The sequence below is a fragment of the Dendrobates tinctorius genome, unplaced genomic scaffold (assembly GCF_039654945.1).
Source record: "Dendrobates tinctorius isolate UK_male_01 unplaced genomic scaffold, ASM3965494v1 ptg000043l, whole genome shotgun sequence".
Lineage (NCBI taxonomy): Eukaryota > Metazoa > Chordata > Amphibia > Anura > Dendrobatidae > Dendrobates > Dendrobates tinctorius.
This window is the reverse complement of record NW_027361711.1, coordinates 18,773,672-18,917,850: the sequence shown is the minus strand read 5'-3', so window position 1 is coordinate 18,917,850 and position 144,179 is coordinate 18,773,672. Positions and strand designations below refer to the sequence as shown.

At 44.6% G+C, this 144,179-nt stretch overlaps 2 protein-coding genes across 6 annotated transcripts; both read right to left on the bottom strand.

The window, feature by feature from the left end:
- Positions 1-31,427: 31,427 nt before the first annotated feature.
- On the bottom strand, positions 31,428-42,403 carry BNIP1 (BCL2 interacting protein 1). 2 transcript variants are annotated; one of them, XM_073575233.1, is made up of 6 exons: positions 42,177-42,403; positions 41,069-41,161; positions 40,512-40,603; positions 38,451-38,552; positions 37,036-37,154; positions 31,428-34,671 (listed from the first exon to the last, which is right to left on the bottom strand). In XM_073575233.1, exons 1-6 carry the CDS (start codon positions 42,258-42,260, stop codon positions 34,478-34,480), a joined length of 684 nt encoding a protein of 227 aa, XP_073431334.1. In that variant the 5' UTR covers positions 42,261-42,403; the 3' UTR covers positions 31,428-34,477. The 2 variants fall into 2 exon arrangements, with proteins under 2 accessions (XP_073431334.1, XP_073431335.1); XM_073575234.1 differs by lacking the exon at positions 42,177-42,403 and adding an exon at positions 42,031-42,154.
- Positions 42,404-71,369: 28,966 nt separating this feature from the next.
- On the bottom strand, positions 71,370-129,446 carry CREBRF (CREB3 regulatory factor). Of its 4 annotated transcripts, none has more exons than XM_073575229.1 (10): positions 129,293-129,446; positions 105,219-105,405; positions 103,237-103,362; positions 101,113-102,193; positions 98,338-98,532; positions 97,479-97,668; positions 95,726-95,799; positions 95,510-95,632; positions 86,749-86,858; positions 71,370-86,623 (listed from the first exon to the last, which is right to left on the bottom strand). In XM_073575229.1, exons 2-10 carry the CDS (start codon positions 105,324-105,326, stop codon positions 86,606-86,608), a joined length of 2,025 nt encoding a protein of 674 aa, XP_073431330.1. In that variant the 5' UTR covers positions 105,327-105,405; positions 129,293-129,446; the 3' UTR covers positions 71,370-86,605. The 4 variants fall into 4 exon arrangements, with proteins under 4 accessions (XP_073431330.1, XP_073431333.1, XP_073431331.1 ...); XM_073575232.1 differs by lacking the exon at positions 129,293-129,446 and adding an exon at positions 129,227-129,245; XM_073575230.1 differs by lacking the exon at positions 129,293-129,446 and adding an exon at positions 128,741-128,990.
- Between the last annotated feature and the right edge of the window lie 14,733 nt (positions 129,447-144,179).

The following is a 144,179-nucleotide window of genomic DNA, read 5'->3' as shown; positions in this document are numbered from 1 at the left end:
TGAGAGCGATGGCGCCAAAGAGTATATACTGTACAGTTGCTAAGGTGGGGCCCTGACATGGGATACTCACCACACACGGGGATATGAACACACACACAAAATGCGCCACACACTACCACGGGCTTCAACACATATACCACCCTCAGCACACATTTCACCACACATACACCAACCTCGCCACATAAAAGTCGAAACACAAAAGTCGCCACTCAAAACTCGCCACACTGTCCCAGAGCTGTTTAAAAGATGAAAAATGAGCTGTGATTGGTTGCTATCAGCAACAGTTTTCTTTGTAGACAGTTGTGGTAACTGAGGCCTATTATTCTTATCATTTCTATGGAGTTATCGTCCGTCTGTAAAGCTGGAAATAACACAATTTATTACCGTGCCAACACAGACCACCCTCTGACACAGACTGCAGGGGAGCCGAGTATCACACAGGATAGGATTAGATACACGGCTCAGCAGTCAGTATCACACAGGATAGGATAAGATACACAGCTCAGCAGTAAGTATCACACAGGAGAGGATTAGATACATGGCTCAGCAGTCAGTATCACACAGGATAGGATTAGATACACAGCTCAGCAGTAAGTATCACACAGGATAGGATTAGATACACGGCTCAACAGACAGTATCACACAGGATAGGATTAGATACACGGCTCAGCAGTCAGTATCACACAGGATAGGATTAGATACACGGCTCAGCAGTCAGTATCACACAGGATAGGATTAGATACATGGCTCAGCAGTCAGTATCACACAGGATAGGATTAGATACACGGCTCAGCAGTCAGTATCACACAGGATAGGATTAGATACACAGCTCAGCAGTCAGTATCAAACAGGATAGGATTAGACACATGGCTCAGCAGTCAGTATCACACAGAATAGTATTAGATACACGGATCAGCACACAGTATCACACAGGATAGGAATAGATACACGGCTCAGCAGTCAGTATCACACAGGAGAGGATTAGGCACATAGCTCAGCAGGCAGTATCACACAGGAGAGGATTAGATACACAGCTCAGCAGTCAGTATCACACAGGATAGGATTAGATACACGGCTCAGCAGTCAGTATCACACAGGATAGGATTAGATACACAGCTAAGTAGTCAGTATCACACAGGAGAGGATTAGACATATGGCTCAGCAGACAGTATCACACAGGATAGGATTAGATACACGGCTCAGCAGGCAGTATCACACAGGATAGGATTAGATAAACAGCTCAGCAGTCAGTATCACACAGAATAGCATTAGATACACGACTCAGCAGACAGTATCACACAGAATAGGATTAGATACACGGCTCAGCAGACAGTATCACACAGAATAGGATTAGATACACGGCTCAGCAGACAGTATCACACAGAATAGAATTAGATACACGGCTCAGCAGACAGTATCACAAGAATAGGATTAGATACATGGCTCAACAGGCAGTATCACACAGGATAGGATTAGATACACAGCTCAGCAGTCAGTATCACACAGGATAGGATTAGACACATGGCTCAGCAGTCAGTATCACACAGAATAGTATTAGATACACGGATCAGCACACAGTATCACACAGGATAGGAATAGATACACGGCTCAGCAGTCAGTATCACACAGGAGAGGCTTAGGCACATAGCTCAGCAGGCAGTATCACACAGGAGAGGATTAGATACACAGCTCAGCAGTCAGTATCACACAGGATAGGATTAGATACACGGCTCAGCAGTCAGTATCACACAGGATAGGATTAGATACACAGCTCAGTAGTCAGTATCACACAGGAGAGGATTAGACACATGGCTCAGCAGACAGTATCACACAGGATAGGATTAGATACACGGCTCAGCAGGCAGTATCACACAGGATAGGATTAGATAAACAGCTCAGCAGTCAGTATCACACAGAATAGCATTAGATACACGACTCAGCAGACAGTATCACACAGAATAGGATTAGATACACGGCTCAGCAGACAGTATCACACAGAATAGGATTAGATACACGGCTCAGCAGACAGTATCACACAGAATAGAATTAGATACACGGCTCAGCAGACAGTATCACAAGAATAGGATTAGATACATGGCTCAACAGGCAGTATCACACAGGATAGGATTAGATACACAGCTCAGCAGTCAGTATCACACAGAATAGTATTAGATACACGGCTCAGCAGACAGTATTACACAGAATAGGATTAGATACACGGCTAAGCAGTCAGTATCACACAGAATAGGATTAGATACACGGCTCAGCAGACAGTATCACACAGAATAGAATTAGATACACGGCTCAGCAGACAGTATCACAAGAATAGGATTAGATACACGGCTCAGCAGTCAGTATCACACAGGATAGGATTTAGATGCACAGCTCAGCAGTCAGTATCACACAGGATAGGATTAGATGCACGGTTTTTATGTGCAATATAATCATTATAATTTGTTATAACTAACCACAGTTGGTTACTATGCCCAGGCAACGCCGGGCTCTTCAGCTAGTATAAATGTATAGCAGCATTGTCAGGCACATAAGATAAAGCGTATATACACAATACATCAATTACACCAGCACTGGCAAAGACATATGAGCATGCGCCAGGTTTAAATTGTCCTCTGTACCCCCTTACACCAACACTGATCGTGGCTGATGCAGCAAGTTGTCACCTATAGTGTACAGCCAACAGCTGCTGGATTGTCACACGTCGGAGGATGCTAGTCTCTTATATGTCAAGTCAGTAAAAAGACGTATTGGTGGTCACTAAGTGGTTAAAATCAATGAATCAGTTCTTCTGCACTACATATGAAGGCACGTACGTCTTCATAGACTGTTATGAGTAACATAATACCACTCGGTACAGTTTCAAGGTTGCATTTAATGATAATTTTTATTTATATAGCGCCAACATATTCCGCAGCACTTTACAATTAAGCGGGGACATGTACAGACAATAAATTCAATACAAGTTAAGACAATTTAAACAGTGATATTAGGAGTGAGGTCCCTGCTCGCAAGCTTACATTCTACATTTAGCCATGATATGAAAATAAACAGGGCCAGGGCCAAGCAATCTCTCAGTATGAAACAAAACTGAAAAGAAACAGAATAGTGAGAAAAAATGTCAGAAAAAGGGGATCCATTTTATTATTTTTATTGATCATAGGAAAGACCTTTCTATGACATGTGTTAATGAAGGAGGTTAGGCTTCATACAACAATACACCCATGGATTAATACTTGTAAGGCTGGGGTCACATTACCGTAGAATACGGATGAGTGCTATGCGAGAAAACATCGCATAGCACTCGGACCAGTACTAATCTATGGGGCAGCTCACATCAACGTATTTTTTCTCAGGCATATTTGACGTGCATGGAAAACCTCATCATCGTATTGCAAACGCATTACACACGGATGACCATACGGAGAACACTTGAGCAACTCTTGGCCGGGAGACTGGGACCAATTTTCCATATGTTTAGTGTGACCCCGGCCTAAGTCTTCTTCACACAGTGCAGTTATAGGGCAGTATTTCCCCATCAAATTGAGATTGGATACTAAAATGGGAGTCATACAAGTGGGTACCCAAAAGAAACATGAATCATTTTCTGGACAAGGGGTAACTTGTAGTATTGGGTTCTGCCAATACGTGTATATTTACTGAACCCTTCTAAGTCATTATGACAGTCAACGTTATTGGGGAAGGTTGCATTTTGCTCAAGTGATTTTTTTTTCAGTCAGTTGATCAATCCTACACCTATTTTGTGATGGCTGATTCACACTAATAATGTGTGGCTACAAAGTTTTGTTTCATTTTGGAAAAAAAGCAACAGAAACGGTTACGATGGTATATCCAAAAGAAACCGGAATTCATTTAAAAAAAATAGTGTATTAATTTGTAATTTGCACATAAAGCTTCTTCAAACTAACGGTACTTTAAGTTTGCAGCTAAGTGATTGTCTCTATGGTCAGGGGTGAGCAGGCGAGGCTCGAAATTTTGATGTAACTGTTTTCATGCCTAATTCCTCAGTTAAATCCCAGTCAACTCCACGAGTCGATTAATGGTCCGATTGCCATTATGAAGAACAGTCTGACAAATTTTCATCACACATTCATCCTTTTGGCGGGCGATTGTAATAACAATAAAAAAAATAGCAAAGTCAGGAATAGATTGAATAGATTGAACACCTCTTTGAAAAAAATCACTGAAACATAACCTTTCCCACCAACATCAGCTGACATACTGACTCAGAAGGGCTCCGTAAATATTCAGCTAGAAGCGGAGGCCTAAACTATAAGTGCCCTGCCCTCCAGAATAGTGTAAAGGTGGTGAAGATGGCGTAACACCACTCTGAAGACCCCTGTTCTTTTCATGTGTGCAAAATGCATTGCATAGCATGTTTTTTATCCTCCCAGATGCTGCAGTTCCTGTTAGTCATGGGTGACAGGGTTAACTGTAAGGTCAGCCCATAGTTGGGAAGGAATATTTGGGACCAATGTGTTAGTTTCTGTTATATGGTTAGTCATTAGTGAGCAAGAGAAAAGAAAGGACACCTTTAGAGGAAGGTTATCATCATCGGGTGTGTGTGTGAGCAAATAACAGGAAAAGGGAGCAAGACTCAGCAAGAATTTTACAAAGGTGGCAGTTCCTCATGGTAGGCAAGTTAAGCCACCAGATGGAAAAGCTAAAGGAAGCAGTGGTGTTAGCCAGACCTAGAGTACAGCTGTGAAGGCATGTCATGGGGTCAGCCAGGCTGGAGCATGTCAGTAAGATGGTAGCTAGTGAGCAGAATAGGATATTGCCAGGCTCCACTAGCAGTGGCTTATCTCCTATAGCATTAAAGGATCAGGCATATTGGAAATGAACATGTCTGGCCTCTCTTCTTTCATAATCTGCATTGGGAACAGATGGAAAGCCACATACACATTATTAGGAAATCCTGGGTTGACTTTTATCCTATATGTATGGCTTGTTTAAGATTTGCTTTGTGGGATCTATTTGCCTTGTAGCTTAAAGTGTCATCTAAAGAAGTTCACTTTTCCACGATATAGTTACTGAAACAGAAAAATTCCCTTTACATTTCCTCTGCTGCCATTATAATCACTGGTTTTGCAGCATTTAATTATGAAAAGTACAGGGCATTGCCTGTATACAGGAAACAGTTTCACTCAATGCCAAGCGCAGCTCATTGCACTGCTCTGCTACAAAGCAGACTGGCTGACGAGTAGATAGCGCTGATGAAAGGCCGCTCAATGATATTTTCTGACATGCAGCCTATTCTCATCTTCTAAACTGCCGGCTTTATCCTCTGACCCAATGTGTTCCTCCTTTAAAAGTAAAAGCCAAAAGTTGTAGCAAAGGCGGATTTCTCATGTCTGTAAAATGTGATTTATAATGCTGCATACACATTTCCATACATCTTCATTGGCCTTAATGGTTCTTCTATTACTGGGCGGCTTTCTATGAAGATTGCTGGGCACAGCTGCCCAGCTTCCTGCACAACCCTATATATAATAATATGTCCACTGGTGTAAGGAAGATGATATAGAAGTCGCCCTAATGATCATCAAAGGCTTGTGATGCATTGGAGTGTGAGCGGCAGCTGAAAGGCATCTGTCAAACATTAACAAGACACAAATTCATAGCTGAAAAACCTGCGGCTATCTGTTTAAATCTGGTCTACCCATAGGTGATTGACTTAGGGCTCATGCATATAGTATGTAGCTTTCATTAAAGGGGTTGTCCGGCCTTAGGCTACAAGTCTGCATTCACTCCATGTGACTGCAGACTTGTGAATCCTCACATCACGCACATTGCACGCTGTGAGGATTCTCTGGTGCTGGCTACGGGATCGGCGGGTATGTGACCACAAGTATGTGATTTGTGTACTTGAAGTCACAGGCCGACTAGACGGGCGCAGTCTCGTTCAATCAAAGTGTATTTATCAAGGCCGGACATGTCTTGTCAGAATGTGGCTGGAAGTATGCAAATCACATACTTGCATCACTTGACTTCTGGCACTGGAGAATCCTCATTGTGCACTGTGAGGGTTTACAAGTCTGCACTCACCTAAAGGCTAGCTTAAAGGCCCCATCTCAAATAGCGAGATCGCTAGCGAGATCGCTGATGCGTCACCGATTTTGCGATCTCGCTACATATGACACATAGCGGCCCCCTGCTGGATATTGTGGCGCCCCTGCAGGTCCAGTAGCCACAGAGGTACTGCACCTCATCACGACCAGGTAAGATGGGGGCACTTTACCACACTCCTAACACTGCACCCAACACACACACTAGTTAGTCAGGGCATCTGGGTGTACCCTTCGGGAGAATGGCCTCATCCCAGACTGGCTAGGAAAGGGTGTTGGGGGTTAATGGGGAAGGTAGGTAGAAGGGGAGGAGCTTAGAAAGTGGAGTGATTTAGAACAGCCAATGAGTGACAGCGAGTGGGCGGAGATTAGAGAAAGAGTGAGAGATTTGAAAGCGGTTGGGAGAGTTCCCTCAGGGGAAGAGCAGGTGGAAGGATGTATTGGGGGCAGCTCCTGTCAGGAGCTGCTGGACTGATTGGCTTTGAAGAAAAGCTCCCTGAAGGAAGGAGTGATATTTCTAGAGTCCCACGCTGATAGCCATCAAGTGGGGGAAGAAATTAGGTTGCAAAAGGGTCTCAGCCCCTAGCCTAGTGAAGTGAACATGGAACTTAACTAGCAAGCTGACAGTTGTGGTTGCTGTATGGGCCACAGCGAACTTCCATAGTTACCTTCTCTGGAAAGGCTGCCACGTAGGATCAAGGAATCGCCTGAGTCACGAATTCTGACAGGATCCGCGGCAGCTAGCCTGGGACACTGACTGTGAGATGCTGATAGGAAGGAAGGACTTAAAGCAGCATTGAAGAGACGGCCTAGGAAAGAATATACTGACGGAGTGTTGGAGGGGTGTACTCATCTACCTGGGAGTTTACTGGACCCCTGACCTGGAGGACGCAGCACCAAAGTGGGCATCTGTACTGCAGAACAGAACTGTGAGTAAAGCCGATTGAACTACCTGCAATTGTGTCCTCTACCATTCTTTCTGTGTTATCAATCCGACTCTGCTACATCCACCCCTCCACACTACCCCACCATCTGTCAACTAACCTCAACGGCCCTGGGACTACTGCTCTACCTGTGGAGAGCCATTTTCACCTCAGCTGCGTCACACCAACAATCTCAGGAGAACAACATAGCAGCGCTGGTCACCTCTGACCAGAATACCACAGGTGGCGTCACATATTCTTATATAAGCCATGTGTCAGGTCAGCGGTCGCGGCTGCGCCCGCTCCCGCCCCTCCTCCGGCGGCGGCCGCCGCCTCCTCCTCCTCCTGCCGGCGTCCTCGTCGCGGCACGGTCCCGCGCTCTGCCTCCCCTCCTGTGACTGCGTCGCGCTCCTTCCTTAGGGCGCGCGCGCGCACCAGCGTTCTCTCTTCCCCCTACGGGGGGTGGCGCCGGGGGCGGCACGCACCGCCCGCTTCCGGTCCCTAGGGTACTTCTGGCGCGCTCTCTATTGAGAGGACGCCTGAGTGTTTCTGTGCGCTCGCCACGTTGCGCTTTGGCCCCCTTCAGGTTCCTATAGTGCCCCCTGTTCCTGGCTGTCTTCTCCTTGGCTTCTAGTCCCCGCTCTTCATCCTTGTTCCAGTGTTCATTCCCTGCATGCCCGCTCTGTGCTCCCTTCTGGTACCCCCTTGTGTGCTTCCTCCCGGTCCTCTCCCCTCCAGTACCTGCTCCCTGTCTGTCTCCCCATCCGGTAGTCCTGTTTGTTCCTCTACCTCTCAGTCCTGTACTCCTGCCTACGGGCGCCTCTTATCCTTGAGCCGCCCCTCCTGGTACCGGCTGTCGCGGTTCTGTCCTCGGTGGTCTTGCCCCAAACGATCCCTGTATAGGGGTCGGTCTTCACCTGGAGCGCTCGATCCCCGGGGCTCCAGATCCGCGACCCAGAGGGTCCACTCTCGGACGTCCAGCCCCGAAAAACGTCACAGTACACTCAGGCCATGGACCCCGCTGGTGCCACAGCTGCCACGCAGAAGGAACTGTTGTTCCTGCGTGAAAATCAGGCCCGAATCATGGCTTTTATGAAGTCCATGGACACTCGTTTGTCCGCTTTGCAGACCTCCGACCCCGGGCATGCTCCCCTCCTAGCCAGTCTGCAGCAGGAGCTCGCGCAGCAGCGCGATGCCCAGTCCCACGTTTTGGCATATATGGCGTCCATCGACGACCGACTGCTTGCCTTGCAGTCCGCTGCAGTCGTCTCTAACCCTCCCAGGGACGCCGTCTCCTCCCCGCCCCCCCGCCTGGGTAAGCCTCCCAGATTTGGTGGAGATCCTAAACTTTGTCGGGGCTTTTTAAATCAGTGCAGACTGCACTTCGAGCTGTTGCCCCAACAATATCCCACGGATCGCGCCAAGGTGGCGTTCATAGTGTCCCACCTCGAGGGAGAAGCCCTGTCCTGGGTGAACCCTCTTTGGGAGAGGGATGATCCCGTCGTAGTGAATATCCAGCACTTCCTGGAAACATTTCGTAGGGTGTTTGACGAACCCGGCCGCTTGGCTTCTACCACAGAAGCTCTCTTTAATCTCCGCCAAGGGTCGCTTACGGTAGGGCAGTACGCCATCCGTTTTCGGACCTTGTCGTCTGAACTCGGATGGAATAATGAGGCACTTGTGGGTGCCTTCTGGAGAGGCCTTTCTAGCAAAATTAAAGACGAGCTAGCCGGTCGGGATACCCCCACCTCTCTGGAGGACCTTATAGCCCTGGCTACGCGCATAGACCTCCGTTTTTTGGAGCGTTCGCGGGAATCGGTTAGAGAACGCAAACCCTTCAGGCTATATCAAGCGCCCATTCTACGCTCTGCTGCTCCTTCTACTAGCAGCGTCCCCGAGCCCATGCAGGTTGATCGGGTCAGGTTGACTGAGCAGAGTCGCAGAGAGAGGATGACTAACGGGCTCTGCCTATACTGTGGTGGGGCTAATCATTTCATCCGCACTTGTCCTGAGAGGCCGGGAAACGCCTCCACCTAGGTCAGGTAAGAGAGGTCTCCCTAGGTGATCATAATTCCTCTCTGCCGCTTACCCTTTCAGCCTTAATTATTTCAGGACGGGAGCGCAGATCTGTGGAGGCGTATGTGGACTCGGGTGCGGCTGGCAATTTCATCCGGCAGCAAGAGGTGGACCAACTTCAGATTCCGGTGGTTATCTTAAAAGACCCACGGGCTATCACCTCCGTCGATGGAGCACCCCTTCCCAGACTCGTTACCAGGATCACGACCGAAGTGGACTTACAAATTGGAGCGCTTCATTTTGAAAAGATAGCCTTCTATGTGCTGCCTAAATTGTCTCACGCTGTCCTCCTCGGATTACCCTGGCTTCGGCTGCACGAGCCAGTTGTCAACTGGCGCTCAGGGGAGATCCTCCGCTGGGGTCAATCCTGCCACACTCGTTGTTTGCAATCCGTGCTCCATCCTCGTCTCCTGCCTACGCCGACCAATCTCACGGGCCTTCCCGTACCGTACTACGCGTACGCTGACGTTTTCAGTAAAAAAGATGCGGAGTCTCTGCCTCCGCACCGGGCCTATGACTGCCCTATCAACTTGCTTCCTGGAGCCACTCCGCCCAGGGGGAGGACGTATCCCCTATCTCCAGCAGAGACCTCGGCCATGACTGAATACATCCGGGAGAACTTGGCGAAGGGGTTCATCCGAAAGTCCTCGTCCCCAGCTGGTGCAGGCTTCTTCTTTGTTCGGAAGAAAGACGGATCTCTTAGACCATGTATCGACTACCGGGGCCTGAACAATATCACAGTTAAGAATCGATACCCACTTCCACTCATCCCAGAACTCTTTGACCGGCTGAGAGGGGCTCGAATCTTCACGAAGCTGGACCTGCGGGGAGCCTACAATTTGATCCGGATTCGCGCAGGCGACGAATGGAAGACGGCCTTCAATACCCGTGATGGTCATTATGAGTATTTAGTCATGCCGTTTGGTCTCTGCAATGCTCCAGCTGTCTTCCAGGAGTTCGTTAATGAGGTGTTTCGGGACCTTCTGTACACTTGCGTAATAGTGTATTTAGACGATATCCTCATCTTCTCGCCTGACCTTCCCTCCCATCGGAGAAGCGTACGCATGGTCCTGCACCGTCTCCGGGAGAATCACCTCTACGCCAAGATTGAGAAGTGTCTCTTCGAGCAGACCTCCTTACCCTTCTTGGGGCATGTCATCACAGTTTCCGGTCTGAAGATGGATCCCGAGAAACTCTCGGCGGTACTCAAGTGGCCCCGTCCCGTCGGAATCAAAGCCATCCAGCGTTTCCTCGGATTCGCAAATTATTACCGACAGTTCGTGCCGCATTTTTCCTCGTTGACCAAACCTATCTCGGCCTTGACCCGCAAAGGAACTAAGCCTGACCACTGGCCCTCCGAGGCGGAAGATGCCTTTTTGGCGCTGAAACGCTCCTTTGCAGCAGCACCGGTCCTACATCGGCCGGTGGCCAGTAGGCCTTTTGTTCTTGAAGTAGACGCCTCCTCCACCGGAGCTGGGGCGGTCCTCTCCCAGCGAGTCCCCCCTGGACGTCTGGTCCCCTGCGGGTTCTTTTCCAAGTCCTTTTCGCCAGCAGAGTGCAACTACTCCATCGGTGATCGGGAGTTGCTGGCCATCAAGATGGCTCTGGAAGAGTGGCGGTACCTGCTCGAGGGGGCTGTGCACCCCTTTACCATCTTCACGGACCACAAAAATTTGGCCTATCTGCAGTCCGCCCAAAGGCTCAATTCCAGACAAGCCAGATGGGCCTTGTATTTTTCTCGATTCGACTTCCAGCTTCACTTCCGGCCTGGTAATAAGAACACCAAAGCCGATGCACTTTCCAGATCTCTACAGTCGCCTGAAGAGGACGAGAGCCCCTCGTATATTATCGAGCCTGCCAAACTGATCACCGTGGCCCCGGTGAACTTTTCTACTCCTCCACCAGGCAAGACCTTCGTGCCTCAGAATAAACGTCTAGAGGTGTTGCGCTGGGGGCACTCCTCCAAGGTTGCGGGGCACGTGGGGTTCAAGAAGACTCTATCGCTTCTCTCACGTTATTACTGGTGGGCCACCCTTCGCCACGACGTGGCAGATTTTGTTGCCTCTTGCTCAACCTGTGCGCAGAACAAGGTTCCAAGAACCTTGCCCTCCGGTCTTCTCCATCCGTTGCCGGTGCCGGAGGCTCCTTGGCAGCAAATTGCCATGGACTTTATAACCGACTTGCCCTGCTCAGCTGGTTGCACCACCATCTTAGTCGTGGCGGACCGCTTCTCTAAGATGGCTCATTTTATCCCCCTGGCCGGGCTGCCCTCCGCTCCGAAGTTGGCCGAGATCTTCATCCATCAGATCTTCAGGTTGCATGGTCTTCCCCTACGGATTGTGTCTGATCGAGGGGTCCAATTTACTTCTCGCTTCTGGAGGGCTCTATGTCAGCTCATGGGTACGTCCCTCGACTTCTCCTCCGCCTATCACCCGCAGACCAATGGGCAGGTAGAACGGATTAACCAGGACCTAACGACTTACCTACGCCACTTCTCCAACGCCCATCAGGATAATTGGGTCTCTCTTTTACCCTGGGCTGAATTCGCCCATAATAACCACCCCAGTGAGTCTACCACGAAAACTCCGTTCTTTGTGGTTTCTGGTCGCAATCCTGGTGTTCCTCTACCCTTTGTCGCCTCTTCAGGAGTTCCTGCAGCTGATGCCCTCGCCACAGAATTTTTGAATATTTGGAAGGAGACCAGAGAGGCTCTGGTGAAGACCAGTGCCCGAATCAAAAGACATGCAGACAAGAGACGGAGGGACCTTCCCCCGTACCACCCTGGTGATAAGGTCTGGCTTTCAACCAAGCACATCCGCCTGAAAGTTCCTTCCTATAAGCTGTGCCCTCGTTACATCGGTCCCTTCGAGGTACTAAAACGCATCAATGAGGTGTCTTACAAACTGAGGTTGCCGGCTTCTCTCCGGGTCCCTAACGCCTTTCACATCTCGCTCTTGAAACCTGTAGTTCTGAATCAGTTCCAACCGGTCTTCGTTGCCCCTCCTTTACCTATTGGATCGGATGACGTCTTTGAAGTAAAAGATATTTTAGCCATGAAGAGAGTCAGGGGGAAGACTTTCTTTCTCTTTGAGTGGAAGGGATTTGGTCCTGAGGAAAGGTCTTGGGAGCCTCAAAAGAACATCAACGCTCCTCTAATCCTAAAAAAGTTTCTGGCCAATCTCAGAAAGGGGGGATGTAAAGAGGGGGGTACTGTCAGGTCAGCGGTCGCGGCTGCGCCCACTCCCGCCCCTCCTCCGGCGGCGGCCGCCGCCTCCTCCTCCTCCTGCCGGCGTCCTCGTCGCGGCACGGTCCCGCGCTCTGCCTCCCCTCCTGTGACTGCGCCGCGCTCCTTCCTTAGGGCGCGCGCGCGCACCAGCGTTCTCTCTTCCCCCTACGGGGGGTGGCGCCGGGGGCGGCACGCACCGCCCGCTTCCGGTCCCTAGGGTACTTCTGGCGCGCTCTCTATTGAGAGGACGCCTGAGTGTTTCTGTGCGCTCGCCACGTTGCGCTTTGGCCCCCTTCAGGTTCCTATAGTGCCCCCTGTTCCTGGCTGTCTTCTCCTTGGCTTCTAGTCCCCGCTCTTCATCCTTGTTCCAGTGTTCATTCCCTGCATGCCCGCTCTGTGCTCCCTTCTGGTACCCCCTTGTGTGCTTCCTCCCGGTCCTCTCCCCTCCAGTACCTGCTCCCTGTCTGTCTCCCCATCCGGTAGTCCTGTTTGTTCCTCTACCTCTCAGTCCTGTACTCCTGCCTACGGGCGCCTCTTATCCTTGAGCCGCCCCTCCTGGTACCGGCTGTCGCGGTTCTGTCCTCGGTGGTCTTGCCCCAAACGATCCCTGTATAGGGGTCGGTCTTCACCTGGAGCGCTCGATCCCCGGGGCTCCAGATCCGCGACCCAGAGGGTCCACTCTCGGACGTCCAGCCCCGAAAAACGTCACACCATGTGTGTACGAGGTGTACGGAGCGGAGCCGTGTGTACGAGGTGTACGGAGCGGAGCCGCGCGTGTACGAAGTGTACCGAGAGGAGCTGTGTGTGTACGGAGTGGAGCCATATGTTTACGGGATGTACGGAGCGGAGCCAAGTATGTACGAAGCATACAAAGCGGGCTTTTCCCACGGACACAGGAGTACACGGCGGAGCCCCGAAGAGCATTTTAAAACTCACACAAGACGTTCCACCGGAAGTCATGTGCTGGAAATTAGATAATTTCATGAAATGAGATAATTTCATGAGGAAATTGTGACAGAACTAGGAATGCTTCGGATCCAACACCATGCCCTCCTCCGACAGCGCAGACAGCAGGATCGTCTTGGAATCGGGGATGCCGGCCATGTGAGCGGATCATGATATGTCCTGCATCGGGAGGCTCAGGTGGGCACTACAATGGGAGCCGGGCTGCTATAGTATCTTTATAGAATCTTTCTTTCTTTCTCATTCTCTGTTCTGTCTTTTCCTCATTTTCTTTCTCTCTCTCTGTTCTTTCTTTCCCCTCTTTCTTTCTTTCTTTTTCTTTCCTCTCTTTCTTTCTCTGTTCTCTCTTTTCTTTACTTCTTTCTTTCTCTCTTTGTTCTTTCTTCTTTCTCTCTCTGTTCTTTCTTTCTCTCTCGCTCTCCTTTCTTTCTTTCTCTCTCTGTTTTCTTTTTTCTCTCTCTGTTTTCTCTCTTCCTTAGTACCAGTCAGTATGCCCACAGTACCAGCAAATGTGCCCATAATGCCAGCCACTGTGCCCTCAGTACCAGTCAGTGTGATCAGCAGTGCTAAATGGGTGCGGTTGGGCGTGGACATGGGTGTGACTAGTTGCAAAATGGATGTGGCCGGGGCGTGGCCTAAAATTTGCTGCACGCACCGCAGTCTTTGTCCCTCTTTCCCTTCTTCAAAAGTTGGGAGGTATGATAGGGGCAGCTATGACCAGGGGGTCTGTTTTCCCAAAGGATAGCAGTTCTGCCACGAATTCTGTCACCGTGCATACAAAGGGGGACAGAGCTTTGGGAGGAGTACTGCAACTAAAAGCAATAAATAGGACTGAGCTGAAATACTGGGCACAGCGGTGACTACATGTTATATAGTCGTGTTAATCTCCTCTCACTGCTTGTAACCTACAAGTGTGCAAAGATATTATATAGTCACCATGTGACTAGTGGCCCTGTGTAACTTCAAATGCCAGGGCTGAATTTTAGTCCCAGTCCGGCCCTGATACACACCCACATTGAGCTTTATATATTAGATTGCCAGAGACAGAAACTAATGCACTATTAAACAGTAGTAAATACTACCGGTAGTTGTTGCAATATATACAGTTGAAACCAGAAGTTTCCATACATTATATAAAAAGACTTACTGTCACTGTTCCACCCCTCAGTGTGTCTGGGATGCAGTTACTGACAGCTCAGCAGTCCAATATGGTATAGGGGTGTTATGAAGCTGTCAGTGTTTTGATTGACAGCTTGGGCATCCAATCTGGTACAGGGGCATGTTGAGCTGTCAGTGTGTTGATTAGATAGCTCGACTATCCAATCTGAGACAGTGAGGCATCGGCTGTCTCCATGTGTTCAATTTTCCAGTTAATGGTAATGCTTGTTAACTGAGCTGTGTCTCCCAGAAAACTGCCAGACGTATATTCAGCCTGTGAGGTTTGTGCTTTCCTGTGCTTAGAGTTCTGTTTGCTTGATCTGTTGCCTGACCTTGGACTTCGTTCTGACCATCCACCTGGAGTCCTGGACTCCAATTGGTAGTGACAGGGACAGTCACACTAGTTTGTTAGGCACCTCGCCACTGCAGGGCCTGTGGACTTAACAGATAACACTAATTCTATATATCCTTTCCTACTGCTTAATATCTATTTGACTCCCCTGATGAACCTCCACCATTGGGGACGAAACACGTAGGGAGCTTTTCTGTCTATTTTTCCCCTTATAAGTGGGGGTGTCCACTACATGATCGACTTGGGGCCTGTCCTTGTTAGGACAGGAGTAACGCTGGAGCACGACAGGGAGTGTAGGGGAACACTTTACATTAACACTGGTTTTCCCATGTCTCGGCTCCCCATGAGTGGATCGTCTCTCCAACAGGATACGCCCTGATGCTGGAATGCTATATCTATTACCAATGGTGAGACCAAACCTTTTTTTTTTTATTGAGCACTGGTTCACATGAGCACTTTTTTGTAATGTTTTTGTGTTGTGTCCTTTTAATGGTTCATTAAAGGTTATATTTTCTCAATATCTGACATGAAATCAGAATAAACCTTTACCGTTTTAGGTCAATTAGGATTACCATAGTTATTAATATTTGCCAAATGCCAGAATATTGAGAGATAAAATGTTTTAAAGCATTTTTATTACTTACTGCAAAGTTAAAAGCTTACATACATTTCATTAGTATTTGGTACCATTGCCCCTAAACTGAATGACTTGGGTCAAACGTTTGGGATATCCTTACACAAGCTTCTTACAATAGTTGGTCGGAATTTGGGCCCATTCCTCCTGACAAGACTGGTGTAACTGATCCAGGTTTGTAGGTCGCCTTGCTCGCACCTGCCTTTTCAGCTTTGCCCATATATTTTCAATAGGATTGAGACTTGGGTTTTGTGATGGATACTCCAAAACATTGACTTTGTTATCCTTAAGCCAGTTTGTTACCATTTTGGCAGTATGCTTTGGGTCATTGTCTATTTGGAAGACCCATTTCCACCTAAACTTTAACTTCTTGGCTGATGTCTTGAGATGTTGCTTCAGTATTGCCACATAATCTTCTTTTCTCATGATGCCATCTATTTTGTGAAGTGCACCAGTCCCTCCTGCAGCAAAACAACATCACAACATGATGCTGCCACCCCCGTGTTTCACTGTTGGGATGGTGTTCTTAGGCTTCCAAGCTTCTCCCTTTTACCTCCAAACGTAAAAATAGTTATTATGCCCAAAAAGTTCATTTTTAGTTTCATCAGACCACAGGACATGTCTCCAAAAAGTAGGGTCTTTTGTTCCTGTGTGCATTTCCAAACATTAGTCTGGCTTTTTATGGTTTTTTTGGTGTAATGTCTTCTTCCTGGCAGAGTGGCCTTTCAGCCCATGTTGATACTGTACTCATTTCACTGTGGATATGGACACAATCTTACCAGCTTCCGCCATCATCTTCACAAGGTTTTTTTGCTTTTGTCCTTGGGTTGATACAGTTGTGGCCAAAAGTATTGACACCCCTGCAATTCTGTCAGATAATACTCAGTTTCTCCCTGAAAATGATTGCAAACACAAATTCTTTGGTATTATTATCTTCATTTAATTTGTCTTAAATGAAAAAACACAAAAAGAATTGTCCTAAAGCCAAATTAGATATAATTCCACACCAAACATAAAAAAGAGGGTGGACAAAAGTATTGGCACTGTTCGAAAAATCATGTGATGCTTTTCTAATTTGTGTAATTAACAGCACCTGTAACTTACCTGTGGCACCTAACAGGTGTTGGCAATAACTAAATCACACTTGCAGCCAGTTGACATGGATTAAAGTTGACTCAATCTCTGTCCTGTGTCCTTGTGTGCACCACATTGAGCATGGAGAAAAGAAAGAAGACCAAAGAACTGTCTGAGGACTTGAGAAGCCAAATTGTGAGGAAGCATGAGCAATCTCAAGGCTACAAGTCCATCTCCAAAGACCTGAATGTTCCTGTGTCTACCGTGCGCAGTGTCATCAAGAAGTTTAAAGCCCATGGCACTGTGGCTAACCTCCCTAGATGTGGACGGAAAAGAAAAATTGACAAGAGATTTCAACGCAAGATTGTGCGGATGTTGGATAAAGAACCTCGACTAACATCCAAACAAGTTCAAGCTGCCCTGCAGTCCGAGGGTACAACAGTGTCAACCCGTACTATCCGTCGGCGTCTGAATGAAAAGGGACTGTATGGTAGGAGACCCAGGAAGACCCCACTTCTTACCCCAAGACATAAAAAAGCCAGGCTTGAGTTTGCCAAAACTTACCTGAAAAAGCCTAAAATGTTTTGGAAGAATGTTCTCTGGTCAGATGAGACAAAAGTAGAGTTTTTTGGGCAAAGGCATCAACATAGAGTTTACTGGAGAAAAAAAGAGGCATTCAAAGAAAAGAACACGGTCCCTACAGTCAAACAAGGTGGAGGTTCCCTGATGTTTTGGGGTTGCTTTGCTGCCTCTGGCACTGGATTGCTTGACCGTGTGCATGGCATTATGAAGTCTGAAGGCTACCAACAAATTTTGCAGCATAATGTACGGCCCAGTGTGAGAAAGCTGGGTCTCCCTCAGAGGTCATGGGTCTTCCAGCAGGACAATGACCCAAAACACACTTCAAAAAGCACTAGAAAATGGTTTGAGAGAAAGCACTGGAGACTTCTAAGGTGGCCAGCAATGAGTCCAGACCTGAATCCCATAGAACACCTGTGGAGAGATCTAAAAATGGCAGTTTGGAGAAGGCACCCTTCTAATATCAGGGACCTGGAGCAGTTTGCCAAAGATGAATGGTCTAAAATTCCAGCAGAGCATTGTAAGAAACTCATTGATGGTTACCGGAAGCGGTTGGTTGCAGTTATTTTGGCTAAAGGTTGTGCAACCAAGTATTAGGCTGAGGGTACGAATACTTTTGTCTGGCCCATTTTTGGAGCTTTGTGTGAAATGATCAATGTTTTGCTTTTTGCTTCATTTTCTTTTGTGTTTTTTCATTTAACACTAATACAGCATGGCACAGAAAGAGGACTTAAAAATCCTCCAATAGCAGAAAACAGCAATAAAGCAACAAATTTTACCCGTACAGGCCTCCAGACAAATGCACTATCAGGGTGCAGTGGACCCATATAATTAAGATAACACAGGTGCAAAAATACCAATTAAACAACCGCTCGCAGCCTACCAATACATGGAGGGGGCGGTTGCCTGGTATATTGATGCACAAAAAACTTGTATGCGGCGCTGTTCACACCATGGCCCGCACAGCATCCAGGCCAGCCTAGTAGTGACACCCTTCTATTAGCTCAGGCGGGCTGGCCCAGTACTATCAAAATGCATGCCATGGGGACAGACACCGCAGTTTACAAGACCAAATGGGCCCAACTGCACCCTGAATAAAGTGTCCCCATGGCATGCATTTTGATAGTACTGGGCCAGCCCGCCTGAGCTAATAGAAGGGTGTCACTACTAGGCTGGTCTGGATGCTGTGCGGGCCATGGTGTGAACAGCGCCGCATACAAGTTTTTTGTGCATCAATATACCAGGCAACCGCCCCCTCCATGTATTGGTAGGCTGCGAGCGGTTGTTTAATTGGTATTTTTGCACCTGTTATCTTAATTATATGGGTCCACTGCACCCTGATAGTGCATTTGTCTGGAGGCCTGTACGGGTAAACTTTGTTGCTTTATTGCTGTTTTTTCATTTAAGACAAATTAAATGAAGATATTAATACCAACGAATTTGTGTTTGCAATCATTTTCAGGAAGAAACTGAGTATTATCTGACAGAATTTCAGAGGTGTCAATACTTTTGGCCACAACTGTATGCACATGTTGGGCCAAAGCACGTTCATCTTTGGGGACACAGAACCCATCTCCTTCCTGAGCGGTATGATGGCTGGACATTCCTATCTTGTTTGTACAGATGAATGAAGCAACTTCAGGTATCTTGAAATTGTACCCAAGGATGAACCAGACTTGTGCAAGTCCACAATTCTCTTCCTGATACCCTGGCAAATTTCTTGAGACTTTCCCATGATGCTACACAAAGAAGCAATGTGGTTCAGATGTACATTAAAATACATCCACAGTTGTGTCTCTTTCAATCACATGACATCATCATATGGGCAGTCCAGAATTGTTTAACGGCATAGTAATGTTAGTGTATGTAAACTTTTGACTTTGCCATAAGTAATAAAAATGTCATAAAACATTCTCTCTCATTATTCTGACATTTGGCAAATATTAATAATTATGGTAATCCTAATTGATCGGGAACGGTTTATTCTGATTTCATGTCAGATATTGAGAAAAACATGCATATGTGTCTTTTTATAGTGTATGTAAGCTTATGTTCTCAACTCTACAATAATAAGCATTATTCCAACACCCTGTACTACATTCAGAGTCTAGCTGTCAATCAACACTGGGTTCCCTGAGGAGATCATACAGTCACTGCTTTTGCGCTTGTCCAAGCACTGTGACATACAGGTACAACATGGTGTCTTAACTAAAAGCATTCTATGATTTGTCTATACATCACGGTGACTTAGGGGTTCAATTATAACCTATTATCTCATGCACATTTATTCACATTTTTTTTTAACATACCACAGGTTTTGTGATTTTCTATCTGTCTTTTATATACCTGCTTTATGAGATGTATCATTTATGGGTGATGTTCAGGAGAGGTGAGTAACAACCGCAGGTGACAGGGAGAAAGTCTGTAGCTGTATCTCATAGACGTCTATTGGAAATTTTGCACATAGCATTCACAAATCAAACAGACATGGAGTGTCAGTTTGGGGAATTGTTTAACTCTACAACTTAATGGAGATGCAGACAAAAGTCCAGAGTGACAAAAAAGTCTAACAGCATGGAAGCCAAAGAGAAGGCTGGTAGTGCAATAAGAGACTGCGCTGCTGTGGTAGAATGCAATGCCCTGATGAAGTGAGCTGGGACTGGCTCAGGAAACGCGTTGGCAATAAAGATACCTTGCATTCTACCACAGCAGCGCAGTCTCTTATTGCACTACCAGCCTTCTCTTTGTACCAAGTCCTTGGACCTCGTGCAGACTGCTGCAGCTGTTTTATGCGATTACAGGTGTTGTGACTCTCACAACCCTATCAGGTGAGCCTAACACTTGCTGTGCACTCATCTACTTTCCATACAGACCTACGCATTGGAAGCGTCCTGTCTCCCCCTTTTCTTTTCACAGCATGGAAGCCACACACACCCAAGAAAATGTTCTGACAACCGCAGGTGAGCACACAGAAGAGGTTTTAGAAGACGGGGGACAGATAGCAGACAAAACTCCAGAGTGACTATTAAGTTTAATACTTTGGAAGCCGCAGACAGCCAGGAGGACATCCTGGAAACTGCAGGAAGGTAGATACTGGAAACCGCAGACAGGTGGGTAGCTAGAAGCCATAGAACAGCCAGGAAGACATCCTGGAAACTGTCGGCAAGTAGGTAGTGATAGTGGAAACAACAGGCAAGTATGCAAACAGAACACATGAATCGTGTCGGGCAACTTGTAAAGCTCAACGTGGGGTACCAGAAAATCAAACGGACCACGGCAGGTGCATAACAGTACTCCCTCCTCAAAGCACCCCCTCCCAAAGAAATAAAAAGTCCTTAATCCATCTTAGTAGTGTTGTACTGCCACACCATTTAGATCCAAGGTCTTGGTTTTCTGTTACATACAGCGAGCTCATACGGTGAGGTGGATCTTCTAAGCCCAAGGACTGGATGGCCACATGGGCCACAGGTGATGTGCAGCTGCCAGATGGAGCACACGGTACACAGACATGTAGAACGCAAAATAGAAGTTTAATAAAGTTCTGGAAACCATAAACAGATAGCAGAGTTACTAAACACCTCAGACAGGTTGCAGAGTTATTGAAGAATGTAGGCAAACAGGAGGCGACATGAAGACACAGACAGATAGCAGACAAAACTCCAAAGTGGCAAAAAAGTCTAATACCATGGAAGCCGCACATAGCCATGGAGACGTTCCGACAACCGCAGGCGGGCACACTCCTAGAAGCTTGTCCATGAGCTTTACTGATATACTTGGTTAACTTCGGCAGGCACACAAAAGAATTCATAAATTGGTAGTGAACATGTGCGACCAACTAAGCGCTCCGAAGGAGCATTTCGGAGCTGCTGTTCTTAGGATCAGCGAGAGTTCTAGTAGTCAGATAATAAACCTTGAAATTAATCATTTTATTACTTAAGATTCAGTTGTGATTGCCATCAGTTCCCAGTACTTGACATCTCAATTGAAATATCTGTACAGTTGTGGCCAAACGTTTTATAAGTACAAAGATCGGACTGCAGAGGACTGAGGAAAAAGTAATTTTCTCTGATGAAGATCTTTTCAGACTATTTGGAACATTTAGAAGAATGATTTTTTGACAAATGATTGTCATTAACAATTTTTTCTAGGAACATTGTCATGAATAAGGAATGTAATCTAAACATCCTCCAAGATCAACTTCTCCCAACGATCCAGGTCCAATTTGTTGATGAACAATGTTTTTTCCAGTATGATGGTCACCATGTCACAAGGCAAAAGTGATAACTAAGTGACTCAGTGAACAAAACATATACATTTTTGGAATATGGCCAGGAAACTACCTGATCTCAAGTGACCTCTGGTCAATCCTCGAAAAGTGGGTGGACAAACGAAAACCCAAATTGTGATAAGCTACAAGCACTGATTAGGCAAGAATGGGTTGTCATCAGTCATGATTTACCCCAGACGCTGATATCCAGCATATCAGGGCGAATTGCAGAAGTCCTGAAAAGAAAAGCCCCCGTCACACATAACGATATCCCAGCGATCCCACCAACGATCCGACATGATGGGATCACTGGGACATCATTAGGCTGATCGCTGGTGAGCCGTCACATAGACAGCCCCAGCGATCAGGACCAGCGACGCTGGTTTCTAATGTAAACGTCGGGTATCCAGGAGCCGCGGCTCCTGGATACCCACTGTTTACCTTGGAAACTGGCATACACGCTGGTTTCCAAGGTAATCATCGGGTATCTAGGAGCCGTGCGACTCCTGGATACCCGACGTTTACATTAGCAACCAGCGTCGCTGATCGCTGGTCTCTCGCTGCCACACGCAGCGATGCATGCTGGGCAGCGGCAGACCAGCGATGGAAAAACGGCCCAGGCCGCTCGAGCACGATCAGCGATAACCGGCAGGGGGGCCGGTCGCTGATCCCCGTCACACACAGTGATCTCGCTGGCGAGATCGCTGGTGTGTCACAAAATCAGCGATCTCGCTAGCAAGATCGCTGTGTGTGACGGGACCCTAGGGTGCTTTCACACTGCACTCAGGCACCTGTTCAGTGGCTCCTTCATGGCTTACATCCAAATCCCCTGCAAAATGGAACCATACACTATAATGGTGGAAGGGAACACATCCCATGCGTATCTCTGCTCATGCAGCGCCTCATTCTTTTCCCAGATGAACAATTTCCAGAGATGCACGTGGGATGTGTTCCCTTCCCCTGGTCTGGTAACCATGTATTCAGGCACTCTCTCGGTGGAATATCTGTAGAACCTTGTATTTATTGGCTCCAATTTCTGCTTTTACTGTTCCATTATTACCGTAGGCAGGTACCCCCTGCAGCTCTTTCTTGTTCCTACTATAGGACGCAGAAGCTGCTTTCTGTATATAATTTTTGGAGACCATGGTCCTTATTCACTTGCTATTATAGCATTTCTGATGATTTTTTCTGCGTCTCGCCTGCTATACTACTCATCTCATGGTTACTGGGTCTCACACTTGGCCCACACCATAGTCATTTAGACTCTATTGTATTGGTGATAGGGGTTATCTTGTGGTGCTGCTTCATTTTTGATGTGGGGATGCCCACTACTGTATGATATATGTGTGTTTGTGCATTTTATTGAAGTTCATTATCATTCGTATGTTTATTACCATCCATACTTGCAGACATTGGAGTTTATAGCTCTGGTGTTTTCTTGCAGCTAACCACTTGTCAGTGTTTCCCATTCATTGTACAGTATTTGTACCAGGGGGAATACATGTATATCACTCTCCTTTGTGATATTTTTTATGTGGTTTTAATTGTGTTTTCTTGGTGTAACAAAGTTGTTCATATTTTTTGTATATTATATACTCCAAGTGTGCGCATCATACTGCATGGTCTTTCTCCTCCTTTGATTCTAATGGTTTCATGCAGGATGCAGCACCCTATGTTTAACTTACTGTCTAATCAGTAGTGCACCGACTTCAAATGCAAATTAGATTGCCGCGCTCAATAGCAAGTTCCAGAGTTGCTGCTGAAATGAAACTGACCTGTCTTTGTCATTCACAAGCTGGGGGACATGTGACAGGGTCCTGCGTGTGATGATCAGACATCAGAGGAGTTTTCTGCACAATGTCCAGTGATGTCTGATACTGGGAGTGTCATCCCGTTGAAAAGAAACTCCCGTGGCGACACTGAAAGGCACAGCGGGTAGCCTCGGCCGACGGCGCCGCTGTGAGGTAGCGTGGTGAGCGGGGGGGCATGGCTAAGCGGTGACGTCACTGTCCGTGAATGACCGACGCGTTTCGAGTGAAACGTTCCTCTTTCTCAAGGTATGGCTCCTGCACTACCACTGTCTGTTTATATCTATGCACGCCTCACTATCCGCTCAATGTGAATACCGTTCAGTCCTCCATTAAAAAGTGTACGAACCTAATGTATAAATGAAAAACCTTTTCTCCCTACACATATATTGTGACCGATAATTTTTTTATATAAAATTTTTTTATATATTTGTCAATAAAGAATATTTTTAATAAAAATGTTAGCACACCATGATTTTATCAGGCACAATATATGCGTATATTGTGACTTCTTCTAACGGCAATAACTTGTGGTCTGTCACCCACCAGTTCTTTTCTATTATTACCTCCAGTGTTCACATTTAGGACCAGCAGACTGAAGAAGGAGATCTTTCTGGGGTTCCTGTGAAGATTACTGGTCTGTCTCTAGCACACAATATAACATGTCATATGTGTGATGGATCAGTCCCCAGAGAATGCTTTCCCTTCAGCCTGCCAGACTATTTTGTCAGTGTTTTGCCTTATCCATCCCATGGCTCCTGTGATTTAGCATGACCTACTGTGAAAAGTTTTTCATGTGGTCATACGTCTCTAATTGAGGAGCTAATTGCAATTAATCCTTTGCCACAAATACTTAAAATCTGGACATTGCAGCTGTTTTTTACCATCAAAGTCAACAGAATATTGAAGTATTCTCAGAGATGTCTGCAGCAGGAAATGGCTCAATGAAATGTGAGTGACCTGCTGAAAGAACTTTCTAAAACACACAGACTGGGAATTCATGGAGAATATTAGCAGCTGGGGGGGGGCACAAATATTGACGTCTAGATATTGCTGTAAATCTATTGTTGACATTTATTGAGGTTTTATGAAACTTTCTTAACTTGCAATCTGATAACATAATACATTTGTTGGAATATACAACAGCTGCAGGCTCATACAGGTGAGAGTATCTCAGTTGTCTGTTCATTGCTCCACAATTTGGGGTTTTGAAGATTCGGTTGAAATCTGAAATTTGCAACAAAAATAACCATAATTTTCTTTCAGATTAGCTATGATTAATAACACTGATTAAGTAAGAGATGATTTTCTTTTTTTTTTTCTTTTTTTACCTACCTTGGATTTATTTTTTTTGTCTGAAGAAGTAAAGCTAAAGATTGCTTTTATTCCGTCTTTCCATCGATGAGTGCTGGATACTTTGCTATATAGTTCTACTCCTGAAGGCTATATAGATCATTAGATCGTGAGAGCAGAAGGGAAGTGCCCCAAAATGTGCGTATATGTGTATGTAGCAGTGTGTTCAAAAACGAGTCAATCACAAAATCTTTATACAAGTTTTTATTTCCATGCATTGGGAACATTGCACACTGTTTTCTAATTCAAAACATGAAGATAAATGTAGATAATTTTAACTACTTTACAGAAAATAACAAAAAAATGAAAATTGGGCTCTTCTACAAAATAGCAGTGTCTGCATTAGTCTTTACAAACTCAATATGTACTTTTTTATGACAATTTAGCATTCCTATGAATTATTAACCCAATATTTAGTTGTATTCCCACAGCTTTTTAGAACTGCTTCACATCTGTGTTGCGTAGAGTCAACCAACATCAGGCACCTGTCACCTGTTATTCCAGCCCAGGATGCTTGGACTACATACCACAATTTTTGGGCATTTGTTAGCTTTGCCTCAGAAATGGCATTTATAATGTCACCCCACAAGTGTTCCATCGGATTAAGATCTGAGGACTGGGCTGGCCACTCCATAACCTGAATTTTATTGGACTGGAATCAAGATTTTGCTCCTTTACTGGTTTGTTTAGGGTCATCATCTTGTTGAAACACCCATTTCAAGGGCACATCCTCTTCAGCATAAGGAAACATGACCTATTCAAGTATTTTAATATATTAAAACTGGTCCATGATCCCTGGTAGGCGGTAAAAAGGTCCAGCACCATAGTAAGAGAAACATGCCCGTATCATGATGCTTTCACCACCAGGCTTCAGAGTGTACTGTGGCTTCAATGCAGAGTTTGGGGGTTGTCTGACGAACTGTCTTCTGCCCTTGGATGCAAGAAGAACAATTTTTCATCAGTTCACAAAATGTTTCTCCATTTCTCTTTAGGCCAGTTGATGTGTTTATTGGCAAATTGTATCCGCTTCAGTACATGTGGGGGGTTTTTAGGACTTTTTTTAGGTCTTCCGTTTTCTTCCACATCTCTCTGGTTTGGCTTTCCATTCTAAAGCATTGGAGATAATTTTAGCTGAACAGTCTATCATTGTCTGCACAATGCTATTATTTTGAAAACTACTCTATATTGTAAAAATCATTGACTGGGTTTCAACGGAGAATCATCATGGCCTGCACAGAGGTGTTTAGCAGATGTCCATCTACAATGGCAACCCACCTTCACCCCGCAATCACATTGCAGGGGGACCTTAGGTGTGTGGAACCGTGCATCTGCTGATTTACACATTTTAAATTCTGTGGCCAAAGACTGTCAGTAAACAGTAGCAGACAAAGTCCACCTCCACTCACTGCTGTTAGGAGCAGTTGATGGCTGAATAACGCAACCATCATCTGTTGGGAATGGGGCAGATTCAGCCTCTGAGACGGCTTCCTGCAGCGGCTCCTGATTTTCACTGTATATACACAGCGGTTATCAGGAAGGAGCTAAAAAAATGGATAAAACATAGATGGAACTCTGAAGTAAAAAAAAAAGTCTTGTTCTTTGTCCGTTTTTAAGTGCTCCCCAATCTTTACTATCTTAGTCTGACCCTCAAAATGGATGAGAATAAGACGGAATCTCATGGATCGGAGACATGAATCCATTTTCAAAAACTCGTGTGAATGGACCAATGAAATTCTATGTACCAGTGTGCGGTCCGAGAAAGATATGTACATCGCATGGATGAGAAACCGACTGTGTTAATGTAGCCTAAGCACATAGTGGGTACAAATATGGTGGAAAGGTTCCTATAACCGGTTCCCATCTAAACCCCCCTCTGCGATGCTATATGAACCTCAGCAATGTACCGGTGGGTGTTCCCACTGATGCTAAGCATGCTGCAACTGGTGCGGGAGAAAATCATTGTCTCACTCCACCAACTAAAATCACGTTTCTCAGAAGCGGATTGGTAGCTTTGGCACCTAACTTTTCACTAAAAAAAAATATCCTTGTGTGTAGTAAGTAATGCACCATTAAGGCTATGTGCCCACGTATGCAGAAAATTTCTGCATGAAAACCGGACTCCTTCCCAGAAAACAAGCGGTTTTTTTCCACTTGTTTTTTGCGCAAAAACGTGCATTTTATATGCGTTCTTTCCGCGCACCCCCAGTCTCAAACAAAATAGCTAAAAACGCAGATTTTTCCGCAAAATGAATGAGCATGCTGCATTTTTTAACACGATGTGTTTTTTTCGCAGGAAAAAACGCATCAATATGCACAAAAAGCGATTTGTAAGCGTTTTTGCCTGTAAAAACGCGGAAAAAAAAACACTTACGTGTGCACACAGCCTGTAAATGTCTATATGGGTCACGGCGGCCATGTGTAGAAATGAAATATCAAGCGATGACAGAATTCCACTAGACACGTGTAATCTAAGTCTTTGATATTGTGGAAGCTTTTAGTTCAGCGTTCCTTGACCGTGGCACATCTGTATCAGCGAGCGGTAAGGTGACTGCCCGGCTTTCATGTCCTTGTTTGTATGGGTTGCTGGAAGAATGCCAGGCCATTTGTGGGCTCCTTGGCTATCGCCTTCGTACTGTCATACACCTTAATATCTGATAAAAAGCAGGAAAGGTTGTCATCGAGGAGTTTGTAGAAATATTTTCATTTTTGCAACGAGTGTAAAACTATTTGGTTTTCGATATCATTTTGGCTATGTCACCATCAAACTAGATGAGTAGCTTAATAAATGGATGAAGGACAAAAGCTACTACAGCATGCAGCTTTATTAGTGACACAAAGGGGGTTTTATGCGTACAGCTTTCTGACCTCTAGTGGCCAGTACCAAAATGAGATGTTAATCACTCGCCCCCGATCCAGCGCTGCCTCTCCTTCAGTCTGTCTACTGGCTGCAGCGGGGGTGTCATGGCTGCAGTGCACGGCGGCCGCTGCAGTCAATAACTGATCTCAGTGGCTTCTGCCGTGTACATCAGCATGTCCGCAGGGCTCAGTGATTTGCTGCTGCTGAGATATGAGCTGGAGTCGTGACATCACCGCCCTAATGGACAGCCCCCCTAAGTATGCAGTTATGTTAATACAGAAAAGGGTCTTTCTTTTGCCTGATAGTTCTAGTGAAACAAAAATATTAGAGATAAGCAAATCTACTCACAGGATCCTGTTCCAGCGGCCAAGCCAGTAGCCAGCGATGCAATGGCATTAGGCCTGCGAATCAGAAGAGGTGAAGGAGATCCAAGCAGGCAAGAGAAGTCTCACAGGGCTCCAAACCGGCAATTATGGACTACTGCAAATCTATTTTGCTTATCTCTGAAAAAGTACTAATGGGGGCTTTACGCATAGCGATATCGCTAGCAATATCGCTAAAGCGTCACCGATTTTGTGACGCAGCAGCGATATCGCTATGTGTGATACTTACCTCCGACCGGCTCCCCCGCTGTCTGGCGCTGATCGCGCGAGATCGGCCGGGTCCATTTCTCGTCGGGCGCTTCTTGCTGGGCTTCCTGCTGAGGCGACGAGCGACTTGTGGACGCGGGCGGGAGGACGTCATGGTCGCCGCGTCTGAAAGGTAAGTAACGTCCCCTGCGATGTCGCTGGTGAGATCTGCCTGTGTGGCAGCTCACTAGCGACCATTTAGCGAAGCACCAGCGATCCTGACTGGGTCATATCGTGGTCGGGATCACTGGTGCATCTCTAAATGTAAAGGGGCCTTAAGGCCCCAAATCTTCGAAGTGTTTACATCGGAAAACAGTCATAAAACACTGGAAAGACTTTTAGGAAGCTCCCCGAAAATGGGTAGAGCCCCAGCCGGGGCTGGACAAAGTGTGGCTATGCCCACCCGTCAAATTCAGCAAAAGAGACGGCGGTTCGTAGGTCGTTATGTATATTTCCTTTTATTATTGTTTTCATCCTGTAGGTGTTTGTATGATTAACATGTGACCCTTATACTGTATATTGCCTGGGATTGGTCCAGGGTTATATCTAGGGCCCATGGAAAATTTTTACCCACTAAACTATGAGAAAGAAGGCCAGACAGCTTTCGAAAATGTGCTGCTTTTTCTGTATTTTCCCAAGAGGCATTTTAATTAAAAATTAATAAATTTGAAGAGTGATCCAGGACCTGGAACATAATGGTGATATGCAGATTACCATTCGGTAATTACCAAATTCCATAGTCTAATTGGAAGTTCGGATACAGGGAGCCGTTACAGCCAGCGCTCACTGGGCAGGGAGCCGTTACAGCCAGCGCTCACTGGGCAGGGAGCCGTTACAGCCAGCGCTCACTGGGCAGGGAGCCGTTACAGCCAGCGCTCACTGGGCAGGGAGCCGTTACAGCCAGCGCTCACTGGGCAGGGAGCCGTTACAGCCAGCGCTCACTGGGCAGGGAGCCGTTACAGCCAGCGCTCACTGGGCAGGGAGCCGTTACAGCCAGCGCTCACTGGGCAGGGAGCCGTTACAGCCAGCGCTCACTGGGCAGGGAGCCGTTACAGCCAGCGCTCACTGGGCAGGGAGCCGTTACAGCCAGCGCTCACTAGGCAGGGAGCCGTTACAGCCAGCGCTCACTAGGCAGGGAGCCGTTACAGCCAGCGCTCACTAGGCAGGGAGCCGTTACAGCCAGCGCTCACTAGGCAGGGAGCCGTTACAGCCAGCGCTCACTAGGCAGGGAGCCGTTACAGCCAGCGCTCACTAGGCAGGGAGCCGTTACAGCCAGCGCTCACTAGGCAGGGAGCCGTTACAGCCAGCGCTCACTAGGCAGGGAGCCGTTACAGCCAGCGCTCACTAGGGAGGGAGCCGTTACAGCCAGCGCTCACCAGGCAGGGAGCCGTTACAGCCAGCGCTCACCAGGCAGGGAGCCGTTATAGCCAGCGCTCACTAGACAGGAAGCAGTTATAGCCAGCGCTCACTATGCAGGGAGCAGTTATAGCCAGCGCTCACTAGACAGGAAGCAGTTATAGCCAGCGCTCACTATGCAGGGAGCAGTTATAGCCAGCGCTCACTATGCAGGGAGCAGTTATAGCCAGCGCTCACTATGCAGGGAGCAGTTATAGCCAGCGCTCACTATGCAGGGAGCAGTTATAGCCAGCGCTCACTATGCAGGGAGCAGTTATAGCCAGCGCTCACTATGCAGGGAGCAGTTATAGCCAGCGCTCACTAGACAGGAAGCAGTTATAGCCAGCGCTCACTATGCAGGGAGCAGTTATAGCCAGCGCTCACTATGCAGGGAGCAGTTATAGCCAGCGCTCACTAGACAGGAAGCAGTTATAGCCAGCGCTCACTAGGCAGGGAGCAGTTATAGCCAGCGCTCACTATGCAGGGAGCAGTTGTAGCCAGCGCTCACTATGCAGGGAGCAGTTGTAGCCAGCGCTCACTATGCAGGGAGCAGTTGTAGCCAGCGCTCACTATGCAGGGAGCAGTTGTAGCCAGCGCTCACTATGCAGGGAGCAGTTGTAGCCAGCGCTCACTATGCAGGGAGCAGTTGTAGCCAGCGCTCACTAAGCAGGGAGCAGTTGTAGCCAGCGCTCACTAAGCAGGGAGCATGCTGTAATCATTCTCCTGCTCCTTACGCCTGTTTCACACATCAGTTTTTTTTTGTGTGAGTTAAAATCCGCCAAAATGGCGAAAAGCGGATCCGTTGTTAAGTGATGTGAACGGATGTAACCGGTCCGTTTTTTTGTTTTTTGACGCAACGCCGAATGAAGAATTTTAAAGGAACGAGAGAGAGAGAGAGAGAGAGAGAGAGAGAGAGAGAGAGAGAGAGAGAGAGAGAGTTTTTTTGTGTCCGCCAGAAATGATTTCAGGGTTAAATTTCCACCTGACTTCATTCCTCCGGGCATGCGCACTATAACAATGCGGATCCTGCAGTACAAAAAACGTTACATTGTCCGTCCAGGCATCTCGGCGGACGCAAAAAAATTGACGGATCCTTAAAAAAACGGATCCAACGGATAGCCATCCGTCAAGATCTGCCGGTAATGCAAATCAATGGGGAAAAAAAATGGATCCGCCAAAAAAAATAGCGGATCCATTTTTTTGCAAAAACGGCGGATTTTGACTGATGGTCAAAAACGGAAGTGTGAAACAGGCCTTAGCCGACATCCGCTGCATTATCAGTCAAGGAGCAGGGGGCAGGGAAAACATAAGGATGCTTTCACATTGCGTTCAGGCACCCATTCATTGGCTCCATCAGGTCTTGCGTCAGAACCCGCCGCCCCACCTCCCTCCCTCCCAAAATGGGATTCGGATGCATGCGCCAGAGACATAGATTATAATGGTGCCGGCAAAGTGAATGTGCGCCCTGCTCTGTATCATTTTGGGGAATATTCCCCCTACTGGAGGTGGACACCCAGATGTAGTAGACTGCAGGCCGTAACAGACTTACTCCTGCAGATAATTATCAGCAGGAGTAAGAGCAGATGCTAGCAATCTCTAAAGAAAACACTCCTGGGAAAATAACAATTGGATCCCCCGTAGTTGTATTGAAAGCACTATAGGGTTCTATGAGATCAGTTGTTTTTTTTCTAGTAAACCCACAGTGACTGTATGTTAACACAGGCCCTAAAATACGGTATGAAAACAAAACACATACAGTAAAGGAAATAAGTATTAGTTCCCTTGCTGATTTTGTAACTTTGTCCCCTGACAAAGACATGAACAGTCTATAAGGGTAGGTTTATTTTAACACTGAGAGATAGAATATAAAAATTAAAATGCAGAAAATCACATTGTATAAATTATATACATTTATTTGCAGTGGGCAAACTTACAAAATGAGCAAGGGATCAAATACTTATTTCCTTCACTGTACATATATGAAGTAAATATAGTTTATCGCATACAGTAGCTGCTACACGTTAGGCACTGAACCGAATAATAAAAATCAGATTTATTAGAGAAAATAATTGGTCCTTTTGGTCACAGGAAGTCTGACCCCATGTTAGATTGACACATGAATATTGTCTGCCAGATAAACTAGAATAAATTGTAAGTAAAAGGAAGTTAATGGCAAGACAAGGGCTCCCTGCCAAATGAATACATATCTCAGAAATTGTCTCTGTTGTCCCCACATCCTTGATCTGCTTAATCAGAAGTCCCCGAATGTGAAGATCCTTCATAATGGAGTATTTCCCTAAGAATCCAATGGTCTACACTTTGGACCCCATTTGTGACCTTACATCTGAACGAGCCCTTACCCTATAGGCTCGCTAAGGTAGTATTATTTTATGGGAACCAGCAGCTTCAGACTGCAGTGGTCTCAGGGGTCAGCTGAGTCACGGATCAGCCATAATCACTCGATCCTGCTGGAGACCACTGAAGTGGTGGGGGGGTCCTTACTAGAGTTGGGCAAATTTGTTCGGGTTCTCTCTTATTCACCAAGCTATAGCGCTTACTGAATAATCTGCAGAGGGAACCCGGATACATGGAGCTCTCTGGCTGATCAGCGCCGATGCTGCATGTGTCGCGGCTGTGTCACTGTTACAACACATGCATGGAGTGCCTGTTGTGACTGTGACACAGCCGCGACACATGCAGCTGCGGAGCCGATCAGCTGATCAGCAGGAGCGCTCCATGTATCCGGGTTCCCGATGCAGCTTATTCGGTAAGCGCTATAGTTTGTCGAATAAGAGGGAACCCGAACAAATTCGCTCAACTCTAGCCCTTACTAATCTTATACTGATCCCTATTCTCTGCCAAATTTTTGAAACTCGCTCCATTAATGTGTGATATGGGTATTGGAATTACCGTATATACTCGTGTATAAGCCGAGTTTTTCAGCCCCTTTTTTGGGCTGAAAAAGACCATCTCGGCTTATACACGAGTCATACACCTGAAAGACAGCGAAGGAGGGGGAGCAGGAGACATGATACTCACCCTCCTGGAGTCTGCATATAAGTCTCTGCTGCATCTCAGTCCTGGCCGTCTGTATTTCCCTTCCTGTTTTCTTCCTGTGCGGTCACATGGTACCGCTCATTAAAGTCATGAATATGGACGTGTCTCCACTCTCATAGGGGTAGAGCCGCATAAGGAGAGGTGAGTATGTCTTTTTTTTTTTTTTTTTTAAATCGCAGCAACAGCAGCATTATTATATGGGGCATATATGGAGCATGTTATGGGCCACCAATAACCTTTGTGCAGCATTATATGGGGCATATATATTAATATGGAGCTTGTTATGGGCCACTAATAACCTTTGTGCAGCATTATATGAGGCATATATTAATATGGAGCATGTTACATTTCCCACCCTCGGCTTATACTCGAGTTAATAAGTTTACCCAGTTTTTTTGTGGCAAAATTAGGGGGAGTTCGGCTTATACACGAGTATATATGGTACTCAAATATACAGAGAATAATCTTCATTAAGACTTACGAGAACCTGTCTCTCACCATTTATACACAACTGTCATACTTGACGTAACTGTCGCCACTCCGCTGAATCCTGGCATTATTTTCCAATTTTCCTGCACCTCTCTATTCCTGAGACATGGCCACCTCCAACTCCCTGTAGATCAATCTAGCCTTGTTCACCAAATGGGTGTGGTTTTCACTCTTCTCTATTGGTGTCTTCTTCAGGTGACACACAGCTAGCTAAACAGATTATAATTATACATAAAGAGAGGGTCATGCCTCAGGAAACAAGAGGAGCAAGAATAAAAGTAAAACAATGGCAAATTCGGGAAAACAGCAGCATTTAGACCAGGTAATGAGATTTACGGTAAGTGATAGTCCCTCTTTAAAAGGAATCTGTCAGCAGCTTTTTGCTATGTAAGCTGCAGAGAGCATCCTGTAGGGGTTAAACAGAAATTTCAGCTATTTCTCTCGTATCAAGCTCCATGGTTTTGTTTACTTGCAATGATTGTGTCATAACAAGGAGCTTATCATTGTTGGACACCACAGCACATGCCTCCTGGTCTGACTCCGCCCCCTCCTGTGACAATTAGCTCTCTGTCTATTGACATTGTATATGCAAAGCTTGAATGTGTCTCAACTGCTGCACCCAGTAAACTAAGTGACACATCGCTGGAATCAGAGTCACTTTTCCTACATTATGCTGCTCTCAGGTGAGGTAGAAAAAACCTACTGACAGATTCCCTTTAAGTAAAGCTGCGGTCTCTTTTAGTAGTAACTACTGGTTGTAGGAAATAGACTATTATTAACAGAAGTCATATGTATTACATAAATATGATAATAATGGAAGATTTAACATACTGTATACAGAGTCACTATTTCTTTATGGCCCGTTTATGTCAATGTCCTGTCAGTATTGTGTTTTTCAGTGGTTTGCATCCATGTCTTCATCTGTATTGTCATCAGTATGCCGATCTGTAATACAAGTGTAGAAAAAAGGATCCATGTTTCCTTATTCTTTTTCAGCTCCTACTTTTATGGGAAGCAGACCATTTTGTACTCAGTACATTAGCCATTTCCACCCTTCTGCTCAACATGAACTTGGAAGGAACACGTGAGGCGTCCATTGTGTCTACCCATCGGGTTCTAGATTAGCGTAGAAGGACCTACGTTGCTCTGTCTTTGGCTTCGAGGCATCAGAAATCATCCTCTCCCCCAATCTGGAGCAGAGACCACACGTCCTAATCCTTGACAGACAGAAGCAACCAGTAGAACACCAGTCCACGTTTTCTCCACAAAGGCAGGAACTTTGGACACCAGCTTTCCTGATCCATCTCTAGATTTAGCGTCCAATGAAGACCTCAATAGAAGTAACCAGGGATGTAAATATGGGGAAGCATTCGACAAACTGGTAGTAGGGGAAAATTAAATTTAAACAAACAAAAACTTTGCTATTTAAAGGTCTTTCTTAAAATGTTCACACTTTATCTAAACCATCAAGCTCTCAGGGTATGCTGGCTGCCATCCTTAAAAAAAAGGTCCTGGAAATGGCAAGCACAGCGTCGGCTAAAAAGGAAACAGCCTTTTCTTCAGGATATAGAGCACAGTTGCTAAAAACAAGGCGAGTGCTAGGAAAATGAGCAGCTTGTCCGTCAGTTCGCGACGATTATACTTGGTAATGAGTTTTCGCCCCAGCTGAATGGTCCCAGACATGGACTTGAACTCTTCATTGGCTTCCTGGATGGTCCTGGATGAGGTGGCTGAGAAGAATCAATAAAGCAATGTATAAAATTCAATGCAGCATTACAGGAGCTAGAAAACTATAAAAGAAAATCTGTCACCCTGTTTTTGGTAACCCGATCTCAGAGCAGCATGATGTAGTGACAGAGATCCTGATTCCAGTGATGTGTCACTTACCGAGCTGCTTGATGCAGTTTTGATAAAATCACTATCTGCTGTAGATCTACCAGTTCTCTGAATGGTGAGCTCTGTATAACTCTGCCCACATCACTGATTGGCAGCTTTCTGCCTAAGCACAGTGCCTAGAGAAAACTGCCAATCGGTGGTGGGGGCGGGGTTATCCAGGGCTCATGAATAAGGATGGCTACCTGGCAGCAGATTTATTACTCCTCTAGTGATAATCTCCTGCCGATAAAGCTGTAATTTTAATGAAAACTACATCAAGCAGATGAGTAAGGGACACATCCCTGGAATCAGGGATTCTGCTCATCTGCTTTGAGGTAGCAAAAAACTGGCGACCGATTTTCTTTAATAAGCACAGAAACAATATATAGCGTTCAATCCAGTAAGGGTGTAAATACTGATAAAGATAGTGATCTAAACTCACACAACGATCCCCATTCATCAAAACGAGCGCTTAGTATGCCGGTCCTGATGAAGGGTAAGATGTGCCAAATGTATTAAGAGATGAGAACTTGGCGCATCTTTCAGCTGCCGTGCACCATCGCGAGAAATGTGCTCCGACCCGTGACAGGTGTACATTTCTGTTGTAGCTTCCGCCATTTTGGTAGCATGCATTAGAATGAAAGCGGTGGCTACACCCATACCGCTAAGCTCCTCCTGCTTTTTGAACAGATGGCTCAACTGCTTGGATATGGCAGAAAAATTACAAAAGTTTCTGCGCAGCAATGAGTTGCGCAAACATTATGCAAAATTTCGAACAGTTTTAAGCCAGAATTCTGAAAAAAGCTGTTTGAGGAGTTCGGGCCAAAAATTCCATAAGACTGACTGTACCAGACGGAAAAAGAGTGGGAAATACAATCAAATGTCTGAATAATTGTTAGGTGTCGGGTTCCTGACGCTGCACAGCAGGAATCCCGAGCCTTGCATTCGGCGGTCTCCATTCCTCTCCGGCCGCAGAGGAGGCTGCTCAGCAGACTCGTCAATCCCAGCGCTCTGCTCAGACCAGCTTTGTGGGTTTGGTTGCTGCTGCCACCTCTGGTCCAGCTATAGCAATGCATGCTGGTCAGCAGCGAGCTACTCCAGGGACTAAGTCCTCCTTTCGGACCACTGAGCATGCCCGTGGGACGATCTCTCATTGGAGATCGGAGGTCACATGCTTAGGTCCTTCTCCAACTCAGATTGGACCATCAGGAAGGTCCCGGAAGGACGCTGCTAAAAAAGGTTCGCTAATAAAGACAAAGATTAGACCATGTGGAATGAGTGGTGTATGCATGTATGAATGTCTCTGGTGAATGACTCATTAAGAAACCCCTACCCTTGGTACGCATGTGTTGTGCAGCCTAGCCTGTTAAGTGCCCAGGCTTAGGTGTAGGTAAAGGCAGAGTCTGAGACGAGAATCAGTGTCCACCGGTGGCTCTGCACGCCACGGTGCACGTGCTCGACACTCCACCATAGTCAGCGTCTATTTGTGGCGTCCACAGGTGCGACACCGCGCGCTCAGAAGGTCTAGAGAGACTCTGACCCTGTGTCCTTAGGGCAGAGTTCTGTGACCGCATTCTGTGTGCTCCGTTGCCGAGCACTGTAAGCTAAACAGGCTCTGGCATTTATGTTCAGCGGTGGCACGGCTCTGTGAGGTAACAGAGTTTGCCCTGTTCACACTGGGTGACGTTAACCCACGTGTGACCTTTTGTACACCGCTATATACATCCGCCATTACTAAGCAGCAGTTTACCACCTCTGCACAGTGGACCCCGGGCTGCGAACGCACCTTACTATTATTTTATTATTTGGTGCGTTCCGCCAGCCCTAACATTATTACAGCCGGGTTTTGGGACCATATTATAATCATACTTAATTCTTGTTATGGTAAACGACTTTTTAATTATTATACCTACCAGGACAAAGAATTATGTAAAATAATACATTAAGTTGTTTTTGGAATCTAAATCCATAGACTACTTTATATTTTCTATCTGTTGCTGCTTTACTGGGAGATCAGTGCTGTAATTCATGTGTGGATGAGGGCCTTTCACTGGGCTTTTTAATTTAAAGAGAACGTGTCACGTGAGAAACGCTAAAGACCTGTAGATATGGGCACCGGCTCCCCTTGTGAAGCCAACTGTGGGGCTTTTCCAGTAAAATAGGAATTATTCTGGTACAATGGCTAGGTAAGGGGGCTTGTGGCTTCCTCAGGGTCTTACCTAGAGTATGCATGGCCACCTCACTCTGCTGCACCTGCTGGGACATCATACGGCTGATGCTCATCAGACTCTCCGTGATGCCGCTCGTAGACTGAGCCAGGTTTTCTTTTCTTACTTTTCTGTTGGAGAACAATGAATAGGTTCCATTTTTATGTCCAACACAGAAATAATAATTATTTGAAAATCCTTTAAAAAAAAAAGGTTGTCTGCTTTAGGAAAATCTGAAGAAATGCATTGAAAGCATGAATTTACTAACTAGACAATATGTATGACACATTTATCAGAAACTCTATGCTGGTTTGGCGCCCTAAAAAGCTACGCTCCACTACAGGCTGCATGCCGTTTGAGTCCTTAATGGGGTTGTCTGGTCTTAAGCTACAAGTCTGCAGTCACTGCAGACGTGGGAATCCTCACACGGCACGCAGTGAGGATTCTCCGATGCTAGGAGCAGCGGGCGCGTGACTGTAAGTATGTGATTTGCATCCAGGCGGTCACATGCCGACTAGACGGGCGCGGCATTGCTCAATACAAGAGTATTGACTGAGGCTGGGCAAAGTCTAGTCGGATAGTGGCTGGAAGTATGCAAATCACATACTTGTCATATGATCGATCGCTGCCGACTTAAAGCCTAAAGTCGGACAACCCGTTTAATATGGTTGTAGATGAAGATGCAGACACATCACTCTTTATCCTTCCGTATAATACACGGCATTTGTGCTAGTTGTACCCTCCACTCCTTCCAGGAAACGAGCACAAACACAGCGTAAAGGAACTGCTGACAAATGACACTATCGTCACATCTAAACTCACCTTTACTCAATGGCCAACCACGAACCAATGGCAAACGTTGCAGTAGTCGTCTCATAACTAGCACTACCATTTTTAAACAAAGGCTACATATCTGACGAAGCTCCCGAACCCTGCGACTGCTCAGCACCAGTTACAGGGCAGTGGCTGCATCACTAATCCCAAATATGCCACAGTCAATAGTAACTGCAGCATCTAGGGGGTCAGATGCCTCTGTCACCCCATGGGTACCCCAATGGGAGTTCAAGGTGTTGGCAGCAAAATTCTAAGAAGGGCCCCCGGCTGCCATGGCGACCTTCCCATTAATAAAGGCACTAATGCTTTGGTGTAGATAATAAATCAAAGCAATCAAATAACTGAAGTCCCCTTATGGGACTAAATAAAAAAATCATGGGTTAAAAAAGGTTTATTAAAAAATATTCCATAGAAAGTGTTTTACTGATTTGCAAAAGAGAAAAAAACTTTAGGCCTGAATAAAGAAAGTGAAACGCCGTCCTGCCGTATAACATGGCGCCCTCCGACGGTGCAACGTTTCCCAGATGACAGACAGTAATCATTTTTAGTAGGTTAAAAACCTTTCTCGTCATGGTAGAGCCGGAAGTGTTTACCTTTGCCTTGTATTATCGCCTCCTTTCAGAAGTTCATCCTTTTCAGCATTATCGATGGCCAGCTTACAAGACAGGTTGGCTTTCCTCCACACGGTCTGATTGCTACAATGAACACGTTGTGTGAGTGACCAAACACAGACGGGGTGCAATTCACGTCCCGTCCGCTTCCCCTGCCCCATTATCGCTCCTCACCATGTCTCTCTTACAGTGGAACCATCACCCGATGAACGAGCACAATGCTCAGTGAAATGATGGTGCTGGCAAAATCATCTGCGTCCCGCATCATCTTCGACATTACCATCATCCACCAGACCCCCTGATGAACCGTGTGGACGGGGAAGCGCACCAAGGCATAGCCAACTTCCACGTTAAGTTCCCTTTTTGGTCGTGAAAGTGAGCAACCTTTTTAATGTGACATTAAACCTTAAAAAATAAAACCGTCCCCTGTAAATACGACAAGACTTCTGCAAGCTGCCGAAAAAGAATAGACTGGGGGAAATCTGGCAGGTAAAGAGGGAGCTCCCTCCTCCATCATTGCCTAGAGACCACCAGCATGGCACCTGTTCTGAACTGGGGATCTGGGAAAGAGGAAGTCATCATACTGGAGCCTGTACACACTAAAGAATACAGCAGCACACTGTGCGCGCCAAGATACGTGCACACGCCGAACACATGAAATGTAAACTGCATTACTGTCATGTAGCCTATACTTATATCATTGAGGGACTTAGCACACAAATTGGTCAGTTTCACTATGCAAAGAGAGATATGCCTTGATGTGACAGCTGGGCACACACAAATTGGTGAATTTCACTATGCAAAGAGAGATATGCCTTGTCATGGCTGGTGGGCACGCATAAGTTGGTCAATTTCACTATGCAAAGCCAGAAAAGCCTTATCTTTGCTGGTGGGCACACACAAATTGGTCAATTTCACTGTGCAAAGAAAGATATGCCTTGTCATGGCTGGTGGGCACACACAAATTGGTCAATTTCACTGTGCAAAGAAAGATATGCCTTGTCATGGCTGGTGGGCACACGCAAATTGGTCAATTTCACTGGGCATAGAAAGATATGCCTTGTCATGGCTGGTGGGCACACGCAAATTGGTCAATTTCACTGGGCATAGAAAGATATGCCTTGTCATGGCTGGTGGGCACACGCAAATTGGTCAATTTCACTGGGCATAGAAAGATATGCCTTGTCATGGCTGGTGGGCACATGCAAATTGGTCAATTTCACTGGGCATAGAAAGATATGCCTTGTCATGGCTGGTGGGCACACGCAAATTGGTCAATTTCACTGGGCAAAGAAAGATATGCCTTGTCATGGCTGGTGAGCACACGCAAATTGGTCAATTTCACTGGGCAAAGAAAGATATACCTTGTCATGGCTGGTGAGCACACGCAAATTGGTCAATTTCACTATGCAAAGGGAGATACGCCTTGTCGTGACTGGTGGGCACACATAAGTTGGTCAATTTGTGCACTATTTACCTCAATTTTAGAAGTATAGTCTACATGGCAGTAATGCAGTTTACATTTCACGTATACACTGTTTGCACATATCTTGGAGCACACAGAGTGCTGCTGTATTCATGGCTTTGTACATAATGCAGTGACAGCAGCTCGTCTCTGTTCACATTTGCCTCATGCTGTTAGGATGTGCTGGTCAGTTTTATCTGTTTAGTTGTTCAATTTGCAAAGATCTAAATTATACTTGGCAGAAAAAAGAAGAAAATGAGACATGTGAACATACTCTACCAGCACAATTGATAGCGGAGGAAGGATTGTTCTAGGTAGATGTAGTATTCAGCAGACGGGAATTACATCCCCACTTGGATAATTACCCAGATCCGCCAATAAAGCTGTTTTCTCAAGCACGTACATGTATGTCACATCACTAAGGCATCTATACAATCCCACCACTGGGGACCCCAATGACTGCAGGGCCCGTAAGTCACAATGCAAGCAGCACCGCATCGGCCGACTTACTGTGATGGGCCTGCTGAGTATTGCAGATGTGTGTCACCACCTGGGGGTCTGTCAGACCCTATACACACCTGAGCATCTGCTTCTTGTGACACTCCATCTCCTTCAGTAATGCTTGCTTGTCGGACTCCTTGTCCTGTTCTTTGGACATCTGCTCCAGATCCTTTCAGAAAACATGCAAACCGATAAATGTCTCAAATAACCCATGGGACAGGACAAAGGGGAAGAAAATTAAAATTAAGACGGTCCCTAAATCAAGAGAACCTGTCAGATGATACATGCTGCCCCTAGATCGGGCTTGTAGACAGAGACCCGTCACTCATTAATGGCGCTCATTATACTCGTATGGTCATGGTACTCCCCCGTTGGTACATGACTATGAGTGCGTGTCCCCCCAAATGTCGCAGTGTGCTGATGTAACATACATAGGGACAACAGTTTAGGTTTTCACAGGTTTGGTGTTTTCTGTCCTGATGAAGTTTGGGATCTACTGTTGAAGATCAGTGTTACTGGCCAATCAAAAAAGTGTTGTTTCAGTAATAAATTCCCTTTAAATTAGAGAGGTGGTCCCATGTTATTGCTAGGACCGCCATCATTACACAGGCATCCATAACAACTCCTATCTTACCTGGATTCTCAGCCTCAGTAGACGGAACTTGTCCTTCACTTGTGCGTTGAGGTCATTCAGCGTAGCGATGGGCCCGGCACATTCCCGGATGTCCTAGGAACAGCACAAAGAGCGTTCTGAGCAGAACTCCATCGTCTCCTTACATGAGGTACAAGCTCCGGGCTATGATGTCGGGAAGATAAACTCCAGGTGTTACCTGTAGCCCACCCGGCCCGTGCCCCACCTGGCATCTCTTCTAGCTTAGGGTCGGCTACAGGAACTTCAGTGTGAGCTAGGGAGGCCGGGTCAGAGGACAGAAAAGTCGTATGCAAAGTGTACATAGGGCCACATGTACCGTATAAGAGGTCCTGTCCCATACAGAGCAATTATGGGACCCCGGAGATGTGGGGTCCATTCCTGCATTTCCTTGAAGACAGAGGTATGGAGCAGGCCCAAGCCCTGATCCCGCGCCATACCCAGCGGGTGCCATCTGTTCTGCACAGCTGACGCCTGCCGATGACTGCTGTGCTTGGAGCTAGATCTGATCATAGGAATGATGCGGTGGTCAGTGAGCAGTGACCATGATATTAAGTGGTTAGGCGAGGGGAAAACGAGACCCCCATAGGGCCATATGTCATTATTAGGCTGCTGATTTCAGCTCAGAAAATCTGCGGCCGGTTCAGACAAAGACGGGTGTGTGAATGTGGCCTCGGAAACCTCTGTGCTTCGGGCTGCGGTTTGAAATAAATTAATAAGAATTGGGCTTTACTCCCCCAGTCCATAACTGAGCACCCACCACTGTTATTGTCAGCACACGGCTGCCAACAATCACTGACAGCTCACTGACTGGCTGCAGCGCTGTCAACACGACAGATACAACATGGATGGGCACTGCACAGACAAACGTTTAAATGGCACATCAGCGCCTTCCCCTGCACCAGGGCTGCTGACACCGGTAGTCACCAGCTCTCCTAATAACACACTTTGCAGGGAGGGTCGCTGACAGTTTGATCTCCAATGCAGTCTCCATTCATTTGCAGAAACAAGCCAGGATCCGATGGTGACAGCTGCACCCTCGGTACGGCCAGAGATCTAGCAGCACTGAAGAGAGCTGCAGCCGATCACGTACCTGGATCAGCGCTTTGATCTCCAGATCATACTTGACAATCTCCTGGTGGCAGATCTCGACGTGGACGTCCCGGGAAGTCGCCATGGCTGTTGTTGTGCTGCTACGGAGCGCGATGTGGCTCAAAAGCCAGAAAGTAGCGTTCAACCTTCTGTTCTATCGCCATCTAGTGTGCAAACGGCGAAATGCAGCACCTGGGCTGAATTCCATTTGCAGGTTCCCGCTCTGCAGCCTGCACAAGTTCTTGGTCCCCAATTTGTTCTCCCATAATTTACAGTCCGAGTTCTGTGCTTGATAGTTGTGATAAAATGGCCCCCTCTTACCTGCACATTAACTCAGTCATTTAGCCAAGTAGGCATCATTTGGGGGTAGATATGATGTTTTGATCGTCTGTTATTACATTTTTCTGTTCTTGCAGCTGCTGAAGAACTACAATTCTGGAGTTTTGATTATTTCTCACGTTACGCCTTTTACCGGTCTGATTAATTTATTTTATATTTTGATATATTGGACTTTTACGACGCAACGCTAGCAAATCTGTCACTTTATTATTGCTATGTATTCGCTAATATGATATGATGTAACTGTGGTCGTGTTATTTTATGCCCACCCACTTGTGGTAGTACGCATGCGGGGTATACGGGGATGTTGGAAAATGCAAAGCTGTCTGTTCATGAATCGGGTGCGCACATCTCCATATAGGACCTGGCGATACCTTATCATGTGACCGCGAAGTATTATTCCCATTGGACCTTACGTCCCACGTGATGCAGCGCATGCATCATAAATACCTCAGCATTGGGATTTAAGCAGGACCTTTGGTGTTCATCGCACGCAGGCGCAGTTGATCATTTGGTATGGTGACCATAGACTATAGACCTATACTGCGCAGGCGCCGCCATTGATTTCCTACAACGGTTAATTGTTCCCTGCGCAGGCATCAGTAGCGATCTATTATGGTGGACATAGTGAACGCAGGTTTGCGCAATTTTTAATGATTATGCACATGTGGTACTGGTATATTATCCAGATCTCCCCCTGCCCTGACACGCCTCCCGAAGAAGCAGTGCGAAACGCGCGTCGGGGCCGAGGGACGTCCAGGCATCTCCATCCGCAGTCATAGGTATAGAATCGTCCAGCCTTTACTATATTCACCAGCATCAATTTTACCTCAATTGAGGTTTATTTTTGGGATAATTAGATATAGCTGCTTTTATGCAGCAATGAAACGTTTTAATATAAATGATGTGGCCAGTAAATGTTTTACTATTGCAAGGTGATGATTTGTAGGATATTGGGTGCATTGCTTTCCTATCCCCTTACTTGTTCTTTGGTGAATTGTGGTGTTAGGATGTGAGATTCCATGGACTTGTAGTTCCTCCTTATTTTATGTTCCAGCACTTTTCTTGTGTATATATTTGTGTCTTTTTGTGTAACAAAATATAAACTTTTAACAAGTATACACTATTGTGTGGGGTCAACATTTTTTACGTTGTTACCACAAAAGTAATAATATGATACTGTAGTGTATTATTCGTGCATGGATTCATGCTTTGGGGCCAATTTGGTGATTGTGCTAGCAAATCTGTGTATTTCTTAAATTTTAATGTGGGAAAAGGGGATGATTTAAACTTTAACCCCTTCAACCCAAAGCCTCTTTCCCCTTCAGCACCAGGCCAAACTTTAAAATTCTGACCACTGTCACTTTATGTAGTAACACTTCCAAGGGTCCAGCTGATTCTGTGATTGTTTTCTCGTGAAAGCTTCACAATAGTGATAACGTTTTTCGATATGACGCATTTATTTGTGAAAATATCAAACATTTGGAGCATTTTGACATTAAAACCAAAGAGGTGTGTCACACAAAATAGTTACCATTTCCCACACGTCTACTTTACATCAGGACAATTTCTTAAATATAGTTGTTTTTGTTAGGAAGTAAAAAGGGTTAAAAGTTGACCAGCGATTTCTCATTTTTCCAACAAAATTTACAAAAACATTTTTTTTTTTTTTTAGGGACTACATCACATTTGAGGTGACTTTGAGGGGTCTATATGACAGTAAATACCCAAAAGTGACACCATTCTAAAAACTGCATCCCTCAAGGTGCTCAAAACCACATTCAAGAAGTTTATTAACCCTTCAGGTGCTTCACAGAAATTAAAGCAATGTGGAAAGAAAAAATTAACATTTTAGGTTTTTTTTACAAAAATTTTATTTTAGCCCCTTTTTTTTCACAAGGTTAACAGGAGAAAATGGATAGCAAAATTTGTTGTGCAATTTTTCCTGAGTACATCGATACCCACATGTGGGGGAAAACAACTGTTTGGGCGCACAGCAGGGCTCAGAAGGGCAGTAGCACCATTTGACTTTTTGAACACAAAAATGGCTGGAATCGAGAGCTAGCGCAATGTCAAGTTTGCAGAGCTCCTGATGTACCTAAACAGTGGAAACTCCCCACAAGTGACCCCATTTTGGAAACTAAACACTTCAAGGAACGTATCTAGATGTGTGGTGAGCACTTTGAAACCCCAGATGCTTCACAGAATTTTATAATGTTGAGCTGTGAAAATAAAAAATAACATTTTTCCCACAAAAATGTTCTTTTAGCCACAAATTTTGCATTTTCACATTGGTAACAGGAGCAATTGCACTATACAATTTGTTGTGCATTTTCTCCTGAGTACAATGATACTCGATATGTGTTGCAAAACTACTGTTTGGGTGCACAGCAGGGCTCAGAAGGGAATGAGCGCCATTTGACTTTTTGAACGCATAATTAGGCACCATGTCGGGTTTGGAGAGCTCCTGATGTGCCTAAACAGTGGAAATCCCCCACAAGTAATACAATTTTGGAAACAAGACCCCCCTCAAAGAATTTATTCAGATGTGTGGTGAGAATCTTGAACCTCCAGGTGCTTCACAGAGGTTTATAACGCTGAACTATGAAAATGAACAAATATTTTTGTTCCCGCAAAAATGTTTGTTTTGCATTATATTTTTCATCTTCACAAGGGTAACAGGAGCAAAAATTTGTTTTTCAATTTCTAATGAGTACATCAATACCTCCTATGTTGTTGAAAACTACTTTTGAGGCACAGTGCAAAGCTCAGAAAGGAAGAGGTGCCATATTGGAGTTCAGATTTTGCTGGAATGGTTTGAGGGTGTCATGTCACATTGGCAGAGCCCCTGAGGTGTCAGAACGGTAGAAACCTCCATAAGAGACGTCCTTTTACAAACTACACCTCTCAACTAATTCATCTAGGGAGGTGCAGTGAGAATGTTGACATCACAAGTGCCTCACAGGTGCCATAAATCACTGGAAGGGCCCCCATAAGTGACCCTATTTACAAACTAAACCTCTCAATGAATTCTTCTTGGGGTGCAGTGATCATATTGACACTACGGGTGTGTCACATAATTTTATATAATTGGGCAATGAACAAAAAATAATTAGATTTTTACCACAAAAATGTTGTTTTAGCCCCAGAAATTACATTTTCACAAGGAGAAATGGTTAGAATTAGCACCAAAATTTGTCACACAGTTTCTGCTGAATGAAGAAATACCCCATATGTGGCTGTACAGTACTGCTTAGTCACACGGCAAAACTTGGGAGGGGCAGAGAACTATTAGCCTCCTGGAGAGTAGGTTTTCCTAAAATAGTCTGCAGACTCCATATACAGAGCCCCTAAGTGCTAAAAGAGCAGAATCCCCCCTCGAGTGACCCCATTTTAGAAATTATATCCCTTTGGGAATTTATCTACAGGTGTAGTGATTATTTGTCTCTATTGGTGTTTTCCAAAAACAAGCAGCAGTAGATGGTGCTGAGTGAAAATTGCAAATCTGCTATTGTCGTGCCCAGTACACTATGCCCAGCTCGAGCTTCTGGAGACATGGACCAGTAAATCAGACAGGCTCTCATCGCTACAAATGCCACACATGTGGACACTAAATGTAGTTTAGGCACTCTGTGGGACTCAGAAGGGAGGTGGGAATTTGGATTTGGGAGTACAGAATTTCCTGGATTTTTTTAGGGTATGAGGAGCCATAGCACTTTTCCAGAGCCTTTGTACTACCAGTAACGTGGAAGCCCCCTATATTTCCATTGACAGATGACGGACCTGAGTGAGGACTTGCTTTTTTTGTGGATTGAGTTGAAGCTTTTATTGGGTACATTTTACATAACATTTGGGATCACTTTATCCTGCACTCTACACTGAGCACTTACATCGGGGTTTCCATCTAAATCTAAGAATTATGTGATTCAGGTGAAATCCATAGGGATCCATTCACTATAATGAGGCAGCAGATTTACTCTAAACTCCATCTGGCCTCTGTTCAGAGGTGTCCTTCTTTGCAGATGTGAACAAAATTTTGGCTAAAAGACAGACACCGCCGAATCACAGGCCAGACAGCGCCCCCATCTGCCTTATTATAGCGAACCTTCTGCCAGGGGTTCCATGTGAATCACGTATTTCAGAGATTTACACAGAAAACCATTTAAGCGCTCAGTGTAGAGTGCAGGATAAGAGCCCTACTGCGATTTTTAGGATTCAGAATGAACAAATCAACAGCAGGTGAAGAATTTGTTTTATTTATTGGTTACGCCATTACTGGTGTGGTATAAGTGATTAGATAACTTTATTCTAAGGGACGGTGTGATTACAGTGATACCAGATTTATTTTTTTTTTGTTTTGCTGTTATCACACACTAAAAGAAACTTTTTTTGCAAAAACTAGTTTTTGCTTTGCCATATTTTGAGAAATATAATTTTTCCAAATTCTGCCATCAGAATCTTGTGATGGCTTGTTTATTGCGGGACGAGGTGACATTTTATTGGTACCATTTTCGGGCACATGACTTTTTTGATCTCTTTCTATTCCGATTTTTGGGAGGCAGAATGAACAAAAACCAGCAATTTAGGATTTTTTTTTATGCCATTCCGCGTGTGGTAAAATTGATAAGGCAACTTAATTCTTCAGGTTTGTATGATTACAGTGATTCTACATTTATATTTTTTATGTTTTATGTTTTGGCGCTTTTACAGAATAAAAACTATTTTATAGAAAAAAAGAATTATTTCGGACAGCACAGAGCTCCAGCCACCAACCAGATGCTCACACCCCATAAAAATTATGGCATTTGGCAGTATACCTGGACGATTCGGGAATCTTCAGGCCAGATTGGGGAAGTTATCTAGGAAAGGTCCAGGCAGTGTTTGATGCTTTCGGGAAGGTGGGTTCTCTAAAAATTAAAAAAAAGAAAATGTGCCATGGGGAAAGAAAAAGCCTTGGATATGACGTAGTAGGTGAAGACAAAATCAAACTCAAGATCAATAAAGTGGATGCAATCCAGAACTGGCCGAAACCACTCTCAAAAAAGCAAGTTAAGGTCTTTTTGGAAATTGTGGGGTACTACAGGAGGTTCTTTCCAAACTCTGCCATGGTGGCCGCTCCCCTGGGCGATCTCCTTAAGGGAACAAAATCAGTCATGGCCAAATGGACATCAGCGATGGAAACAGCCTTTCAAGAACTGAAAGTAGCTCTGTGAAAGCAGCCGTTCCTGGTTTCCGCTGAAGAAGGAATTTGTACTCCAAGCGGACTCCTCAGAAGTCAGATTAGGAGCAGTCCTTTCTCAGGAGATACACGGAGAGGAGCATCCTGTTCTTTACCAAAGTAGGAAACTGTCGGAATGTGAAAAAAATTATTCTACTGTAGAAAAGGAATGCTTGGCCATAAAGTGGGCGGTGGATACATTGCAATACGATCTCTTAGTCTGGAGTCACACTAGAGAGGAATATGGACGAGTGCTATGCGAGAAAAAAATCGTATAGCAGTCGGACCAATGTTAATCTATGGGGCAGCTCCCATCACAGTTTTTTTTCTTGGCCGTATTATACGTGCAAGTGAAATCGCAGCATTCTGCGATTGCACGCGTATATCAGCTGAGACTCGCCAATACAAGTCAATGGGTGCGAGAGAAAAAAATTAAAAAATCGCACAGCACTCGCACCATGCGAGTGCTGTCTGATTCTTACGCACCGGTGTCTTTTGAAAAGCCGTCAATTCATGTCCAGCTACTGTAAAATCACACTGACAGCTCACAAAATAATAGATATATACACATAGAATACACACACATATATAAAGGGGTTGGACAAAATAATGGAAACACCTAATGTTTTGGCATCATAATCTTTGAACATGTTATTAACATGCAAACCGTGACATGTGGTAATGTTTTGTAGTTGATTGTTTGTGTTATGTGATATGTGTATGTAAATTAACTGTTTGTTTTGCAGAATTGTAAGAACATTGATGAGAACCTAATACCAATGGCAGACCTCTCGGATTTTCAAAGAGGCCAAATTGTTGGTGCTCGTATGGCAGGCACTAGTGTAATAGAAAGTGCCCGAATGCTTGGCGTGTCAAGAGGTACTGACTCCAAAGTAATGACTGCGTTTGAAAGAGAAGGAAAAACATCCGCAGCAAAGCACAGGTCCGGACGAAAGTCTAAGTTGACTGAAAGAGACTGTCGGACTCTAAAGAGAATTGTGAGAGGATCGCAAGACCACGGCTCCGAAAATCACTGCTGAGCTCAATGAACACCTACAGAACCCAGTTTCCACGAAAACTGTTCGTCGCGAGCTGCACAAATCTGGATTCCATGGAAGAGCTGCAATTAGAAAACCGCTGCTCTCAATGACAAATGTTTCCAAGTGTTTAGAGTGTTGTAGAAACCTCCAGAATTGGTCCCTCGAGCAGTGGAAACATGTGATATTCTCAGACGAATCATCGTTTACCCTATTTCTGACCTCTGGCCAAGTGTACGTTTGGAGACAGCCGAAAGAAGCATCCAGACTGCCTTCTCCCAACCGTAAAACATGGCGGAGGTTCTGTGATGATCTGGGGTGCTATTTCGTGGAGTTCCGCCGGGCAAATGATATCCCTTCATGGAAGAGTTAACAGCCGAGATTATTTAGGCCTTTTGGGCGACCAAGTGCATCCTATGGTTCAAGCACTGTTCCCGGAGGGGAACGCCATCTTTCAGGATGACAATGCACCAATTCATACAGCTAGAATCGTTAAAGCATGGCACGAGGAACATTCTAATGAAGTTGAGCATCTCATCTGGCCCTCACAATCCCCAGACCTCAACATTATTGAGCATTTATGGTCGATTTTAGAGATTCAAGTTAAACGTCGATTTCCGTCACCATCGTCGCTCAAAGAACTGGAGGGTGTTTTAACTGAAGAATGGGCTAAAATTCCTTTGGAAACAATTCACACCTTGTATTAATCCATACCTCGGAGAATTGAGGCTGTAACCTTGAATCTCTAAAATTCAAAATGTTAGGTGTTTCCATTATTTTGTCAAACCCCTGTATTATATACAGTACAGACCAAAAGTTTGGACACACCTTCTCATTCAAAGAATTTTCTTTATTTTCATTACTATGAAAATTATAGTTTCACTCTGAAGGCATCAAAACTATGAATTAACACGTGGAATTATATAATTAATAAAAAGTGTGAAACAAATGAAAATATGTCTTATATTCTAGGTTCTTCAAAGTAGCCACCTTTTGCTTTGATTACTGCTTTGCACATTCTTGGCATTCTCTTGATGAGCTTCAAGAGGTAGTCACCGGAAATGGTTTTCACTTCACAGGTGTGCCCTGTCAGGTTTAATAAGTGGGATTTCTTGCCTTATAAATGGGGTTGGGACCATCAGTTGTGTTGTGCATAAGTCTGGTGGATGCACAGCTGATAGTCCTACTGAGTAGACTGTTAGAATTTGTATTATGGAAAGAAAAAAGCAGCTAAGTAAAGAAAAACGAGTGGCCATCATTACTTTAAGAAATGAAAGTCAGTCAGTCCGAAAAATTGGAAAACTTTGAAAGTGTCCCCAAGTGCAGTGACAAAAACCATCAAGCGCTAGAAAGAAACTGGTTCACATGAGGACCGCCCCAGGAAAGGAAGACCAACAGTCACCTCTGCTGCGGAGGATAAGTACATCCGAGTCACCAGCCTCAGAAATCGCAGGTTAATAGCAGCTCAGATTAGAGACCAGGTCAATGCCACAGAGTTTTAGTAGCAGACACATCTCTACAACAACTGTTAAGAGGAGACTTTGTGCAGCAGGCCTTCATGATAAAATAGCTGCTAGGAAACCACTGCTAAGGACAGGCAACAAGCAGAAGAGACTTGTTTGGGCTAAAGAACACAAGGAATGGACATTAGATCAGTGGAAATCTGTGCTTTGGTCTGATGAGTCCAAATTTGAGATCTTTGGTTTCAACCCCCGTGTCTTTTGTCACGTGGACCCGTCTTGTGTGACATGACCCGCAGGTCGGTAACTGAAACAGCAAGACACGGGGAAAGGGTTCAACAGTTACTATGGTGGGCCCTGCGATAGGGAACGGGGACGTGGAGACCTCCTGCACTCCCTGAGTCAGTGTCCCTCCACTCCTAACGATCCCTAGGACAGTTCCGCACCGGGCACCGATCAGGATACCTGTCACCCTAGCGCACCCTACACCTATACCTTGCTAGGGAGCTGGGTGGTGCAGGCACTGGCCCCACCGCTGTACTAATACACACCAGGGAAAAGTACAAACAGGGGAAACACCAAAAAGACTTATCCTGCTCTGCTGCAGCACCAGGCAGCAGAGTGCATCACCGGATTAACTTTTCGCAGTGACTCGACACCTCAGAGCCAGCTGCCACCTTCACCATCTCACTCTGCTGCAGACACCGGGCAGCCAGAGTTCAACACCAGTTTCAGCAGTGGCTCCAACCTTCCAGCCAGCTGCTAACTTCACCAGGTTTCTGCAGTGGCTTCACACCTCAGCCAGCTGCTCCCTTCACCGTGGTTGGAATCCCAAAAAGACGCTATCACCAACACCTGCTCATAGACCACGTGACCCTATATAGGAAAAGGGAATGGTCAAATGATCAGGGGCCAAAAACTGCTATAACCCCAGTGACCACCGGGGGCAAAAGGCAAAGCAAAGAAAACATCAAGTGCAATGACCCTAACAGCCACTGGGGGCAAAACTAGAACTGAAACCACACAGTGAGGAAAAAAAAGGTTACTAGTGCTTTTACCTGTCATGATCCAGCATGGATCATGACATCTTTGTGCGACGCAGAAAAGGTGAACGGATGGACTCTACATGCCTGGTTCCCACCGTGAAGCAAGGAAGCGGAGGTGTGATGGTGTGGGGGTGCTTTGCTGGTGACACTGTTGGGGATTTATTCAAAATTGAAGGCATACTGAACCAGCATGGCTACCACAGCATCTTGCAGTACAGCATCTTGCAGTATATACACACACACTAGCTGAAGAGCCCAGCGCTGCCCGGGCATAGTAACTAACTACGGTTAGTTATAACAAATTATAATGATTATATCTACATATATATAGCTGAGTGTATAGCCCCACCTACTACGCATAGCCACATTCACTATAATATCCCACATCATCCCGTCAGCCAGAGCTACCAGACTACTACCGCTTATATCCCACATCGTCCCGTCAGCCAGAGCCACCGGACTACTAATATCCCACATCATCCCGTCAGAGCCACCGGACTACCACCACTAAAATCCCACATCATCCCGTCACAGCCGACGGCCTACTACCCCTAATATCCCACATCATCCCATCAGCCAGAGGCGCCGGACTACTACCCCTAATATCCCACATCATCCCATCAGCCAAAGCCACCAGACTACTACCTCTAATATCACACATCATCCCATCAGCCAGAACCACCGGACTACTACCCCTAAAATCCCACATCATCCCGTCAGCCAGAGCCACCAGACTACTACCCCTAATATCCCACATCATCCCGTCAGCCTGGGATCAAAACGAGAGCGCTGAGTAGATTTGCACTAGCTTCCATACCAATGATCCCTTTAATAGAATCCTGGGGTGAGAATCAGAGCACTGAGGGATTTACCCTAACTTCCATACCAGAGATCCCTTTAAGAGAGGTCTGGGGTCAGAACCAGAGCACTGAGTGGATTTGCCCTAACTTCCATACTGGGGATCCCTTTAAGAGATCCTGGGATTAGAACCAGAGCGCTGACTGGATTTACCCTGACTTGCATACCAATGATCCCTTTAATAGAACCCTGGAGTTAGAATCAGAGCGCTGAGGGATTTGCCCTAACTTCCATACAGGAGATCCCTTTAAGAGAGCCTGGGGTCAGTACCAGAGCATTTGAAGGCAATTGCCCTGACTTCCATACCGGGGATCCCTTTAAGAAAGGCCTGGGGTCAGTACCAAAGGGCAGAGTGGATTTGCCCTAAATTCCATACCAATGATCCCTTTAAGAGACCCTGGGGTCAGAACCAAAGCGCTGGATGGATTTGCTCTGACTTCCATACCAAAGATCCCTTTAAGAGGGAAGATGTGCCTTTGGGATGGAGGATGTGTGATGGATATATAGGCACGGGATGGGGTATTCATTTCTGTCATCTGCTCCTTTCTGGGGGGCAGACAATGGCTGGGAGCTTATGTTCCCAGGGATGCTAGATTTCTCGCACCATGTCAGTGTCTGCTGAGGTGTTGTCAAGTGGGAAAACTTGCTCATAGCAACCAATCACAGCTCAGCTTCTTTTGAACAGCTCTGGTGAAATGAAAGATGCTTCATGATTGGTTGGTGATACACACACACATTCAGTTTTATATATAGAGATATATGTAAAACTGCAAACTACTGGTGAATGAATGAGATGCTGCCAGCGCAGACTCAGTGACCAGCGGTGACGTCACTGATGCTGCGCTCCCTCACAGCCTGACCCACGTTGAACTCTGGAGCGTGGGAAAATCAAGGCTTTAGACAGAGAGGGGAGTTATGTAAGGTGGCTGTACGACACCTAGTGGAAGGGATGGGATGCTTTAATACATATAGGACTAAAAGGGGTTAATTGGCCATGATAGGATGATTGCGAGCAGCTGAAGATTTGGGATAGACGGTTGCTCAACTTATATAGACCCTTGGATATGATGCACTTTGTAAAATGAGACCTGTTTGTCTCACACATGCCTGTGTGTATGGAGGTGTTCAAATCCCCTGGCTTGAGTGCCTTTGCTTAAGGACTAAGATGAATGACTTTAAGCCAGGCGGGCTAACCAGCACTATTGTATGGACTTAATAATGTTTTAGTTTGTACTGGACAAGGTCTGTAAAGTTTTCCTGTGATGTGGTCTATGAGGACTGAAATAAACAAACCAGACTTTAACCCCTTCCTGACATCAGACGTACTATCCCGTCCATGGGACCCGGGCCCCTATGCCCATGGACGGGATAGTATGTCTAGCGCGATCAGCGGCGCCCACGTGGTGAGCGCCGCTGATCGCGGCCGGGTGTCAGCTGATTATCACAGCTGACACTCGGCACTATGTGTCAGGGGCGGTCACGGACCGCCCCCGACACGTTAACCCCTTGCACACCGCGATCAAACATGATCGCAGTGTATCGGGAGTTAAAGGGAAGCATCGGCAGGGAGGGGGCTCCCTCCGTGCTTCCCTGAGACCCCACGGCAGCGCAATGTGCAGCGCTGCTGCGGGGGACTCCTTTCCTCCAGGCCCCCGGATCCAAGATGGCGACGGGGGCCTTCGGGGGCCTGGAGGAAGCTGGCTTCCTCAGCGCCTGCAAAGCGCAGGCATGAGGAAGCCTTGTGCACTGCCTGTGACAGATTGCTGATCTGTCACAGTGATCTGTGATGTGACAGATCAGCGATCTGTCACAGGACAGTGATGTCCCACCTGGGACTATGTAATAAAGTAAAAAAAAAATTAAAAAAAGTGTAAAAATAATTTAAAAAAAAAATCGCCAAATAAATTAGTAAAAAAAAAAAAATATTCCCCAATAAATTCATTTTTTGAAAATAAAAAAAACCCAAAACAATAAAAGTACACATATTAGGTATCGCCGCGTCCGCAACGATCCGCCCTATAAAACTGTCCCATTAGTTAACCCCTTTAGCGAACCCCTTAAAAAATAAAAATAAAAAACGAAGCAAAAAATAATGATTTATTATCATACCGCCAAACAAAAAGTGTAATAACGCGCGATCAAAAAGACACATATAAATATCCATGGTACCACTGAAAACGTCATCTTGTCCCGCAAAAAACGAGCTGCAAAACAGCATTATCAGCGAAAAAATAAAAAAGTTATAGCTCGCAGAATAAAGCGATGCAAAAATAATTTTTTATATAAAATAGTTTTCATTGCATAAAACCGACAAAACATAAAAAAACGACCTAAGTGAGGTATCGCTGTAACCATACTGACCCGAAGAATAAAACCGCTTTATCAATTTTACTGCACGCGGAACGGTGTAAACGCACTCCCCCAAAAGAAATTCATGAAACGCTGGTTTTTGTTCATTCTGCGTCCCAAAAATCGGAATAAAAAGCGATCAAAAAATGTCACGTGCCCGAAAATGGTACCAATAAAAACGTCAACTCGTCCCGCAAAAAATAAGACCTCACATGACTCGGTGGGTCAAAATACGGAAAAATTATAGCTCTCAATATGTGGTGATGCAAAAACTATTTTTACAATAAAAAGCGTCTTTTAGCGTGCGACAGCTGCCAAAAATAAAAACCGCCATAAATAGTAAATCAAACCCCCCTGTTATCACCCCCTTAGTTAGGGAAAAATAATAAAATTTAAAAAATGTATTTATTTCCATTTTTCCATTAGGGCTAGGGTTAGGGCTAGGGCTAGGGTTAGGGTTAGGGTTAGGGCTAGGGTTAGGGCTTGGGTTAGGGCTGAGATTAGGGTTAGGGGTGTGTTGGGGTTCGGGTTGGAGTTAGAATTGGGGGTTTCCACTGTTTGGACACATCAGGGGCTCTCCAAATGCAACATTGCATCTGATCTCAATTCCAGCCAATTCTGAGTTGAAAAAGTCATATGGTGCTCCTTCCCTTCCAAGCTCTGCCATGCGCCCAAACAGTGTTTTACCCCCACATGTAGGGTATCAGCCTACTCAGGACAAATTGCAAAACAATTTTTGGGGTCCAATTTCTCCTGTTACCCTTAGGAAAATAAAAAATTGGGGGCAAAAATATCATTTTTGTGGAAAAAAATGATTTTTTTATTTTCACGTCCGAGCGTTATAAACTTCTGTGAAGCACTTGGGGGTTCAAAGTGCTCACCACACATCTAGATAAGTTCCGTGCGGGGGTCTAGTGTCCAAAATGGGGTCACTTGTTGGGAGTTTCAATAGTTTAGGTACATCAGGGGCTCTCCAAACGCACATGACACCCGCAGACCATTCCATCAAAGTCTGCATTCCAAAATGGCACTGCTTCCCTTCCGAGCCCCGACGTGTGTCCATACAGTAGTTTTCTCCCACATATGGGGTGTCAGCGTACTCAGGACAAATTGGACAACAACTTTTGCGGTCCAATTTCTCCTGTTACCCTTGGGAAAATGAAAAAATTGGGGACTAATTGATCATGTTTGTGGAAAAAATACGATTTTTTTATTTTCATGCCCGGGCATTATAAACTTCTGTGAAGCCCTTGGGGGTTCAAAGTGCTCACCACACATCTAGATAAGTTCCTTAGGGGTTCTCGTTTCCAAAATGGGGTCATTTGTGGGTGTTTCCACTGTTTAGGTACATTAGGGGCTCTCCAAAGGCAACATGACACCCGCAGACCATTCCATCAAAGTCTGCATTCCAAAACGTCACTACTTCCCTTCCGAGCCCTGACGTGTGTCCATACAGTAGTTTTCTCCCACATATGGGGCGTCAGCGTACTCAGGACAAATTGTCCAACAACTTTTGGGGTTCAATTTCTCCTGTTACCCTTGGGAAAATAAAAAAATTGGGGAATAATTGATCATGTTTGTGGAAAAAAATACGATTTTTTTATTTTCATGCCCTGGCATTATAAACTTCTGTGAAGCCCTTGGGGGTTCAAAGTGGTCACCACACATCTAGATAAGTTCCTTAGGGGGTCTAGTTTTCAAAATGGGGTCATTTGTGGGGAGTTTCCACTGTTTAGGTACATTAGGGGCTCTCCAAAGGCAACATGACACCCGCAGACCATTCCATCAATGTCTGCATTCCAAAACGTCACTACTTCCCTTCCGATCCCCGACGTGTTCCCATACAGTAGTTTTCTCCCACATATGGGGTATCAGCATACTCAGGACAAATTGGACAACTTTTGGGGTCCAATTTCTCCTGTTACCCTTGGGAAAATAAAAAAAAATGGTGACTAAAAGATCATGTTTGTGGAAAAAATACGAATTTTTTATTTTCACGCCCGGGCGTTATAAACTTCTGTGAAGCACTGGGGGGTTCAAAGTGCTCACCACACATCTAGATAAGTTCTTTGGGGGTCTAGTTTCCAAAGTGGTGTCATTTGTGGGGGGTTTCCACTGTTTAGGTACATCAGGGGTTTTCCAATCGCGACATGGTGTCCGATCTCAATTCCAGCCAAAAACGTCAAATGGCGCTGCTTCCCTTCCGAGCTCTGCCATGCGCCCAAATAGTGGTTTACCCCCACATGTGGGGTATCAGCGTACTCAGGACAAATTGCACAATAACTTTTAGGGTGCTGTTACCCTTGGAAAAATAAGAATTGAGGGTGAGAAGATCATTTTTGTGGAAAAAATATGATTTTTTAATTGTACGGCTTTATGTTATAAACTTCTGTGAAGCCCTTGGGGGTTCAAAGTTCTCACCACACATCTAGATAAGTTCCTTAGGGGGTCTAGTTTCCAAAATGGTGTCATTTGTGGGGGGTTTCCACTGTTTTGGTACATCAGGGGTTTTCCAATCGCGACATGATGTCCGATCTCAATTCCAGCCAAAAACGTCAAATGGCGCTGCTTCCCTTCCGAGCTCTGCCATGCGCCCAAATAGTGGTTTACCCCCACATGTGGGGTATCAGCATACTCAGGACAAATTGCACAATAACTTTTAGGGTCCTGTTACCCTTGGGAAAATAAAAATTGGGGTGAAAAGATCATTTTTGTGGAAAAAATATGATTTTTTTTAATTGTACCGCTGTACGCTATAAACTTCTGTAAAGCCCTTGTGGGTTCAAAGTTCTCACCACATATCTAGATAAGTTCCTTGGGGGGTCTAGTTTCCAAAATGGGGTCACTTGTAGGGGGTTTCCACTGTTTAGGTACATCAGGGACTCTCCAAACGTGACATGGCGTCCGATCTGAATTCCAGCCAATTTTGCATTGAAAAAGTCAAACGGCGCTCCTTCCATTCTGAGCTCTGCCATGCGCCGAAACAGTCGTTCCCCCCCACAAATCAGGTATCGGCGTACTCAGGACAAATTGCACAATAACTTTTGCAGTCCAATTTCTCCTGTTACCCTTGGTAAAATAAAAAAATTGAACCTGAAGTATTTTTATTGTGAAAAAAGTTAGATGTTCATTTTTTTTTAAATATTCAAAAAAATTCCTGTGACGCACCTAAAGGGTTAATAAACTTCTTGAATGTGGTTTTGAGCACCTTAAGGGGTGCAGTTTTTAGAATGATGTCACTTTTGGGTATTTTCTATCATATAGACCCCTCAAAGTGGCTTCAAATGTGATGTGGTCCTAAAAATAAAATGGTGTTGCAAAAATGAGAAATCGCCGGTCAAATTTTAACCCTTATAACTTCCTAACAAAAAAAAATTTTGGTTCCAAAATTGTGCTGATGTAAAGTAAACATGTGGGAAATGTTAGTTATCAAGTTTTTTGTGTGCCGTATCTCTGTGATTTAAGGGCATAAAAATTCAAATTTGGAAAATTGCGAAATTTTCAAAATTTTTGCCAAATTTCTGTTTTTTTCACAAATAAACGCAAGTTATTTGAATGAAATTTTACCACTAACATGAAGTACAATATGTCACGAGAAAACAATGTCAGAATCACCGGGATCCATAGAAGCGTTCCAGAGTTATGACCTCATAAAGGTACAGTGGTCAGAATTGTAAAAATTGGCCCGGTCATGAACGTGCAAACCACCCTTGGGGGTGAAGGGGTTAAACAGAAACGGTTCCTGTGATACCTCAGAATGCTCCCAAGTGAGTAGCACGCATTGTTATAACATGTACAGTCTCCCTGCAGCCGCTTGCTTCCAATCATCCATATGGTGCAGGGGACTTTAAACAGACTGCACTCATTACACAATGAGCGAGCTGTTATCACTCCCTCTGTACCGTGACTGACAGCTTGCTCCATGCATAAGCTGCTCACATGGTACAGAACGGTCTTATATCCATTGGTCAATTTATGTGCCAAGTACCTTCTTTTTTCACTGTAAATTTCCTATAGGAATATAGAGATCCAATTTTCCAAAATTCCATATCTCCATAATGTAGCACTTACCTATTTTCTATGGCAGTAATGCAGTCCCAATTTTCTAGATTTACTAATCTTAACATTCCAGTTTTTCTAGCTTGTTTTTTTTCTTAGAAATGTGTTAGCTAGCACCTGTTCACATTGGTTTGGATGTGCTGGTCAGTTTTTCTGTTTGAGGCTATCAGTTAAGGTGCAGAGAATGTAATTACAGCCACACTTACTGTATAGTGACTGATAACTGTTACAGCCCTCTGCATCGCACAGATTACTAGCAGCGAGTAGTGGCGCCGAGAAATTAACTGAATTTATTCTCTGTAGTGTGCTTACAAGAAACAGCCGAACAGATTTATAGGGATTCCTACAGCACATAAGGACTGTTTAAACCAAGTACAAACACTTGGTTCACCATGGAGGGCCAATCATTTATATAGACCTTCCTGGCTGCCTGTTTTCCATCTATCTCCACCATTCTCTGGCTCTATCAAGCCAGAGCTGTCAATCACCGAGGAGGGCGTGAAGAAAGAGGCAGAACAGGCAGGTGGAAAGGTGAAAATAAATGTTTTGCACCAAGCTCCCCATGTACTTTGTTTAACCCCTTTCCTACATTGGACCTAACATTCCATCCACGTGACCTGGGACCTAAGTCCCAAGGACGGAATATTATGTCACAGTTGATCAGCAGCCCTCACGGGGGAAGCGCAGCTGATCGCGGCCGGGTGTCAGCTGATTATCACAGCTGACACCCGGCACTGTCAGGGGCGGTCACGGACTGCCCCCCGGCACATTAACTCCTGGCACACTGCGATCAAACATGATCGCAGTGTACCGGGGGCATAGGAGAGAAGCGCGCAGGGAGGGGGCTCCCTCCGTGCTTCCCTGCGACCCCCGGAGGGACGCGATGTGCCGCGTCGCTCTGAGAGTCCTCCTCCCTGCAGGCCCCCGGATCCAATAAGGCCGCGAGGGCCTTTGGGGTCCTGCAGGGAGGCGTCTTCCTCACTGCCTGCTGAGAGCAGGCAGGAGGAAGCCTGCAGCAGCGCCTGTCAGATTGCCGATCTGACACAGCGCTGTTCTAAGTGTCAGATCGGCGATCTGACAAAAAACAGTGATGTCCCCACCTGGGACAATATAATAATGTAAAAAAATAAAAAAAACACGTGTAAAAATAATTTTAAAAAAATCACAAAATAAATTTAAAAAATAAAAATATTCCCTAATAAATTATTTTTTTTCTAAATAAATAAAAAAACAATAAAAGTGCACATATTTAGTATCGCCGCGTCCATAACAGCCCGCCCTATAAAACTATCCCACTAGTTAACCCCTTTAGTGAACCCCTTAAAAAAACAAAACAATAACGTGCAATCAAAAAGACCGATATGAATAAACATGGTACCGCTGAAAACGTCATCTTGCCCTGCAAAAAACGAGCCACCATATAGCATCATCAGCGAAAAAATAAAAAAGTTATAGCTCGCAGAATAAAGCGATGCAAAAATAATTCGATTTTATATAAAATTGTTTATTGCATAAAAGCGACAAAACGTAAAAAAAAGACAAAAATGAGCTATCGCTGCAATCGTACTGACACGAAGAATAGAACCTCTTTATCAATTTTACCGCACGCGGAACGGTGTAAACGCACCCCCCAAAAGAAATTCATGAAATGCTGGTTTTTGTTCATTCTGCGTCACAAAAAAATCGGAATAAAAAGCGATCAAAAAATATCACGTGCCCGAAAATGGTATCAATAAAAATGTAAACTCGTCCCACAAAAAATAAGACCTCACATGACTCTGTGGTTCAAAATACAATAAAAAGCGTCATTTAGCGTATGACAGCTGCCAAACATAAAAACCCGCTATAAATAGTAAATAAAACTCCCCTTTATCACCCCCTTAGTTAGGGAAAAATGATAAAAATAAAAAAAATGTATTTATTTCCATTTTCCCATTAGGGATAGGGCTAGGTCTAGGCCTGAGATTAGGGTTAGGGGTGTGTTGGGGTTAGGGTTGGAGTTAGAATTGGGGGTTTCCACTGTTTGGGCACATCAGGGGCTTTCCAAACGCAACATGGCGTTTGATCTCAGTTCTAGCCAAAAAAGTCAAATGGCGCTGCTTCCCTTCCGAGCTCTGCCATGCGCCCAAATAGTGGTTTACCCCCACATATGGGGTATCAGCGTACTCAGGACAAATTGCACAATAACTTTTGGGGTCCTGTTTCCCTTGGGAAAATATAAATTGGGGGTGAAAAGGTCATTTTTGTGGAAAAAATATGATTTTTTAATTGTACGGCTGTACGTTATAAACTTCTGTGAAGCCCCTGGGGGTTCAAAGTTCTCACCACACATCTAGATAAGTTCCTTGGGGGGTCTAGTTTCCAAAATGGGGTCACTTGTGGGGGTTTCCACTGTTTAGGCACATCAGGGGCTCTCCAAACGTGACATGGCGCCCGATCTCAATTCCAGCCAATTTTGCATTGAAAAAGTCAAACAGCGCTCGTTCCCTTCCGAGCTCTGCCATGCGCCCAAACAGTGGTTCCCCCACATATCAGGTATCATCTTACTCAAGACAAATTGCACAATAACTTTTGAAGTCCAATTTCTCCTGTTACCCTTAGTAAAATTAAAAAAATTGGACCTGAAGTAATTTTTTTGTGTAAAAAAAAAAAAAAAAAAATGAACATTTAAATTTAACATTCAAAAAATTCCTGTGGAGCACCTGAAGGGTTAATAAACTTCTTGAATGTGGTTTTGAGTACCGTCAGGGGTGCAGTTTTTAGAATGGTGTCACTTTTGGGTATTTTCTATCATATAGACCCCTCAAATTGACTTCAAATGTGATGTGGTCCCTAAAAATAAAACGGTGTTGTACAAAGGAGAAATCGCTGGTCAACTTTTAACCATTATAATTTCCTAACAAAAAAAAATTTTTGGTTCCAAAATTGTGCTGATGTAAAGTAAACATGTGGGAAATGTTATTTATTAAGTTTTTTGAGTGCCATATCTCTGTGATTTAAGAGCATAAAAATTCAAAGTTGGAAAATTGCGAAATTTTCAAAATTTTCACCAAATTTACGTTTTTTTCAAAAATAAACGCAAGTTATATCAATGAAATGTTACCACTAACATGAAGTACAATATGTCATGAGAAAACAGTGTCAGAATCACCGGGATCCATGGAAGCGTTCCAGAGTTATGACCTCATAAAGGGACAGTGGTCAGAATTGTAAAAATTGGCCTGGGCATCAACATGCAAACCACCCTTGGGGGTAAAGGGGTTAAACAGTCATTCTGTGCTAACATAGTCCCTTTAATTTGATACTTACATGCAGATTACCATTAGATTTGCTGGTAAATAGCATTTTTTTTGCCAACTGGTTAGCTTCAATGACTTGTTTAGATATGGCTGACCATAATTCTATGCACACAGAACGATTGTTGAAAGGGAACCTGATACGTGCTGCTTGATCCACAAGTGGCGTATAGCAAACACTGCCTGTATGATCTGAGCCAAACATACCTGGCTGAGATCATACCGATAGTGTCTAATACAGGGGCAGGCTGGGTCGAGGGGCAGGGAGACAAATGCCCCCCCAGGCCACTTTCCCCTAGCAGCTGTACAGGGCAGGTCACCTGCTGTGTGATGTCAGTACAGACATGGCTGCACACAGCAAACTGCGCACTGTCGTGTCTGCTGTACTGTGATGTGGGCTGGCCAGCACAGTGACACATTTACAGGCACATCTTACAAACCGAAGCTTCTGAGACATCAGCGTACTCACGCAGGCGGTCCGCTGATGTCATTGCATCGCGCCAGCCTGCAGGCCAGAAGAGAAGACGGAGGCTGCGGTGCTGCAAATCACGATGAGGTGAGTACAAACTTCATTATTTTTTTTTTACATGAATGGGATGTGGGGCCATCTGACTATACAGGGTGGGCCATTTATATGGTTTCACCTAAATAAAATGGTAATGGTTGGTGATATCAACTTCCTGTTTGTGGCACATTAGTATATGGGAGGGGGAAACTTTTCAAGATGGGTGGTGACCATTTTGAAATTGGCCATTTTGGATCCAACTTTGTAAATGGCCCACTCAGGTGTATCCATATAAATGGTCCACCCTGTATATGTGGGGGGACTGGGGCCATCATACTATATGTATATGGGGGTGACTGGGGCCATCATACTATATGTATATGGGGGTGACTGGGGCCATCATACTATATGTATATGGAGGTGACTGGAGCCATCATACTATATGCTTATGGAGGTGACTGGGGCCATCATATATATATATATATATATATATATATATATATATATATATATATATATATATATATATATATATATAGGGGAACTGGGGCCATCCTACTATATATAGATATGGAGGAAAACTGGGCCCATCACACTATGATGGTCCCCACTGCCACATATACAGAGGGGAAAAAAAGTATTTAGTCAGTCAGCAATAGTGCAAGTTCCACCACTTAAAAAGATGAGAGGCGTCTGTAATTTACATCATAGGTAGACCTCAACTATGGGAGACAAACTGAGAAAAAAAAATCCAGAAAATCACATTGTCTGTTTTTTTTTCATTTTATTTGCATATTATGGTGGAAAATAAGTATTTGGTCAGAAACAAGCAATCAAGATTTCTGGCTCTCACAGACCTGTAACTTCTTCTTTAAGAGTCTCCTCTTTCCTCCACTCATTACCTGTAGTAATGGCACCTGTTTAAACTTGTTATCAGTATAAAAAGACACCTGTGCACACCCTCAAACAGTCTGACTCCAAACTCCACTATGGTAAAGACCAAAGAGCTGTCAAAGGACACCAGAAACAAAATTGTAGCCCTGCACCAGGCTAGGAAGACTGAATCTGCAATAGCCAACCAGCTTGGAGTGAAGAAATCAACTGTGGGAGCAATAATTAGAAAATGGAAGTCATACAAGACCACTGATAATCTCCCTCGATCTGGTGCTCCACGCAAAATCCCACCCCGTGGGGTCAGAATGATCACAAGAACAGTGAGCAAAAATCCCAGAACCACGCGGGGGGACCTAGTGAATGAACTGCAGAGAGCTGGGACCAATGTAACAAGGCCTACCATAACACACTATGCCACCATGGACTCAGATCCTGCAGTGCCAGACGTGTCCCACTGCTTAAGCCTGTACATGTCCGGGCTCGTCTGAAGTTTGCTAGAGAGCATTTGGATGACCCAGAGGAGTTTTGGGAGAATGTCCTATGGTCTGATGAAACCAAACTGGAACTGTTTTGTAGAAACACAACTTGTCGTGTTTGGAGGAAAAAGAATACTGAGTTGCATCCATCAAACACCATACCTACAGTAAAGCATGGTGGTGGAAACATCATGCTTTGGGGCTGTTTCTCTGCAAAGGGGCCAGGACGACTGATCCGGGTACATGAAAGAATGAATGGGGCCATGTATCGTGAGATTTTGAGTGCAAACCTCCTTCCATCAGCAAGGGCATTGAAGATGAAACGTGGCTGGGTCTTTCAACATGACAATGATCCAAAGCACACCACCAGGGCAACGAAGGAGTGGCTTTGTAAGAAGCATTTCAAGGTCCTGGAGTGGCCTAGCCAGTCTCCAGATCTCAACCCTATAGAAAACCTTTGGAGGGAGTTGAAAGTCCGTGTTGCCAAGCGAAAAGCCAAAAACATCACTGCTCTAGAGGAGATCTGCATGGAGGAATGGGCCAACATACCAACAACAGTGTGTGGCAACCTTGTGAAGACTTACAGAAAACGTTTGACCTCTGTCATTGCCAACAAAGGATATATCACAAAGTATTGATATGAAATTTTGTTTCTGACCAAATACTTATTTTCCACCATAATATGCAAATAAAATGAAAAAAAAACAGACAATGTGATTTTCTGGATTTTTTTTTCTCAGTTTGTCTCCCATAGTTGAGGTCTACCTATGATGTAAATTACAGACGCCTCTCATCTTTTTAAGTGGTGGAACTTGCACTATTGCTGACTGACTAAATACTTTTTTTCCCCACTGTATGTATGTATATATTATATATATATATATATATATATATATATATATATATACACACACACACACATACAGGGGTTGGACAAAATAATGGAAACGCCTAACGTTTTAGCATCATAATCATCGAACATGTTATAAACATGCAAACCGTGACATATGGTAATGTTTTGTAGTTGATTATTTGTGCTAGGTGATATATTATTATTATTATGCATTTATATAGCGCCATTTATTCCATGGCGCTTTACATGTGAAAAGGGGAAATATAGATGAGCATAATAAACATGTGTAAGACAAGGGACACACAAGTACATAAGGAGAGGGAACCCAGCCCGTGAGGGCTCACAGTCTACAGGGATGGGGTAGAGCAGGTCGTGCGGTGGTTCAGTAGACCGAGGATCATTGCAGGCTGTCGGCTTGTCGGAACAGGTGGGTCTTCAGGTTCTTCTTGAAGGTTTCCGTTGATGGTGAGAGAGTCTGATGTGTTGCAGCAGAGAGTTCCAGAGTATGGGGGAAGCACGGGAGAAGTCTTGTATGCGGTTGTGGGAAGAGATAAGGGGGGAGTAGAGAAGGAGATCTTGAGATGATCGAAGGTTGCGTGCGAGTAGGTACCTAGAAACCATGTCACAGATGTATGGAGGAGACAGGTTGTGGATGGCTTTGTATGTCATGGTTAGGGTTTTGAATTGGAGCCTCTGGGCAATAGGAAGCCAGTGAAGGGCCTGGCATAGGGGGGAGATAGGTGGATTAGTCGGGCAGTAGAGTGTAGGATGGACAGGAACGGAGTCAGAGTGCTAGAGGGGAGGCCAGAGAGTAGGAGGTTGCAGTAGTCGAGGCGGGAGATAAGAGCATGCACTAGTGTTTTTGTGGTTGCGGAATGAACGGATCCGGGAAATATTTTTGAGTTTGAGGCGGCAGGAGGAGGTGAGGGCTTGGATATGTGGTTTGAAAGAGAGCGCAGAGTCGAGGATCACCCCAAGGCACCGAGCGTGCGGGACTGGGGAAAGAAAGCAGCCATAGACATTGATGGATAGGTCTGGTGGAGTGGTAGAGTGAGATGGGGTAAAGATGATGAATTCTGTTTTGTCCATGTTCAGTTTGAGAAAGCGAGCAGAGAAGGCTGAGATAGAAGACAGACATTGTGGGATTTCAGTCAGTAAGGAGGCGAGGTTGGGTCCAGATAGGTAGATCTGTGTGTTATCGGCATAGAGGTGATACTGCAAACTGTAGGATTCTATTAGCTGTCCCAAGCCAAAAGGTGTAGATGGAGAATAGTAGGGGTCCTAGGACAGAGCCTTGAGTAACACCAACAGACAGGGGGCGAGGTGAGGAGGTGGTGTGTGGAGGGAGACACTAAATGTTCGGTCTGTTAGGTATGATGAGATCCAGCATAGGGCCAAGTCTGTGATGCCAAGAGATGAGAGAGTCTGTAGCAGGAGGAAATGGTCTACGGTGTCGAAGGCAGAGGACAGGTCCAGGAGGAGGACAGAGTAGTGTCGCTTGCTCTTGGCGGTTAGTAAGTCGTTAGTGACTTTAGTTAGGGCAGTTTCAGTTGAGTGATGCGGTCGGAAGCCAGATTGTAACCGGTCAAAGAGGGAACAGGAGGAGAGGTGGGAGGACAGTTCAAGATATACATGCTGTTCCAGTAGTTTTGAGGCATAAGGGAGAAAAGATCTCGGGCGATAGTTAGACACAGAGGATGGATCAAGGGAGGGCTTTTTGAGGATGGGTGTGATTTGAGGCATGTTTGAAGGATGAGGGTAGGACACCATTTGTAAGTGAAAGGTTGAAGAGGTGTGTTAGAGATGGGATGAAGACTGTGGCCAAGTTAGGGATGAGGTGAGACGGGTGTGGGTCGAGGGCACAAGTGGTGAGGTGTTGTGAGTTCATTTTCCCCTTCGTCACTGAGGTCTGGTGAACTCCCTCTTCTGGTAAAGGAAGGTAATGAGCCTGATTATCAGGCACCTGATCCTGATGATGATGACTGGCTGAGTGGAGTCACGGACTGGATATAAGGCTGCCGACGCCCTTCTGCCCTGCGGGTGATTTCTCTGTGGACTTCTAGGAGACCAGTCTGATTCCTGCTCCTCTAAAGCGAAGTTTTCTGCTTTGCCTGTTAGCATTTGTGTTTTGTTTTTGTTTGCCTTGCTATTCTGGATTCTGCCATTCCCTGCTGGGGTGAGCTGAATCTCCTTTTGCTGGTTGCTCTGTCTTCAGAATATTCCTGAGTACTGACATAGCTTTTTGAAGCCTAGCGTCTTCAGGGCCTTTTTCACTGTCAGTTTGTTGGCTCTTATTTTCATAGGGTTTTTCACGGATTGCAGACAGCAGCCTTCCTGTCCTTTCCTATCTAGTTAGCTTGGGCCCCGTCTTTGCTCAGTCTATCTTTCTGTCTGCGTTAGTGTCCTTTCTTCTTGCTTCACCGTCATTATATGTTGGGGGCTGCCTTTTGCTTTGGGGTCTGCTCTGGGGCAGTTTAGATTTCCCTTTCTGGCTTTAGGCTATATAGTTCTCCGGCTGTGATCGAGGGGTCTAGGGCATCGTAGGAACCCCCCACGGCTACTGCTAGTTGTGTTGATAGGTTCAGGGGTCTGCAATCCGATAGCTGCCAACTTCTCTGGTTTTCTGGACTTAGCTGGCATTTCTATTTTTGCCTCCTACGGTGACTCATTCATAACAGTGAGGTGTGATCTTGACAGAAGGGTGGAGAGCTGATCTTCTGTCATGGTTGAGAAGCTGGCTTTTGCAGAACAGGGCTGAGCGGCTAAGAGGGGCATTGGGGGCTGCCGGACAAAGTTTTGTCTGATCTTGTCGATCTTCTGCTTAAAGAAGGAGGCAAAGTCTTCAGCAGAAATGAGAGGAGGGGGAGGAGGTGCTGTGGGACGGAGTAGAGAATTGAAAGTGTTGAAGAGTTGTTTAGGGTTGTGAGACAGGGAGGATATGAGAGATGCGAATGTAAATATGTGTATGTAAATTAACTGTTTGTTTTGCAGAATTGTAAGAACATTGATGAAAACCTGATACCAATGGCAGACCTCTCGGATTTTCAAAGAGGCCAAATTGTTCGTGCTCGTATCATGGCAGGCGCTAGTGTAACAGGAAGTGCCCGAATGCTTGGCGTGTCAAGAGGTACTGTCTCCAAAGTAATGACTGCGTTTGAAAGAGAAGGAAAAACGTCCGCAGCAAAGCACAGGTCCGGCCGAAAGTCGAAGTTGACTGAGAGAGACCGTCGGACTCTAAAGAGAATTGTGAGGATCGCAAGACCACGGCTCCGAAAATCACTGCTGAGCTCAATGAACACCTACAGAACCCAGTTTCCACGAAAACTGTTCATCGGGAGCTGCACAAATCTGGATTCCACGGAAGAGCTGCAATTAGAAAACCGCTGCTCTCAATGACAAATGTTTCCAAGCGTTTAGAGTGTTGTAGAAACCTCCAGAATTGGTCGCTCGAGCAGTGAAAACGTGATATTCTCAGATGAATCGTCGTTTACCCTATTTCCGACCCCCAGCCGAGTGTACGTTTGGAGACAGCCGAAAGAAGCATTCTATCCAGACTGCCTTCACCCAACCGTAAAACATGGTGGAAATTCTGTGATGATCTGGGGTGCTATTTCGTGGCGATCCGCCGGGCCAATGATATCCCCTCATGGAAGAATTAACAGCCATGATTATTTAGGCATTTTGGGCGACCAAGTGCATCCTATGGTTCAAGCACTGTTCCCGGAGGGGAACGCCATCTTTCAGGATGATAATGCACCAATTCATACAGCTAGAATCGTTAAAGCATGGCACGAGGAACATTGTAATGAAGTTGAGCATCTCATCTGGCCCCCACAATCCACAGACCTCAACATTATTGAGCATTTATGGTCGATTTTAGATATTCAAGTTAGACGTCGATTTCCGCCGCCATCGTTGCTCCAAGAACTGGAGACTCTTAACTGAAGAATAGGCTACAATTCCTTTGGAAACAATTCACACCTTCTATGAATCCATACCTTGGAGAATTGAGGCTTCAATAGCCACAAAAGGTGAACCTACAACATATTAAACTAACTTTTGTTGATGTTTCCAGGTGTTTCTATTATTTTGTCCAACCCCTGTATATATATATATATCTAATATATAAAGCTCAAAGTGTGTATATATGTATGTATGTATGTATGTATGTATGTATGTATGTGTGTGTGTATGTATGTCCGGGATAGGCATCCGCACCGTCGCAGCTACAGCCACAAAATTTGGCAGTCACACGTCTGGATCCCGAGAGCGTCCTAAGCTATGTTGTGAGGCGAAATTTTAACCCCGCGCGTTCCAATTCACCAAACAATTTTGCCCCCGTCTACATACTGGGGGGAAAAGTGTGTGCGTGTCAAGTCCCGCCCCTCATTGTGATGTCACAATGCCCCTATTTGCATACTGGGGAAGCAGTGTGTGCACGCCAAGCCCCGCCCCTCATTATGATGTCACAATGGTTAGCATGGCGACGCTGATGTCAAAGGTTGCAAGCCCCGCCGCCGCTCATTATGATGTCGCAATGGTTGACTATGGATTGGAGGATGTGTGATGAGTATATGTGCACCGGACTATGGGATGGAGGATTTGTATGACGGGTGTATGGGCACGGGACTATGGGATGGAGGATATGTATATGGGCACGGGACTATGGGATGGAGGATATGTATGACGGGTATATGGGAACGGGACTATGGGATGGGGGATATGTATATGGGCACGGGACTATGGGATGGAGGATATGTATGATGGGTATATGGGCACAGGACTATGGGATGGAGGATATGTATATGGGCACGGGACTATGGGATGGAGGATATGTATGACGGGTATATGGGCACGGGACTATGGGATGGAGGATATGTATATGGGCACGGGACTATGGGATGGAGGATATGTATGATGGGTATATGGGAACGGGACTATGGGATGGCGGATATGTATATGGGCACGGGACTATGGGATGGAGGATGTGTGATGGGTATATGGGCACTGGACTATGGGATGGAGGATATGTATGATGGGTATATGGACACGGGACTATGGGATGGGATGGCGGATATGTATGGGCATATGGGAACGGGACTATGGGATGGAGGATGTGTGATGGGTATATGGGCATGGGACTATGGGATGGAGAATATGTATGATGGGTATATGGGCATGGGACTATGGGATGGAGGATGTGTGATGGGTATATGGGCACTCGACTATGGGATGGAGGATATGTATGATGGGTATATGGGCACGGGCCTATGGGATCGTGGATATGTATGATGGGTATATGGGCATGGGACTATGGGATGGAGGATAATTATAATTTTCTATAACTAACCACAGTTAGTTACTATGCCTGGGCAGCGCCGGGCTCTTCAGCTAGTATATATATATATATATATATATATATATATATATATATATATATATATATATATATATATATATATTATGATGGCATCACTTCCACCATATATCTATAGTATATGGCCCCATTTCCCATATTATGTGTATACATGTCATATTATATAGAATCATCACAAACAGTAAGAACAAGGTATTTCAACAAGGTTTTCATTGGCTGTAAGCCATAATCATCTACATTAACAGAAATAAACACTTGACATAGATAACTCTGTTTGCAATGGCTTTAGATAATACGAGTTTCACTTTTTGTATTGAATAACTGAAATAAATTAGCTTTTTGATATTCTAATTTTGTGAGAAGCACTTGTATAGTAATGGGGGCCCTTATACCACATAGAGAGGAACTGTGGGCACCATCATAAGGGGACTGTTGGGACACGATACTACATTCATAGAGGGGATGTGGGATCATCATACTATATATAGGATGCTGTAGGGGACATAATATCGCACAAGAGAGCTGTAGGGGACCATTATACTATATAAAGGGCGTTTTGGAGGCATACTACTATTTGTGAGGAGCTGTTGGCACCATCAGTGTATACAGCAAACCGTAGAGCCTCATACTATATATATATATATATATATATATATATATATATATATGGGCAGTGGAGACATCATATTGTACATATGGGGCCATGTAGCCATTTTACTATAATATATATATTAATCGGGAGCTCTGGGGTCATCAATGTATAACAAAGGGCTTTGGGGACCATCATACTGTATATACAGAGCTGTGTGGGCACTCAGAACAATATTTTTTATAAATGGGTACAATATTAGTTTTGATAGGGGCACTCAGGTTCCATAATTTTTTTACACTCAAGGGTATTTGTGGTTTTATTTGGTTTCATTAATAAAGGTGGTCTAAATTATTTAAAAGTACTAAAGAGATCTTGTATTAATTCCATATTAAATTAGGTTCTTCGGATTAAGGAACCCTACCCTACGAGCTATTTACCCTAAATATATTATTACGGCTGTACTGTCCTACCTAAACCATGCCTGCAGTCCATGAATTTGTATAGCACTATCAGGGTAAGTCTAATTTATAGTGTATACAAGAAGCACTAAAAACAGATTAAAAGTAACTCATAGCCTTCCCAAAATGTTTTGCCTAGACAGGCTTCATCAGGGGGCTGGGGCTATAATTATATATTCTTTTTTGATTGAGTAGTAAAAAGGTCTTACTCTGGAAATAGAGCTGTGATCTCCATTACTTGATCTTCTTATATCTTCTTCTTTGTTGAGTAGTAGGAAGGTCATGAGGAGTGTTTTGTTTTGCAAGCAAATCTTTAATAAGAGACAGACTGGGCTAAACAATAGGAGTGGTTAGAAATAATAAAGCACATACACATCTTGTCTGTGAAGAGACAAACAGCTTTATTAAATAAAAGGCAAACAGAAGATAACAGACTGAAAAAATAAACTTAAATACCAATATATATTTTTTTTTTACAGTATCTTAACTTTTGTATTACAAACTCCAGATTCGGTTCCAGCTACACAACCTCATCCTGTGTGTTTAGAGTCCATGGGGTAAAGTCCTACAGTGAGTGGTACAATAAGGACGTCTGTACATTAAAACAACAAAGAGCAAGTCAAGCTATATTTTATCTCATATGGAATGGAAGGTTGCTATATATCAAGCAAAGAAAAATGTGCAAAGGCCAAGTGCAACAAACGGATGCCTTGCTCATAGGACCAAGTAATGACCCTCGCTGGAAGGCGATTTCTCTTTCTGCAGATGAAGCGGAACACGGCTTACAATTATAGACACCATTTAGCAGCCTGTTAATTGCCAGTACAGCAAGTACAAAGAAAGAGTCTGCAGTTAATTTATGGGTCAAGCCCACTAGAATGAATCCGCAATATAACATACTAAAGTGCCGTCGGCTAAATTTCGTGCAAAAATAATATGAAGACCTACGATCATAGGGTAAGGACTTGTAGCAGCATTAAGCAGAACTTCCAGAGTGAATCCAGGCCAGGAAAATGATACGGAGTTTCGAGTGACTTAAATATAAAGCTATAATTAGGGAAATTAACAACTAAAACTGTGGAGAGGCACTGAGACAAGCAGTGTTGGAACTACTTGCAAGTACTATCACATGTTTGACTACTAAACTATTTGGATGGCACAATTTCTTCTTTAAGATAAAACTTGGAGCCATTTTATCTTAATGAAGAAATTGTATTATGAGTAATTGCCCAATATTTTGATAGTAGCAGGAGATCCTGCCATGGAAGCCTCTAAGACAAGCTGCATGAAATAAAGATTTTCCCACAACCCAGCAGGTTTAGTAGAGGTTTGTTGGAATTGATTTACAGGATCTGGCCCCATCAGTCATATCAGCAATCTGTGGATGCTGGACGAGAACCATGAAACAGCCTCCTACCTCCTGGAATCTGTGGCTCATCTTTTGATTAGCTGGCCTGGAGCAGCGCCATCGTTGTCACATGACGCACACAATGTCACACTAGGCAGGTTAAGCAAAAGAAGAGTCGCAGATACAGGATGGTAGGAGGCAAGGTTCAAATAAAGCAGGTCCCGCATATCTTGGCAAATAAAGCAGGTCCCGCATATCAACTTGCACCAACTCCAAGGCTTAGTAGTAGATTTTCTTTTAAAAATTATGAAATTAAAGTATTTATTCTACAGTATTTTTTTATTGTAAAACTAAAGCTTTTTATTGATATTTTATCGATATAACAATTTAAAAACAAAAATAGACTGCAAGAAGTGGGCTCTGCTGTAAAATGAGTCATACTACTGCGGTCTCCAGCATTCTCTAACTTTCGCTAACCACTCAGTATCCAGCCTTACATTAACATTAATAAATGTCATATTAGCAATGGAAAATACAGGAGATTGAATAGAACATAAATGCAAATGCCCATAGCTATAACAAATGAAGTAAAATGAAACCTGGCATACAACTTTATTGTATTTACATCTTATTCCACTCATCATGTGATCGCTGAGATTGTTTGCAAGCATTGTCCATGACAGGAGAGGCACTCAAATGTACAGGATGTTTTGTTTTTTGTTTTGTCAGTCAATAAACACACATATTCTACATTTTTTTCCTTCAATGGTCCAAGTCAACAAGGGCCTAGGACAAGCCCAACTACTGTTCTGAATGTACAAGTAAGGCACAGTTATAAAAGCCACATCACACGCACGACAGGCAAGGGTTAACAAACAAGACGTAGGTCTCTTCAATAAGTGCTATAAGTGACCATCCCCTCAAAAAAATGTAAGTGTTATACGTGACCATCCAAAGTGCTTGGGGTCTACTGCAGGAGATAGTCAATAAGTATGTAAAGAAGAGACAGTAATACTGGAATAGAGTTTGTGCCCAATAACCACATTTGGTTGTTGGCTTCAGAATTAGGCATTCGTAGCACAATTTGGAAAATAGCGAGAGACCACCGCAATAAATGCACCAAATACGGGCAAGTACCAAAACATAAAATTACAAAATTGTACGGTGGTCGCCTCTAAAGTGACGAGTTTCTACAATTCAGGATTTCCCCTACCCAGGGACTTTCCTAGACCCACAACTGCCCTAATCAAGTTTAACCAGATCTAAAACCCCAGAGATAACATCCCCAGGTATAAAATCCAGTAAGGTTTCTAGCTCAGCCTTGCGTGACGTGTGCATGCTGTGCAAAATGAAACATTGAGTTTTTACAAGTTAACAACACACAGAGGTGGGTTATATAGGATGTTCAAATCCAAGCTGAACCCACAGTATACCACCTTATGTAGCTGGAATCAGGCTGTCCCCAAGGACACAAAATGCAGAAATCAACACATATATATTGATGTTTTACACACATTTTCTTCATGACAGCATTAAGTACACTAGAAGATTGACAATAGAATACATGGATATATGTTTTATGACAATAGAGGAAGCAGAATATTACTGGCATGAAAGTACAACCATATCTAGACTGTTTTAAATACCACAGAGTCTCCTGGTTAATGTGTAAAGCCGCACAGCTTTCCTTTGAAACTGTGTCATTATGTGGAGGGTGCACGGTGGCTCCTGGTGGACTTGGCCAGGCTCAGACAGTCTCCTACTTCTATGGATTTATGGTCATATTGGTCCTAGGTTACAACTGTTTTATTACCTTTGAGTAGATCGGCCTGAGAAAAGGATGTGGGGGTTGGTTTGTAAGAGCTTTCTGTATGATCGGACCAAACCAACATCTTGTGTTTAATACCCATAAGAGCTTTAAAAGGTAATATATAGGTGGTCTATGGAAAAAGATCATAAAAAGTCCCTTACTGTACCTTCTCCTAAAGCTTATGCTCACCTTTGAACACCACTTGACAGTATGGTAGATTCAGAATTAAAGGGTTATTCCTAGAGATGAGAAATTAAATCTGCGCTGCCCTGGTATGTCCACTCTGGTCCTCTGTGTTTCTGTGTGTGGCAGATGGTCTTCCCTTCTGCTGTTAGTATCTTTGGTGCCTCTGGCACTTACTAGGCTCTGCCAAATCATGACATTCATAAGGCCTAATCATACGACATCATAAAGTGTGTACAAGATGTCTGCCAACTGAGAGCAGCTTTCCTCACAAACCTACCAGCACTTCTGTTCATAAAGATGGCTGCTGGTGGAGGAACCTGTGAGTGTCCAGTTTATCAGCCTCTTCCAATTGTAAAACATATCACATAGGAAAGCTGCTCTTCTATTGGAGGAGGCTGATGGACAACTGTGGTCACATCAGCAGCCATTTTATGGGCAGAAGAGCTGGAAAGTAGGCCAGAAAAGCTTCTCTAACAAAAGAAAGTGGACAAGCCTTTTTCGAGCAAGAAACACAAAATATGCTGCACTGAGGATGCCAGGTGCAGAAATATAGACTGGCTACTAGTGGAGGACTGGAAGCCATACAATGGCAGCTCACAACAAAATCCTCATCTCAAAAATATTCCCAGTTAAGCCCAAGACTGGAATATCGGTCTCCTTGAGCACAGGAGGTCAGACCTCCATAAAAAGCAGAGTAGGCTGCATTTTGCCATTTCCGTAACTCCCATAGTAGCGATAGGGAATTACAGATAGCCATGTGAGCTGAGCTACCCAGTGTTTCCAATTCCCCGATATCCCGCGGTTGGCTCAGAGACAGAAAGTCCAGTCTCAGACATGATTGACTTAGACAGAAATAACCCTATATTCTATAAAGATTGAGTAACTTGGTAAATACACTGCATTACATATGTTGTACTAAAACCTGGTATAGTCTGGATTGTAGGTAGTACAGAGCTGGCATCTCCAAGCATTTCTTCTATGCCAAGTCAAAAACTAAAGAAAAAGACACGGTCTTCTAGTGGGTGGCTGATTTTCTAGATGCTCTCTTTTTTCACGGTAGACTATGCTGGGTGAAAAGCATACAGCGTTTCCCTAATGCTGGCTGGCCAGTCTCAGTTCTTCACCATCAATCTCTGTGATTTTCACTATGGGCAGAGTTGGCCTTCACTCACGCAGGATACACGACATGAGTAGTAGTACCAAAACTATCCCGCTGCATTATAGGTACTCTGCTAAATTGTTATTTAGACAAGTATCCATTAAAGGTTCGACTTTTTCTAGTAAATATCCAACAGCATAGAAAATGCAATAGATTTACCAAAGTTACTCAAAGTTGTCTGTACATTACATGTCAATAAAAACTGTAAAATGAAAGTTTAAAGGGAAACATATGTTTTAAGAAATTTACCATGCAACCTACTTCCTAATAACATCAAAGATTGCACATTAATTGTAAAATATTTCATGCAAAACACACTTAGGATAAATTCCGCAATATCGAAATTCAGGACTGTCTGACCATGTCCCGGATGACAATAGTCAAATAGACAACCGTGTGATTTCAACCTAACCTGAGGCTTAACGTCCCTCTGTATCTTAACTGCCAGCGACATGTTTCTTATGTCAAGTATTGCTGCAGCATACAGAGCAGTCCAGAGTTAGCAGCAAATGGCAGGAAACTATATCTGAATATATAGATTTATGTAAAACAAATCTATTTCCTTTGAAACAAAGTGCTTAACTGAAATACACAAATACTTACAAAATAAAGTGTCACTTCGAGCAACCTAAAACAGAAGGTCTCCTAAAACCTACGCTCTACACAAGCTGGCAATAACACTGGCATGACCACATAGAGGCAGGAGAATCAACGTGAAATGTATCCGGTAACTACCAAAAGGGTGATGAAGATGGAGATAAGAAATGTTCGGGGGTGCAAGGTTCTGGTTAAAAGAAAACCCTTCAGTTATATGGGGAAATGACTACCCTTCTTTGTCCAGTAGCAGAAAAGCAAGGCTCAGTTTAGACTACTACTAAAGAGTAAAATGCACAGAACTGCATAATTAATGCATTTTTATTCTCACACAAGTGCAATATAGACCAATTTCACACCGTCTTTTTCAGTCCCGTACTATGGCCTCCTGAACTGACAGGTTCATTAGTCCCCATGATCCAATCATTTTGGGGGACAGTCAAGAAAAACTGTACCTCCACGTAAAAATACCACCCTTTCTTTTTCTTCAAGTCAAACACTTTATACACGTCTGCGTGAAATGAGCCCATGTGTATTCTGTAGGTCTTGCACAAAGATTAAGGCTAGGGATTCACTAAAATTTTGCTGAGCGAGATAAGGATGGTAATGTGGCATTACACCATCATATGCAATGATTGTGGATGCTGTGACACTGGAGGGCCCATAAAAAATATGTGGCAAGACCCCCGCAAAAAAGCCTGCTGGATTTTTGGTCACAGGCTGCAGTCGAATGCAACCACCACTCATCTGAAACACATCTAATGGCGGTTGCAAATCTCAATAGTGACCAAATCGCAACGAAACAGCACCAAAACACAAATTTTACGGGTGCCAAAAAGTAACTATGTAGCCCTAGCTATAAAGTGCCAAGTCTTGATATCTTTGTAGAGGTCCTACAAATCTAAGTGAGAACGTATCTAGCTTAGGCTCCATTCACAAAAGTTTGAGGATCAGTTAGGAGGACCAGTCACATTCTTCCTCATTTTATCTGAAATAAATAATGTAGCGTATGCTGCACCTTATGCTCCGATAAAATGCAGGATGCCATGATGGTCATTGGTGTCCGTTTGGGTGCCGATGACACCGGACACCACTGTTCTTTCCGTATCTCTACTCCTCTACAAAATATGGCAATACTTGCCCTGATGTGAATGATCTAATGATGTAACTGGTTCCTCAACATTATCTTTGGGCATTGTGTCAAAATAATTTTCTAGAAACAACAGCAACTAGAATTATTTTTCTCTCAATTTCTGCTACAAACTCCCTACAACTTACCCTAATCCATAGAGAATGCATGAAAAAGTAAATTATTTCCTGAAGGCCACACATACTAACCACAATACATAGTATTACTGAGATTTTTGGGTTTCTTCTCGATGGATCAGAAAAGAAGAAATGACAACGTAGATGTAAACTCAGCCTAACCCTTTCTATGAAAAGCAGGAATATGTAAAAAAAATCTCTAAAAGGCAATCACTAAAAAAACCCTAAAAGCACAGCAAGTCATATCCACACCGTCTGTCATTAGCGAACTATACCAATCAGTACAGATGGCCCCTCAAAGAGAAAACCAATGCAATATACAATCCAGTTCAACAACTATCTAGAATACATTAAATCCCACAAGTTTCTCAAGACATGAAATATGTGACACCATACCGAGTAAGAAGAGCCACTAAATATTGAATTGTATTAGCGTGTTTCCTGAGTCGTTTGTGCTTTTGAGGACATCAGAGCAGAGTTATTGGTGTGGGCCCAAGAGTAGGTAGCAAGGCGTCAGATGGTTGGAGTGTTTTCTTACATAGCCCTGTATTTGTCATAAAGCAGTTGGCAAATGCAAAAGCCAAAAAGTACAGGATTTGTGGAAGTGGTGATGTGTTTTTCCGAAGTTTAGAGTTTACTATTGAAATGGCTTGGGGTGTTATTACAGCAGTAAAGGGCTGAAGTATACAGTACATTAAAATACCCTCTAGGTAAAGGGTTTTGGCATTATAATTGTGCGCTGCGCTGACAAACATCAGCTGATGGATGTCATTCTATACGCCCTCTGTGTCGAGAAGGATCAGAAAAAAGCCTGCAGAACACAACGGTGGCGAAAGAAGAATATCAGAGAGAACATATACTCAAAAATATCTGTATTTCCCTAAAGGAAACCTTTTTTTTTACTCCTCAAAAGCTGATCTTGAGGAAGCAAACCAGGAAGCAACACCAGTGGGTTATAAGGCACTCCAAAAATTCCACCAACTTCCAGACACAATTACTAATAAAAGTAAAAAATAGAAATGTCATAAGGAAGGATCTGGCCTCCTATCGGACAACAAAGTGCAAAAAGAATAGGAGCACCTCCCAAAACATAGTTGGGAATTAATGTAGCAGCTACCAAAGAGGACTTCTTCAGTTTGTGGGCCAAGAGGCACACGTCTATTGTAACACGGAATAGTTCAATGAGAGATCTGAAAATTGGTCGGGACTTTTCAGTATTCGCCGCTTACATCAATGGAAAATGCAGTACGGAGTCTAGGAGAAGCAAAGTACTTAACTTCCTGAAGATAAGCCATATTTCTACTAAGCAATCTACCAATTTTAACACGAATAAGTCAATATCTCTACTAAATCCAAATTGGACAGCAAATTTCACATCAAGAAACATGTCTGGTTGGCTCTTCCTTAAGGATTAAAACAGACCAGTCTGTTTTTTAGCTCCGGACATTAACAGAGAATTAAAGCGATTTTCCCAAGTTAAGTGAAATGCATAAATATGTTATTATGGCTCCTCTTCTGATTAGTAGGCCTGGCACAATGTCATTTTTGCCACATGAAGCACACGACATTGTGCTGGGCCTAATAATCAGAAGAGTCACTGGGGATGCTGGCAGGAAGGAGAAGGGTCGCAGATCTATGGCTCAGGCAACCACTGGCTACCGACAGGACATACCGTGCTTACAATGGCTCTGTGAGGTCTCTCTTACCATCCTAGTTAGCAACACAGGATAGGAAACTGTATATATCTCTAACTTCTATTAGTTGATGTATTATTTAAATGTTAAAAGTGGTTAAATGTTGTAAAACCCTGTGAGTCCACAGCTATAGCATGAATAATAAGCCACTACATGGCCCCAATTTATTAAGACTGGGGTTTCATATGCCAATCTTCGTGATAAGATGTGCCAAATTCATTAAGAGGACAAACGCCAGTTAATGAATTTGGCACATCTTATCAGTGGCATGCACCTCACCAGAAATGTGTAACATTTCTAACCAAAGAGCCACCACCACATTCAATAAATAGGACTGGCGCACGCAGCCATTGCCTGTCCCGGCTATGCTTAATATGGTGCAGCTGCTTGAAACTGCCATGAAAATGTCAAAAGTCTCATTTTTTGTGCAACTCTGCACTGCTCACATATTTTGCAACCAAAGTGTTATATGCCAGTTTTCTGCCATAAACAATTTGTGTATTGGCTCCTATATATTCCCAAGCTCTGTCCTGTTCTGCCTTTAGGTTAGGTTTTTGAAATTTTACCTCTTCTGAACCTATCGCATACGGAGTTGCTTCTGCACCGTAAATCACGGTATCTGTTTGCAGCCACCTATTTGTGTCACCACCCTGTTAATATGCAGAAGAGATTGTTTTAATGCCCACTGCCTGCAATGGAACATGATTGCTTGCATTGATAATGTGCTGGGAAAATTTTTGTCAAAAAGTATTTGGTACTTCGATCTTGCTCAACAATCATCTGTAAAATATGAAAGTGCACAATGTCACTAGTCGTGGTGAAATCTTCATCGTACAAACAACTGCATTGTTGTCTGGCCAGCTGTCTACCACATCTTACCAATGAGAAACTCTATCCTGCATCTAGGTAGCTTGTCCGCATCCTTAAGGGTATATGTTGGAAATCTGTAGCACGGTAGATCTCCAAAATAACAGGCTTCATAAAGAAATACTTAAAAAAGTGCAGTAGGTGTTAGTATCTATAGGTTAGACGATGTTAATGCCATTGTTGCTGTAGTAAACAGATAAAATGGCAACATGATTGAGGTCTCAGTCATTTAATTGTATCCTTCCCCACTATAGGTACATGAAAACACACATGCAAGATCATCTTGGTGAACCCCCTTGTCTAAAGGCCCCTTAACATTTAGCAATGCACCAGCGATCCCGACCACAATACGACCCGGTCAGGATCGCTGGTGCATCGCTAAATGGTCGCTAGTGAGCTGCCACACAGGCAGATCTCACAGCGATGTAGCGACGCAGCAGCGGTCGTTACTTACCTTTCACATGCAGCGATCCTGGCGTCCTCCCGTCCGCGTGTCGCTCGTCAGCGCCAGCAAGAAGTCCAGCAGGAAGCGCCCGATGAGAAATGGAGCCGGCTGATCTCGCGTGATCAGCGACAGACAGCGGGGGAGCCGGTCAGAGGCAAGTATCACACATAGCGATATCGCTGCTGCGTCACCAAATCGGTGATGCTTTAGCGATATCGCTATGTGTAAAACCCCCTTAAGACCACCATTAATTTCCATAATGGAAAGAGTCTACTGCAACATACTGTCACCAATGTGGATGTCCATTTCTTTAAGTACAAGGACCATTCATTCTGGGAACCACTGGTGTTTCACACCTGTATCTAAAACATTACGAAAATACTAAAATTGCTATGCTCTTTAAAAATGGATGTTAATATTGATATTGTATGTCTCCTGCCCTATGCCTGCAAAACATGAACCTAGTTTAAAAGGCCTTTAACAGTGTTATATTTTGAGTCTGTGTTATACATAGGGTTTCTAATACCCTCTTTTTCTGAGATCCAAATTTTTTTTCAGAAAAAATATAAAAATGGAAATGAGGTTCTGTTTTAACCAAATAAACCATGAAATACTCCTAATATTTAAGCCAAAAATGTTCTCAAAGTGTCCATACACCTTGGATTGCAGGCCAACTTATAGAACTCTCTCCCCTTCCCCAATATATATGAACGCTCAACTGAGCATGCATGTGTTCTTGGTATGTATCAGGCATGCTGAAAACAAACATACTTAAATCATCTTTACCCAGAGATCTGTTATCTGGAGAAAGTTTTCGAATCCCATACTTAACAGATGGGTTAGCCAGCTTTGGTCGAGATTTGTCTGCTGTGTATGGTCACCTTTACATTCTGGCTGGTGCCAAAACTGAGTCCATTTAGGGTAGATGTAAAGCTGTCAGTTCACATGACTGCTCACGTTTGAGCACTTATTTGGCTGTCAGTCATCTCTACCTTTTCCCCCATAAACATGAACTTTTGGGTCATCTGAAGAACAAAAAACCTCAAGGATTAAAATTCAAACTGCCTGACGCTTAGAGTCAGGAGGCCTACACATACATCAAACCATAGTCCTAAAATGACGATATTAGCGGGTCTAGACTACCTCAGTCTAATAAATACTGGGGTCTTAAAAAGGAACTGTCACCAAATTTTCCATGTTGTACTGAACACATGATGTGTAAAAAAAAAATATATATTTATTTCATCTCTTCATTGCAGAGTTATTAGCAATTAAAGTATTTATTTGTTAAATTAAATGACAGCGACAGACAAAAAAAAAAAAAAAAAGGCAAGTGGGTGTTCAGACAAGTTTTCACTGGGGGTGTGTAATTCTTCTACCTGTATGATGCGGTCTAATCATAGTCTCAAAAGGAAAGAAGAACACCCCCCGCTAAAGTTCAGAACAGATTTCTCAGTGTGTGAGATGTATGACAGACAGCCCTGATCTCCTAATCTAACCTCCTGTATTATTAGGAAGCACAGTCGACCAACACCTTTCAGGTAAGGTCCATGTAGGAGGAGGTGCAGTGCAGCTGAGTTTAGTGGTCTCACATTACAAAAGTTTCTATCAGCTTTCCTGATTACGGAGTGGGTGAGATGTAATTACACTTACGTCTACTGTGCTCAAGCAACTTGTACTCGCTCTGCAGTGAAAGCAAGGTTGTCAATAATTCTCATACAAGAGTAACCTTTCTGTTCTGGACTGACTTTGCGAGATGTAATGACACCCTGGCCAGATCTCACTGTAGAGAGAATAAAAGTTTAGCATAACAGACATGTTATGTGTGATGCTGACTCTTTGAGCTCTCATCTCCAGAAAGGCAGTACAGCACAGAGGACAGTGCTAACAGAGCTGCTAGAAGGGTGTGTAATGTGAAACTGCGAAACACGGCTGTGCTTCCCCCTCCCCCCCACAGAAGGACCTTTCCTGAAAGGTGTCAGTCATCTGTGCTTTCTAATCATCCTGGAGTTTAGACCATAAGATCAGAGCTGTCTGTCATACACTGAGAAACCCTCTCTGAGTTATGGCGATGGTGGTGGAAGGTGTTCAGCATCATACAAGGAGAAGTAGTACATTCTCTCCGTGAAAACTGTCTGATAACCTTTTTTTTTTTTTAAGGTCAAGTGTTAATGCACCAGGTGCCAAATACTTTGACTGTTAAAATCTCCGCACAGGACAGACTAAGCAAAAAAAAAAAAAAAAAGTTTATCTATTTCTTTATTCCGATCTGCAGTCAATATTACATTGTGTGCCCAATACAGCATGAAAAAAAGGTTCTGTTTTAAAGAGTACCAGACGTTTTAAAGATGTTCCCTTTTCATTCGATACGTTGGGACCCGTTAAAATAAGAAACCTTATACTTGGCTATCGTGCAGGCGCCGTTCCAGCGGTGTCGGCACTTGCTCTTCCGGGAGGTTGTTACAGCACGCTAGCCCTGTGCCCAATCAGCACAGGCTTCACTGTCCCTGCCTTCAGACGTATATATAATCAATAGGAAGGGAGTGTTCAGCCGCAGCTCTCACTTCCTACTGAGTACTCGTACGTCTGAACGCAGGAACAGTGAAGCCGATGCCGACTGGGCACAGGGCTAGCGTGCTGTAACAACTTCACGTGAGCCCCAGTAGTGTGGGCAAAACTGGAAAGGCGCCGGCATGGGCGGGCAGTTAAAGCTTTTTTATTTTCAGTGGGCAAACACTCAGATTGAGAAGGAGCAGTCCTACTAGGGGACAACCCTTTTAATTTTTATTTAATGAATCAATAGTACACACAAAAATAAGCAACTTTGTAATATATTTTTAATACTTTTTTTTTGCCAAGACTGATAATGAATTCTCAAAATTCAGAATTCATGGGTAAAATCTGTACTCAGTGACCACAGATTTTTACATTACGGAGGTAGAAGAAGAAATGTTATGCAGACAGGAGGTGGTGTGAGGAGGCAAGAGCTTGGCCTCCATCTCCTCTCTCCAGAGAATCAGATCTCTAATAAGATAAATGAAAAGTTGCTTATTTTTTATTTGTACCACTGATTCATGACATAAAAGAGTAATTATCAGGCTATGTGCCCACGTAGCGATTCTGAAGCAGAATAAACCTGAGCAGAATAGCACACCCTGCTCCCGGGAAAACGCATGCGGTTTTTGACGCGCTTTTTTTTAAGCGTTTTTGCATGCGTTTTCCAAATCATTTTTGCCCATATAATTGATGGTATGCGGAATCGCGTGCGAGTCCGCAAAATTAATGAACATGCTGCGTTTTTAATCGCTAAGCGTTTCCGCAGCGGCTAAAAACGCACTATTGGCACAACATGTGCGTTTTTCATTAAAAATCAATTGGATGCTTTTCTTAAGCGTTTTTGCAGCAGAATCGCTTGTCTAAAAGCGTTGCAGAAACGCTTAAAAAACGCTACGTGGGCACACAGTCTCACTATAATTTTTAAGTGGTACGTGAAAAACAGTATACCAAGCTATGTGGCATACATTCAGAGGGTGACTGTATACAATATAGTTGTCAAGGCTTTAATTCCAACAAATATATCAGGAGATTTCACTGGATGTGTTGTAAAAAGAACCCAACACAGACCAAAAAAATCTTGCTGTATAAAACAAAGACTCAAATCAAACTGATTAACCGCATGAAGTCTACCTGAGTAACCACAGACCTGACCCCACACAGTTAGCTAGGGCTATAAGGCTAATGTTCAGCAGCACATACGTTCACACTGACCAAGAGCTCATTCTAGCAAGGCTCACAGCTCCCAAACTCACCATTTACTGTGCACAAACCAAAGTGATAGAGCTACAACCAACAATGCACCCCAATACTGAAGTTTAACCCACTGTACTGAACACTAGTGCCGTCACATCATATGCCATACCTGCTTCTACTTACCTGGTGTTCGGAAGGTAACTAAGAGTAAGGAAAGTGTGACGAATATTTACGTATCGCACAGATTGTTAGATAGTTAAGACTTCATTAGGACCATAAACAAAAATAAAACCCCAAATTTACAAAATATATAAGGCACATCTTAGGAAGCCATCTCATTTTTGGCATTACAACTACCACAGTACCACAGGACATCATATAAATAAAAAGAAAAAAAAAAAGCATAATCTGCAACATTCATCGTTTCATTTTTATGGCATATACTTCAAGAATTTCTATGAATAAATTGGAACCGAATGCAACGAGGCTACAAATACACGTGTCGGAAATGGAAACTCAAGCACTGGCTTTTGTGCTAAAGAGCAGAGCTGGATCCAAGTGAAGAAATCCACTGGTGAGCCAACAACAGACTGATCAGGACCGAGCCAGAACAGACATCCACTTCAACTCAATGACTTCAGAAGGTTTTTGTCTTTTTACTAAATTATTGAGCCATTCCCTTGCCGCACCTTCTTTACCAGGAAAGGAGTATTACTACACTCCATGCATCTGCAGAAATACTACATGCAGGATAAAATAAAAACATATTCATAAACATGAAAATAAATTCAAATCCCTAACATCCAAAGAAGCAATTCCTGCAGTACTAATACAAAAATATAAAATCTATTTTTTTCTATTTTTTTATTTTTTTTACTTTTTTTCTTTTTTTTTATCTTTCAGATCATGCTCTGAATGATCAAGAACATTAAGAAAAAAAAATATTGGCAAATATTACAATATTTAAATTTCTGTCTTTCTTCTACCCTTCGGTCTGAAGATTAATATATTCAGGTGCATGTTACAATAGCAAAAATAGATATATTTATAGATATATATATATATATATATTTATTTGTTTTACAATGCCAATGGGCCTACCAGTTTCATACCACCTTGCTAGGATGGGAAATATCAGATTCTGGAAGTTGAACTAGATCAATGAAATGTAGCAGCTCCACCTATCCTCCAAAAATCTACTAATAAAACAAAGAAAAAACTAATAAAAAAAAAAAAATAGTCTTTGTTTATCTACAATGGGAAAAATCGGTCTCTTGAATGTAGACACAAGACTGTGAATGCACCCTCCAAATGTATATATTGATACTCGGAAAATTGGACCACTACGAAAAAGAAAACTAAAATTCACAGTTTGTTAAATTCCCTAGCTATCCCAGAATTCTGCTGACCTCTGTTATATATATATATTTATATATAGTTATATTTTTTTGTTTTTACATTCATTACAGTATTTTATAAGCTGTGCAAATCTTTACTTTGACTGGCAGTCTGCCACCTCAATGTGTTTTTCTTTGGTACAAAACAAAAAGAAAACAATCAAAGTAATGTGCAATTTTTGTTTCTCTCTTTTCCAAGTTAAAAGTACCAAAGAGAAGAAAAAGAACAAACAAGGAAAAATAGTGCGGCTTATAGTTCAAGAGCCACTTTTTTTTTTTTTGTTTTTTTTTTTTTTTTGTTTTTTTACTTTTTATGTATCTATTACAATTCACAGACTCTGTGGCACATATCTACATTTTTTAACATGTTCCTATATACATTCGGAGAAGAAAAAGAAAAAAAAAAAAAAAAAAAAGAAAAAAGGGAAGTCACAAGGATTTCGTTTTTAAACATTGAAGCTTAACCCGATAAATATGCACCAAACTATGCATCTTAGGCCACTACACTACAAGGTTTAAAATATCTTATAATGTTTTAAAGCATACAAAAATCCTTAACGGCTTTAAGCTGTAGAAGAGTCTTTCACTCCGCAAATAACAAGGCACAAAGATGAGTCTTTAAGATCAAAGTTCCACTTGCGACAAACTATCAGCAATCGCAATGTTATTTTATCCACAAATACATGTTATATATAAAGCCACTTTTTGACATTTGCACTGCTACCGCATCACTTAGTGCAGTCTACCTGTGCACGTTCTGCATTCAGAGCAGGAATCATGTCTTTACCTCCCATTTCAGATAGTGGCTTATTATCACTTGTGTCTTAAGCTTATTCCAGCTAATTTTGGCATTAGCTAAAAACTATGTGAATCTAAAAAGGAAAAAAAAAAAAATTGGTTTCTGACTCTAAGACAAACAGTTCAAATACATTATTTGTTTTTTTTGCACATTTATATATTGGATATATAAACTCCATGGCAATGATAGAATTGCTGCCAATAGTACTCTATGAACAAGTAGCCACGAACAACCAGACACTGTGATGACGCAGAGTTCCATGCAATGGGTATTCGCGCTTGTCAGCATGTCAGTTTGCTTATTCCACCCAACAAACCTGCTAAATAGAACCATAACAGATTATGAGAGGATATACATGCAAAATTGAAGTTCTTAGTGCAGACTTGGGAGAAGACACGAGATGATGACGCATCAGCACTGGCTGGGAAGAGAAGGTCACACCTTTGAAGTTGGTATACGGAGCCCCACTAAGCCACCAGTAGGATCTCCCTCTGAAGTTTTTTCCAAAACTTGATTTACAAACTCAGATGTCTGGCCTGCTACTGATGAACCTGAAAGAAACAAGAGAGATTAGGTTTATAAAAAAAAAAATTAGGCTTAGAGTAAAATAAATGTGCTTTGAACATGGCTGCTTAAAGGGAATAAGTCTTCAGGAAATCCCCATTATAAAAATAGATTATGTTAAATATATTTGATATATATTTTTTTTTATTTTCAATATCCCCATCTTTATTACAAAAACACACATCTTGCCATTTTTACACTGGTCACTAGGCTTAACACATGACTCCACATACTCCCTGTTTTGTAGAGATTAGTGATGATTAGTATGCTTTCGTCACTGTTGTCCACCATCACCTACTCTCTATGCTCCAGTCACTAGGCATTAAGGACACTGCTCTCTCCTGGTTCTCTTCCTATCTTTGTAACCGCTCCTTCAGTGCATCATTCGGTGTCTCCACTTCATCTCCTCTTCCTCTCACTGTTGGGGTCCCTCAGGGCTCAGTCCTTGGCCCCCTTCTCTGTCTACACAGCCCCAATTGGACAGACCATCAGCAGATTTGGCGTTCAGTACCATCTTTATGCTGATGACACACAACTATACACGTCATCCCTTGACCTTACCCCCGTTGTACTGCAGAACGCCAGTGACTGTCTGCAGTCTCCAAAATCATGTCCGCTCTCTATCTGAAAATCAACCTCTCAAAAACTGAACTTCTGCTCCCGCCGTCTACTAACCTCCCTAAATCTGACATTTCCCTCTCCGTGGGTGGCAGCATAACAACACCCCGGCAGCAGGCGTACTGTCTGGGTGTTAGGTTTGACACCAATATATCCTTCACCTCCCATATACAATCTCTTGCCCGCTCTTGCCCCTTACACATCTCTACAATCCATTCTTTTCTCACCATGGAAACAACAAAAACCCTCACTGTTGGCCTGATTCACTCCCGCCTGGACTACTGTAATGCTCTATTAATTGTCTCCTCCTCACTCGACTTTCCCCCCTCCATTCCATCCTTAATGCAGCAGCCAGGGTCATCTATCTGGCTAATCGGTACTCGGACACATCCGCTCTTTTCCAGTCGTTACACTGGCTGTCCATTCATTATAGGATCCTGTTGTGAGCTCATTTTCGGGTTTGCCTCTGGCTTCTGGTGAGGGTTATGGAGCTGGCTGTGCTGATAGAGGAGTAGTGAGTTCTCTATCTGGACTCCCTCTGTTGGTGAAGGGAGGTAATGAAGCTGATCTAAATGGCAGAGACCGGCCACCTGAGGAAGAGGACTGCAATTGGACATCAGGAGTTTCTGATTGGATTTAAGGCAGCCAACTCCCTAGTTTCTTGCTAGTGATTTTTCCTGACTGTGGCTCCTGGTTTCCAGTTTGGTTCCTGCCTTCCTAAAGCTAAGTTTTCTCTGCTATTGTTCATATGAGTTTTTGTGTTCAGCCAGCCCTGGCTGGGACTGGGCTGAATCCCCATTTTGTCTCTGATCAGTTGATCTCTTTTGCTCTGTCTTCAGAATATACCTGAGTGCTGATATAGTGATTTGAAGTCTAGCGACTTCAGGGCCTTTTTCTATCAGACGTGTTGGACATTTTTTTGGCAGGGTTTTTTGCGTGATTGCAGACAGCAGCTTTTCTTTCCTGTCCTTTTTAGTTAGTGAGGGCCCCATCGTTTGCTCAGCCTATCTTTCTATCTGTGTCTCTGCTTTCATCTTGTTTCACCGACAATACATGTTGGGGGCTGTCTATTGCTTTGGGCTCTGCTCTGGGGCAGTTTAGATTTTCCCTTTCTTTAAGTTTATTTAGTTCTCCGGCTGTGACGAGGCGTCTAGGACCACCGTAGGCACGCTCCACGGCTACTGCTAGTTGTTGTGGATAGGATCAGGGGTTTGCAATCCGCTAGTTACCAACCTCTCCGGTTTTCTGGGCTTAGCTTGCTTTTTGGTTTTTCCTCCTCGGTGACTCAATCATAACAGGATCCATTTCAAACTGCTTGTTCTCACCCACAAAACACTGGCTGGTGACCAGCTCATGCAGCCGTTTATCTATCCCCCACTCCCTCAAGATGCCTGGACCATCACTGTAAATACACACCTGTACTTTGTATCTCCCCACTTCATTGTAGATTGTAAGCTCTCACGAGCAGGGTCGTCTTATTTTGCTTTAATTATTGTAGTATTGTATTATCTTTAACGTTGTTACTTATGACTGTTGTGTATGAACTGTTAAACTGTAAAGCGCTGCGGAATATGTTGGCGCTATATAAAGATTATTATGAGCGAACATGCTTGGATTACGCATTATCCAAGCATCTTGCCCGTGCTCGTATATTATGTTCGAGCCCCTGTGGCTGCATGATTTCAGGCTGTTACACAGCCTCAACACATGCGGGGATTGCCTAACAAACAGGCAATCCTAACGTGTTCAGGCTAACAGCCACAAATCATGCAGCCACAGGGACTCAAACATAATATACGAGCACGAGCAAGATGCTCGGATAAGACGTAATCTGAGCATGTTCGCTCGTCACTAGTAGAGATCACTTTTCAACAGTCGTTATAATACTTTATCTATTTATTATGCTTTGCTTATATAGAGCTATCCTATTCCACAACGCTTTACATACACGGTGAGCCCCATTGGGGACAGGGATGATAATCTAATGTCCCTATCAGTATGTCTTTGTAGTTGTGGGAGAAAACCCACGCAAACACGGGAGAACACAAACTCCTTGCAGATGGTTGTCCTTGGTGGGGTTATAATATAGGAAGTCGGCCCTAGTTTAACAAGTGTCAATCATTGTGAATGTGCAAACTGTATACTAATGGACAATTGTTACTAAAATCGGTTGTCCACATGTCATTTGCATTATTGCGGGCAGTATATCCTCATTTACATAAAGATGTGCTGCAAACAACTGATTTTATGTATGTATAAAATATGCAAAGTAACACTGAACTAAGCATATTTACAAAGATAATCACCAGAAACAAACTTTCCTAATTTATGTTCATTCCACCGATCACCCCTTGGTGAAAAAGCCTTTACAGACAAATGTCATCACAACATCCTCGCTGCTCAATGTTTTTGCCTAATGTCAAAGAAAAGTGTGAACCAGGCATCAGTTTAGCTATTGGAAAGGTATTTTCCATTGCACAACTAATGTCCAGGGCATATATCTCTGCTGATATGAAAATGCTATATAGGTTGGAGTCTGGTAATCTTTATCAGTCATGAATCAAAGTGCAATTCATATCTGCAGATGTTGAACTTGTAAATGGAAATCTACTATATAATTGTCTAATTCTGTCTGTCTGTCTGTAATGGAAATCCCACCTCGCTGATTGGTCGCGACAGTTAGGCCGCGACCAATCAGCGACAGTTGCTTAGTCGTCGTGGCAACAAGGCCGCATTGCTTATTGTACAGGCACATTACAGCCGTTAAAGGCATCACTGCTGCGTTGCTCATTAAACAAGACTAAAGTATAGGAGTAACCCTGGCACACTAATAACATGAAAGTAAAGTCTTCTCAACGACAGTCTTTAATTGTTGTGATTTTATTGATTGTGACTAGATTTAGGACACAAGGACGGGAGTCACGTGCTGACCCTACACATCGTGGTTACTATAGGTACCGTTCCAGCAGCTGGATTACAAAGGCAAACCTATACCACTTATACACACACCTCAAAACCAAGGATCTAGTCATATCCCTGATGAAAGCTCGAGATGTAGAGCTGAAACGTTGGATTGTAACACCACCCTTTTTTGGATTGTAACACCAACCTTTTTTTTTTTCACAATCAATAAAATCACAACAATTAAAGACTGTCGTTGAGAAGACTTTACTTTCATGTTATTAGTGTGCCGGGGTTACTCCTATACTTTAGTCTTGTTTTTTCCCAGAGCACCTAAGTTGGGGTTTGAGCCTGTCATATCTACTTTATATTTGCTCATTAAACAGACACAATCCTGTACATATTCTGGAGTACAATACATTAGGTAATTAGGTAACAGTAGAACAATGACTGCAGCTCAGGGTGTAACTTGCGTACAATACATTAGGTGACAGCAGAAAAGTGAATGCAGCTCTGGGTGTAACTGGAGTACAATACATTAGGTAAGATCTGAACAGTGACTGCAGCTCTGGCTGTAACAGGAGTATAATACATTAGGTAAGAGCAGAACGGTGACTGCAGCTCTGGGTGTAACTGGACTACAATACATTAGGTAACAGTAGAACAGTGACTGCAGCTCTGGGTGTAACAGGAGTACATTAGGTAACAGCAGAACAGTGACTGCAGCTCTGGGAGTAACTGGAGTACAATACATTAGATAACAGCAGAACAGTGACTGCAGATCTGGGTGTAACTGGAGTACACTACATTAGGTAACAGCAGAACAGTGACTGCAGCTCTGGGTGTAACAGGAGTACATTAGGTAACAGCAGAACAGTGACTGCAGATCTGGGTGTGACTGGAGTACAATACATTAGGTAAAAGCAGAACAGTGACTGCAGCTCTGGGTGTAACTGGACTACAATACATAAGGTAAAAGCAGAACAGTGACTGCAGCTCTGGGATTAACTGGAGTACAATATATTAGATAACAGCAGAACAGTGACTGCAGCTCTGGCTGTAACTGGAGTACAATACATTAGGTAACAGCAGAACAGTGACAGCAGCTCCGGGTGTAACAGGAGTATAATACACTAGATGGTGGCCCGATTCTATCGCATCGGGTATTCTAGAGTCTCTGTTAAAATAAAAAACCACCATGGTTACTTACCGGTAGCCGGTTTTTCTGGAACCTATGACAGCACACCTGAGAGAGGGATCCGCCCCGCCAGGACAGGAACCTACTGAGATATAAGGGGCGGCACCTGTCCCCCGCTTCAGTTGGTTACAGAGCATTGAGAGGACTTCCCATTTAGTTACATGTTAATCCAACACCACATCACACAAATGCACCCTGCTAATCGTGCACACCCATACGGTGAAAAGGGGGGGGGGATATACGGGTGCTGTCATGGGTTCCGGAAAAACCGGCTACCGGTAAGTAACCATGGTGGTTTTCCCTTCACCCATGACAGCACACCTGAGAGATTTTTGGAGACTACGAAACACCTTAGGGAGGGACCACCGCTTGTAGCACCCTTCTACCAAAGGTTAAGTCAGCAGAGGAGGATAGATTTAATCTATAGTGCTTAAAAGAAGGTTGAAGGTGAGGCCCAGGTAGCGGCCTTACAAATTTGTTCAATCGATACCTCTGCCTTTTCAGCCCAGGAGGTCGCCACGGCTCTGGTAGAATGAGCCTTGATTCCGTCAGGAATCAGAACACCACTAGCTGTGTAGGCTACACTAATGGCCTCCCTAATCCATCTGGCAATAGTCCCTTTTGAAACCCCATAGCCTTTCCTGGCACCCTGAAACGCCACGAACAGGGACTGCGACCTCCTCCACTGGCTGGTGACAGATATGTATTCTAGCAGGGCTCTCTTAACGTCCAACCTACGGAATTTTTCCTCCCCTGAATTCTTTGGATTATCGCAGAAGGATGGGAGGATGATCTCCTGACCTCAATGGAAATCTGATGCTACCTTAGGCAGATAAGCAGGGTCTGGGGTCTGTTCTTAATCTCACCCTGTCCTGAAAAACTTGAGTATAGGGTGGATTTACCGAGAGCCTGCAAGTCGCTTACTCTACGGGCCGATGTAAGGGCCACTAAAATGATCGTTTTTAGAGTCAGATATTTTATGGGTAGCTGATGTAAAGGCTCGTACGGTTCTTTTGTAAGGGCCTCTAGTACCAGGTCTAAATCCCACGGGGCTATTCTGGGTATTGGAATAGGCCTAGACCTATGGCAGGATTTGATAAATCTGGCTACCCAGAACTATGGCAGGATTTGATAAATCTGGCTACCCATCTATTTGCTGCCAAGTTGCAGTTATAGAGTGCTCCTAGTGCAGATACCTGAACCTTCAGAGTGTTTACCGCTAACCCCAGCTGCAACCCTGATTGTAAAAACTCCAAGATGGCACTAATCAGGGGTTCTTGTTCTAACGGCTTACCTAGGAACTGCAGGAATTTATTCCATGTTCTGCCATAGATATTGGTTGTCACCGGTTTCCTACTTTTTAGCAGGGTGGCCACCAACTCGGGAGAGAAACCTCTATCCATTAAAAGCGACCTTTCAAATTCCACGCCATCAGATGGAATCCTTTGACTTGAGCGTGGAATATTGGACCCTGAGCTAGTAGGTCCGGGATTTCTGGTAGAACCCATGGATCGGAGACGGACATCATTCGTAGCAGCGCAAACCAGGGCCTTTTTGGCCAAAATGGAGCTATTAGAATCACTCTGGCTTAATCGTTCCTGATCTTCTTGACAACTGTTGGGATCAGGGCCACTGGGGGGAACGAATAGGCTAGCATGAAGTCCCACGGAATCTGCAATGAGTCCACAGCCCATGGTTCTTTCCTCGGGTTTAGTGAGCAAAACCTCTCTACTTGCCTGTTGTTTTTGTTGGCAAAGAGGTCTATCACCGCTGATGAGGTCGCGCTCTCGCGAGAGTGACGTTATCCATGACACTGTTGCCTTTTGCTGACGACAGCTGGCGCATTCCCATGATCCTCTGCGCCGCTGACGCTAGATGTCCCGGGGATTGAGATCGCGGGCGCGCGCGAGGGGAGGGCGGCGCGGTGGAGCTTCCAGGAGCACCGGGATCCCACCTGCGTCCACACGAACCCGGAGCCCAGGGGGTCACTGGGGACTGTGCCTCCAGCACCCGACGGCCGGCGCTACAGGTAAGGATCCTGTTTCTTCCCGCGCCGGGACGGGCCTGGGATTCTTTTTTTTTCCCCTCTTTCTGTTTCCTTCGCCATGATAGGCACCACAGACAGTGGGATTCACTCCAGGACAGGAACCCAACTGAAGCGGGGGGAGAGGTGCCGCCCCTTATATCTCAGTAGGTTCCTGTCCTGGCGGGGAGGATCCCTCTCTCAGGTGTGCTGTCATGGGTGAAGGGAAGATAGTTATATACTCGCCTTCCGACGACCCCCGGACTCTGTCCCTCCTCTCACCACGCTCCCGGCATCTTCCGGTCCCAGTAATGCTTAGTGAGAAGGGCCGGAGATAAACGTCACTCTCGCGAGAGCGCGACGTCATCAGCGGTGATTCGCGCTAAGCATTACTGGGACCGGAAGATGCTGGGAGCGTGGTGAGAGGAGAGAAAGAGTCCGGGGGCCGTCGGGAGGCGAGTATATCACTATTTTTTATTTTAACAGAGACTCTAGAATACCCGATGCGATAGAATCGGGCCACCATCTAGTACTACAATAATTACTGTATACTCTACAATGCTCTGTCAACATTCCTATACAGGTTCCTTTTTTTCAGCAATCACACAAGGTTTCTAAATTTCCATTTTCAGGTTTGCTAACCCCTTCCCCCCACTCACCACTAGTCAGTGAGAAAGGCATATATTTCCTATTTGAGGTATGGTACAAACTGGCAGCAGGCCACTAAAGTGAACCATAATCGCCAAACATATTTTGAATGAGACTAGTGGTAAGTGAGCATGCTCGGATAAGGTGTTATCCGTGCCTGCTCTTGTGCTAACCGAGTGTCTTTGGCATGCTCGAAAAATATCCCAGCAAAGAGCAAACAGATGAGCGGCAAACTAGGGCACACAAATCACCACATTAAGAGACGGAGCTATTTATCTGAAGTATTGCGGTATATAATTCAGTCAAAAAACGGAGGTGCTTGCATGAAAAAACATGAATATTTCAATGTGAAAATGAAAAAAGAAGAAATATGCAGCACTCACCAATATAGCTGAAAAACTGTGCGTCTTTATTTCACATGAATTCCATCAATGGATATGTGCACATGCTAGAGGAATGCTAGGGGAGGAAGGTGCCGGACAACGACCGTTTCGCGATTACTCGCTTCTATGGGTCCAGGTGAAGCGAGTAATCGCGAGACGGCCGTTGTCCGGCACCTTCCTCCCCTAGCATTCCTCTAATGTCCTGCATGTCCACATATCCATTGATGGAATTCATGTGAAATAAAGACGCACAGTTTTTCAGCTATATTGGTGAGTGCTGCATATTTTTTCATTTGCTCGAAAAATATGTTCGAATCCCCGTGAGAACAGAGGCGAGACATGCAAGCATGGGGCTCATACATATTTTTCGAGCATGCCGAAGACAATTGATTAGCATATGAGCAGGCTCGGATAACACCCTATAAGATAATGTTCACTCATCACTAGATGGGACAATTCAAAACCAAAAACTGTGCAACAGCTGATGCGACTCCCGCTGCCTATACTGAAGGCCCCCCACACACATTGAATCACTGTTGGGCAAACAATTGTTTGGCTGGCAACCATGTCTCCTGACTTCCGCATATACAAACATTTCTGTTCGCTATGAGAGTACTGCTGCTGTCTAACTCCTCGGGAGGCGGCCTAGTCTCCAGGGAACAAAAGGATTGCCAGGGAAATTGAGCAGGGCGAATCCTTTGCTTCCCAGACATTATTTGTACAGGGACAGTATGAAGGCTTCTATACACAACATAATGCAGGTTCAGCCAGTTTTAGTCTAGTCTGAAGAGGAGCATTTTGGATGTTGAGGCTACAGACAATGCATGGGAAAATCTACTGTAGTCTGAATTGTAAAAACACACATACCTAGTGTATCCTTGATAAGATTATCCAGTTTTTCTTCCATGCTTGCTGACCACTCCTCCCATGGAATCTGCATACGAGTCATGATCTCTTGCTTGATTGAATTGATCACAAACAGCAAATTATCTGTAAAAATATATTAAAATTATATACATGATGTACAGTTGTCAACACCAGCCAAGCGGTCATACAGAATATCATATACAGTTAAGAACTTACCGTATTCTGTATTCAGGCCCCACAGCTTCACTTTATTAGCTTCGTATTGTGCCTTTTTCTTTAGCCGACAAGCTCTGCAATTGAAGAAGTAGCAAAATCTGTCAAAAACCATTCTACAAACTTATAAATGAATTCAGAAGATGTTAAAAAAAATGTCAGAAATAATGCTCACCACCACAGTGAGAACATTGGTACATAGTGCAGATACTGGAGGCTGATCCTTGCACCAGGCACATATAGGCAGGTTTCATAAGTAGAGATGCATTTACACTGCCCAATTATTGGGAAACAGTACAGCACCATGGAATCAATGGTGCTATATAAATAAATAATAATAATCATTACTATGAATACTCATTTTCGATAATCGTGCAGTGTAAACAGGCTACCTATCACCAAACAAGCAAAACACTCATTTGCTGAGTGAAAGGACGTTCTGGTTTGCTTTGGAACCATATAGTCACACATGACACATCATTCCATTATTTGTCTTATACCAATGCCGATTTACAGCCTGCATCGCGGTGCACAGTACAGTCACAATGCTGTTGGTTATCACTGGAAACAGTCAGCTACCTTGACAGGCCCACACTCAGCAAATATCTGATAGCACAGTGCAGCCATTTGACCAGAGAACCCGTCATTATGACAAATGTCTTCCCATTACAGCATGATGTCCAATCACATCCATAATTTCACCCAGGTAATAACTTCCACATGTCCAACAGCCTAAAAAGCCCTTCCTGATTTGGTGAAATTACATGACTCCCATCAACCAGTCAGCTGCTCTGAAAAGACTGATGCATAGTCCATTACCTACTAGGAAAGATAGATTAAGCTACCACTTTGTTAGGCCATTATTCATTTCATATATAAGTCACCATGATTAGAATTGCATTTGTCTGAATGGGAGTAATCAAAGAAAACAATGCATCGACATAATACACATAAATAAAGGCTAAAAGATTTGTAGCTGTGGAGCCCGTAGTAATACACTTCTCAACATTGAAATTACAACGCCAACGTTTGTCTTGGAATCGATGATAGCCAGAGATTGGTCTGAAAATCATGTGCGCAACGCCACGAAGAGGCCTTCATGAGGGAATATGAAAGTGTCCCAGTAACCGGTTTTCAGAACGACAACACTAGATGGCATGGTGCTTGTGAAAGTGACAAGAAAGCCTATGTGGGCTACATGTGTTTTCATGACCTGCAGCCGTCCAAACTTGTTTCCCATTATACACATCTAGGCCCTCATTGGTCAGCAATTACAAAGGGAGCTGCCAGCAGGGGATTTTGACAATTTGTGTGGTCAAGGGCATCCATTGTGGCAGAATGTTCCTCAGACAACCATTTATAACCTCATTGATGGCATGCCAAGGCATGTGTGCATTTCTGCACATGGTGCTCATACTTGATAATTTCCATTTTTCAATCAATTGCATATCATCTTGTGATTTCTATACCAAGACTTTTCCATATTGGTGTTGCAATTTCAATATTGTGTGGTGTATAAATTACATCTACAAGTCAGGGATTCACTGTTTTACAAAACTAACAGTATGGAGATTGAAACTCCCCACGCTCGAACATAAATGTGTTTCCTACCTCTAATAATGACTACAGATCTTTCGTTTGTTCTTCAAAAATAAATGTTAGCATTTATATTGCCTTTACTGCTGGTTTCTTTTGCTTTTTTATATAATAAAAAGTAACATCTTAGTAAGTCACCATATGATATGGGATAAGTTACCTGGAAGCCAGTTTGTTTTTTTCTTTTCGAGAGCGTGGCCTGGCAGTTACGGGAAGCTCAGATACAGGCGTCAGGTCACTGATCACCTTGTTCAGTTTACGTAACTCGCCTCCAATCTGGAGAAGCTTTTTGGGGTTGGGAGTCAAGTCTTCCACATCAGTTCTGCGAGACTTTTTTACGGTGTATTTGCCTGTCCACAAAACATTTAAGGTGTAATTCTAGTTCACTTGTCAGTGAATATATTACCGTACAGATTGCATGTACAATCTTTTAGCATATGTTCTCATGTACATACTCATATATACCTCCAATGTCTTATCAGTAGAATAAAATGGAAACAGCAAAGTGACGCCCAGTCATGACTGATCATAATGCGCCCACCACAAGTCTGAAGATGATAAAGTGGTATGCCCTTTGTTAGCATGGTTGTCTTTTTCTTCTACTGATAGGCCATTTGTGGCATATCCTATTGCACCACCAAAGTTAGGCTGGGACAATCCATTTACCGTATATACTCAAGTTTTGCAGCACATTTTTTGTGATGAGGGGACAATGCATATCTGGCTTATACTCGAGTCAATAAGTTTTCCTAGTTTATCGTGGCAAAATAAGGTGCATCAGCTTATACTCGAGCATACGCGGTAATTCTTTTAGTATCTATGCTACATATACTTCATGTCCAAAGTTAAGAATACATTTTTTAAAATGAATTTTTAAGTACTTTTTGTAGATCACTTCCTTATAAGACCTCAAGCAATCTACCATTGGTAGTAAATTAAAATAGCACAAGCCAACACATTATAACTAAACTAGATAAGATGATTGCAGGCACTATTGCCTGACCTATCGTACTACCTACCATGATGAAAGCCATTTTTCTGATACATATTACTGGGTAGAGTGTCTCTGTTCCACTCAGATGGTCTCAGCATAGCTTCTTGGTCAGAAGGCATGAGCTGCTCACTGTATTCCCAAAAGTACCGCCGTTTTCCTCTTTTCCTTGATGACACAGCTGTTATCCCTTTTAAGTCGTCAACGGAATCATTTTCATAACCTAAAGTGAAAACCATGTTATGATGTTGTTATATCAAAGTCAGTGGTCTCGTAAAGATCCATTAGATCCAGCACAAAAATTGGCTGGTGACTACCTCATGCAGCCTTTATCCATCCCCATTCCCTCAAGATGGCTGGACCATCACTGTAAATAAGCCCCAGTATTTTGTGTCTTCCCCATTACAGATTGTAAGCTCTTACGGGCAGGGTCATTCATTATTTTGCCTTAATTATCGTACTACTTTGAATGTTGTTACATGAGACTTGTATATGAACTGTTGTATTGTAAAGCACTGCGGAATATGTTGGCACTATATAAAGATAATTATGACGCGGTCTTCAATGCAAGGTTTCCTGAATAGCAGGTTCCTGACAGAGGCATAACTTCTGGGCCCAATGTGAAGTATGGTCATTAATAATGCTGTTGTATCCATATGTGGCAGAAGGGCCATTTGGCCCCATTAGGGAACAGTGTTTGATGTGCTTGCCTTTTAGCTACTACCTTGGTTTCCAGGATATTTAATAGTAGGAAACAGGTTTTACTAATCATTAAATACACAACATTATCTATAATGAAAATGTAGTAAGTATAACAAAGTTGTTTCATTTAATTTCAGAGGCTTTGAGGCAATTAAGATTAAATCGTTACTAGGGCGCAAGTATGATTTAAAGGAAATCTGTCACCCTTTTTTGGCCTATTAGCTGCCAGCATAGACATCGGAGGCTTATCTACAGCATTCTGTAATGCTGTAGATAAGCCCCCGATGTAACCTGAAAGAGAAGAAAAACACGTTATATTATGCTCACCGAGGTGGGCGGTCCGGTCCGATGGGTGGTCCGGTCCGATGGGTGGTGCGGTCCGGTCCGGCGCCTCCCTTCTTCATGTGATGACGCCCTCTTCTCCCGTCCAGAAATGGCTCCGGCGCAGGCGCATTGCTTTGCCCTGTTGAGGGCAGAGCAGAATTCTGCAGTGCGCAGGCGTCGGGAGAGGTCTGGCGCCTGCGCACCGCAGAATTCTGCTCTGCTCTCAACAGGGCAGAGCAATGCGCCTGCGCCGGAGCCATTTCAGGACGGGAGAAGAGGGCGTCATCGCATGAAGAAGGGAGGTGCCTTACCGGACCGACCACCTCGGTGAGTATAATATAACGTGTTTTTCTTCTCTTTCAGGTTACATCAGGGGCTTATCTACAGCATTACAGAATGCTGTAGATAAGCCCCCGATGTCTATGTCGGCAGCTAATAGGTCAAAAAAAGGGTGACAGATTCCCTTTAATTGTAGCTCCAGTTCTTAACACATCAATAGTTTGATTAGATAAGCAACAAAAGAGGAAGCACACAGTCAAAAAAGTCCCATAAAAAACAATATTTTATTAATAATTTATGTGACAAACAGACATAAGGTACATGGAAGGGGAGAGAGATGTATAAACAGGCGTGTACAATGGCAAAAAAATAGGCCAAGTATGCCACCTGCACAATCCAGGAAGTGTACCTCTATATACCAATATTAATAGTTAGTCAATAGCAAAGCTGGAACAGAAAACGGAGAGTCCAAGTGTATATTTGTGTCAAACCCCCACACTATACCACACAGTTATATGAAGCCAGTGCATATTAACATAAGCAGGGACCAACAGCTCTCCATTAAAGAAGAGAATCAGGGAACAAGTGTTTAAAGCACTTGATGCTGTGAGCTGCCTTCATCAATCCCAGGTAATGCTGTATACTCTTTAAATGCTGGATCTGCTTTGAACACTTGTTCCCTGATTCTCTTCTTTAATGGAGAGCTGTTGGTCCCTGCTTATGTTAATATGCACTGGCTTCATATAACTGTGTGGTATAGTGTGGGGGTTTGACACAAATATACACTTGGACTCTCCGTTTTCTGTTCCAGCTTTGCTATTGACTAACTATTAATATTGGTATATAGAGGTACACTTCCTGGATTGTGCAGGTGGCATACTTGGCCTATTTTTTTGCCATTGTACACGCCTGTTTATACATCTCTCTCCCCTTCCATGTACCCTATGTCTGTTTGTCACATAAATTATTAATAAAATATTGTTTTTTATGGGACTTTTTTGACTGTGTGCTTCCTCTTTTGTTGCTTATCTATTTAGATTGCAGTTGTCCAGATTATAGTCCAATATGTATGAGTGACCTGGGTGAATTATTCTGCCATGTAACTAATCAAGTTGTCTGGTTTCACATATACTATGTCTACCACAATTATACTTTACAATAGTTATGATTAGTAGCGAACCAGCGTGGAGATTGCTTACAACTCAAAGGCAGAGACCCCCTGTGTCGCGCTGTGTGACCTACACGATGCCCTTTTGGTTTTGCTCAGCTGATCCATGGAAAATCAGAGTTAGAGGTGTACAGGCTCAAACACAGTATACGAGTCCATACACCGATCTAAAAGGATAGCTGAGCTGATCATAGCCAAAGGGGTAGAACACGGATGATGATGATACTCAGCATTCAGACCATTAACAATTACAACTTGTGGCATGTGAGTCTGGCATATTAATGTTCAGAATCAAATATAACAGATCACTTTATGTATTCAAGCTATTACCTGGTTCAGAGAAGGTGTCACTAATATCGTCTTTATCATCCTCAAAGTCTTCTTCCTCTTCTTCCTCCTCCTCCTCCTCTTCATTTTCAGAGAGTTCATGCTCACTACCAAATCCCTCATCATGATCTTCTTCATCCAAATCAACCTCCTCATCTTCGTCATCTTCATCTCCTGGTCCTTCACTTTTGACCAACTCTGTAAGTCCCTCTGAAACAAAAAGTGAGTAGTTGTGCTCTTCCTTTTTCTGTGAGGGATCAGAAACAGAAGCAGATACAGTAACATTCCCTTCCACTGCGCCAATGGTCACCACATTCTGAGGTGGGCAAAATAGCTTTTGAGTCTCTCTAAAAGGCAAGATAGCACAGCTTTTCCGGCCTAATGAAGTCTCACCAATTGTCCGTTCCTGCTTTTTGGCCACTGCTCCACAAAAACAAGTGTTCTCCTTTGATGAATCTAGTGCAACCACTGTGCTTGTCGGTCGGGTAGGAAGTACCGTGCTGATCTTTACCTTTGCTTTCTTTACATAGTCCTTGCATTCCACATGAATGTTGATCTTCTCCTCACAAGAAATATTAGTCTTTGCTGCCATCTGTGGACTTGCAGCTGCCTTGACAGCTTTTAGGGAGCAATCAGATGATGGCATGTCAGTGGGAGAATTCTTAGATGCGCTAACAGGAGCAGTAACCCTTCCAGAGGACACTTTCTTTCCTGGAAGAAATGTAGCTCTAGCTGCTAATAAGCCTTCTGTGTAACAAAGAGAGTCAACCACTGACTGTGAATCCTCGCTGTTAAGCTGAGCAAGTGTGGGGGTTTTACTGATGACCTCTTCATCTTGATAGGGACTTGAAAAGTCATCCAAGCCAAGATAGTCCACCTCCTTGGTACCCCAAATATCACAACTTGTAAGCTTTGTATACTTTGTCAGATCCTCACAGTAAGTATCCCACTGTTCCCAGTGAGAAGATAGGGAAGGACTATTTCCCAGGATGTCAGCCAAAGAGTCCAAGGATTCCAAATCTTTGCAGTCTTCCAGCATTAGAAAATTATCCGTTGGGCTCTGCTGGTAAACCAACTCTCGATCCTGGAGACGTTATACAAAAAAAAAAAAAAGAAAAAAAAAGAAAAAAACAACTTTAAGAATATGGCTTACTTAAAGGGAATCTGTCACCCCTTTTTTGAGATATCATATAATATCATTCAATTGTGTGTCACATAAGGATTCTCTTATTACTTTTGCTTCCCCCTGACCCCGCACCTTTCATGCATAAATACCTTTTTTATACCGGTTCAGATGTATGTAAACTTCCACGGTCCGGTCCGATGGGCGGGGCTTATTCACCTGCTCCCCCTTCCCTGTCCTGCTCTACACAAGAAGAAATGCGTAGAGCAAGACGGGGGGGGGGGGGGGAGCAGGTGAATAAGCCCTGCCCATCGGACCGGACCGTGGCAGTGTGGCAGTTTACATACATCTGAACCGGTATAAAAAAGGTATTTATGCATGAAAGGTGCGGGGTCAGGGGGAAGCAAAAGTAATAAGAGAATCCTTATGTGACACACAATTGAATGATATCATTATATGATATCTCAAAAAAGGGGTGACAGATTCCCTTTAAGAGTGTATTTTGCAAAAAACTAAATCTGCGCAAATCAAAGTTCACCACCAACTATGCAAGAGTCATCCCTTATGCGGTCCTCTCTGGGGGTTAACAGTGTGTATGTGAAATCACTTTTGAGAAATTATGTTACATGAATGCAGCAAGGATTCCCATTATGCGGGCTCCCCCTGTCAATCAGCAACTGGAAGACATGTTCCTAACTAAGCATAGTAACAGAGAAATCTGGCAATCTACAGATTGAGAAGAATATGCATATAATGTATATCTATGGACTCTTTGCTGTGCAAAGAACATGCAAGCTCTCAAAAATTGCTTCACATTAATTCCTAGGTGAAAGAATACTGAAATCAGAGTGTCCGTCACTAATCTTAGCTGCAGGGACATGACAGACTTCCTTTCAACACCACATCTGAACAGTTCTTCATTAGACCTAGCTCTGAACTTCTAAAATGGCTCAACTAGCCAACAGATTTTAGTAATGTAAGGATTTATAGTGACCGCAGCTTACCAATTCATACATGAAGTCTGGGTCAGAGCTGGTGGCCAAAAGTTCTGTGCTCATTAAAGTCTGCTCAGCAAATGCAGGACTGTGAAAAGCGTCCCCAAAAGGAGGATCCATTCCACTTACACTTGGCTATGAGAGGGATATAAAGGTTATAAAACAAGTGTCAATGATACAAGCACAAAGAAAAAAAAACATTTAAGAGAGGATAGGGAGAAAAAAACAGACACAAGACTACAGCAGTGTCAAACATAGTGACAATTCACAATCGGAAAGAAAGTAATCCGGTAAGCAATTCTCTTCACAAATGCACTATATTAAAGATGGCTGCTTTGCAAAATCGCTTATTGACCTAGGGATCTGTATATTTGCACATTATAACAGAAATTCCATGCAGACAAATCTATCCTGTTCTATACAGTCTAGCTAAATATGGTTACTGATCTTAAACAAAAAAGGCATCAACCCATAATAACTACATCCAGAGTAGACATGGAATTGAAATCTAGTCATTGACTCGAGGAACAAAATAGGCATGTATTTTATGTAATATTTTACTTTTACACTTTCATTTCTAAATCATTAAACTGGTTTTCCTCCAAACAAAGCATATTTGAATCAATAGATCTTGGAATAATAACTTCCACCATTAGATGTGCTTAAACAAAATGTTCCTGTGCTGAGATAAATCTTATAAATGTGACCCTGCTGTGTATTGTGTAATGGCTGTGTCTGACCAGTCCCTGTCCTGCTATGCATGGCTCCCCAGTCCCTGTCCTGCTATGCATGGCTCCCCAGTCCCTGTCCTGCTATGCATGGCTCCCCAGTCCCTGTCCTGCTATGCATGGCTCCCCAGTCCCTGTCCTGCTATGCATGGCTCCCCAGTCCCTGTCCTGCTATGCATGGCTCCCCAGTCCCTGTCCTGCTATGCATGGCTCCCCAGTCCCTGTCCTGCTATGCATGGCTCCCCAGTCCCTGTCCTGCTATGCATGGCTCCCCAGTCCCTGTCCTGCTATGCATGGCTCCCCAGTCCCTGTCCTGCTATGCATGGCTCCCCAGTCCCTGTCCTGCTATGCATGGCTCCCCAGTCCCTGTCCTGCTATGCATGGCTCCCCAGTCCCTGTCCTGCTATGCATGGCTCCCCAGTCCCTGTCCTGCTATGCATGGCTCCCCAGTCCCTGTCCTGCTATGCATGGCTCCCCAGTCCCTGTCCTGCTATGCATGGCTCCCCAGTCCCTGTCCTGCTATGCATGGCTCCCCAGTCCCTGTCCTGCTATGCATGGCTCCCCAGTCCCTGTCCTGCTATGCATGGCTCCCCAGTCCCTGTCCTGCTATGCATGGCTCCCCAGTCCCTGTCCTGCTATGCATGGCTCCCCAGTCCCTGTCCTGCTATGCATGGCTCCCCAGTCCCTGTCCTGCTATGCATGGCTCCTGATCCCCTATCCTGTATGATTCCTGTTTAAAAAAAAAACAAAAAACACAACATCCTATTTACCTGCCTGCGCGACCTCGGTGGCACTGCATGTGTTCTGGCAGCAGGTGCCAGCAGCTATTCCTGCCGAGCGATCACGTGGCCCCGTTCATTAAGGTAATGAATAAGCGCTCCACGCCTATGGGAGTGAAGATGCGTGTATACCCATTACCTTAATGAGCGGGGCAACGTGATTGATCGGCCGGAAGAACTGCTGGCGCCAGCAGCCGGAACGAGATGCAGTGCCACCGACTCACCGAGGGCGTGCAGAAAGGTGAGTATTGTGTGTGCTGGAAGCCGACGGTTGCGGCTGCAACTGTGCACTATTACAGCAGCACAGGCTTTAGCCACAGCCGAAGGCTCATGGCCTCTGTGACCCGCTGCTCCCTCACCGGTCTTCAGGTATAATTGTCTCGTGTATAAGCCGAGGGGGTGCGTTTTCAGCACAAAAAAAAATGTGCTGAAAAACTCGGCTTATACATGAGTATATACAGTATATACTGCAATAGTAACTCACCTGAGGCATCTCAAAGCCAGGGTCTTCCAAATGTCCTGAATGGGTTTTCTTCTTCTCCAAAGACCTTCTAACCTGCTTCTTCTTTTTAGTATCAAGAAAAGTATACATACATCGAAGAGTAGTGATTCACAAGAGAGGACAAGGGAATCACAGGCGCTCCATCCAGAGCCTGCGTCACAAACAGAACCTGAGAAGAAATACAAAATGACCTAGGTAAGGCTACTGCGAGTGTATTCAAATATTTCTGGTGAGGAGTAACGCCATGCCATAATAAATACTACCACCACAGCAAGGGTATACCCTAGAACTTATTCAGATTCTTAAAGGGAACCCAAGGCTGTGTTCACACACAGCGTTTTTTTAGCGGTTTTTACTATAAAACCGCTAAAAATAAGGTGCACAGTCATTTCTATGCATTTTGCACTTTTTGTGCACATTGATGCGTTTTTTACCGCGAAAAAACCGCATCGCGGTAAAAACCGCAGAATGCACATTAATTTTGCGGTTTTTTCCGCGGTTTAGGCTTCTCCCATGCTTTTAGAAACCGCTGCGGTAAAAAACGCATCAAAAACGCATCAAAACCGCGCAAAAAACGCACAAAAACCGCCGCGGAAAAATAGGTGCGGTTTCTGGGAAGGGATTCAGGTTTTTGTGCAGAAATTTTCTGAAACGTGTGCACTTAGCCTAACAGCTTCACCTTGTCTTTTTTCAAACATTTAAAACAAGTGTCTTTTGGTGGCTTTTTGCTTAGTAAATTTCCCTAAAGTCATTCTTAGAATTTGGCCAGGGATATTAGTGGATGACTAATCATGAGGGTGTTGGGTTCCTGCAGAATAAAATAACTGACATTGGAATCCTCTCCCACAAGGTTCCCACTAAAACTGTGACATTGGAATCCTCCCCTACAAGGTTCCCACTAAAACAACTGTGACATTGGAATCCTCCCCTACAAGGTTCCCACTAAAACAACTGTGACATTGGAATCCTCCTCTACAAGGTTCCCACTAAAATAACTGACATTGGAATCCTCCCCTACAAGGTTCCCACTAAAACAACTGTGACATTGGAATCCTCCTCTACAAGGTTCCCACTAAAATAACTGACATTGGAATCCTCCCCTACAAGGTTCCCACTAAAACAACTGTGACATTGGAATCCTCCTCTACAAGGTTCCCACTAAAATAACTGACATTGGAATCCTCCTCTACAAGGTTCCCACTAAAACAACTGTGACAAGGCCACAACATTTCATATCTGTTCACCATACTAACAAACTTCAATCTGTATCCCCTTTACATCAGCTAATTTGCATTTTTTTTCTCCCCTTCTTCAAAGAACCATACATTTCCTTCATCAAAATAGCCTAAGGAGGGGACAAGTTGTTGTTTTGAAAGACATGATTCACTATACTAGAAAACAGTACCTCTAAGTGGGGTGAATGGTAAAGATATTCAACCATTATTTTCAAATTTTTTTCATGACATTTATTAGGTAGCAAAAACAATAGCCTGATAGCATGATTCTACAGATAGGATTACAGTACCAAATATATATATTTTGTATAGTTCTTTATATACAGTATATTACTGCTTTTAGAAAGTTTTCAAACTTACTAAAAAGAAAAAAAATTCTGCTGCAAATTAAAAAAAAACAAAAAAAAACAAATGTTATGTTTACTCTTGCCATCAGTGAAGATGAGAGCGGAAAAAAAAAAAAACACTTGATTTCTTACTCGATATTTTAAGACCCATAAACTTAATTTCCTGTCGACAGAGCTGTAAGGCCTGGATCACACTTCAGTTTTTTAAAATCCGTCATTTTCCGTTAAAAAACGGATCCGCCATTTTTTTTGAGGATCCCTTTTTTTGTCCCATAGACTTCCATTAGCGGCTACCGTGGATCCGTCAAAAAAACGTATCCGTTTGCAGCAAAACGGAAACGGATCCGTTTTGTCACACTTTGACGGATGCATGCGGATGCCAAAAAACGGATGTATGAAACAGGGCTTAAAGGTTTTATTTTGGGGAGACAAGCATTATGTAATGTGGCATGGCGAGTGGTCATGTGATTGATGGGCGGTATGTATCGTAGAGGTGGGTGGCCCTGTGATGGAAGCCTTGGCGTGTTTTGCTCAGCAAAACCCTACTGCTGAGGGTTATTGCTATACATTGGGAGGCTTCCAGGTGACTTGGAGAGATAGGTGGGTCCAGTCACCTACATACCCGCCCAAGGGGATGTGTCTGAATACCCAAGATGAAGCCTGTGTATGGTTGTGCGTTTGAGGACCTGTGGTGATGTCACGATCACCTGACTAGCCATGTGATAGGTATCTGGGAGTGGTTAGAGCTATGTAATGGAGGTGTGTTTTGCACATGTTGCGAGTGCTGGCTAGTCTGAGCCAGAGGAAGGAGGCCTGTGAGATACAGTCTGATAACCGTGTTACTGACCAGGGTGGGATACCGCTGAGGATAAGAGGTATCCGGGAACCTCTTATCACACACCACCAGCCAGTACATCACACACTGTATGTGTACTGGCTGCATGTTACTAAGCTCCTGAGGAGCAGCTTATGTTGTACTTAATAAACCGAATGAACTTTTTTTTAACCCTAAGTGTCCCAGCGTATGCCTCAATTTCCAGCCAAGTGAGTAATCTTTATTTTTTATATAGTGCTAACATATTCCGCAGCGCTTTACAGTTTGCACACATTTTCATCACGGTCCCCGATGGGGCTCACAATCTATATTCCCTATCAGTATGTCTTTGGAGTGTGGGAGGAAACCGGAGTACCCGGAGGAAACCCACGCAAACACGGGGAGAAGATACAAACTCCTTGCAGATGTTGTCCTTGGTGGGATTCGATCCCAGGACTCCAGCGTTGCAAGGTTGCAGTGCTAACCACTGAGCCACCGTGCTGATAGTGTGAGACGTTCTAGTATGTACCACAAAATGGTGCCACTAAAACCTGATTGGTTTTACTTCATATTTTCAGGGAAGCAAGGTGACAAAAAACACTTTATTCTATACAGATTTTATGATACGAATTAAAAAATGTTACATTTTGATAAACCGGGACTTTTATATATGCTTAGATGCCAAATACACTTACCGTATATCTATTTATTTACTAGCTGAAGAGCCCGGCCTTGCTTGGGCATAGTAACTGTAGTGTATAGTGTATGCCTGTGTGTCGTCATCTCCCCCTGTATATAGTGTATGCCTGTGTGTCGTCATCTCCCCCTGTATATAGTGTATGCCTTTGTGTCGTCATCTCCCCCTGTATATAGTGTATGCCTTTGTGTCGTCATCTCCCCCTGTATATAGTGTATGCCTGTGTGTCGTCATCTCCCCCTGTATATAGTGTATGCCTGTGTGTCGTCATCTCCCCCTGTATATAGTGTATGCCTGTGTGTCGTCATCTCCCCCTGTATATAGTGTATGCCTGTGTGTCGTCATCTCCCCCTGTATATAGTGTATGCCTGTGTGTCGTCATCTCCCCCTGTATATAGTGTATGCCTGTGTGTCGTCATCTCCCCCTGTATATAGTGTATGCCTGTGTGTCGTCATCTCCCCCTGTATATAGTGTATGCCTGTGTGTCGTCATCTCCCCCTGTATATAGTGTATGCCTTTGTGTCGTCATCTCCCCCTGTATATAGTGTATGCCTTTGTGTCGTCATCTCCCCCTGTATATAGTGTATGCCTTTGTGTCATCTCCTTCTGTATATAGTGTATGCCTTTGTGTCATCTCCTTCTGTATATAGTGTATGCCTGTGTGTCATCTCCTTCTGTATATAGTGTATGCCTGTGTGTCATCTCCTTCTGTATATAGTGTATGCCTGTGTGTCATCTCCTTCTGTATATAGTGTATGCCTGTGTGTCATCTCCTTCTGTATATAGTGTATGCCTGTGTGTCATCTCCTTCTGTATATAGTGTATGCCTGTGTGTCATCTCCTTCTGTATATAGTGTATGCCTGTGTGTCATCTCCCCCTGTATATAGTATGCCTGTGTGTCGTCATCTCGCCCTGTATATAGTGTATGCCTGTGTGTCATCTCCTCCTGTATATAGTGTATGCCTGTGTGTCATCTCCCCTGTATATAGTGTATGCCTGTGTGTCATATCCCCCTGTATATACCTGTATGTCATCCCCAGGATCCCTCCCGTCTGGAGGCGCAGAAAAAGTCCCTGAGCTTATCGAAGCAAGCGACAGATCCTCTTTGAACTATTTTTATAGCCCATCACCTCCCCAAGTGGAATGAGCTATTTTAAGATCACTTGTACCATATAATGGAGTGCCAAGATGGCAATGATATTGGCCTTCAGCAAGCCCCAGCTGCCATGAAATCCCATTGATGCTTCATGTTGAATGCGATAGAAACAGAAAATGCTTCCCGAAAAATCTAATTACTTATATTCTGATATCACCGATTGACAGGGTCAACTAAGTAGTCAACAGCAGCTGTTAGAGCTATGTAGCATGTACCAGCTATACAACTCAGCTCCTGAGCACAGGAAATTTTCCATACAAGTTGGACGTCAGGAAGGTGTTAAATGTCTATGTATATACACATTACATGTCTTACATAATGTAACTCTAAGCAGGCAAGTAGAGAACTAAGGCTCCTGACATACAGCAAGCAGAGGCATTTAACCCCTTACTGACGAGACAATTTTAACCTTAATGACCAGGCCAAATTTTTAAAATCTGACCAGTATCACTATGAGGTAATAACTCTAGAACGCTTCAACGGATCCCACTGATTCTTAGATTGTTTTTCTTTTTTCTTTTTTAATATTGTACTTCATGATAGTAATAAAATTTGTTCAATGGGACTTGCATTTATATGTGTAAATATTTGAAATTTGGCAAAAAGTTTGCAAATTTTCGAATTCGTAAGCCTTTAAACCAGAGCGTTATGTCACGCAAAATATTTGATCAGCTATTTCTCATTTTTCCAACAAAATTTACAAAACCATTTTTCTAGGGGCATAACATTTGGAGTGACTCTGGGGGGTCAATATGACTGAAAGTACCCAATTATAAAAACTGCACACAAAACCACATTCAAGGGGTCGGAAGGGAAGTAGCACCATTTGTTTTTTTTGTTTGTTTGCTTTTTTAAAAGTCTGGAATCGAGAGGGGTTGCCATTTCGCGTTTGGATAGCCCCTGATGTGCCTAAACAGTAGAACCCCCCAAACTAGTGACACCATTTTGATTACTAGACCCATCAAGGAATGGAATTAAATGTGTGGTGAGCACCTTGAACCCCCAGGTGCTTCAGGCTGTATTCACACGTTCGCGTTTTCACGTTTAAGCGTTTTTTTCCAAGCAATAACGCTTAAAAAACGCATACATTAAGCATCCTATTTTTAGAATGCATTCCGCAATTTTTGTGCACATGATGCGTTTTTTCCGCAGAAAAACCGCATTGCGGTAAAAAACGAAGCATGTTCATTAATTTTGCGGTAAAATCCGGAATTGACAATATATTCAATGAGAGTTAGGATACTCCGGGAAAAAACGTGGAAAAACCGTGAAAAATGTGGATTTCCTTCAAAGGAGTCAGGTTTTGCTCAGGAAAATTCTGCTACGTGTGCACATAGCCTCACAGTTTATATTGTAGAGCCATAAAAATATTTTTTTTAAAATTTAAAAAAAAAAAAAAATATATCATTTTCCCCACAATAATGCACTTTGAGCCCCAATTGTTTATTAATTCCACAAGGATAACAGGAGAAAATGGACCCCAAAATTTGTTGTGCAGTTTCTCCTGAGTACGACGATACCCCATACATGGGGGAAAACTCTTGTTTGGGCACACAGCAGGGCTAGGAAAGGAAGGAGTGACGTTTTGTCACGTTTGGAGAACCCCTAATGTGCCTATACAGTGGAAACCCCCAAGAAGTGACCGACCCCACATTGGAAGCTACACCTCTCAAGGATTTTATCCAGAGAGTATAGTGAGCATTTTTAACCCACAGGTACAACACAGAATTTGATAACATTAGGCTTGTCATATGAAAATATTTTATTTTATCGTCACAAAAATTTAGTTTTAGCCCCAAATTTGTAAGTTTCACAATTAATAGGTGAAAACAGACCCCATAATATGTTGCGCAATTTCTCCAGAACGCGCTATGTGGTAAAAAACATCTCTTTGGACACAAGGTAGAGCAAGGAAAGGAAAAAGTGCCATTTGTCTAGAATAGATTGTGAATGCCATGTCACATTTGGAGAGACCCTGGCATGCGAAAAAAAAAACAGACATCCCCCAATAAGTTACCTCATTTTAGAAACTAGACCACTCAAGGAATTCATCTAGGGGTGTACTGAGAAGTTTTAACCTACAAGTGCTTCAAAAAACTTTATAACATTTAGATGTGAGAACAAAAAATTCTATTTTTTTTCCACTAAAATACTGTTTTAGCACAAAATTTATAGTTTACACAGTGAACTCCACAATTTTTTATGCAATTTCTCCCAAATGTGGCAGTACCCAATCTGCGGTTGTACACTACAGCAATATAAATTTTGCATCATTTTTTTTTTTTAGGTTTTGCTGCTATCACACAGTAAAAATGCTTTTTTAAAAAGTTTTTTTGTCACCATATACGGAGAGCTGTAACTTTATTTTATTGGCAAACAGAGCTGAATGACTGCTTATTTTTTACGACACGAGTTGCTGATTTTTTGGTACATAATATTTATCGCTTTTTATTCAGATTTTTCAGAAACAAAATGAACAAAAATCAGCAACTCAGTTATTGTTTTTATTTTTTGCGCAGTTCACCGTGCGGTAAATTGATTAGACCGATCTGTTCATCGGATAAGTACAATTATAGCGGTACCAGATTTATATATTTTTCTATGCTTTACTATTTTTACACACTAAAAACAATATTTTACAAAAATCAGTTTGTATTCTGAGAGTTGTAATTTTTCTATTTTTTTGCGGGACGGTTTGGCATTTTCATTTATACTATGTTTTGGGTTTTTTTACGGCATTCACCATACAGAAAAATAACACCGATTTTATAGAGCGGGTCGCTTTGTTTAGGTATACTTTTTTGTTTTATTTTTGCTTTATCACAAATGCTGTGTTTTGCATGGTGAAATTTTTTTGAGTGATTTGTGTGCGCTTTTTTTTTTTACATATTTTATTTCACTTTTTTACTTTGTCCCTCTGTGGGACATGTATAATTTTTATTTTGATTTCTCGTCTCCTACACTGCAATATTTGTGTACTTCAGTGCATGAGACGGTCAGACTCTCACAGGTAACCGTACCCTGGAGTCATCACATGACCTCAGGGTACCATTGGTAGCCATGGTCAGTGATTCTCATCGCGGGGTCCAATGGTTACTAAGGGGGTCTTGTAACCCACTTGTAATCACTTAAATACCGCTGTTGCGGTATTTAAGGGTTTAATAGGTCACAATGGGTTGCAAAACCGGCCGGGGATGATACTGCAGGGTGTCAGCTGTCATGTACAGCTGACAGTCACAGGAATTGCTATTTCCTTATTCCCGATCACCATTATAAATTAGCGATGAGTGAATAAGGTCTCATAACGACTGCCAATTTAATGCGCATCGGAGGTCATCAAGGGGTTTAAACAGTTTTAGAACATGCTTCATTTTCAAACCCCAATTCCAAAAACGTTGGGATGCTATGTAAAATGTAAAGAAAACAAAAATGCAATTATTTAGAAATCTCTTGTAGCCATATTTTATTCACAACAGAACATAAACAAACATATCTGAAGATTAAAGTTATTTATTTTTCCATTTCATTTGGTGAAATTAACCAATTTAGAAATTGATGGCAGCAACACAATTCAAGAGTTGGGACAGGGTTAAAAAAAGGTTGGAAAAGTAAGTGGTACTAAAAAAAATACCAGCTAGAGGGTACATTTTCATCTTTAATTGTGAGTTTAAAGAGAAAAAAAAAGCATGTTAGAGAGGCAGTCTCTCAGAAGCAAAGATGGTCACAGGTTCACCAATCTGAACACCTGACCATACAATTTGTGGAAGATTTTCCCAAAAAAATGTTCCAACGTGAAATTGAAAAGACTTTAAATATCCCACCATCTACAGAACAGATCATCAAAACATTCAGAGAGTCTCGAGAAATCCATGTGCACATGTGATAAGAGCCATGGTCAATATGGGATGCTCATTATCTATGGTCCTCAGGCAGCACTGCATTAAAAACAGGAATGATTTGGTAGTCCAATTCACTGCATGAACTTGGGAATATTTCAGAAATCATTGTCAGTGAACACCATACGCCGTGCAATCAACAAATGCAAGATAAATCTCTATCATACAAAGAAGCCATATATCAACACTATTCAGATACGGGGTCATCTTCTCTGGGCAAAAGCTCATTTAAAATAAACTGAGGCACTATGGAAAACTATTCTGTGATCAGATGAATGAAAACTTGAAATTCTTTATGGAAACCATGGATACTGTGTCATGCGAGCTTGTTATTCGCACGCGTCTGATTGTATGGGGATGAATTAGTGACTAAGTCACTGTGCCATGGATAGCTTACATATCTTGAAAGGTACCATCAATTCTGAGCATTATATAGAGGTTTTAGAGCGAGCAGACCAGGGCAAAGTGTGTTCTGCGGGCCACAATCAGCCCTCTAGATGTTCCAGTCCGGCCGCGGACCGTGACAGCCGAACAGCTGAAACAGGTGCCCACAAGCCGCACAGTACCCTTCCCACTGCCTGGCTGCCCCTACCACTATCTCCGTCACCGCTATCTGCATCCTCAGAATGAAAACAGCGGTGTATACATTGGTGGATGAGGGGCCGCCGACCCCTTCTTCCACCAGAGTGTGAAACAGCAGACGCGATGATGTCAATTAATCGCATCAGCTGTACTCTACTGAGAGTCAGAGCACTGGAGACAGTAGCAGTGACAGAGCATCAGGAGAATGTTTGTATGTAAATAGGGGGCTGTGTAGAGCTAGCACTCTACATTGGGGGGGGGGGGGTCTCATGCTGCATATACGGGAGGCCATGTAGGGCTCACACTGCATATTCGGGAGGCTATGAGGGGCTCACACTGCATATACGGGAGGCTACGTGGAGCTTATGATGTATATGGGAAGCTACGTGTGTGCTCAAGCTGCATATGGGAGGCTTTATGGGGGCTCAAACACTATATGAGAGGCTATGTGGTGGCTCATGCTATTTCATGCTTTATATGAGGCTATTAGGGGTTCATATATAGGGGAGCTGTGTGTTGGGTCATACGGTATATAGGGGATGTCAGCATACTTAATTCTGCTCAATATTGTGTGATATTAATATTGATTCTATGTTAATATGAATATTGAGCAGAATTAATTTCAGCCTATTGGTTCGGCCTTCCACAACAGTCAGAGTCTCTCATGTGGCCCCTTGGCAAAATGAAATACCCACCCCTGTTTTAGAGCTACAAGTGCTCCCATCCAGACAAGGTCTTTTTCAGGGAAGACCTTGTATATTCCAGCAAAACAATGCTAAACTACATACTGCATCCATCACAACAGCAAGGCTTTCACCAATAGAAAACATTTAGCATTGTAAAACTAAAAAAATTCCAGCAAAGTACCAAGACTGTTAAGCTTATAGAATCCTACATGCGAGAAGAATGGGACAGCATTCTTCTGCCAAAACTCCAACAATTGTTCTCACTTTCCAAAAGTGTGCAGACTGGTGTAAAAGAAGAGAAGATGCTACACAACGGAAGACATGGCCCTAGCCCAACTTCTGTGTTGCTGCCATCAATTTCTAAATGAGTTTATTTTTTCCAATTAAATTGTAAAATTTTCAGTTACAACTTCTGATACATTCTATGTTCTGTTGTGAATAACATATGGCTATAAGAGATTTCCAAATCATTGCATTCTGGTTTTTGTTACATTTTACACAGTGTACCAGCTTTTCTTGAATTGGGATTGTAGACTATTCATATCTCTGCTACTATTATTCCATAATTGTGTTCATAAGAGGAAAAGAAATCTGTAAATTCAGATCTCTTGCAAGCCGGACACACATAGCACCCAACAGACGCCACTAAATACACCAGGGTTCATTACACTTGAAGCATAGAAGCCGGCACTATGCCAAAGCAATAGAGTAGTTTGATGCACTATTTGTACAGGTAAAAATGACAGGATTTGCAAGTGAGTCTCCTAAAATATTTTCCACCACAGATGTGAACAGGAAAGTGCTTTAATATTCTTTAAGAACTTTACTCTTCTTACCAAAGGAGTGAAAGTTTTCATTTATTTTATTTTTTAGTCAATGGGAGAAAAGGAGCAGTTGTACATCCACATGCAAATAGGCCAAATAAAAGGCTCAAATAGAAAAAAAATATTTAAAAATAAAACCAAAATAAATACTAAAAACCACCCCATTCCCATTCTGTGAAATAAAATAAAAATTATATTTGGTATTATCGCTTCCAAAAGTCCAAACTTTAACATATCAATAGAGACCAAAAAGTTGTATACATGCCAATATCGCATCACCTTACAAATTACCAAGTTTAAACACAGATCCACGTTTTTTAAGTAGTAAAACAAAAAAATGATAGAAATTTGGTATTGCTGTAATTATACTAACCTGGATAATAAAGTTATTGTCTTATTACAGCTCAGGAAAGGCCACACAAGTAACTCTCAAAGAACAAACATGCCATTGCTGTTTTTTCCGCCATTCTACAAACAATTGTTTTGCTACTTCTGAATAAATGTAATAGTAAACTGAGTGGTGCATCTCGTGTCCAAAAAATTGCTGCAGCATGAAGGGATTAAAATCAGTTAGGTAAAAGATAGAAGTTTAATAGAAGTTTTGCTACACAAGCAGCGTTTAGAAGCCAAGTCATTTTTGTAAATCAGTCAAGCATCCATCGAATAACCTTTCCTCTTGATCACACAACATTCACAATGAGGAAGACATTTAAGGCATAGCACATTTGTCATGGTCAACTTAGCAGATTTCCCCCAGTGGAAAAAGTGTGTAGACATCAATGACAAAGTCTCTTTTTGAGTAATCGCATATGCATATAAGTACAGGAAACCAAGATAATTTGTACATAAAATACATATCTAGAATTTCCAAATGAACACATTTTTACCTACCAAAATAAGATGTTAAAGAGGGCCTTAAATAAGTTTTCCAAGACTAACATTTATGACCTGTCCTGTCTCCTAATACCCCCCCCCCAGTGACCATGCAATTGAAAAGACCACAATGCATTGGAAGGAACACAGCTCCGCATTTATAGTGGCTGTGATTCACAGTACTACAAGTTCTCATGATCTCCCACACAGGTAAATAGGGGAGGGCTTGCAGTGCCATTCAGTGACACTTAAGGCCCCGTCTCACATAGCAATATCGCTAATGCGTCACTGATTTTGTGACGCAACAGCGATCTCGCCTGCAATCTCGCTACATGTGACACGCAACAGCGACCGGCCTCCCAGCTGGATATGGCCGATCGAGCAGGAATGTCCTGGGCCATTTTTTCGACATCGGCGTCCCGCTGGCCAGTGCGCATCGCTGTGTTTGATCGCTGGATCGTTGCTGCGTCGCTGATGAGAGCTGCCTGTTTGGCAGCTTACTAGTGATCATTTAGTGACGCACAAGCGATCCTTACCAGATCATATCGTTGTCGGGATCGCTGGTGCGTCACTAAGTGAAACGGGACCCTTACACAATGTATGGAGCTGTGTCAGTCCCCAAAAAAATGTTTTATTGCAAAGGTCATTGTTATGAAAGAGCCAACTGAGCAACCCACACAGCTTCTGGACCCCCCATAAAAACAGTTGAAACCAGAAGTTTACATACACTTTATAGAAAGAAACATTCATGTTTTTCTCAGTATCTGACATGAAATCAGAATAAACCTTTCCCTGTTTTGGATCAATTAGCATTACCATAATTATTAATATTTGCCAAATGCCAGAATAGAGAGGCATTTTTATTACTTACTGCAAAGTCAAACGTTTACATACATTTAATTAGTATTTGGTACCATTGCCCTCATCCTGAATGACTTGGCTCAAACGTTTGGGATATCCTTCCACAAGCTTCTCACAATAGTTGGTCAGGATTTGGGCCCATTCCTCCTGACTAAAATGGTGTAACTGATCCAGGTTTGTAGGTCGCCTTGCTCACACTTGCCTTTTCAGCTTTGCCCATAAATTTTTAATAGGACTGAGATCAGGGCTTTGTGATGGCCACTCCAAAACATTAACTTTGTTATCCTTAAGCCACTTTGTTACCATTTTAGCAGTATGCTTCTGGTCATTGTCGATTTGCAAGACCCATTTCCGCCCAAGCTATAGCTTTCTGGCTGTTTTGAGATATTCAGTATTGCCACATAATCTTCTTTTCTCATGATGCCATCTATTTTGTGAAGTGCACCAGTCCCTCCTGCAGCAAAACAAATCCCACAACATGATGCAGGCATCCCTGTGCTTCACAGTTGGGATGGTGTTCTTAGGCTTCCAAGCTTCTCCCTTTTTCCTCCAAACTTAATGATGCTCATTATGCCCAAAAAGTTCAATTTTAGTTTCATCAGACCACAGGAGATGTCTCCAAAAATTAAGGTCTTTGTTCCTGTGTGCATTTGCAAATATTAATCTGGCTTTTTTATGTTTCTTTTGGAGTAATGGCTTCTTCCTGGCAGAGTGGCCTTTCAGCCCATGTTGATACTGTACTTATTTCACTGTGGATATTGACTCAATCTTACCAGCTTCTGCCATCATCTTCACAAGGTCTTTTGCTTTTGTCCTTGAATTAATATGCACGTCTGCCCAAAGCACGTTCATCTCTGGGACACAGACAATGTCTCCTTCCTGAGTGGTATGATGGCTGGACATTCCCATCTTGTTTGTACATTAATTGTTTGCACAGATGAATGAGGCACCTTCAAGTATCTTGAAATTGTACCCAAGGATGAAACGGACTTGTGGAAGTTCACAATTCTCTTCCTGATATCTTGGCTGATTTCTTGAGCCTTTCCCATGATGCTACACAAAGAAGCAGTGTGTTTCAGGTGTACATTAAAATACAACCACAGGTGTGTCTCTAATTTACTCAGATGATGACAATAAAAAAAAAAAAAAAAAAAAAACACAACATCAGAAGCTTCCAAACACATGACATTATCATATGGGCAGTCCAGAATTGTTTAAAGGCATAGTAATTTTAGTGTATGTGAACTTTTGACTTTGCAGTAAGTAACAAAAATACCTCAAAACATTCTCTCTCATTATTCTGGCATTTGGCAAATATTAACAATTATGGTAAAACAGGAAAGGTAAATTCTGATTTCATGTCAGATATTGAGAAAAACATGCATATGTGTCTTTTTATATAGTGCATGTAAACTTCTGGTTTCAACTGTATGTACCGTATATACTCGTGTATAAGCTGAGATTTTCAGCCCATTTTTTGGGGCCGAAAGTCCCCCTCTCGGCTTATACGCAAGTCATATACCGGGGGTGGGCGAAGCGGGGGTGTCAGAGACCATACTCACCCGCTCCTGGCATGTCTCTGCAGCCCCTGCTTCTCCCTCGGTCGTCTGCTTCCTGCGTTCAGCAGTCACGTGGTACTGCTCATTAAACTCATGAATATGCGCATATTTATGAGTTTAATGAGCGGTACCACGTGACCGCTGAATGCAGGAAGCAGACGACCGGTGAAGCAGGGGCTGCAGAGAAGACCGTGCGTCAGGAGGGGGTGAGTATGAAGGGGGCAGAGCAATATTCACCTGTCCCCATTCCATCGCCGTGCACCGCTGTGTCTCCGAGTCCTCCTGCTGTGACATTCAGGTCAGAGGGCGCGATGAAGTAGTCAGTGCGCACCCTCTGCTGAACGTCACTGCAGAGACCCGGGAGACACAGCGGTGGACGGCAATGGAACAGGGACCGGTAAATATCGCCGGTTCCGGGGGCTCAAGACACCGGCACCTGGCCCACAGCGATGGAGAGGTAAGTATGTCATTTTTTTTTTTTTTTTTTTTTTTTTTTTTTTTAATTGCAGCGGCAGCAGCAAGTAAGGGGTATTTATGGAGCATCTTATGGGGCAGCATTAACCCTTGTGCAGCAGCATACTTTGGGGGGTATTTATGGAGCATCTTCTTGGGCCAGCATTAACCTTTGTGCAGCAGCATATTGGGGGTTTTTATCTATGGAGCATCTTCTTGGACCACCATTAACCCTAGGCTTATATGTGAGTCAATAAGTTTTCCCAGTTTTTTTGCTGCAAAACTTACAATACACAGAAAATAGCCATTTCCTGTGGGAAAGAAGCTTTTAACTCCCTATGTCTGACATCAAGGGAAAGCCAAGCCCCTGAAATTTAAACTCTTGGCTTTGCCTTGGCAGCACTGAAGAAGTGCAGTGGCACGCAATCTGGCTGGCAACAAGAACCAACAGTGTATGTCACAGATCCTGGCTAGTTTACAAATTCTATAGAAAATAGCTTGACAGCACTGCACAAACCATATATACTCTAGTATAAGCCAAGGCACCTAATTTTGCCACGGAAAACTGGGTAAGCTTATTGACTTGAGTATAAGCCGGGTATGCATTGTCCCCTTATCCCTGTCCTACTTTGCTTGGCTACCCCCGTCCTGTCCTATGTGTGGCTCCCCCTGTTGTATGCCTGGCACGGCTCCCCCTTCCCATCGTTGTATGCATGGCTCACACCCCTCACCCCGTCCTACTCACCCTCCTCGCGCCATCGCTGCATCTCCCCTGTGCCAAGCGGTAACGTGGTACCGCTCGTTAAGGTAATGAATATTCCCTCCTCGCCTATGGGAGTGGAGAGCAGGGCATATTCATTACCTTAATGAGCGGTACTACGCGACCGCTGAGTACAGGAAGCGCTGCTGTGCCGGGAAGGAGATGCAGCGACGGCGTGAGGCGGGTGAGCATTATGTCTTCTGCTAGCCGGCGGCTGCAGCTGCTGCTGTCACTGTGCCACAGCCGCTGGCTCCTGCCACTGCTCCGCCGCTCCCCCTCCCCTGATGGCTTTCTGGACAATGACTAATGTATAAGCCAAGGGAGGCGTTTTCAGCACAAAAAAAATGTGCTGAAAATCTCGGCTTATACACGAGTATACACAGTATTTGGTCACCGCTGCTTGACAACAGAAATGGTCAATTATCTAGATAATTAAGCTATTAAAAAATGGTACACATGTCCTTGAGAGTCTGTCCCCAGAGATTATTTTAAATAAAAGTGGCATTATCGGTGTGATATGTAATGACCCTGACACTTTGCTCTGATATCTAAGGGGTAGTGTTTCTCGCTTCACAGAGCAACTTTACTCCTTGCGGAGAACGACACGTCATGCCAATAATTTGCATATTTCCCAGAGGAATATTGCGCTTAAAAGTCTCCTGACCTTGGAATGTCAGGCATGACGTGTAGTTTCCTGCAAGGAGGAACGATACTCCTTGGATCCCGTTCAGACACCTCTCACCCAGCCAAACCAGATCTCACACTTTGCACCAACAAGGGGCAGTAACCTGAAACACAATGTCTGCAAATTGAGATTTTGGCTTTTATCTAAAGTCATCTGACAAGGCCCATTAGAATTGATAATGACTTTTAGGAGGGCTACTTCCTATTGGTGGCACTTGAGTTCTAGTCCTTTTCCTCTCTGTAGGCACAATTTGCATATTCCTTGTGGAGAGTGACATGCCAGTGTAAGGAGGCTTATAAGCCATGCAATATTCCTCTAGGGAATTAAACGAGGCAATGTGCATGTTTTGTTCTCATAATCATACACAGCTCTGCAGTGAAATCAGAGCCAACAAACACAGTACAGCAGAGATAACAGTCCAACAGCAGGGCACTTTGTCACATTTGCAGCAACACTAGGCCTCTCATAGTGCTGTCAGCTCCACTGCAAAGCTGTGCCTTTATATAACCAACACAGTACAGCAGAGTTGAACCTTGTTTCATAGCAAACAATAGAAGTGCTGTCTGCTCTGCTGTACTCCTTTCTATATACACTCCCCGAGTAATGGAAGCTCAAACACAGAGGACACCTGCAAATGTGTTAGTACAACCAAAGTCAACCATGTCTCATGCAGAGTTGTATGTGATTATGGGTGCAAAATGTCTTGTATTACTTGTGTCACACTGGTAACATTCTCTTTCACATAAAATATACTCTGGAGGCAGATTCTCAAGCAGATCTGTAGCCACCCATAGCTAGCAACAGCTCATTTACATATAAGAAAAATGTGTCTCTCTGAAATATGACATTAGATCGCAGATATCAAGGTAACATTTTATTCAGCTTTCTCTGACTGGCTTACCCAAATAGACTGCTTAGAATGGTTGATCCTACTGACAGATTCCCTTTAAACAGTAAACTGGAAAGTTGCTTGCTTATTTTACAAGCTATTCCAATGGATAAAATCTCTTGTGGTCAAGTGATGGCCTGACAATATACAGGATACACCCTGTATTGCATTGTATTATGTCTTATAGACATACATTAATGGACCCCGGCTGACTTGCCAACCCACCAGCTATGTGCAAAGGCTTTGAGGGGCGCTCGCTCTATTAAATCTCATAGTTGCTATGCTAACATTTCAGATTATTGAACAAACAATTTGTGACTGGGACTCATTACCACAAGGAATTAAAGAAGTTGTCCTCTACATCGACTTCTTCTTTTCATACCCTTCGCTTGGCTCCCAAACAATAATTAAACTAATATTCCCCTCCTGTGCTGGCGCCGTTCCTGCGGTGTCAGCACTCGTGGTCCTGCACCTCCCATGCTGTTGTTGTGACACATGACGCCCACACCCAATCAGCGCCGGCGTTACTGTTTCCACCTTCTAACTGAACAGGAAGAGGAAGTCCTAAATCAGCTGTAGCCTGAACTTCCTCTTCATGTTCGATTTGTCCGAAGGTAAAAACAGTGATTCCAGCGCTGATTGGGCGGCACGTCACAACAACCACGCAAGAGCCCAGAGACCGCGAGTGCCGACACCATGAGAACGGCGCCGGCACAAGAGGAGAGTATAGGTTTTATTGTTTTATGGGGGGGCGCCAAGCATTTTAATAAAGAAGGGGTTGTCCTAGTAGTGGACAACCCCTGTAAAATTATCCAGTGTAATTATCATGTGCGTACTAGAGAAGAGGATGGACTAAGTGATTTTTTTTCACAGGCACATGTATGCAGTATCCTATTAGCCAAGCAGTTTCGCTACCTGGAATAAAGCATAGATGACAAGGCCAGGATAACACATTGAGCCTCAGGATTACTAATTTTGAGGATAGCAAGCACTGCCCATAGAAACCAAATCAGATCTCTGATAAGTAATAACTAGTGATGAGCGCAAGTGCTTGTTCCTAGAGTTTGCCTAAGGTGCTCAAGTACGTGCAGAGTATTATGGATGCTCAAGTGATATAATCGAGTCACCACCACGTTTCGCAGCTGTAAGGCTAGGTTCATACTGTGTTAAAGCAGCTCGTTCAATGCATAGCGTTGACGGGCTGTGTTAACGCTATAGCGTTATGCTATACCGCTAGCGCAGATGCTTCATCTGCGCTAGCGGTGACTGACCCTCGGATGCTGCAGCCCGCGTCCAAGGGTCCGTCACTGCATGACGGCACATCGCTAGCACATGCAGATTATGGCATGCGTTGGTGATGCGCCCGATAATGGGGGTTAATGGCAGCATTAACGGATTGCGTTACACCGCGTTATGCAGTGGTGTAACGCAATCCGTTAAACGGACTGCCTTAACGCAGTGTGACCCCGCCTTAATCAGCCAAAAAACACGCAGGGATTGCCTTTGTTTGTCAGGCATTCCTTGCATGTTTTGTGACTCTCTAACAACCTCAATAAATGCGGGAGAAGTGACTTGAACATGTCTTTCGAGCACTCGCGATACTTGGTGCATGCTAGAGCACCCTAGCCAAACTCTAGGAACAAGCACTTGCGCTCATCACTGGTAGTACTAATAACTGACTAATGTGGGGGGGGGGGAATCTTCAAGTTGGACAAAATGCATGATTCAGAGCATTCCTAAAGATGCTTCTGCTTACAAACTGGAAGGACTTAATGGATATGGACACATTTGGGAATTTTTACTTACCATAAATGCATGTATATTGTGCTAAAGTGATGTGGCACCACATTTCATAATTGAAGTGGTTTCCCCAAAAATCCTGTAGTGTTTACCTTTTATATTATCTGTTTTGTACTATAAGAATCAGTCAGCCCATTCTGATAAGAAAATGTTGGCGGACCATATAGCATTAGGAGTAACTGTAGCACGAATCTGAAGTTTGACTACTAAGAAGCAACTTCCTGAAAGTCAGAGCGTTTTGGCTGCATCATTAGGAATGAGCTGAAGATAGTAAATGGTTGTGCGGTTACTCCTATATCATGGAGGTCATTAACAATAAGTAAGCTCTTTGCAATGAATTTCTAATGAGGAAGTGGCTCCTTAACTTCTGACACTCAACATGTATTGCAAATGCTACGCTGTACCTCAGCCTTAGGCAGTGTTCACACGTTCAGTATTTGGTCAGTATTTTACATCAGTATTTTTAAGCCAAAAGCCAAAACCAGAAGTGGGTGATAAATCCAGAAGTGGTGACGCTTTTCTATTATACTTTTCCTCTGATTGCAGAATGGGGTAGTTTGATATACCGGCAGCGCGGTGCCTCAGTGGTTAGGACTGCAGCTCTGGGGTCCTGGGTTAAAATCCCACCACGGACAACATCTGCAAGGAGTTTGTATGTTCTCCCCATTATGCATAAAAAGATGCATTACAATTATAAAGATGAGATACTATTTTGTATTTTTTATTAAATTGTTCATGTAAAAAAATGGGACGCAATATTTCACAAAGCACAGGCGCTATTTTTTTTTACCATAAAATACATGCAGTTACGGTAAGTATTTTAAAAGGAAAAAAAAAAGGCCCAAAGGAGTCCATATCCTTTAACGAGAGTATGATTCACCCAATTATATGTTTCTGTCTGATTACAATGCAATAAAAAGCCTTTATGTAACCTTGCCAAGAGTCCGAACAATTGGCAGGTGGCCCCAGAACAGGAACCAGATCACTAGTGCTGATGCGGTATGGGCTGAGCTAGGCAGCACTTTGATCATTCATGCTTCCCTCTGACCCTGGGGTGGGGACAGGCTGCACTTGTCTGTGTTCTCCTTATCGCTCTGTCATCAGATCGCTGGGAAATTGTAGTTTATGACAAATTCTTGATACAGTCCCAGTAAAGTCCTATTCCGTCTTTCCGAAATTACAGTATTACCCACCCAAGCTGTCACACAAACATTTATACAAAAAAGGTGGCCATGAGCTTTGCTGCTCCTAGTATGATGGTGGCACTGCTCGAAAAGCCTATTTTTGGTGACAGAGGAGGATTCTGACTATTAACAGAGAACCTGCAGGCAGAAGAAGGAATATATTAAGGCTAAAATAGGATTTCCACAGAAAGCAAAAAAAAAACTACTATTGTATATCCAAGAGAAGTCCCAAATAATGATTGTATTGCTTTGCTATGGCAGACATTCAAGAATTCTAAGAGGAATTGCAGCCATATTGATTGCTAACATGGCAATGTATAGTTAACCCTCCATACTGTCAGCACATTCAACCAAAAACAAGTAGCAGTTTATGAGAGGTTAATGAAAGACATGTAACTAACAGAAAATGTACTTTTGCTCAACTTGTGGCAAGGTGAAGTTGTGATCGCTGGGTGCCAATGGGTTACAATGGCAGCACTTGGCTGCAATCTTGGTACTCCACTACAGGCTGAGCTCCACAGGAGGCCATGATTTTTCCTACATGCTGCAATACTACAGTATTGCAGTATGTAGTACAAGTGAAACAAAGATTCGGGTCTCCTAAAAATCTTTAAAAAAAAGTTAAGACATATTAAAAAAATAAATAAATACAAAAATTCATATTACCCACTTGTCTGCCATTAAGGCTATGTGCCCACGTAGCGTTTTAAACCGGACACTCAAAACCGGACTCCTTCCCAGAAAACGCGCGTTTTTGCCGCGATTTTCAAATGCGAAATTTAAGCACTTTCCAAGCGATTTGAAGCATCGCTTGGAAAGTGATTGACAGGTTGGTCACACTCGTCAAACATAGTGTTTGACAAGTGTGATCAGCTTTTTACTATTGAGGCCGCCTATGCGACATCAACAGTAAAAGATAAAATGTTAAAAATGATTAAAAAAAAAAAAAAAAAAAAAAAAAATCGGGGTATATTTACCTTCCGACATCCCGCGTAGTCTCAGCGATGCTCCCGTTCCCAGTGATGACTTGCGAGACCTGTGATGACGTTGGTCTCGCGTTGCTATAGTGACCTCACGAGACCGCTAGAGTAACGCGAGACTACGTCATCACAGGTCCTTGCCGCTAGGCATTACTGGGAACGCTGAAGCCCGGAAAGGCTGTGCGTGACGCCGGAAGGTAAATATACCCCGATTTTTTTTTTATTTTTTTTTTTTACAGGGGTATGGTACACAGGGCCTGGAGGACAGACTCCTCTCCTCCACACCATGGGTACCAACCGCACATGAGACGCTTATCTTGGCGCATGATGGGCATAGCCACATGCGGGAAGTAAGCGGTTCTCATGCATTCCTATGGGTGTGGAATCGCGTCAATTCTTTGCGATTCTGCAAAAAGAATGAGCATGCTGCGTTTTTTTCCGCGATGCGATTCCGCCGCAGAAAAAAGCGCAGCATTAGCACAGCATGTGCGGAATGCCATAGGAATGCATGGGGTGCGTTCTGTACCAGTTTTTTAAACGTTTTCGCAGCGTTTTCGCGGCAAAAACGCTTAAAAATCGCATCGTGGGCACACAGCCTAAAGGAAAAAAGAAATGTATCAAAGCATAATATTGATAAACCTTTATGGCAAACAATGTGGAACATACTGGGATCTGGGAGTTGTAACTGGCTTTTAGGTCACGTTCACACGGTCAGTATATGAGGAGCTTTTTACATCAGAATATGTAATCCAAAACCAACAGTGGAACAATCAGAGGAAAAGTATAATAGAAACACGTCACCACTTCTGACTTGTCCAATGAACAGAGTAAAAGCAAACCCCCCAAAAATTACAGAATTACATTTTTTTCTCCATTTCATGCCACTTAGAATCCTCCCCCATCTCTCCGTACGTTATACACTAAAAATGAATGGTGGAATTAAAAACTGACTTCACATAAAAAAAAAAATTTGATGGAAAAATACTAAAGTTACAGCTCTTGGAAGAATATGAGGGAAAATAAAAAGTGCAAACACAAAACATTTCCTGGTCAGTAAAGTAATAATGTAGTCAAGAAGAAATACATGCTCAAAAGTCAACTATCCTTAAAACCTAGTACAGAAGGTCTCAAAGACAACACCTGCATTAATAGAAAAAAAATCAGAAAAATAATCTTCCAACCTGTCAGCAGCATGTAAGATTTAAGTAATTGCCATACGTCCCCCACTGATCAATACTGTACAAATCTGCAGTGCGGCTTCATAGACCCTTTATGGGTGGTGAATTCCAGACTGGACGAGGGTTTCCTGATCCGAACTTAAAATCCTCACACATGCCTATGAAACAGTTGAGTTTGGGTCAGCATACCCACAGTTGGTCTGGAAATCATGGCCAAAAGTTTTCAGACTGACAAATTTTGGTTTTACAACGTGCTTGACGTTAAGGAGAGAGTGGTTTAATTGCTGTGAAGAAGGAAGCGAAGAAAGTCCAGTGAGTGCCAGGACAGTCTCCTACAGAGGACTGAGCTATGGGACCAGTTTAACACCAGAGCAGAGCTTGCTCAGGAATGGCAGCGGGCAGGTGTCCGTACATCTACGTGCACAGTGAGGCAAAGGATTTTAAAGACTGACTTGGTGTCAGTAAGGGCAAGAAATAAACCTCTTCTCTCCAAGAAAAACATCAAAAACAGACAAACATTCAGCAGGAAGTACAAGATTTAGACTGCAGAGGACTGGGATAAAGTTATTTTCTCTGAGCAAGCCCCCTGCAGACTGCTTGGGACTTCTGGATGAAAGATTGTCTAGAGGAGAAAGGGTGAGAGCGACCATGAGTCCTATGTCATGCAACAGTAAAACCTTCCAGAGACCATTAATGTGTGAGGTTGTTTTTCATTTTACCCAAGAAAACTCCCATGAATAAAGAATGTAATATAAACACCCTCCAAGACCAACTTCTCCCAATGATTCAGGGGTAATGTGGTGATTAGCAAGGCTTTTTACAGCATGATGAACCAACATGTTACAAGGGAAAAGTCATAAGGGTCTCCCTGAACAAAACATTAACATTTTGGGTCCATGGCCAGTAAACTCCTTGATCTGAATCCTATGGAGATCCTGTGGTTAAACCTCAAAAGGCCTGTTTGTTGTGTTGTACCTGTCACACAGCCGCCACACATGCAGCTGTGGCGCCAATCAGCTGATTATCGGGAGTGCTCCAGGTCCTCGATGCAGCTATTCGGATAAGGACTTATTTGAAGCGATTCGATCAAGCCTAGCTATTACTAGTGATGAACGAGCATGTTCCTGTCCTAATCAAGTATTTTCTGTGTGCTCAAAAAAAAAATGCTTGAGTTGCCGTGGCTGTTTGACAGCAGCAACAAATGTATGGATCACATAACGAATAGGCAATCCCCGCATGTGTTGTGGCTATCGAACAGCAGCAGAGACGACTCAAGCATACTTTTTGAGCACACCAAAACACTTGATTAGGATACGAGCATGCTCGGATAACACCTTATCTGAGCATGCTCGCTCAGGACTATTTGTTATCTCTGAAACTGCCATGGCCAGCCACTGGGTTGCACAGCTGCAGTATAGTCCAAGCTCGGATGCCAATACCTGGGCTGCCCGACAGCTCTCCTGACCTGAGCCAGCAGCATGATGTATGTAGCAGGCTTGCCGGTTGGGCCAGGTATTGTGATCCGTACATGGACGTATGATCCTGGCCTTAGTGGGTCTTCGATTTTACAAAGTGCTTCAGACTGTGGCTGTCCGAGATCGGAAATACGGGGGCCTGTACACAAGGCTTGGACAGGTGCATGCACTTACACCTACAGATGTAATGACGCTGCCTGGCACTGGACATACATCCTAGATAATGACTAGAAAACCATTCTTACCTGACTAGGATTACTGAGGCGTCACGTGTGCCATGTCCAACACAATAACACGCTTCAAAGTTGGATCAAGAGGAGTAAACTATAAAATGACTACTTATTACACAAGTCTTGTATGTCATCACACCAGCCCACAGGCTAAAGTTAGTGAGGCTCTGGGGATGCCAGGTGACTACCCAGCTGGGCACATACCCTACAGCAGGACAGGGGCTGGCAGCTCAGAAGTTTGGCACTGCAGAGTATGGAGCACACAGATGAGAGGAGGCCTGTCTGCCAGCCATGCTGCACTGGAGCCACACACAGAACAAGCAGCCCTGCATACACACCCCTTTCTGGTGTACACAGCCAACATGGCCTCAGCTCCAGCAAGGACGCAACCTAACCAGCGTCACAGCCTGGGCAGCAGCTGATTGGACAGCCGCATCGCAGCGAGGACTGTGATTGGACAGAATGCAGTGTCACTCATCTCGCTCCCGCCCTCTTCCTCCCAGCAAAGCTTCTGTGAGCGGACACATAAACAATCTCCTGCTCCCATTCAATGCGAGGAGCGGGAGGGTGCGGGGAGAGCTGCTGCTGTGCCTCCTCCCCCACAGCAAACCTGAGGCCAGCAGCGGAGGGCTGCTTATGTAAAAGCCGCGGCTCCTCCCTCAGCGCACACCCCCTGGACCCGCAGAGCCCCCTACACAGCAACACACCCCCTGCCCCGCATGGAAACAAGCTCCGGCTGCACCGGGAGGGGGCGTGAGCGCGGTGTGTAGAGGTCATTATCCCGGGAGGACACGGTGTGTGACTGGGCACCACGCCCCCCTCACCTGCCTCCCCGCCATGCAGCCCTGGCACAGGTACGACCCAGGCTCAGCGGCGCCCCGTGCTCTCACCCGTCCCCAGGCGTGCTCCGGGCGCCCCGTCAGCCGCCTCTCTGCCGGCGCCGTCGCCGCTCTTCCCCCCGGACGGTCTCCATGCTTTCTGCTTTGTTTTGTTTATTTCCTTCCTGACGGGTTCCCGGAAAGCGCGTGACTCCCCGCCCACGTGACTAGGTGGAGAGCCAATCCTGGCCGCTTGGTACCCGAGCCTGGCCAATCAGCGCTCCTGCTGTCAGGGGTGGCAGTGAGGGGAGGAGGTGAAGTGAAGCAGTTGTGAGCAGGAAGAGAAGGCGGCAGAGCCCGGGGCAGCAGCCCTGCTCCCCACCAGCCACCCAGGGCCAGCCCTGCACCATCAGTATGGGGGTGTACCGGACACCCCCCCGTGTAATGTGCCCACCACTGTGCCAGGTGGTATCCTGCTGGCACTGTCATACGTGTCCTCGCTGTGTGGAGTGGGGAATCCCTGGGTGGGAGGGGTCTCCATTCATTCATTCCCACAGCGAGGAGGGGGCTGCATGCCACACAGCTGAAGCGCTGGTATTACATGCTGGCACGTCAGCCCATTCCTGCCGTCTGTGGCACCAATACTTCTGCTCCCCCAGGTAGTGCCTATTCTTACCCTCCCGGGCCACGCATACACCTGCCTCCCAGGTAGTGCCTATTCTTAACCTCTCGGGCCACGCATACACCTGCCTCCCAGGTAGTGCCTATTCTTAACCTCTCGGGGCACGCATACACCTGACCCCCCCCAGATAGTGCCCATTCTTAACCTCTCGGGGCACGCATACACCTGACCCCCCCCCCCAGATAGTGCCCATTCTTACCCTCCCGGGCCACGCATACACCTGCCTCCCAGGTAGTGCCTATTCTTAACCTCTCGGGGCACGCATACACCTGACCCCCCCCAGATAGTGCCCATTCGTACCCTCCCGGGGCACGCATACACCTGACCCCCCCCCCCAGATAGTGCCCATTCTTACCCTCCCGGGCCACGCATACACCTGCCTCCCAGGTAGTGCCTATTCTTAACCTCTCGGGGCACGCATACACCTGACCCCCCCCCAGATAGTGCCCATTCTTACCCTCCCGGGCCACGCATACACCTGCCTCCCAGGTAGTGCCTATTCTTAACCTCTCGGGGCACGCATACACCTGACCCCCCCCAGATAGTGCCCATTCTTACCCTCCCGGGCCACGCATACACCTGCCTCCCAGGTAGTGCCTATTCTTAACCTCTCGGGGCACGCATACACCTGACCCCCCCCCCCCCCAGATAGTGCCCATTCTTAACCTCTCGGGCCACGCATACACCTGCCTCCCAGGTAGTGCCTATTCTTAACCTCTCGGGGCACGCATACACCTGACCCCCCCCCCCCCCCAGATAGTGCCCATTCTTAACCTCTCGGGCCACGCATACACCTGCCTCCCAGGTAGTGCCTATTCTTAACCTCTCGGGGCACGCATACACCTGACCCCCCCCAGATAGTGCCCATTCTTAACCTCTCGGGGCACGCATACACCTGACCCCCCCCAGATAGTGCCCATTCTTACCCTCCCGGGCCACGCATACACCTGCCTCCCAGGTAGTGCCTATTCTTAACCTCTCGGGGCACGCATACACCTGACCCCCCCCAGATAGTGCCCATTCGTACCCTCCCGGGGCACGCATACACTTGACCCCCCCCAGATAGTGCCCATTCTTACCCTCCCGGGCCACGCATACACCTGCCTCCCAGGTAGTGCCTATTCTTAACCTCTCGGGGCACGCATACACCTGACCCCCCCCCAGATAGTGCCCATTCTTACCCTCCCGGGCCACGCATACACCTGCCTCCCAGGTAGTGCCTATTCTTAACCTCTCGGGGCACGCATACACCTGACCCCCCCCAGATAGTGCCCATTCTTACCCTCCCGGGCCACGCATACACCTGCCTCCCAGTTAGTGCCTATTCTTACCCTCCCGGGGCAGGCATGCATCTGACCCCCCCCCCCCAGATAGTGCCCATTCTTAACCTCTCGGGGCACGCATACACCTGACCCCCCCCAGATAGTGCCCATTCTTAACCTCTCGGGCCACGCATACACCTGCCTCCCAGGTAGTGCCTATTCTTAACCTCTCGGGGCACGCATACACCTGACCCCCCCAGATAGTGCCCATTCTTAACCTCTCGGGGCACGCATACACCTGACCCCCCCCAGATAGTGCCCATTCTTACCCTCCCGGGCCACGCATACACCTGCCTCCCAGGTAGTGCCTATTCTTAACCTCTCGGGGCACGCATACACCTGACCCCCCCCAGATAGTGCCCATTCGTACCCTCCCGGGGCACGCATACACCTGACCCCCCAGATAGTGCCCATTCTTACCTTCCTGGGGCACGCTTACGCCTGCCCCCCCCAGATACTGCCCATTCTTACCCTCCCGGGGCACGCATACACCTGACCCCCACCCCCCAGATAGTGCCCATTCTTACCATCCCGGGGCACGCATACACCTGACCCCCCCAGATACTGCCCATTCTTACCTTCCTGGGGCACGCTTACACCTGCCCCCCCAGATACTGCCCATTCTTACCCTCCCGGGGCACGCATACTCCTGCCTACCAGGTAGTGCCTATTCTTACCCTCCCGGGGCACGCATACACCTGACCCCCCAGGTAGTGCCCATTCTTACTCTTCCGGGGCACGCATACACCTGCCTCCCAGGTAGTGCCTATTCTTACCCTCCCGGGGCACGCATACACCTGCCTCCCAGGTAGTGCCTATTCTTACCCTCCCGGGGCACGCATGCTCCTGCCTCCCAGGTAGTGCCTATTCTTACCCTCCCGGGGCACGTACACACCTGCCTCCCCCAGGTAGTCCTATTCTTACCCTCCTGGGGCACGCATACACCTGACCCCCCCAGGTAGTGCCATTTCTTACTCTCCCGGGGCACGCATACAACTGCCTCCCAGATAGTGCCCATTTTTACCCACCCGGGTAACGTATACATCTGCCCCCCGGATAATGCCCGTCCTTACCCTCCCGGGGCACGCATACACCTGACCACCCCAGGTAGTGCCCATTCTTACCTTCCCGGGGCACGCATACTCCGCCCCCCCCCCCCCAGATACTGCCCATTCTTACCCTCCCGGGGCACGTATACACCTGCCCCCCAGATAGTGCCCATTCTTACCCTCCCAGGGCACGCATACTCCTGCCTCCCCCAGGTAGTGCCATTTCTTACCCTCCCGGGGCACGCTTACACCTGCCTCTCAGGTATTGCCATTTCTAACCCTCCCGGGGCACGCATACACCTGCCCCCCCCAGGTAATGCCTATTCTTATCCTCCCGGGGCACGCATACACCTGCCCCCCCCAGGTAATGCCTATTCTTACCCTCCCGGGGCACGCATACTCCTGCCTCCCAGGTAGTGCCCATTCTTACCCTCCCGGGGCACGCATACTCCTGCCTCCCAGATAATGCCATTTCTTACCCTCCCGGGTAGTGCCCATTCTTACCCTCCCGGGGCATGCATACACCTGACCTCCCCCTGCCAGGTAGTGCCCATTCTTACCCTCCCGGAGCACGCATACACCTGCCCCCCCCCCAGGTAGTGCCCATTCCTACCCTCCCGGGGTACACATACACCTGACCCCCATGTAGTGCCCATTCTTACCCTCCCGGGTAACGCATACGTCTGCCCCCTGGATAATGCCCATTCTTACCCCCCCCTCCCCCGGAGCACCCATATACCTGCCCCCCATCTAGTACCCATTCTTACCCTCCCGGGGCACGCATACTCTTGCCTCCCAGGTAGTGCCTATTCTTACCCTCCCGGGGCACTCGTACTCCTTCCTCCCCCTGGTAGTGCCATTTCTTACCCTTCCAGGGCACGCATACACCTGCCTCCCAGGTAGTGCCTATTCTTACCCCCCCGGGCACCTATACACCTGTCCTCCCAGGTAGTGCCTATTCTTATCCTCCCGGGGCACGCATACATCTGCCCCCCAGATAGTGCCCATTCTTACCCTCCCGGGGCATGCATACATCTGCCCCCCAGACAGTGCCCATTCTTACCCTCCCGGGGCATGCATACACCTGCCTCCCAGGTAGTGCGCATTCTTACCCTCCCGGGGCATGCATACATCTGCCCCCCAGATAGTGGCCATTCTTACCCTCCTGGGGCACACATACATTTGCCCCCCAGGTAGTGGCCATTGTCACCCTCCCGGGGCACGCATACTCCTGTCTCCCAGGTAGTGCCTATTCTTACCCTTCCAGGGCACGCATACACCTGACCCCCCCAGGTAGTGCCATTTCTTACCCTCCCGGGTAGTGCCCATTCTTACCCTCCCGGGGAACGCATACACCTGCCCCCCCAGGTAGAGCCTATTCTTACCCTCCCTAGGCACGCATACACCTGCCCCCCCCAGGTAGTGCCATTTCTTACCCTTCCGGGGCACGCATACACCTGCCCCCCCAGGTAGTGCCCATTCTTACCCTCCCGGGGCACGCATACACCTGACCCTCCCCAGGTAGTGCCCATTCTTACCCTCCCGGGGCACGCATACACCTGCCTCCCTGGTAGTGCCCATTCTTACCCTCCCGAGGCACGCATGCACCTGCCCCCTAGATAGTGGCCATTCTTACCCTCCCGGGCACGCATACATTTGCCCCCCCAGGTAGTGGCCATTCTCACCCTCCCGGGGCACGCATACACCTGCCTCCCAGGTAGTGCCCATTCTTACCCTCCCGGGGCATGCATACACCTGACCCCCCAGATAGTGGCCATTCTTACCCTCCCGGGGCACACATACATTTGCCCCTCATGTAGTGGCCATTCTCACCCTCCCGGGGCACGCATACATCTGCCCCCCAGATAGTGGCCATTCTTACCCTCCCGGGGCTCGCATACAGCCCAGGTAGTGGCCATTTTCACCCTCCCGTTGCACGCATACACCTTCCCAGGTAGTGCCCATTCTTACCCTCCCGGGGCACGCATACACCTTCCCCCCCCAGGTAGTGGCCATTCTTACCCTCCCGGGGCACGCATACACCTGCCCCCCAGATAGTGGCCATTCTTACCCTCCCGGGGCACGCATACACCTGCCCCCCAGATAGTGGCCATTCTTACCCTCCCAGGGCACGCATACATTTGCCCCCCAGGTAGTGGCCATTCTCACCCTCCCGGGGCATGCATACACCTGCCTCCCAGGTAGTGCCCATTTTTACCCTCCCGGGGCATGCATACACCTGCCCCCCAGATAGTGGCCATTCTTACCCTCCCGGGGCACACATACATTTGCCCCCCAGGTAGTGGCCATTGTCACCCTCCCGGGGCACGCATACACCTGCCCCCCAGGTAGTGCCCATTCTTACCCTCCCGGGTAACGTGTACATATGCCCCCCGGGTAGTGCCCATTCTTACCCTCTCGGAGCACCCATACACCTGCCCCCCAGGTAGTGCCCATTCTTACCCTCCCGGGTAATGTATACATCTGCCCCCTGTATAGTGCCCATTCTTACCCTCCTGAGTCGTGCCCATTCAGCGCACATACATCCCCCCCCGATAGTGCCCACTCTTGCCATACCTGGACACGCATATATCTGCCCCGCAAGTAGTGTCCATTCCTACCCTCAAGGGGCACGCATACACCTGCCCTCCAGGAAGTGGCCATTCTTACCCTCCTGGGGCACGCATACACCTGCCCCCCAGGTAGTGCCCGTTCTTACCCTCACGGTGCACGCATACACCTGCCCCCCAGGTAGTTACTTTTCTTACCCTCCCGAGTAACGTATACATCTGCTCCGCAGGTAGTGGCCATTCTTACCCTCCCGGGGCGCACATGCATCTGCCACCCAGGCAGTGCCCATTCTTACCCTCCCGGGGCACACATACACCTGCCACACAGGTAGTGCCCATTCTTACCCTCCCAGGGCATACATTTACAACGGGGATCATTTCCATTGCTAGGCTATGGGCCCACGTAGCGTTTTAAAACACACAATGAAAACCGGACTCCTTCCCAGAAATCGCGCAGTTTTATCCGCGCGATTTCACCGCGATTCTGTTTGCGATTTTCTCAAGCACTTTCCAAGCAATTTGAAGTAATTTGCATAGTGTTTGACAAGTGTGACCAGCTTTTTACTATTGAGGCCGCCTATGCGGGATCAATAGTAAAAGATAAAATGTTAATAATGATAAAAAAATAAAAAATCTGGGTATATTTACCTTCCGACGTCCCGCGCTGCAATCCCGGTCTTCAGCGTTCCCAGCGATGCCTTGCGAGACCTGTGATGACGTTGGTCTCGCGTTACTATAGCGATCTCGCGAGACCACGTCATCACAGGACCTTGCCGCAAGGCATTACTGGGAACGCTGAGGCCCGGGAATGCAGCGCGGGACGTCGGAAGGTAAATATACCCTTATTTTTTATTCTTTTTTTTACAGGGGTATGGTACCCAGGGCCTGGAGGACAGTCTCCTCTCCTCCACACCGTGGGTACCAACCGCACATGAGACGTATAACTTCCCGCATGGTGGGCATAGCCACATGCGGGAAGTAAGCGATTCTCATGTATTCCTATGGGTGCGGAATCGCGGCAATTCTTTGCGATTCCGCACAAAAGAATGATCATGCTGCAATTTTTTCCGCGATGCGATTCCACTGCGGAAAAAAGCGCAGCATTAGCACAGCATGTGCGGAATGCCATAGGAATGCATGGGGTGCGTCATGTCCAAGATTTTTAAACGTTTTCGCGCCGAAAATCGCGGCAAAAACGCTTAAAAATCGCATCGTGGGCACACAGCCTGACTCTCACTGGGCACACATGCATCTACCCCGCTGGTCTTAACCATTCTTACCCTTAATGGGTACACATGAATTTACCACCTGAGTCATGACCATTCTTCTTACCCTCGGTGGGCACATAGACATCCACCCTGGTAGTGCCCATCCTTACCCTCAGTGGGTGCACAGACATCTACCTGTTCTCTGGTAGTGCCCATTCTTAAAGAAAAATCGCATTGCAGGGTGTCAATCAGTAAGGAAATCATATTGAAATAAGAACTTTATTCAGTCATTGCATATACTGTATATACCCTGATACACCTTACATTAGTTCTGTGATGAACCTCTGCCTGTCAGTGGAAGTTGGCATCCTAGGGAGGGTTGGGGGGGACATTGTGGTGCCCCTGCTTCCCGGCGGCTGTCCCTGAAGTTCCCTGGTGTACCCTACTCTACAATGTGTCACCAGAAATATATATTCAGGGAGCCACTATCATGAGACAGAGTAATTCCTGCAGCACTACGGGGGTTAATGGTACAACGCCCACATCTTTAAATCAGACAGGAAATATCGTCTGTATCGATAGTAAATCAAATGTGGAGAAAGCCCAATATACCAAATGCATCAAAATGATTGCTGCCCCATAAAGATTTAACAATATCCATTTAGTCTGCACAGTTATTAAATAGGTATAAGTGGAGCTATGGTTTCCATTCTCCGCTCCCTTTTAGTTTTTGATATACCGATAACTCGTCAACCATAGAGCAAACTAATGTAATAAGAAGATTAATACTCATTTATCAAGGTATGTCGCAACGCGTTTCGCCCTTGTGGCTCATCAGGAGGCCAGATATACTGATGTCCACTCATGATACATGATGTCTTTGTGTCCTCTGTCACAGTATTCTTTTAAATGTCCTGGTTTACCAAATCCCTCCCCAAACATGCCATCGTTTCCTGTTGAATAATATTACTGCACATGCTCCGTAGCGCAAGATCACTAGTCCCTGGATGTGCGCAGGTCCTTTTCCCGAATGCGTTCCATGCTGGGACACATGGATGGCAAAATGGTGCACGTCAGGTCCTAAAGCACATACCCGGAAGTGACGCGTGACACACACTGTGCGTCAGACCTTGGTACATCTCCCGGTTTGGAAGTGATGCGCGTCATGCTCAAGTGCTGGAACACATGGCCCGGAACGCAGTCTTATTTTGGTGAACCGAAAACACCCTTTAAAGATGAAAGTATTAAATACCCATGTGCTGTCTATATGCAAAACTGATAGCATACGGATAGCCCACTGACCAGTACAGGTCAATGTGATAGTTCGCATGAATGCTTTTACACGCACGGGGGACGGAGATTTGTCTTCCAACAAGACAATGATCCCAAACATAAAGCAAAATCTACAATGGAATGGTTCACAAATAAATGTATCCAGGTGTTAGAATGGCCAAGTCAAAGTCCAGACCTGAATCCAATCGAGAATCTGTGGAAAGAGCTGAAAACTGCTGTTCACAAACGATCTCCATCAAACCTCACTGAGCTGGAGCTGTTTGCCAAGGAAGAATGGGCAAGAATTTCAGTCTCTCGATGTACAAAACTGATACAGACATACCCCAAGCGACTTGCAGCTGTAATCGCAGCAAAAGGTGGCGCAACAAAGTATTAAGTTAAAGGGGCCGAATAATATTGCACGCCCCACTTTTCAGTTTTTGAATTTCAACAAAAATTTAAAATAACCAATAAATTTTGTTCAACTTCTCAATTGTGTCCCACTTGTTGTTGATTCTTCACCAAAAATTTACATTTGGTTTCTTTATGTTTGAAGCATGATATGTGGGAAAAGGTTGAAAAGTTCCAGGGAGCCGAATACTTTCCAAAGGCACTGTATATATATATATATATATATATATATATGTGTGTATATATATGTTAGGAGTCAGATTTCTGCCTCTCCTTTGCTGAAATCTAGATCCTCACATTCTGCAGCCTCCTGGTCTTCACCTGCTGTAAAGGAGACTGCAGAGGAGATTACCTTGCGGCAACTCTCTCCAGAGGCTAAGTCCTCTACACCTGCATCTGAGCATGCTCATGGGACGGACTCCCATTGGTGTTCGGGAGTCAGGTGTTCAGGTCCTGTGTTGGATCCTATTGGCTCCTCTTGGAGACTTGGAGATTTCTGGAAGGTCCCGTTCGCTATAAAAAGCGCGCATGGCTGTTCCGTCAGCGCTAGCGCCAGCGCACCATAGCTCCACTATGGCACCTGCTAGCTTCTAACATCGCGCTTGCGTTACTGCAGTGTTACCTTGCGGCAAGTCTCACGCCGCGCTGCTGTAGCAGCTACTATTTGCGTCTGCAGTTGCAGCGCAGTTTTCCACGAGAGTACGGTAGGTCCTGGCGGAGTGAGTGCCGTTATATAACTACTCCCTTGACCCTATACCACTCGTGCTCCTCTTAGTTCCTGTGTTCTGAACAGGCTCAGAGTTGTTATATTTTCTTTATTGTCTCTGTGCATTTAACAGAGATTAATTGTGCACCTGGGTGCTATCTAAACCCTGTGCACATTACCGCCAGATTGCTCTGCGTCACTTAGCTGCGGTTTCTCCATCTACCGCACGGTGGACCCCGGGTGGCGAAGGTACTTCATTTATATTTTTTATTTAGTGCCTTCCGCCACTCCTAACATTTATATATCAATTATAGAGGTATTTCTGCTTGAAATAAAAATTAGCAAAATTTGACTTCTCAAACTGATGTAGAAATAAATTTCTTCCTATGAACAAAAAAGGCAAGAAAACTTTTTAAGCTTTTAATGCAGATTTTTCAGCCTGAAATATTCACATAAACATTGTCAGTCTCGAAGTCTTATTTTTCTGTGTGAGTTTCAAGTTTTTTTTCAGATTTCTCTATTCTTTAGTGTAGGACAAGAATATTTTTTATATTTGGAATTACTTGTCATAAGTGTGCAATGGCATGGTCAATTTACAGTAGGTGGTCCTTAAAGGAAATCCGCCAGGTTTTTGCAACCTAATCTGAGAGCAGCATAATGTAGACGGAGATCCTGATTCTAGTCATGTATCACTTACTGGGCTGCTTAATGTATTTTTGATGCAATCACTGATTTATCAGCAGGAGATCATCACGAGAGGACTAGTAAACCTGCTGCCAGGTAGTCCTCTATATTAATGAGCTCTGAATAACTCCGCCCCCACCACTGATAGAGCTGTCAATGTGTACATGGGCAGAAAACTGCCGGTGGGTGGGGTTATACAGAACTCGGCATTCACAGAACTAGTAAATCTGCAATAGATAAAAATCTAAGTTACTTACCGGTAACAGGATTTTACAGAGTCCATGACAGCATAACCTGAGAGAGGGTATCCGCCCACCAGGACAGGAAACCTACTGAATAAAAAGGCGGTATCTCTCCTCCGCATCAGTTTGGGTTTCAGAGCACGAGAGGACCTCCAGACAGTAACATAACCATTACCAAATACATTTTTCTTAACACCCTTAAAAGTGCACATCACAAGAGACAAAGCGGGGGAGGTAATATAGGGTCGCTGTCATGGGCCCTGTAAAATCCCATTACCCGAAAGTAACTAAGATTTTTTTCCCTTCTCCCATGACAGCACCACCTGAGAGATTTAAGTAGATCAAAGCACCCTAGGGAGGGATAACCGCTTGCAATACCTTCCTCCCAAAGGATAGGTCAGCAGAGGAGGACAGTTTAAGGCAATAGTGTCTATAGAAGGTGGAAGGGGAAGAGCATGTGGCTGCCTTACATATTTTGTTTATCGACACCTCCGCTGTTTCAGCCCAGGAGGTCACCATGACCCTGGTGGAATGGGCTTTCAGGTTTTCAGGAACCAGCCTACTGTATTACTAAAGGTGTATGCTAAGCTAATGGCATCCCTAATCCATTTAGCTATGGTCCCCCTTGTAACACCAAGCCCCTTCCTGATGCCCTGGAAGACACAAATAAGGCATCATTCTTCCTCCATTGCCTTGTCCTAAGAACTGCATCAAGGCCCTCCTAACATCTAGTGTTGACGTCTGCGTTCCTCTGCAGTCTTTGGTTTTCTACAGAAGGAGAAGGAGGGAAGAACTACAGAAGGTGGGAAGAACTAATAGATAAGCTGGATCTGGCTTCAAAATCACTTTGATACCTGCATAAATGGATGACTAATGGATAGAGCTTGTAAATCACTATCCCTTGTGGGCTGACATCAGGGCCACTAGTATCACTGTCTTCAGTGTTAGTATTTCAGCTGATACTTCACGTAGGGGCTCAAAGGGCGATCTTGTTAAGGCTTCAAGGGCTACATTTCATTCTCAAGGAGGCATCTTTGGAGTTGGCATTGGTCTTGACCTCTGGCAAGCTTTAATGAACCTAGCCACCCACTTATCCGCAGCTAGGTTATAGTTGTATAGGGCCGCTAAGGCAGATACCTGCACCTTAAGGGTGCTGGTGGCTAGGCCCATCTCCATACCCCTCGGAAGGTACTCTAATATAGGTCTGATTGGGATCCTACTCCTAACAGACTGTCCTGAAAAAGCTAAAAACAGCCCATATCCAGCCATATATCCTAGTTATTACAGGCTTCCTACTCTGCATCAGGGTAGCGACTAAGGCTGGGGAGAACCCTTTCTGTGCTAGCAGCACCCTCAAAAAATCCAAGCTGTCACATGTAGACCCGAGAATCCAGGGATCTGACAAAGACTTCCTCCTCATCCATGAGAACCATGGTCTCTTGGGCCAAAATGGAGCAATGAGTGCAGATGCGCCTTCCTCCCGAATCTTCCTCGTAAGCCAGTTGGAAGCTCCAAGGAATCTGTAGTGCTCCCACTGCATACGGCTTTTCTCTTGGGTTTAGAGAGCAGAAGATTTTTGTCTTCCTGTTCTGTTTGCAAACAAGTCTATTTCTGGCTGCCTCCAAAGATCCACAATCCGCTGAAAAATTGATCGATCCAGTTCCCATTCCCCCTGTTTTAAGGTTGTCCGGGTGAGGAAGTCTGATTCCTCGTTTTCCTTTCCCTTTATGTGTAGAGCCGATAGCTGGAGATGATGTTCCTCCATAACCTGGAGAATTGTTCGAGCTAGCTGCATTAGGGGCCGGGATTTTGTGCCCCCACTTGATGGTTCATATAGGCAACAGAAGTTCGGTTGTCCAATATTATGCGAACATGGTTTCCTTCTAAATAGGGAAGAAACTCTTATTACTGCCTAATTTATCGCCTGCAGCTCCTTGTAGTTTAAGGAATGATCAGCTTCTGCCTCTGACCAGATCCCCTGGACTATGCGGTCCCTGAGATGTGCGCCCCATCCTTCTGCGCTTGCATCCATCGCAATCACATCCAATATCTGGTAGGACCATGGAATTCCCCGCAACAGATTCCTTGGATCCCACCACCAGGTCATGGAGTCTACTGCTTCCTGGTAGAGCATAATCTTCCCCTCTAGGCACCCATCAAGCTTCCTTTCTCCCTCTAGGACATCCTGCTGTAAGACCCTGGAATGACACTGGGCCCACTGTACTGCTGGAATGCCTGACATCATTGATCATAGTAGGGACATAGTTTTCCTCAGGGACATGATCGGATTGGTCAATGCTGCTGCTATCAGGTCTATAATTCTGTTTTTCTTCTCTTCTGGCAGGAGACAGATCTGCCTCTATGAGTCCAAAATAAGCCCTAAGAAGGATTGAACCTTCAGGGGCTGCAGCCTCGACTTCTCGATATTTACCATCCAACCGATTCTTGACCTATTGGCTTGGATGTGCCTTAGTGAAGAACTTCAATCGTCTTCTGTTCTGCGAATCACTAAAAAATCATCCAGATATGGCACTATTAACATGTTCCTTTCCCGCAAATGTGCAGTCACCTCCAGGATTATTTTGGTGAAGACTCTCAGGGGCCATGGACAGACCAAAGGGAAGAGCCCTGTACTGGAAATGTCTGAGTTGTCTGTCTATATACACTGTTACCCTCAGGTACTGTTGGTCTTCCTGATAGATGGGGACATGGTAGTATGCGTCCTTTAAGTCTAAGACACTCATGTAGCAGCCTGGGAACAAGATTTTTATTACAGATTTTATTGACTCCATCTTGAACTGTCTGTAGACCAGGAACTTGTTGAGACCTCTTAGGTTGATAGTTGTCCTGAACGACTGGTCGGGCTTCCTTATCATAAACAGTGGAGAATAAACCCCCTCCCGTGCTGCTGAACAGGCACCTCCACCAGTACTCTCTTTTGACGTAAAAGTAACACTTCCACCTCTAGGGCCTGTTCTTTCCAGGATCTGGGGGATGAGATCCTGAAGCTGTGCCTGGGAGTGAATGTGAACTCTAGTCTCAGCATTGATCTTATTATACTGAGTACCCAGGCATTGGCTGAGATTTCCTCCCAGGCAGGTTGGAAGTGGGACAACCTTCCTCCTACCTGGGACAGCCCATCACTACTTGGTGGATTTTTGGTTCCTTGCCGAGGAATCCCCAAACATGAAACCCTTGCTCCTTTTTTTTTTTTTTTGTCCTTCCAGTTGCCCTGTTCCTTGGAGCATCTATTCCTGCTATAACTTCTACGAAAGGAGCTTTTGAACTGAGAACAGGACACATTGGGAAAGCCTTTTTTCTTATTTGCTGCCTTGTCTAGTATATTGTCCAGGGCTTGACCGAAAAGACATTTCCCTTCACATGGGATAGAGCATAGCCTAGTCTTGGACTGGGAATCTCCCGGCCAGCTTTTGAGCCATAAGGTTCTGCAGGCAGCATTGGATAGGTTTGCCGATCTGGCTGCTAATCTAACAGAATCGGCCAAGGCATCAGCCAAAAAGGAAGCTGCTCCCTGCAACAGCGGAAGGTCGACCAGGATCTTTTCTCTTGGGGTGTTGTCTCTAAGATGGTCCTCAAGCTGCTGTAGCCACACCATCATGCGTGCAGGTTGCTGCTATTGCCAGTGTCACGATCCCGCCGTTGACACAGGTATGTCACGGACAGAGGGATGCGACGCACTGCCGACACGCGGCTATCACAGGTGCAGGGGGGCTTATCTTAGTTATCCCACCACTGGCACATGTGATAAAAACAGCAAGCTAGCCTTGCCCTAACAATTTATCGCAGGGGGGTTATTTTGGATGTCCCACCACTGCTAACAATCTTCCACGAACTGCGGGGATTTATGTATATCCCACTTTCTCAGTTCCACTTTGGAACTCGCAGCTCTCAGGCGCCCCCCTTACCCTCAGGTCAGTCAGGGAACTACACCTGGGATAATTGGTCACCGGCCGGCTGCTTCAATGAGGTCTGGCCACCCGGCACGCTGCAGTGAGGGAATTATAAATGCTCTGGCCGCAGCCACCCAATTAGCTTGTCAAATCCCTTTCCGTCACAGCCAGCAGTACCCGGGGCCCAAATCACATTTCGCTGCCACCAGCTATGATTCACTTAATCAATGAGTTAATTAAGAAGGTCCGTAGCAAACCCTCAAATTAGTAGCAATTATCTTAAAGGTGTATAAGTTTGTTTCTTAGAGCATGAAGACAGACTAATAAATTTATCATTCATTCCCAAAAAAGGTGGGCATTGATTACAAAGATAACAATGTTACAAAGTTGAGACATTAGCTATGTACAATGCAAATATAAAATAAATGGGATTAACATAAGGATCAACACTTACAGTTGCTTAATGGTCTTTAGGCAAGCCATGTGGGGAAAGAAGGGGGAGCCACATGTCTCCACTCATCTGGGGTTCTTGTCAGCACAGACTCTGCAGCTCGACTGCCTAACCCCAGGAGGGAATGCCTTATAGATCTGGGTCCGTGACCTCACGAAAGGGGCGGTCTAGGGATGTTACTCCCCCTGCTCTAGGAGCACAACTCTAAATATAAAACTTATAATAACCATATCACGCAGAGGGTACCTCGTATAAACAAGTACATGGTATCATTTTTTGTAGTTCGTTGAATACAATAATTCAAAACCAAACATGCAGTAGTTATGACACACCATTTAGAACCCATTACTCAGTTTCTGGGGGTGCTAGAACTTCGCAAGAGCCACCGTAGTGAAGCCGGATCAGCGCATATCACAGAAATGTCAGTTTTATTTTTCTGTCACGACCGGAG

Bases quoted from the DNA above. Each gene is read 5' to 3' on its own strand.
- BNIP1 (XM_073575233.1), bottom strand. From the start codon at position 42,260: ATGGCGACTTCCCGGGACGTCCACGTCGAGATCTGCCACCAGGAGATT. The intron at 41,162-42,176 runs GTACGTGATCGG...TGCTGTTCCTAG, and splicing joins AGATCAAAGCGCTGATCCAG to GACATCCGGGAATGTGCCGG. The intron at 40,604-41,068 runs GTAAGATAGGAG...GTTTTCTGAAAG, and splicing joins TACTGAGGCTGAGAATCCAG to GATCTGGAGCAGATGTCCAA.
- CREBRF (XM_073575229.1), bottom strand. From the start codon at position 105,326: ATGTATACTTTTCTTGATACTAAAAAGAAGAAGCAGGTTAGAAGGTCT. The intron at 95,633-95,725 runs GTAAGTTCTTAA...ATATTTTTACAG, and splicing joins GGGCCTGAATACAGAATACG to ATAATTTGCTGTTTGTGATC. The intron at 86,859-95,509 runs GTATGTGTGTTT...TGTTTCTTTCAG, and splicing joins TCTTATCAAGGATACACTAG to GTTCATCAGTAGCAGGCCAG.